Raw genomic sequence first — 130834 nt, 5'->3', positions numbered from 1 at the left:
CACAGCAAAACACAGCAAAAAAATACGAGTGTTGTGTGCACTCCAAAATGCATCCGCAGGCATTACAGCACTATGTAGCTCCTTCCACAGTGCCAAGCATGTTTCACGAGACACTTTTGCTAAATTTGCAACATCCATCAGAAAGTAGTGCTCTCTCTATTTTTCACAAATGTCTGAAATAGTTAATTATTTACTATTTTTCAGTGCATTCTGGGAGGGTCTCCTGAGGTTATCTTTTTAAAATGCTTCTAAACACAAACATGCATAAACGCGGTAGGTAAACGCGGCTAAACTGACGTTTTTATACTACGTTTCCTAGCAATCAGTTTCCAGCATTCAGAAAAGTTTTTTAAACGTCCTGTGTACATGAGCCCTAAAAAGTGTCACATATGTAAACTGTGATTGATCTAGAATTCTGGAACTTAATCTATCATTTGATTTATAAATAATCATCTATAAATCATCTTGATTTATAATTGGATCTATAATTGATCTGTAGTGTCTTTAGCAGGGGTGGACTGACCATTTGGAAACTCGGGCACTGCCCGAGGGCCCGGGGTCAGTAAGGGGCTCCATGAGATGCCCCTGGTACCTTTTTCATAGGCTTTTTTGAGTTTGGGCAAGGACATAGGGGTCCCATGATCCCCTATTGCCCGGGGGCCCCATGAGTTGTCCATCCGCCCCTGGTCTTTAGGATGGGTAATGATCACACAGAGGCTCATCACATTCAAATCTGATTTTACAATCATCTTAAAGCAGAGTTGCAGCTGTCTTTGTGTTTATTATGGGCCAGTTACCACTACATGCATTTTAGGTGCTTTTTTTCTGCATCCAAAATGCACAGAAAATAGGTTATATGGTTGTCAATGTCATAGGTCACATCATTGCTTGCAGTTCCAGTGCATTCTAGTTGCAGAAAAAAGTAGAACATGCTGCATTTTTCCTGCACAGAACTGTACTGGAACGTAGTAAAACACATACAAAAAGCACCTGAATGCACCAAAAAACGCACTACAATGCACATGTCCCTATTTAATTTGAAGAAAAAAAGAGGGTAAAAAATTAACCGGAAAGCACAAAAACACACTGGAACGCATCAAAGACGCATCAAAAAGGCACCTGAACGCACCAAAACGTGTCACAAATGCACATGCGGAAACACATCCGGAAAGCATATGGACTGCGTTTCTATTGTGTGAACAGGCCCTGAAAGTAAGCAGCTACAAAAACTGCAAACAAAAACTAAATGCAGACAATGCATCCCTATGGCTCCATTCACACACTGCGTTTAGCAACGTTTTCAGTACATACACTTGTACGCATTTAGGAAAAATAAAGTTGACAGTGTCCGGGAGCAATGTACCGCAGCTATCTGTACATAAACGCAGTTAATCGCAGTACAAAGAAAAAATAAGTCAACAGTTGTATTAGAAAAAGGCAAGAATTTACTACCGCAGCTAAATGCAGCAGCATGTAAACGCAATGTACAAACGTGAGTGATCTCAGTGCCAGGAATGTTGGAATTCCAAAATAAAAAAAACTGCATTTACAAGAGGTAGAATAACCACCCATGTGAAAGAGGCTATAGATCTGCCAACAACTATGTAATATAGGGGCCTGCCTGATTAGACACAGATTGATTACACAGTTTTGGTAAATCTAAAGTTGATTGTACGGTCAGATTGTAAAGTGTATGGTGACCCATGTAGGCTAGGTTTACACAGTGGTTGCCACCCCTCAAAAAAGCTGTCTGCAGTGAATCGCTCTCCAGATGTGTTGCCAGGCATATGCCTCTTTAAGGCTCCATTAACTGCGATGCGACTTTGATGCATTTTACATTGCGATTACGTTATGCGACTTTGCATATTCTATGAAGCCAAGTCACACTGTACATTGCACCAAAGTAGTGCAGGAACCTTTTCCAAAATCGCACCTTTCTGAATCACATTGATGTGAATGGGCACTATTGAAAACAATGAGCTTCAATGAGTTCACATATCTGGGGTTCAAAATCGCTCCATTTTTTACTGCAATGCTGCTTATGTGAATCTCATGCAGTTCTCCTTCACATGAACTTGATTGCACTGCATATTCGGATCGCACTGTAGGCTCCATGCACACTAGTGGTTTGTTTTTTTTTAAGCTAAAAAAAACACTGGAAAAACTATGTATAAAAAATGCTGGTAATATCATTTTTAGTAGCGTTTTAGTAGCATATAGGAGCATTAGCATTTTATTAGCATTTTTACAGTAAATGTAGAAAAAAAAGCTAGAAAAAAGCTGTTAGTAGTTAGTGGGCATTTTGGAGCTTTTAGAAGCATTTAGAGGTTTTTTTTTTGCTTGACAAATGCTCATAAGGTAACATTATTTAGCTTCTAGAAGCAGGAAAAAAAATGCTATTAAAAGCTTCTAGGAGCTTAAAAAAAAGCTAGTGTGCATGGAACCTAAAGGAAAAAAAAAACTTGAAAAAAGCTATTAGGAGCATTTTAGTAGCATTTAGTGTTTTTTTTTTCTGCTGGAAAAATGCTCCAAAAAGCTCTACAAAAAATAACAATTTTTTTTCTGCTCCTAGACGCCGAAGCTCAAAAAATGCTAATAACCTAAAGTAGTGTGCATGGACACATAGGATAACACTATTTCTAGGAGCAGAAAAAAATGCTAATAACAGGAGCTTAAAAAATGCTAGTGTGCATGGAGCCTAAACTCGCACACAACCCTTTTCCAATAAGACACTGCAGATGAATCGCATATATGTGAACACTCTACCCAGAAATCCATTCTATTTTCTGTGATCTTACAAATCTGCTACTAAAAACGCATCCAAAAACGGACATACAGTATGTGAACCAGGGCTCAGATTTCCTTTGTCATGCGATTCCATGCTCAAGTTGCATTACTGTGAACTGAGCCCTTAAGCATGTTAATGCCTCACCAGCGCTCTGCAACCAGTGCAGCCCCATTCAATTCTGCTGACAGTACTGCCATCGCATACAATAGGGGGATAGAGCGATAGTACAAACTGATTCGGGATGGCAAAACACATGCATGCACTTCAGAATAATGAAAGCAGCACAAGCATGTCACTGTGACTTTATCGGGGTAATGTGTATCACACAGGGCACAGGAGTGGGTAACAGACCAGTGTGCAACCATAAATGGTAACTATGGTAACATTGTACTACTTTGGTCATAGTGAAATATAAAAAAAATCTTTAAAAAAAGAAAAAAATGTAATAAATAATTAACAATAATAAAATAAAAAATAAAAAAATTAATAATAAAATTATATATATATTTTTTTCATACTGTCACCAGTCAGTGTCCCTGATCATCACCATGCCAGTTATATGATGACGCTGTACTGCACTGGTGACAGTATGTAAAAAAAAAATAGTGAAAATATTTTTTTTAATTTTTTAATTTTCCGAAAAATTATGACAAAAAATACAACTTCAAAAAACTCGCCATGCCTCTTATGAAGTACGTCGGACTGTCTACTTTCCAAAAAGGGGTCATTTGGGGGATATCTGTACTTTTCTGACATTCTTGGACCTCAAGAAATTAGATTGGCTGTCAGTACTTCAGGATTGATCAATATTCTGATATATCCCATAGTTTGTGAACTCTATAACTGTCCTGCAAACTAAAAAAATACATCCTAATTTGGGTTATTTTCACCAAAGACATGTAGCAGAATACATCTTGGCCTAAATTTATGAAGAACAATTATTTATTTGCAAACTTTTATAACAGAAACAAAGAAAAACGTGGGGTTTTTTTTCAAAATTTTTGGACTTTTTTTGTTAATTTAGCAAAAAATAAAAACCCCAGCGGTGATTAAATACCACCAAAAGAAATCTCTAGTTGTGTGAAGAAAATGATAAAATTTTGGTTTGTGTAAAATGTTGTATGACCGCGCAATTGTCATTCAAAGTGTGAGAGCGCTGAAACCTGAAATATGGCCTGGGCAGGAAGGGGGTAAAAGTGCCCGGTATGGAAATGGTTAAATATAAATATAATGTTGTAGAAATTTTGGCAAACCAGAGAACTCCGGACACGGACTTGATTAATACAAATGAGTAATTAAAGACAGCGCTGTTTTTACTCTCACCTGCTAAATGAGTTATAGAAAACTTCTTACAAGCATATATACCAATGATTATGTCACAAGGCATACATTTCTTCTTTCACTTTCTATTACTTTCAACAGGCTTTCTAAACTCTGCAGAATAACCTTGGACAGCAGCTGCAGATAAGAATCCCAGCTAGGAGCTGGTACAACATAATACTCATAGGAAATAGGGAAGGGGGAAAATAAGCCAAACACCTTGCAAACAGATACTATTAGAATTGGTACAGTTTAAAGGGGAACTCTACAATATCTGGGTGCTACCACAATGTAACCTCACAGGTGTGCCCATAGCACACAGCTTGCTAAGCGACATCCAAGGGGGGACCGCCAAAGAGGAGGTAAGGGATTGCTTTGTATGTTACACAGAGCAGGTAAGTATAATGTCGTTTTTATTTTAAAGCAGTGTTAAACAAAAAAAAACAAAAATGTAATATATTGCAGCTTACCGATCATTAGACGTGATGGCTGCATTACCTTTCTTTTTTAGGCTTTTTTTCCTCTGTTTTCACCTTGCAATCTGGCCTGTATTGGGGTTCCCCCACTCTGGATGAAGGAGGGCACCTTTGGATAGCAGCATTGTCAGTCCGGGGGAAGGGAGCATAAGTCCTCATGCACACAGGACTTTTTTACAGCTGCTGTTTTTGTCTTTTGATGTTTTTATCTAGAGATAATAAACCCCCCAGCATGTTATCCTATGTGCCCATGCACACATAGACTGTAATCAACGTTTTCTGGCTGGAAAAAAACCACAGAACTAGTGGGTTTCTAGAGGAGTTTTTTAGCTGTGAAAACACTCTAATGCTAAAAAATGCGGCAAAACATAGTAAAACGCGGTAAAATGCCAAAAACCAGTGTTTTTGGTCTTTTTTTGACCCAAAAAATTGGGGGGGGGTAAATAAAAATAAAAAACGCTAAAAACTTAAACGCAGAAAAATGCTGCTAATCGCGGCAAAACACAGCTGAGTGCTAATGAAAAAACACTAAAAAAAGCTGAAAAACTCACATATTTAACGTGACTTTACACAGCTAACGTTACCAGCATTATCAAAACGGCCCGTGTGCATGAGGGATAAGTCCTCATACACACTGGACGTTTTTATAGTGGCTGTTTTTGACTTTTGACATTTTTTTCCTACAGCTAGTAAACCCCCCAGCATGTTTTCCTATGTGTCCATGCACACATAGACTGTAATCAGTGTTTTTTGGCAGGGATGTTTTTTAACTGGAAAAAAAAACAGAACAAGTGGTTTTCTAGAGGAGTTTTAGCTGTAAAAACACTCTAACGCTGAAAAACGCTGCAAAACGCAGTAAACCGTCGTTTTTGGATTTTATTTTACCAAAAAAATTTGGGGGGGTCAAAAAAGCTAAAAAACGCAAACATAGAAAAACGCGGCAAAACGCCACTAAATGCGGCAAAACGCCGCTAAATGCTAATGCAAAAACGCTAAAAAAAGCTGAAAAACTCTTGTTTTTAACGTGATCTACACAGCTAATGTTACCAGTGTTATCAAAACATCCAGTGTGCACGGAGCCTTAGATGTACTAGCAGGTTTAGATACATTGACAAATTGAAGCCACACTGCAGTTACACAAGTAGGTACAGGAACTGTTTTTTTCCTTTTGGGATAAACGTTTTACATAAATAAATAAAAGCTGACCATTGTAAGCACCCGTATCAGTAACCAATACATTTGCAAGAGGGTTTGTTCTTTTGAAAAACACCAGACTTACTGGCAGGATCACCAGATGAAAATAAAGGAAAGACTTAAAAAGAAAACAAATGCAGCCATTGTTTGAATTGGTAAGCTGCAATATAATACATGTATGATTTGGGTTTAATATTGCTTTATTACACACAAAAATAACCTTTAGTATCACTTTTCATGCCTTGTCTGTAGATTTGTGGCTAGAAGGAAGTTTCCAATTTTCCATGCAGAGAAAGCCGCCTGGAGAAAATGAGCCTGTGAAAATATTGGTCATGATGTAAGACTATCCTTTGAAATGGAGAACTGCTGTTGTCACTCCTGTGCTGAATAACGTTACAACTATAAAAGTCTAAAAGGATACTACAGGTCTGCAGACTTTGATCACTCCCCTTGTACCATCAAACAACCTCCTCAGGAGGTAATGCAGTTACTTCAGCAGAGGAAGAGGGGTGACTAGGGCTACAGTGAGATTTATGAGCTGATTTACTAAAGGAGTTGAGATCCTTCACACAATACATTGGGGTTCATTTACTAAAACTGGAACACTGATCATGTGGACACACAAAGATTCCTGCCACTGTGTAAATTGCCCATGTTAATAGAGCCTTAGCCCTGGCTCACACTGATGCAGTGTGGAATTCACAGTGTTTTCAGTGTGAATTCCGCACCGCATCATAATCGCACCCCGTTCATACGAACCAATGCGGGTGTGTATGTTAACAACACCCCCGACATCGGTCTGCAAAACGTGGTGCGATGTGCAGAATCGGATCACATAGGTGTGAATGTGAACCAAAAAAGGATCCTGCGCGTTTTTGGTGCGGTGCGAATAGAGCCATACAAAATGCGGTTCCTGTGCGAATCACATGGAATTTACCACACCGCTGTAGTGTAAACCTAGGCTTAGGCTCCATGCACACTAGCGTTTTTTACCCTCTAGCGGTCTGATTATGTCCATATTTCTGAGCTGAAAGCAGTACATTTTTTGCATGGAAATATGTCGTTTTTTTTATTTTTAGGAATAACTCCCTGAAATCTGTCCGAACAGAGTCTAGTAAACATCCCGGGTAGGATAAAACTTGAAACACGAAATCATAAATTATATTAAATAAACATAAAAAATAATAATATAATAATAATAAATGTAAGTCAATAATATAATCAAACCAAAAACACTGAAATTTGAAATAGAGCGCCAAGTTCGCACATCACTGAGCTTAGTCACAAAATTGTTTTCAGTGTCTGATGACGAATTTCCCCACGAATCATTATCACTCAATTCTGCAAGTGGTTCTAATTTACTATCGCTGTTCTCTAGCTGGTCTAAAACCGCTTTTGACCTAAAGGGATGCTTTTTGGACACCATGGACATTTCTCAGTTTCCAGGCAGAAAGAACAGTAAAAATGCAGGCAGGGCACAGGACAAAGCACTAGGGACAAAATGTATGTGAAATGGTTTGATACAGTAATGTTTTACTATGTGATTTTAGTGTATGTTCAAATTTCAAGCTAGTTCCCGCCCCCGTACGTCCCGTACGTCCCGTATGTCCCGACACTCACAGGGACCGGAACACGGAAGACAGATGCCAGCAGTGGCTGGAGGAGATGGCCGGGGACGCTGCAGGGGACACATCACAGGTAGCGCAGGACAAGGTAAGTGCTCCAGGGAATCCCTGAGCAACGCTGCAGGGTATTCCCGAGTGTAGCTCGGGGTTATCGCTTTTGGTACTGAAACTTTACCCTGAGCTACACTCGGGAATACTGCCAGGGAGGTTAAAGCTAAAAAAAATGCTGGATAAAAAACACTGGTAATAGGGTTGTTTAGTAGAGTTTAGTAGTGTTTTAGTAGATTTTAGGAGTGTTAGCATTTTATTAGCATTTTTTTTCAGTACATGCAGAAAAAAAAAGGATAGGAAAAAAAACTGTTAGGAGCATATTAGCAGCGTTTAGTAGTGTTTAGGAGCGTTGAGCATTTTTTTCTGCTGTAAAAACGCTCCCAAAAACTCTACAAAAACTTTTTTTTCTGCTCCTAAATGCTGAAGCTTGAAAAATGCTACTAGCCTCAAATTTTGTGTATGGACACGGGGAGATTTACTAAAACTGGGGAGTGCAAAATCTGGTGCAGCTGTGCATGGTAGCCAATCAGCTTGTACCTTGAGCTTGTTCAGTTAAGCTTTGACAATAAAGGTGTCCGTTTATGAACCAGTAGTAATAGATCGCTGCTCAGTTCTCCGGCATTCTCGGAGAACACAGTTCTCCTGTGAATGCCGTTTATGAAGCATATGTAGATCAGTTCTCCAAACCAAGGGAGAATGGTCTACAAACGCTGGAAAACGGCTGATTTTACTATAATCTCGCGAGATTACAGTAAAAGATCAGTTTACTAAACAGAGGTAAATTATCTCTGCTTAGTTTTCGGTCCCTCCGATTCTCCAGCTCTGGGCTGGAGAATCTGGAGGGAGAACACAGATCTCCAGAGAAGGGCTGAACATATTCTCCTGGGTGTCATAAACTGTGAATGATCAGAGAATAGCTGCGATCCTCTGAATCTCAGCTATTCTGTGTGTCATAAACGGACACCTATACCTGGAAACTCTGCAGAGCTGCACCAAATTTTGCACTCTCCAGTTTTAGTAAATAACCCCCATTGCATAAATATTCATTTCAGTTATCCAAAAATGTGAAAAGCAAATTTCTGTTCACTTTGAATACACAATCAGGTGAGGATAAAATACACGGGAATTTATTTTCCCTATGGTTTGATGACTGAAGTGAATATTTATATACAGTAATTTATAGTGTGAGCATTCTTAACTCCTTTAGTGACTCAGCCTTAATTAGGTTTACACAAGCCCAGACAGTAATATACCGTGCAGGCTAATGACAGTGCAGAGAGCAGCGCAATGTGAGTTTCAGCGCATCACTCTGCTTACTTATTTTTTTCTTTTTGTTTTCTGAAAGTGGAAGTCAGGGCTAATACTATTCAGGTTTAAAACTGCTCCCATCCTCATTCTAAGCCCTATACTAAATATTTTTCAAAAGATGGATGTCTATACTTACCTGAAGGGTACTCTGATCCATTCACTTGACCTCCCCAGCAGCCAGCTTCATGAGAGAAGAGAGAATGGAAATAATGACCGCAATACCTGGGCAGTGACATCACCCATAGACTTACTAAGGGACATCCATTGCCCACTGTCCTCCCTCTCCCCTGAAGCCAGCGCTGGGAGCTGATCACGTGACCATACAGCAGTGTCTTTAGATTAGGTAAGTATACACATTTCCTTTACAGGATAGTTAGTACAGTTGTGTTCAGAATAATAGCAGTCAGACATCACTAACCTGATCAATCGCTGTTTTTGGCAGAAATGATATTTCTACGTGGCAAATAATTTACTAGCAGGTGTAGTAGAGTAATAGAAATCCAACAGACCCAACGGTAATGACGTGCATGCTGCTGATTCTGTGTAATTGAATCACTAATTGAGGGGGCATGTTCAAAATAATAGCAGCGTGGAGTTCTATTAGTGAGGTCATTCATTCTTTGAAAAACAGGTGGCAATTATTGCCCTTATTTAGGGAAGGAAGGCAGAAAATGTTGTACATGCTGGTTACAGTGCATTTCTCTCTGAAATTCTGAGGAAAATGGGTCATTCCAGACATTGTTCAGAAGAACAGCGTACCTTGATTAAAAAGTTGATTGGAGAGGGAAAACATATAAAGAAGTGCAGAAAATGATAGGCTGTTCAGCTAAAATGATCACAAATGCTTTAAAATGGCAACCAAAACCTGAAAGACGTGGAAGAAAGCGAGAAACTACCATTCGAATGGATAGAAGAATAGCCAAAATGGCAAGGACTCAGCCAACAATCAGCTCCAGGAAGATCAAAGAAGGTCTAAAGTTACCTGTGAGTACTGTTACAATTAGAAGACGCCTATGTGAAGCCAAGCTATCTGCAAGAAGCCCCCCCAAAGTCCCACTGTTGAAAAAAAGACATGTGCTGAAGAGGTTACAATTTGCCAAAGAGCACATTGACTGGCCTAAAGAGAAATGGCGCAACATTTTGTGGACTGATGAAAGTAAGATTGTTCTTTTTGGGTCTAGTGGCCGGAGACAGTTTGTCAGACAACCCCCAAACACTGAATTCAAGCCACAGTACACTGTGAAGACAGTGAAGCATGGTTGCGCAAGCATCATGATATGGGGATGTTTCTCATACTACGGTGTTGGGCCTATTTATCGCATACCAGGAATCATGGATCAGTTTGAATACATCAGAATACTTGAAGAGGTCATGCTGCCTTATGCTGAAGAGGAAATGCCCTTGAAATGGGTGTTCCAACAAGACAACGACCCCAAACACACCAGTAAACGTGCAACATCTTGGTTCCAGACCAACAAGATTGACATTATGGAGTGGCCAGCCCAGTCCCCGGATCTTAATCCAATAGAAAACTTGTGGGGTGACATCAAAAATGCAGTTTCTGAGGCAAAACCAAGAAATAGAGAAGAACTGTGGAATGTAGTCCAATCATCCTGGGCTGGAATACCTGTTCACAGGTGCCAGAAGTTGGTTGACTCCATGCAACACAGATGTACAGCAGTTCTCAGAAACAGTGGTTATACAACTAAGTATTAACTGAGTGATTCAAAGGGAAGCAAAATCTTCAAACATTTTTCAGTTTATATAGTGAATGTTTGAGTTTGTAAAGAAGAATACAAACACTGCTATTTTTTTAAACAGTCTAATATTCACTTTTCTTCGATTTGTTTAGAGGAACAACACAAGTTTGATATATTTTTCTTCCTGTTTTGATTTGGAATAGAATGTGTAGTGTTCCCAATGCATTTGTGTGTATGGAAATAAAAGCTATTAGAAGGATTTTGAGCTTTATTCACTTTTTTCAACACACTGCTATTATTTTGAACACAACTGTACATAAACAATTTTTTTTGTGGAAAACCTTTATTTTGTGTATAATCTGTACATTAGTTAAAGTGGAAGATATCTAACTACAATGTATTACTGTTCTTTAAAATGCCCCCCACCCCTCTTCCTACCTATTCTGCCTAACCAGTATAAAAAAAGATCTGTGTATTTACCTATTTTAGCTTGCTCTGGTCCAGTCACATGATCCTAAAGCTCTGGCTCGCATACACAGAGTTGAAGTATCACATGACCAGAGCTCTGGTCCGATTGTTGTCATGCATTCCAGGGACAACACAAATTTGATATATTTTTCTTCATGTTTTGATTTGGAATAGAATGTGTAGTGTTCCCAATGCATTTGTGTGTATGGAAATAAAAGCTATTAGAAGGATTTTGAGCTTTATTCACTTTTTTCAACACACTGCTAATATTTTGAACACAACTGTATATGGGGTGAGAGCAGGTCTAAGCTTAGATAGTATTAGCCTGGACTTCTACTTTAACTTTCTTTAAAGTGTCAGGTAGTGACACCTCATTTGACCACTTCCATACCGAGCACTTTTATCCCCTTCCTACCCAGGCCAATTTTCAGGTTTCAGCGCTGTCACACTTTGAATGACAATTGCACGATCATACAACACTGTACCCAAACTAAAATTTTATCATTTTGTTCAGGATTTTTTGTTGTGATTAGCTGTGATTGACCATGGCTAATCACATGGTTCAGATGGGCTGTGATTGGCCCAGCCTGTGCATGTGATCGCTGTGACCATTCACAGCTAGATACAGTTGTATACGATAGATGGCATGAAAGGAAGCCATACATTGTATACAACTGTCATGTGACCTGCTGTGATTGGTCACAGCAGGTCACATGGTACTGGCAACGGGGCACTGAGGTACACGGCCGGTGATAGACCTCGCCGCAGCTCAGCCCTGTGGGCACGCACAAGGCACGATCTGGGAAGAACATCATATGACACCCTCCCGGAGGGACGAAGTGTTTGCCCGGCCGTCATTTGACCATAGGCCAGGCGGCAAGTGGTTAAAGTGTTACTAAACCCAGGACCCTGCATTCACTATATCTGGTCTCCCACAGTCAGGGCTGCTGTTAGAAACCACGGGGCCCCATACAGACAACCTGACAGGGCCCGCTCGGAAAAAAAAAAAAAGTTTACTATGCTTCAGTTATGAATGAACACAGTGAGTGATTGGTACCAATCACTTATGTTCATTCAGGAAAGGAAGGGGCTGGTAAATGTGACATCCTGAAGGATCCTATTGCGTGAAAAAAATTATGTTTTCTACCTGTAGGAGAAGAATGTCAGAATTGGCCTGGACTGGAAGTGGTTAATAAGACAAAGGAAATCAAAATACTTTATTTCTATGTCTATAAAATATAGGTCCTGGAATTTTTAGAGTGTCGTAGTCACCCTTTAGAATTTTTTATGCCTCCACATGACAAATGTTGGGGCTTGTGACACTTTAATGTACTTGTTGGAAACTGGTATATGAATATGTCACATGAAGGCCGGCCACTCCATCCGCAAGGCAGTTCAGCAACATTGAACTCACAGCCAAGCCATTGGGCTTGCTGCACAGACTGGAGCAACAGCCGAGGAGGTTAGTGAGTGACTGGGCGAAGGCTAATGGGGATGCTGAGAGACTATTGCCCTCTCAGATCCTCCTCCCTTGTGACTGATAGTAGATGACAGCGGGCAGATTAAAAGCTGTTAGACATCCAATTAGCAGCTATAGAATCTGCCCACTGCTGTGCCCTGTCAATCACAAGGGGGACCTGATGGCCCATGTCCTGCACTTTAACACCCAGTACACAGCCTCACACTGAGCAGTCTGGCCTGTCTCTGTACACCAACTTAAAGCATACCTGCACCCTCATCTATCACTTTACATGATTTTCCTCCTGTCCTCCTCCCATCTTACACCATTGGATATTACATTAGGGCTATGTGAGAATGATATCTCCTTCCAGGATACTAACGTCACGCATCCCAGGAGGCTCCAGGTGAACTAGGATTGCTACCTCATCCCTTTAAAACTGAGCACATATTAATTACAAAGATTCTGAGGCTGATTAAATGCACATATGGCACTAAATGAGTTTAATTATCACCTTAATCAGCCACAGAACCTGTGTTCGGGTTTTAAAGGGATGAGATGGCAACCCTAAGGTGAACCTCTGACACACAGCAAATGTGCTAGGCAATTTCTGCTGCCTTGCATATATAATGCTGTGCATTATCTCAAACAACCCAGAGAAGACAGCCACCCTCCCAAAGTGGTGAGATGGGGCAGCAGCTAGCCAAGACAACACTGGATCCGCTGATCTGGTGAGTATATTTTTAAGGACAACTCAGCTGTCAAGGTAAGAGGAAGAAAAATTAAAATGGAGAGTAAAGTTCCTTTTTAACTTTGATCTTAAAGTGGTTCTAAAGGCTCAAGGTTTTTGTATCTTCATGCGTTGTATGCATGAAGGTAAAAATCCTTCTGTGTGTAACAGCCCCCCAGCCATCCCTAACACTTACCTGAGCCCGATCCAACAATGTCCACGAGAGCTTCGGTTCTCCAGGGACTCTCAATCCTAATTGACTGAGCCAGTGGCTCCCACTGCTGTCAATCACAGCCAGTGAGCCAATCAGGAGAGGCCGGGGGTGGGGCCGAGCTGTGGCACTGTTTGTGAATGGACATGCAGCGCCTCGGCCTGGGAGTGTGCCTGCTCGGGTGCCCCCATAGCAAGCTGCTTGCTATGGGGGCACCCGACAGGAGGGAGGGGCCAGGAGCGCTGGCGGGGGGACCTATGAAGAGGAGGATCCGGACTGCTCTGTGCAAAACCACTGCACACAGCAGGTAAGTATGACATGTTTGTTATTTAAAGAAAAAAAAACTATAGTATCACTTTAAAGTGATTGTAAAAGCAGAAGGTTTTTTTACAATGCATTCCCTGCATCAAGATAAAAAATGTCCCAGTAGTAGTATGGCCCCTTCCTCCAACTCTCCAAATACATACCTGAGTCCTCACTCCATCCAGTGCTATGCCCGAGAGCAGTGGCTCTCTCCTTTCTTTCTCTCTTCACTGAATATGGAGGCAGCAAAGGGTGCCATTGACTCCTGCTGCTATCAAGCAAATCCTGTGAGGAGGGAGCGGGTGCGTGGTCAAGCTGTAAGGTGTGTGTCAGTGGACACACACAACCAGGTTCAGGATCGAGCCCATACCAGCACCCCCATAATAAGTAATCAGAAGGAGAATTAGCAACAATGAGCAACAGAAGAGGAGTATCATTGCTGCTCTGTGCAAAACAATTACACAAAGCAGGTAAGTATAACATGTTTGCTATTAAAAAAAAATATTTACAATTACTTAAAAGCAAAACTTTTCTTACAAAATAAACATTTGAAAACAGGCAGGCTTTTTAATGCAGAATCATTTACATCAGCAGGCGAATTCAAAATGGCCCTAACAACAGATTTCTGGCGGTAGTTCCCCTAAGAACTATCTGCACCTGGTGAAGGCAAGCATTTGCCTTCCAGCCCATGGGACAAATTCAGGTAGTCCTTACTCTACTTCTTCCTTCCAGGTTCTACTTTAAGAATGTATTGCTAAAGCATTACTGCCAATTCTCCATTTAGGAAACTGGCAGTAATGGAGACCAACTCTGAGTTGATGTACAGAGGTATGCCAGTACTCACAGCGGGCCATGCCTAGGCAGGAAAGCTGTCATGTAAGTGATTCTTCCCACACAGGGCTGTGACTTCTCCTCATTTAGTGGTCGGCCAGGGCATTCCCCATCCAAAAGCTAAATGTAAATAGGGATACAGGTGCTGTCATGACCCAAATATGGAGAATGCCCATATTTTGGAAATTCCTTATCACTGGGTGGGTGGAGTCTGATGAGAAACCAAGAGATGAGTTCCCCATCAGGTCCACTTCACTTTTGAGTGACAGTACACAGCAGTAGGCAGATTTGAAAGCTATTGGACTGATGAGCAACTATGGGCAACCTCCCACTCCCGTATGCTGTCAATCAAAAGCTGAGTCTCTCAGTCTTTCAGTTCCCCATCAGGCTCTGCCCATCACCAGTACAAAACTCCTTAGCCAAATGCCTGTTGGTGTGAAAGGCACAGTGCCCAGATAGGAAGGGTGGGAGTGAGAGCACTGAGGAAGAACTGTCCAGTGTAGGCATGGGCAAATTCATTTACCTGTCTATGAAATTAATTCAGAATTTTTGGGTATATGAATTGGGTGTAAGCACCGACACTTTTGGTGCTGCGCCCCAACAGAATTCCAAAGGGTGTCTGGGACACCCTTTATAAATACCTCATACTATGTCTCTTCTGCAATAAAATATTCATACCTGCTTGTTTGCAGTGTACGTGCAGCTCAGCATACAATTTCAGAACATGCCAAGATGAATTAACTCCCTTGGATGTCTGGGAGTTTCATCACCCTTGTCCAGTCAATCAAGAGGGCCAAAGATCCAAATCCAGAAGAAGACTGGCCGAATATGCTAGCAGCTAACAAGTGAGTGACACGCTTACCCCTAACATGGGCAGGCAGGCACTATTGCTGGCTTCTGTGTTCTTTACCTATAGAAGCCCTCTTTCCCATAAGGCAAGCAGGCCTGCCGATACTCGGTTGCCCCCAGGATACATACACAATGCTATAGTGCCTGGCCACCACAACAGGGCAGGCGCAAACTGAGCACAGCAAACAGGTACTTGCGGTTGGCAGACAGGCAGAGTAGTTCAATGACAATCCAGGTACAAGGTTCAGAGTAGTCAGGGTTAAATCAGTAGTCGAAAGGCAGACAGAGCTCAGAAAATAGTCAATACCCGATGCGAGGTCGTCAGTGAGGGAATCAAGACAGCAGAACAGGCAAGGCTGGTGCTAGACTATTTTGCGCCCTAGGCAAGACCAGCTACTTGCATACCCCCTCCCGAAAACAATAAAACTTAAATTTTTTTTCCTAAGCCCATTAAAAACCAGCAACATCTGCGGCAGCCATTATCACAGTATGCTAGCTCTGTATGTGGAAGAAAAAGATAGGGAGGTGCCACTAAATGCAGTATTTAAAGACCAACTTAATAAGCAAGCGGTGTAGAACACTCACAAAAAAGAAATAAAACGTTGATTGTCATCTATAATGGTCACCGTCAGTCCTTTCAAGATCAGGCAGTGTGGGGCTGGAACCGTGGATGGAGAGACTGAGTGGTGCCAGGATGCCACTGGACAGCTGAAAGTGCCTGTGCCAGCTTGGAACGCACATGAGGACGTGACCTCAGAGGGGGAAGGTGTGGTGCCATAGAGGACAGGCTACTCTCTTGGAGCTTTCTGCTCCTTCTTAAGGCCTTGAAGCACACTGCTGTCTCCCACTACTTATGGGCACAGCAGTGGCTAGGCGGACTAGAGATACCAACATGACATTTTTTGCAACAATCCAATTAAAGTAGAAAAAGCAAAGTGCACATAAAAGGTAAAAAACACTCTGTGATACAATTCTCAGCAAGCAGGAGAACAGAGAAACCAGCGGCCATGGCTGTGCCCTAGGTGACAGTGAGCCCTAGGCGGCTACCCATTTCTCCTAGTGGGAACACCGGCCCTGAGAGTAGGACAGACAAACAGGTAGCTTAAGCACATGTAACCAGCACTACCACAAGCATGAGACTGCAGGCTTGGCTGGTTGCCTGCCTTTCAGGTGGACAGACAGGGAGAATGCATCATAACCAAAACTAGAATGCTGGAACCAGCAGCTATGACGGAGCAGGAATGCAACACACTCCTGACATGGAGTTTGTGGACACTGCATTGCTGGAGTGAAGGTGAGTATAGTTTCACTTTAATTTCCTCTAATTCCTTATCTACCAATGGTGGTAATTTTAATGACAGTTCTATGTGCCATAGAGACACATTTTGAAAGTGGTGCAAATACGAGCTACCAGAAAGTTGAACATGTTGAAACTGTTAATGGAAATGTCACAAGTCTTTCTAATGTGACAATACTGTCTGAAAGTATTGCAAATGCTTTATTGGCTTGCCTCCATTGTATGGTGGTAAGTAGGGGTTTTGTGAACTTTGATCTTTATAAATGTATGTTAAAATTTGAAAACCTGACAGCACAAAATAGTTATCTCCAAAAAGCATGCTGGTAGGCTATTTGGTTCCTGTCTACATGTATGTAGTATGTGTTTGTGAGATAGGGTCCTTACATTGTATGCTCCTTGAGGGCAGGGACTGATGTGAATGTACAATATGTAAGGTGCTGGGTAAATTATCAGCACTATATAAATACCTATAATAAAAAAACATATAAAATTTACAAATTCTAACATGGAGGCTGAGTATGTTTATTGGAGATTGGATTTACTTTGGATTCAGTTTTCACAAGCATCTTGTTTTAGTTCTCTCACTACAAGAGATCGTCACAAAAACTTACATAAAATGTACTGTCATAAAATGTGGAATGCAGCATGTTTTAACTTTGCCCAAATGTCTAAGCCTCCATTCACACTAGTACATAATCTTTTTGAAGCACATTTTGATGCATATTACCGCATTTTTATGCAGTTTTGGCCAATGACAAGCAATATTTGTGGGGACATCAAGCATTAGCTTCCCTTTAACTGCTTCCTCTGTGTTGTGTTGGATAGTTGTGCTAACTGACCAGTTGTGTTCGCTGTGCTATTTTTTTTGGCAGCTGTCGCAGTTGTAGTGAGACTGGGTAGGCATCTTAATTGACATAAACTTTGTGGACAATGTCATTCCACCTCTGTAAACTTTGTAATTATTACACATGTGTGTTAAGTTTCATAAAGAATCAATTTTTGGAGAAAAATTTAATTTTCAGGGATTCGGATGTATACAAATCTCTGAATGGACATAGTAACTAATGTCAATGAATCCAAAAACAAGTTGTAACAAAACTAACGAATGCATTAATATAATTTGTTTCATTTGGATGACATCTCATGATGTGATAGTAATTTGGGCTCATGGGGAAATGAATTAAAGTTTTGAATTTGTTTGATAATTTGGATTCCAGTAAATTTGTGATTTTAATTGAATTTGTAATTGTCACAGTCAGTTCAGTTTAACATTCTAATGAAATTCTTAGATTTGAAAAAGTCGGGGTCACAGAATTTTGCATTATTTATTCTGTTGCATCTGAAAATATTGAATAGCATCAATATATGATTAACAAATCCATCCAAAATAATGAAACCGAAAAACTAATATAGAACATTCTTTCGAAAAAAACTGCAACATTTTGTACCTGGACTATCGAATATCTGAAATGAATGCTGTAAATACTAAATAAATTCTGAAAATGAATTGGTTCAACATAACGAATATGAGAAAACAAAATTCTTCAAAAAATAAATGCACCCGGAACGAAAATTTCCAGTGTGTACATGTCTAGTAATTATTGTTCTTGGGATCAGCATTGTCCTTTCACGCACCAACTGAGGGACATGTTCACACAGCCCCTATAGTGTGAATGGGCCATTTTTTTCAGCATCTCAACTTCCAGGTACTGTGTGCAGACAGCCCATTGAAGTATATTGGGACGCAGAAACTGCATGGACACAGCCGCCAGCCCTAACATTTTCTTTCTTTATTGATTTCAGGTACTTGTATAGCACCGTCAATTTACGCAGCGCTTTTACATGTATATTGTACATTCACATCAGTCCCTAACCCTCAAGGGGTGTACAATCTAAGGTCCCTAACTCACATTCATACATACACATACTAGGGGCCAATTTAGACAGGATCCAATTAACCTAGCAGCATGTCTTTGGAGTGTGGGAGGAAACCAGAGTACACGGAAGAAACCCACGCAGGCACAGGGAGAACATGCAAACTGCAGGCAGGAGGTGCCGTGGCTGGGATTTGAACCAACGACCCGAGGACTGCCAGGCAGAAGGGATAACCATTTAGCCACTGTGACAGGAGTGTGGGTGTGGATTAGCGGCCCCAAATGTAGACAGCATGCGATGGTCTGTGTGAATGAGGCACATCTCTCCAATTTGCTGCTCTCTCCATTTTGTCTGCAGCATGGATAGAGTAGTTGTTGCTAGGAGGAGGAGATGGGCCGTTATACATACAAATGTGCTAAAACCATGTAAAAATACATGTAGACGTGTTTACAACGTTTTTCCTTTCTGTGGGGCCAAAAATGCACTATGTTGTGCCAAAAGAAGCAACATGAAAGAATGTCAGCCACTCTCCATTTAGATCAGGGGTGCTAAACCTTTTAAAGAGTGCAGGTCACTTTAGTGATTTGGTAACCAATGGCGGGTCACAATGAAATCAAATGGTTCAGAATTTAAATTTTTTTTTCTTTTGAATAGCATAATGAACATTTTCTTTCTGCATCCACTGAAAGCTGATGGGAAGGACAGGAGGAGAAGCAGGCTTTCAATGATTGCAGGAGGAAAATGGAGAGGATCAGTTCCTGTATATGTTGTCCATAACACCCCTCCTGTCCAAGTCTAGAACAGAATGTGAAAGGGAAGTGACACAGGCCCCCTGGAGCATGTGGCAGGGTTGCCATTATGACCCCTGATGTTGACCCCTGATCGGGGGTGTGTAGTAAAAACACATCTAAACTATGGTGTTTTACCACCCCCTAAACCAAAAATGTGAATGAAGCCTTACTGTCCTGAGCCCCCTATAAGGCTGCTTTCACACTGATGTGCTGCGGTTTACTCGCAACGTGGCTGCAGCACAGTGCACCTGCGGTTTTCCTGTGGGTTAGCTGAGTTTTGCCATAGACTTTTATTATATCTTGTGGGTGTGGTGCACTTTCTGAAAGAATATAACAGTATCTATGGCTCAGTGCAACTAATCTTCAGAAAAGCCGCAGGCACACTGCACTGCCCATGCAGATCAGCATGAAAGCAGCCTAATAACCCTTTTATATAAATGCTAATATGCCCATTGCAAAACTATGTGATGTTTGATAAGCTGACCCTTTTCTCTTCCAGCTTCTGCTGGCAATGCTCTCCAGGCTACTAGAAAGGTACATTTGGCATCACTCAACCTGAGACAGGAGCCGGTGATACAGAGGAAACATTGGCTTATGCAGCTCCTGCTTCCTCAGTGGCCACCTGCTTCCTCCACTGCCGGCTCAATGCACTCTGATGTTCTGGGATGGCGGGTCACAACCTGTGATCTCAGCTTGCTAACCTGCCATCCCAGAGCATGATGTCATGTGCCACATCAGAGGGACCAGGGGCAACATGTGGTCCACAGGCCACGGGTTGTGACTTAGCTCTTCTTGCAGTATTTATTCATAATCAATGAATTGACTGCATAAAGTAATATCTCCACCCAAAAACTAGCCTTCCTTTTCGCGTTTCACCACTTCTGGCTTTCTCACGAGGCTAAGGGAAGTCCTTGAGTGGAGTGCTGCTGACATTCTTTCATGTTTTCATAGGAAAGTGGAGATGGACTACAATGGCTGGCACCTGGGTGGTCTATGTACAAGAGAGACCAGTTTTGATGAATCTATGTGCATTTCTAAAAAAAGCAGCACGTTGCATAGGTGTGAATGGGCAGGGCTCGTGGAAGGATTTATGTCTACAAAGTGAAGGTGCCCCCCCCAACCACTCTACTGCAACTGCCTCCTCTCCACCACATCTACTACATCTACAGCTGTGCTGCTACCTTCTTCACATTGCGCCCATGTTGTGATGGGGCATAGCATGAAGGATATCACACAGAGTTGAAAACTGAGCTATCCTGAACTGTCACTAAATGGCAGTGTGTAATGAGGGGGCGGGGTTATGCATTCTCTGCTTCTTCCTACTGTCTACAGGCAGCTGGCAGGTGAGACAAACAAAAACTTCTACATGTCCAGTAGGAGAGCGGGTGCAGCGTTAAACAACGGAAGACAGGTATTTTAAAAATCTGAATCCCCAGCAAGTGGCTAGGGATTTTTATTTTCTGCCCCCCCCCCATACTGGCACCTGTAGCAGCCTTATGCTGGCACTGGCCCTATGAACGGGTCCCATAGAGTAGTGTTTCTCAATCTTTTTTCAGTGAAGGCACCCTTTAAAAAGTATGGACAGTCCTAAAATAGGGTGCCTCAAAACTGTCCATAATTTTAAAAGGGCACCCCATTCTAAAACATGAAAAACTATTCTAATACAAGTTGTATACAAGTTTTGGGCAATTTTTAGACACCCCTGAAGAAACCTCAAGGCACCCCAGGGTGCCCAGACACCCTGGTTGAGAAAGGCTGCCATAGAGAATTATGTGATTTCTGTTGTCAAGCATTGAAATGCAAATCCAAAAGCATGACAAATGGTACTAGTGTGAACAGGGAAGTCCATAGCCGGAGTTGTATATATTGAGGCTTCATGCATACTAGACATTATAAAAACACTAGTGTTAGCTGTACAATTAATATTATTTTACAGGATTTATATAGCGCCAACAGTTTGCTCAGCGATTTACAATATAACGGGAAACAATACATTCTAGCACATTATGCCTTTACCTTGCAGGGGATTTTTTAATTTTTTTTTGTCATGAGTTTTGTCGCAAAACTGCTCATAAACACCAGATAGCCACGGTTTGCAGCATTAATGTTTTTACAGCTGAAAAACTCCTCTCCAAATGCAGTAGCTCTGGGGTTTTTTTCCAGTCTGAAAAGGCCCCTACCAAAAAATTCTGATAAAAACCTATGGGGTTGATTTAGGCAAATAAACTGTGTACTTTGCAAAGTGTAATTGCTCCAGAGCTTAGTAAATGAGCAGACGCTTTGCTGACTTCCATTATCCAATCATTGTCAAGCAAAAATGCAGTTTTTTTTTCTGGTTTCCTTGCACGTGATTGGGTATTCTTTGCAAAATTGAATCTTTACCTCATTTGTCAAGCTCTGGAGCAACTGCACTTTGAAAAGTGCACAATCTATTTGCCTTTAGTAAATCAACCCCCATATGTGCATGGATAGATAGGGGTTGATTTACTAAAACTATAGCGTGCAAAATCTGGTGCAGCTCTGCATAGAAACCAATCAGCTTCCAGCACGATATGTCACGCCTATTTTACCACAATTCTGTGCATTGTTATATACCATTTTAGCTGTTTTTGAGCTTTGGCATTTTTTATTAGCCAATAGAGAAAAATATCATCTATTGCATCAATTGTTGCTAGGTTTTTCTGTTTTTTTTTTTAATCTTTTCCATCAGCTTTTAGTTTTTTTTATTAGTATTTTATTAGTATTTGTATTTAATATTTTTTTTTTTTCCTTTCTATTTATTTATTTATTTTTCTTAGGGTGGTAATAATAATAAATAAATGAAGAAATAAATACACAAATACATTAAAATAAACATAAATAAATACCGTTAGGTCCATTATTTGGACACAGGCACGATTTTAGTTTTTTTCAGGTATTAACCAAAACGTATTCAAGCTATAGTTATATAATGGATATGGGCTGAAAGTGCACACTCTCAGGTTTGATTTGAGGGTATGTACATCCAAATTAGAGGAAGGGTTTAGGAATTACAGCTCTTAAGATTAGCCATCGCCCTTTTTTCAAAGGACCAAAAGTAATTGGACAATTGAATCAAAAGCTGTTTCATGGCCAGGTGTGGGCTATTCCTTTGTTATATCTTCATCAATTAAGCACGTAAAAGGTCTAAAGTGGATTCTAAGCGCGGTATTTGCATTTAGAATCTATTGTTGTGAACCTACATCATGCGTTCAAAGGAGCTGTTCATGCAAGTGAAACAGGCTTCAAAAACTAAACAAATCCATCAGAGAGATAGCAGCAACATTAGGAGTGGCCAAATCAACAGTTTGGAACATTCTGAGGAAAGAAGAACGCACTGGTGAGCTCAGCAACATAAAAAGACATGGACATCCACGGAAGACAACAGTTGTGAATGATCACAGGATCCTCTCTATGGTAAAGAAAAACCCATTCGCAACCTCCAGACAAGTGAAGGACACTCTCCATGAGGTGGCCATATCATTGTCAAAGTCTCCAGTCAAGAGAAGACTTCACGAGAGCAAATACAGAGGGTTCACCACAAGGTGCAAACCATTCATAAACCATAGAAAAGCCAGATTAGACTTTGCCAAAAAACATCTAAAAAGCCAGACTAGTTCTGGAAAAAGCATTTTTGGACAGATGAAACTAAGATTAATCTGTGCCAGAATGACAGGAAGAAATAAAAGTGTGGAGAAGGCTTGGAACAGCTCATGATCCAAAGCACACAACGTCATCTGTAAAACATGGTGGAGGCAGTGTGATGGCATGGGCATGCATAGCTTCCAGTGGCACTGGGTCATTGGTGTTTATTGATGATGTGACAGAAGACAGAAGCAGCTGGATGAATTCTGCAGTGTTTAGAGATATACTGACAGCCCAGATTCAGCCAAATGCAGCAAAGTTGATTGGACGGTGCTTGACAGTACAGATGGACAATGATCCAAAACACACTGCAAAAGCAGCACTCTTCAAAAGAGCTTTTGAAGGAAAAGAAATTGAATATTCTGAAATGGCCAAGTCATTCACCTGATCTCAACCCAATTGAGCATTAATTTAACTTGCTGAAGGCAAAACTAAAGACAGAAAGACCCACAAACAAAGAACAACTGAAGACAGCTGCAGTTAGAGCCTAAAAAAGTATCAGAAAGGAGGAAACCCAGTCTTTGGTAATGCCCATGGGTTCCAGACTTCAGGCAGTCATTACCAGTAAAGGATTCTCAACAAAATATTAAAAATGAACATTTTATTTATAATTATATTCATTTGTCCAATTACATTTGATCCCCTAAAAATGGAGGGACTGTGTATAAAAAATGGTTGCAGTTCCTAAAATTTGTACTTGATATTTATGTTCAACCCCTTGAATTAAAGCTGAAAGTCTGCACTTCAAATTCATTTGGATTGTTTTGTTTTAATTTATTCTGGTGGCATATAGAGCCAAAAGTGTGAAAATTGTGCCTGTGTCCAAATATATATGGACCTAACTGTACTTGTAATAATACAGTAATAATAATTAACCCATAACCTTAGCCCCCTAAAACCTAAAAAAGTAATAAAATAATAATTTGTTTTATTATTATTGTATTTTTTTGTTCGGGTGTTTTTCATTATTATTATTAATAATAATAATTATTTCTTTTTTTTTAAGGTTAGGGGTTAATTATGATTTATTTATTACTTTTTTTATTTATATGTGTATTTGATGTAATTTCACATTTATTTATTCATATAGTATTACTTTTTTTTTTACATTTTTTCATTTGAGCAGAAAATCAAGCAAAATGCTTGTTACAATGCGCGAAAGCGCACAAAAACTCAAAAATGGCGCATTTCTATTCTTTTCTATGGGAATAAAAACTAGCCAAAAACGTGCAAATCTGCCCAATTTGAGCTACAAAAGCAGCTCCAATACTTTTTAGAGCTTCGGGCGTTCTGCTTCAGGTGACTCGGAGTGCAGATGTGAACCATCTCTATAGAGTAATATTAATTTTTCCTGCTGGCCATATTGGAGCTTCGATCTTCGTGCTACAAAACGCTCAGGTGTGAATGGGGCCTGATTGTTACATTTTCCCGGTAATCTGCTACATTTCATTCCTGAGATACATGTCTGTAACAAAGTATTCCTAACAGATGCGTTCACTTCGTATACCAAGACCAGCCGAACTAAAGGGAGCTGAGGGAATAGCCAACCAGATCGCGTTTGACAAAAGCAGTCCAGAGGGCGGGGCCAGGCGTCTGCCATTCAGGGTGGCGGACACAAAAGTGAAGTTGTGTGTGTCCTCCCACATTCCGTAGGCGGAGCGGAGTGTAGGTGTCTCTGCAATGCTGATGTAGTGCCTGCTCCCAGGCAGGGATGTCCTCTAATACATGGGACTGGCTGGCCATCGCTGTGTCCCTCCCATATCCTCTGCACACTCGCACCATCACAGTTTCCTATCGGCAGTCCATGCCTGGCGTACACTAGAGCGGTGCCCGGCCAATGCTCCGGCTGTCTCTCCCATCACTCGGCTGCCCTCCTGTGAATGTTGTCAATGATCTGGCAGCTGTTCTTAGTGATTCGCATAGCGGTGCCCGTGTCCTGCAGTGACAGCGCCCCCTCAGTGAGTGCCAGGCTGAGCAGGGTATGGGGACCGGGGCTCCGGGGACCAGTGCGACTTCCTGCCCGCTACTTCTACATCCAGGCTGTGGACACACACGGGGACAAGTAAGTGGTCACTAGGGGGGAGGGGAGGCTGGGAGCAGGGACTGCTGGGGAAGAAAGGACCACTTAGGTCACGCATGCCCAGACCATTACTCATGCTTTAAGACCGACAGCAGCCAGAACTTTCTTTTTTTTTGTTTATGATAGAGCAGAGAAGGGTTTACACTGCCAATGTGTGAGGAAAGAAAAAGTGCTGTTTATAGTGGGGCTGCCCCCAGTCTGCAAGGGTTAACATCGCATTAATCCCTAAAACAAAAATCCACACGTGGTGGCGGTTTCCCCTCACACTCCAGTGAAGTCGCAGGATTTCAGAGTCAGATGGTATTCTGACCAGGGGTGGACTGACAACTCATGGGGCCCCCGGGCAATAGGGGATCATGGGGCCCCTGTGTCCTTGCCCAAACTCAAAAAAACCTATGAAAAAGGTACCAGGGGTATCTCATGGGGCCCCCTACTGACCCCGGGCCCTAGGGCAGTGCCCGAGCTTCCAAATGGTCAATCCGCCCCTGATTCTGACTTGAGGTGCGAGACATCGGCGGCTTGCCAGACACAGGTGTCTATACAAGTGGCGCCTAAAGTAGTGGATGCACTGCTCTGGAAATCGGTGCGGCTCCAACCAAGTCAGAATCGCACCGATATGACCGTTGTAATTGTGGACCATAGGGTGCGACTTGCCATTCGATTTGCAAGTTGCATGGCTTGGTAAATTGCATGTCAAGTCGCACCCGGTGTGACTGGGGTCTTAAAGCGGAGCCCCACCCAAAAGTGAAGTTCCCCTTTAACTGCTTGCCCTGCAGAGGATTTACCCCCCCCCCCTTCCTGACCAGGCCATTTTTTGCGATACAGCGCTGCATTATTTGAACTGACAATTGCACGGTCATGCAATGCTGTACATAATTTACATTTATGTCCGTTTTTTTCCCAAATATGGAGCTTTCTTTCGGTGGTATTTGATCACCTCTGCGCTATAATTTATTTTTTGCGCTATAAACAAAAAAAGACAATTGATTTTGAATAAAAAAAAGACAGCAATATTTTTGACTTTATGATACAATACATGTCCAGTAAAAAAATTGTAAAAATCAACTTTCGTCATAAATTTAGGCCAAAATGTATTCTGCTTCATGTTTTTGCTAAAACAAAAATCCCAATATGTGTAAATGAATTGGTTTACATGAAAGTTATAGCATCTACAAATGGCGGTATATATACTGGAATTTTAAATTTTTTTATACTAGTAATGGCGGCGACTTATTGCGGGACTGCGGCAGGCATTCTGACACTGGGGGGGGGGCTGACTTGGTTCACTGACATCCCCAGTGATACCAATACAGTGATCAGTGTTAATAAAAAGCACTGACATTTAACATGTGGGGCGATCAAAGGATTAACTGTGTGCTGTGTGTGTTTTACATAATGTGCAGTGTGTGTTTTACTAGGGAAACATGCTGCTGTGTATTAGAGAAATACACAGCAGCATGTCCTTGCTGGCAGGAGAAAGACCTGTGTTGTTTATACACAGGTCTGTTCCCTGTCAGGTTTACTCGGCGGGTGCTGGCGGGAAATCTCTGGCTGGGACCCGGTGACTGACATCCCTAGTTGCCAATGGCCCTACCTGGAAATTCAAATCACGCATATATATATGATTGATTTTGTGCAGCCCTGCCGCCCTGTAGTAGTACTTCTACTATAGGGAGCCGGGCAAGCTGGTAATGCCTGGTCCCCCATTCCCCAATAAGGATTGGCATCTTTGGGGAGCGTGAGGTGAGCGGGTACACAAAATTGACAGGTACCCACTCCCACTTCCACGGAGATCGCCTTGGTCAGTGATGGCGAACCTTTTTGAGCCCGAGTGCCCAAACTGCAACACAAAACCAACTTTTTTATTTCAAAGTGCCAACACTGGAATTAATCACTTGCCTACCGGGCACCTCTACCCCCTTCCTGCCCAGGACAACTTTCAGCTTTCAGTGCTGTTGCACTTAACAATGACAATTGTGCAATCATGCAACACTGTAACCATATGCAATTTTTATCATTTTTTCACACAAATAGAGCCTTTTTTGCTGGTATTTAATCACCACTGGGTGTTTTATTTTTTGCACTATAAATGAAAAAAGAGCAAAAAATTAAAAACATAAAAGGTTTCCTTTGCTTCTATTCTAAAATTTGCAAACAGGTAATATTTCTTCTTTGATGTGCTTTGGTGAGGCTGCACTAATAGGCAGCACTGATGAGCATTGATGAGGCGGCACAGATAGGTAGCACTGATGAGGCGGCACTGGTGAGCATTGATGAGGAGGCACTGATGATGCACTGATATGCAGGAAATGATGGGCACTGATAAGCGGCACTGACTGATAGCACCAACTGGAGGCACTGACAGACGGCACTGACCGGCGGCACTGCTGGGCATCATTGATGGGTGGCACTGATGGGCAGCACTAATGAGGTGTCACAGATAGGTGGCACTGATATGCGGCACTTATTGGTGGCACTGATAGGCGACACTGATAATGGGTACTGATAGACAGCACTGATAGGTGGCACTGACTGACATCACTGCTGGGCACTGACTGGCAGCACTGCTGGGCACTGACTGGCACAACCGCTGGGTACTGACTGGTGGCACTGACTTGCAGCACTGCTGGGCTGCACTGATGGGCACTGGTGGGTGGCACTAGTGGGCACAGGTGGGTTGGCACAGGTGGGTGGCACTACTGGGCACAGGTGGGCGCACTGCTGGGCACAGGTGGGTGCATTGCTGGGCACAGGTGGGCGGAACTTGTGTGTGGCACTGCTGGGCACCGATCATCAGGGCACTGATGATCAGTGACCCTGATGATCGGTGCTGTTCCCTGCTCTGACAACTGCCGGTTTTCGGCAGTACTTTCCTCACGATCTGACAGCGTGAGGAAAGTGCAGCCGAGAACCGGCATTTGCATTTCCCGGTGATCAGCGTGTCATTGGACACGGCTGATCACGTGGTAAAAGGCCGCTGTGATTGGCCACTGTGATTGGCCTTTTACCCAGCCAGAAGACTACGGGAAGGGAGGGGGTGAGGACAACTTCTGCTTCTGACCACCTAGGCCAGTGATGGAGCCCTCAGGACACAGCTGATCACGGACACAGCTGATCCTATGGACACAGCTGATCACGGAGATCGCCCGGTGCGCGCCCCCGGGGGTGCGCAGGAGAGAGCGTTCTTCTTCTTCCTGGTGTGCCCACTGAGATGGCTCTGCGTGCCATAGGTTCGCCATCACTGGCCTAGGTGGTCAGAAGCAGAAGTTGTCCTCACCCTCTCCCTCCCCGTAGTCTTCTGGGACACATGACAGGTGCCAGAAGACTACGGAACCATTCACAAAGTGCAGCGCTACTCGCGCATGTGCAGTGAGCACCTGGCTGTGAAACCGCGAGCTGTCACAGCCGGATGCCCACAATGAGAACACCGGATGGCCACTGAAACAGGCTGTAGGGAGCTACAGTTTTTGTAGCTGCTGACTTATTTTCTTTCATTGTAACTGGAACTCCGCTTTAATTTCTTTATTTTTCTCACCGTATGATCTGGCTAGTCACTGGTCACACTGCTGTGATTTAAAATTGCACGATTTGTGTGCAATTTCAGCGTGATTTTAGGTTGGATTTCTGAAGACTTTTATTACTACTTGTGAAGATTTTCAACGATTTGCAGTGCAATTTCCATTATATTCTATGTATGTGAAATCGCAACAAAACTGCAGAAAAAGTAATGTAAGAACTACTTTTATAAATCACACTGCAGCAAATCACACATTAAGACTCTGACATTCACATTCATTAGATTTGATTTCAGGTGCGATTTAAATTTGCAAATCTCACCGGTGTGACCAGGCAAGACATGAAGTGTATTAGTCAGTGTCTTAACATCTGCGATTTGCTGCAGCCCGATTTCTAAAGTACTTCCATTATATTCTAAGTATGTGGAATCGCAATAAACTGCAGAAAAAGTAATGCAAGAACTACTTTAGAAATGTAGTGTGATTTTGTTCTTGCTATATTTTTTCTGCAGTTTATTGCGGTTTCACATACATAGAATATAATGGAAATCACATTGCAAATCACAAGAAATCGTTGAAAATCTTTACAAGTCACAATAAAGTCTTCAGAAATCACACCTGCACACAAATCGCGCACATTTAAATCGCAGTGGTGTGACCTATGACTAAGCCCTGGCTCACACTGAATGCAACTTTGATATCGCGATACTTCACTTGAAGTAGCTCGATTTCAAAGCTGCAGATCAGTGTGATTTGTACCCCCCATTTACACTGTGGCTTGCAACTTCATTCACCAGTGCTTGCTGTTCCTGTGCGTTTGGGTTCCAGAAAAAAAAGAAACATGCTGCATTGTTCCTGCACAGAACTGTACTGGAATGCGGTAAAACGCATCAAAAATGCATTAAACTCCAGTACAGTGAAAAAAAAAAACAAAACAGAAGAAAACAATTATAAGAAACACATCTGGAAATGCATCAAAAACACACCGGAACATATAAAAACACGCATGTAGAAACACATCAAAAACGCACCGGAACACATCAAAAACATGCATGCAGAAACGTATCCGGAACAGGTCTGGAGTGCATTTTTGTGGTGTGAACTAAGTGTTTGTAAAACTTTTTTTTTTTTTAAATTTAACACCTTGCCAACCCTCTCACAGTAAATGTGCTGCGGGCAGCAGGTGCAGGCATGGTAACTTACATCTACATTGGCAGCTTTCTTCTAGAGTTGGAGTGTGCTTGCATGTATACCCTGCTGGCCCATCCAGTGAAAGGATACAGCATAAGTTTGTCATCCGGTTTCAGCCAATGGTTTGGGCTGAAACCTGCTGATCGCCTGTGTCCAATCACATCACAGAGTTGTGTCTTTACAAACACACAGAACTGTGTGTACACAGAACAGTGATCCGGTTGTTTCTTCTCTCTGAAAAGCAGAGAATAACCGCCTCCCAACCGCCCTATAGCAGAAATACTGCTACAGGGTGGCACGGGTGCACAAAATCACGTATGTATATTGTAAACAAAACAGTTCTCCTCCCTGTCCGCTCGTGCACACTGCTTTAGATGGCTGTGCACGACTGCAAGCAGGTAGGTATGTGTATCTTATTACAAACGAGACATTTTATGTCTCATCTGCAATAAATAGCTTGCCTGTTCATAAGTTTTATTAAAATGTCTTCAGTTCTGCTTTAAGCTGACCATACACTATCAGCTTTCCAAACAAGCATTCATATGAAAATTCTCAGTACATTTGATAACTTGATGAATGATGTTTAAAAGTACTTCAAAATTTTGTTTGCTTTTAACCACTGAAGCTGTGAAAGTTTTACCCCCTGAACCTGAGCATTTTTTGCTATTATTATTATACAGGATTTATATAGCACCAACAGTTTGCTCAGTGCTTTACAATATAACGGGAGACAATACACCAACAATACAGTTCAATACAAGAGGAATAGGAGGGCCCTGCTCCTTGGAGCTTACAATCTAGGAGATTCGGCACTGAGTTATTTTAACTGGCAATTACGTGGTCATGCAACACTGTAGGCAAATTAAATTTATATATTTTTTTTTCAAACAAATAGAGCATTTTTTTGGTGGAATTTGATTACTACTGGGTTTTTTATTTTTTAACCTCCCTGGCAGTATTCCCGAGTGTAGCTCGGGGTAAAGTTTCAGCACCACAAGTGGTAACCCTGAGCTACACTCGGGAATACCTTGCAGCGTTGCTCCAGGATCTCTTCTGCACTTACCTTGTCCTGCGCTCCCGCGATGTCCATCCTGCAGTGTCCCCAGCAATGTCCTCTAGCTGATGCCATCTGTCTTCCGAGTTCTGTTCCCTGCGATGTCAGGATGTACGGGGACAGAACTGGCGGGAAATTTTAAGATTTTAAAAGTGACATTCACTAAATTCACTAAAATAACTTAGTAAAACATTACTGTATCAAACCATTTCACATACATTTTGTCCCTAGTGCTTTGTCCTGTGCCCTGCCTGCATTTTTACTGTTCTTTCTGCCTTGAAACTGAGCGTCCAGAAAGTGTTCCTTTAGGTCAAAAGTGGTTTTAGACCAGCTAGAGAACAGCGATAGTAAATCAGAACCACTTGCAGAATTGAGCGATAATGATTTGTGGGGAAATTCGTCATCAGACACTGAAAATGATTTTGCTCAGTGATGTGCGAACTTTGCACTCTATTTCAAATTTCAGTGTTTTGGTTTGAATATATTATTAAATTAAATTTATTATTATTATATTATTCTTTTTTATGATTATTTATTAAATTATAATTTATTATTTCATGTTTCAAATTGTAACATATACCCTTAATGTTTACTAGACTCTTGTTCGGACAGATTTCAGTGAGTTAGTCCTAAAAATTACAGGCCTACAATAAAAAAATTACATATTTCCATGCAAAAAATGTACCGCTTTGAGCACAGAAATATGGACATAATCAGACCGCTAGGGTGGTTAATATATAAATTAATAAAGATCGAACATTATGCAAAAAAACAATATTTTCTACTTTCTGATATAAATTGTATCCAGTAAAAAAAAATCAAAACATCACATAAATTTAGGCCAAAATGTATTATGCTACATGTCTTTGGTAAAAAAAAAAAAAATCCAACTAAGTGTATATTAATTGGTTTGTGGGAAAGTTATAGTGGCTACAAACTATGGTACCTATACTGAAATTTACACAGCTATGGTGTTATACTGGTGGCGGTGATTAGCGACTTATAGTGGGACTGTTATAGTGCGGCGGGCACTCTGGCACTAGCTTACGCTGGCTTGGAGGGACACTAACTGACACTGACATCAACAGTGATACTAATACAGTGATCAGTGCAAATAATGTACACTGTCACTGTACTAATAACACAGGCTGGGAAGGGGTTGACATCTAGGGCCAATCAAAAGGTTAACTGTGTGTCTAACAATGTGTAATATATGCTGCTTTTACTAATGTGGCTGGTTTGCAGGGAGAAAAAATAGCCACTTCGCTGCACAGAACTCTGTGTTGTTAGTTAACACAGGACTCTGTGCTGTGATTCGCTAAACCAATGATTTATGGCCAGGACCTGCTGATCTACTTGTGCTGTACCGAATTACAGCACAGATCGGGCGGGTGGGGCGTACCCTATACTTGGAAATGATGGATCATGTACATGTACGTGATCAAGCGCAGCTGGGCCACCGGCCTGCAGTAAAAAACACAGTGGATGGTCCTGAAGCTATTAACATTCGATTTTGGAATGAATGTTATTTCCCGGACAAAACTACACTGATATAAATTTATTTTAATTTTCCATCCTGCTCCTTTAAATTTTCCTGTCAATGCGGTCTAAAATAAATAAAATGTGCCTGCTATAGCCGGTGGGACTGAGTGTTCTGGAAAGATTTGATAGGCTGGTTGCACACAAATCGATCAATAGATCGATCAATAGATCGACTTGTGTATAACCACCCTTACAGGGATCGAAATTTGGCCAGTCCCTGCTGAACTGGCGGAATTTCGATCCATCTATGGCTGGCTTTAGCAGAAGTGATGGTCTTTCTCCAGGAAATATTAATCATTCTTTATCTGGACAACCATTTAGTTTTTCTCCCAGAACAGGGAGAGATTGAATTTACCAGTAACAATACTTCCAAGAGACTTTCAGAGCAGCATCTATATTCCCACCCGTAGTTTCCTCTAAATGGATTGTCAGTTTTTTATTGGATTATCATGGTTCCCCCTTGTGCACTTTGGAAATGGTTCCTACTTTTATGAAACTGAGAATTTGGAGGCTTTTAACCCTTTTTTGGCTGGCATTTCCTATTGAAAGTAGAGCCAATTATCTCTCAGGTAGGTGTCCTGGAAGACTCCTGGAAATACTGTTACTGTTATACTGTTAGACTGTCTAAAAATGTATGCATGACTAGGGAGAGTGGCATTTAAATGAAACTGTTGCTTTGCCCTTCACAGGCAAACCACAGGTTCCCTTGCAGGAGACATGCTTGTACTTATTTACCTACTGTTCAGTTGGTTTGGCATGCATTTCTGCTAATAACAATTGCTTTTCTTTTTATGTCTAGCTTTACTTTCTCACCAACAAAGGATGTTTTTCAAATCCACATAACTGCTCCTGGGGAGCAGTATACCAGAGTGGGAGTGCAATTACTTGACCGAAAAGATGGCTCCTTCCTGGTACGGTACAAAATGTATGCCAGCTACAAAAGCCTACAAATCGAGGTTATACTCAGCAGCAAACATGTTGCAGACTCTCCTTACTTTCTAGAAGGTATATTATTTTTCAGCATTGCTGTATTGGTAGTAAATCTAGTCAAACTAAATAAACTGCAGAAATTATCAGGCTGTAATGAGATGATCTAGGGTTGGCTCAAATTACACATAAGTGTCTGAAAGAACTGTTCTTGTTACTCACAGCATCTAGTTATTCTCTTTCATGTTTCATGCGGTATATGCAAAAAATCAAAAGAGAGAAACTAGTGGGATGCTATGAGATGCAAGTACTGTTCTTTTTGTACGTATGCATAACAATCAAATTGGCCAGAGTCGGGCTGTCGTTTATAACTGACATATTTGTTATACAGGTTTGTGGTTAACTAGATGAATTCAGTTAATCAGCTGATTTTTTCTTCAGAACCCATGTACATGTCTGTGTTAAGTGTTATGAAAATTATTTGTTGGCACTGGACATTTTCGCTGCAACACCACTGAACTGTTCCTCAGTCAATAAATCTTCTCAATAGGAGCACCTGTTTCAATGCCAGGGAAATCCCCTCACTTTGGAGGGATTTCTTCTTACTTGCTATTTATTTACCAGGTCATGAAATTAAGAATTAAGAATGAATTCTCCAGTGGATGCAGACAGCTAGAAATGCCAAACATTCTAAAACTCATTTCTGTTTAAATATACATTTTAAAATATATGGCAGAAAAATGAACAGCCTTGGGTATGTGGATAATACCAAAGTGAAGGCTGCAAGTGAGGGGCCTGTTAACACAGTAAATGTTGTTGCATATTGTAATGTACAGCGCTGAGCGAACTATTGGCGCTTTATAAATACTGTCTACAATCGCCTAAGCACCCACCTCACTGACAACAACCTTCTCGATCCACTACAGTCTGGCTTCCGTCCCCAACACTCCACCGAAACCGCCCTACTCAAAATCACTAATGACCTACTAACCGCCAAAGCTAATGGCCACTACTCAGTCCTTTTACCCCTTGACCTCTCCGCGGCCTTCGACACAGTTGACCACCCCCTCCTCCTTAATAAACTACACTCCCTTGGCATCAGAGACTCTGCTCTCTCCTGGTTCTCTTCTTACCTATCCCAACGCTCCTTCAGCGTTACCTATAATGCTACCACCTCCCCTTCTCTCCCCCTTTCTGTTGGGGTCCCCCAAGGCTCTGTCCTCGGGCCTCTTCTTGTCTCCATCTACACCTCCTCCCTTGGCAAACTGTTACACTCCTACGGCTTCAACTATCACCTCTACAACGATGACACGCAAATTTACCTCTCCACCCCTTCAGTCTCCGCCCATTTGAACCTTTCCAAAACCGAGCTCCTAATCTTCCCTCCAGCCTGAGCCCCCCCACCCTCTATCATGACCAACAACGCCACCATCAGTCCCACCCCGCAAGCCAAAGTCCTAGGTTTCACTCTAGATTCAAACCTGTCCTTCCAACCCCATGTCCACTTGTTGGCAAACTCATGCAGACTCCACCTCCGCAACATCTCCAAAAAACGTACGTTCCTAACCCCAGACACTACTAAACAACTCGTTCACTCTCTCATTATTTCACGTTTGGACTACTGCAACTCCCTTCTCACCGGCCTACCTCATCACAGACTATCCCCGCTTCAGTCTATCCTAAACTCAGCGGCCAGACTCATCCACCTTACCAACCGCCCCTCTTCTGCCACCCCCCTCTGTCATTCCCTCCACTGGCTCCCAATTGCCCAACGCATTAAATTCAAACTACTAACACTGACATACAAAGCCATTCACAATGCTGCCCCAAACTACCTCACTGACCTGATACCCAAATACCACCTAACCCATAATCTTCGCTCCTCACAAGACCTCCTACTTTCTAGCTCCCTGGTCTCCACCTCCCACTCCCGACTGCAGGACTTCTCCAGGACTTCCCCCATCCTCTGGAACTCACTACCCCAAACCATCAGACTGTCACCTACCCTCCTCACCTTTAGGCGCACCCTGAAAACCCATCTCTTCAGGGAAACCTACCCCACCCTCACCTAACAGCCGATCTCCTCCACTCCTCCTACCACTCCATCCCCCAGAGCCACTTCCTCCTGTACCACTTTCCCCTCCCTCCTAGATTGTAAGCTCGAAAGAGCAGGGCCCTCAAACTCCTCGTGTATTGATTTGTTACTGTATTGTCTCATGTACTGTCCCCCACTATAATGTACAGCGCTGAGCAAACCTTTTTGGCGCTATATAAATACTGTATAATAATAATAATACTGTATAATAATAAAAATGGCTTTCATTTTGATCTTATAAACTTGAATATTTAAAGTGGATCTTAAATGTCTCAATCAACATTGACTGTTTTGAATCCTTATGCTGCTAGCATTAGTAAATAGATAGGAAAGGCTATCATATTTACTTGTTTTAAACTGTTTTACATTTCTTTAGTTACTTTCTAGTTTCTATGCCTAGGCAAATAATGTCATACATCCCAGGAGTCTTCAGGAAAGGAGGAGAGATTTTCTCAGCTAAGCACATCCTCCTGACTGCCTGCCCAAGCTAAAGGCAGTAGGATTCCAGGAAGTAAATGCAACATGAATCATCTGCCCTTACTCAGGATGGCCACGGCTAGAAATGCTAGGGGGTGTTTTTCTAAGAGGTTTCTCAGCAAAATAAAGCATGGAGGCATGAATGGATTGGTGAGTTTGCTTTGAATATTATAAATGAAATAAATAGCGCTTTTGGTTTGTGGCACTCAGATACAGTGTAGTTCAGTTTTAAGTATTGGCCTCATTTGCTGCACACTTGTTTTCTCATGACAGTGACAGATCTTATTTTTCAGAGATCTCTGCATGTGATAACACATTTACAAAATAAAAAGACATTTGATTTTCAGGCGGTAAGCCATGGCATATCTGGGTAGAATATCTTCATGTCAACAAAGATTGCTAGAGCTGGACAATTAGGAAAGATTATCCTCTGGGAACAAAATGTTTTTAAAATTTAGTGTTGGAGAAAACTGGTGAATTAATTGCTGGGGAGATCAAGGTAGTATAAATCTAGGGGAAAAAAACAGACTGCACAGTATAGTGCCTGAGGGCAAAGTTAGAGTTCAAATACTTTGGCCAGCTAGAGGTGATCCACTAAATCCAGACTAAAGAAAATGAGTAAAAAAATCATGTTTCCGTATATAGAAACTATTACCAATAAAGCTGATTGTATTTTTTTTCCCCAACATTAAAGCCCAAGTGCAGCTAAAATAAAAAACAAAAAAATCAGCACAAGGGACATAACATACTGTAGGACATGTCTTTGTGCCTGATGCCTCCTTGTTAGGTGAAGTCTTCCTAATCCCGTTGTAATCTTCTGCTGCGGCGGGGGTTAATAGAACTGTGGGAGCTGTCACAGGCTCTTATCACTTACCAAAATAAATGTTAATTAAGCTTAGGTTTTATTTCTCTTGCACATGATTGGGTGTTCGGTGTGATCACAGGCTCACTTTATTTGATGTCATGCTCTTTGGAAAGTAAACATACACTTCCCAAGAGGGTGCAGGGGTCAGGAGTATTATGTATAACATAGTGAATGTAGTTCAGCAGTCAGGACTATGTAAGATATAGCACTGTGTACAGAGCACAGTGTTCAATAATACCGTACCCTTTTCTGGTCTGTGAAAGAGAAGTTTCCCCAAAGTTGGTGTAAGAAGGTGGAATAATAGACCCATCAACACCCCTATCTCAAAATGGCTAGCTCTTCTGTAGCTTCCCTCAGTGGACCTCCAGTGCCTAGGTGTCTTTGTGGGTGCACAGCCTGGATAATGTGGATTTTCAGTGTGGGTGAAAAGCATCTCCCTTCTCACAAGCTCCTTCACTGCTTCCTCTGCTCCAGCATCAGACCAAGAGCTGGCTTCCTCCCTAAAAAGGGACTGCTCCACCCCCTCCTCCCCTTTCCTTGAAATGACCAGCCTGTCACAGAGAACACCGTGACTTGGGCTCCTGCAGGGGTTTGGGGGCCAGCCTCCATTCCACCGACTATGGACCCAGGACTAAGGAGACCCCCTTTTGGGATTACAAGGAACCTTTTCCCCAAGAGGGCTTTATCACTTCCCTGGGTACCTGGCTGGCCATGAATTATATACTAGCTACCCTTTCCATGTAGTTAGGGCTGGAGGGACTGTTTCTGGGACCTCTTGTCATACTGTGCATAGTGAAACTACCTGCAGGGGGTGAATTCCAACATATGTGGGTTTAAGGAGCTTTATTTTCTGCTCCAGGTGTCCTGGCATCAACTATTGTTTGCTGTAATTATGTTTAGGTGATTTGTTTAATCACCTCCAGAGTCTTGACTGCTAGGTGCTGGAAAGGAATCCATTGTTTTCTTTTGTTTGATTGTTTGTTTGTTTATGTAATGTTATTTTCTCCTGGGACTTGTAATGTGGGCCATACCTGTCTAGGGTAAAGGTTTTTGTGTAATTACTTTGTGCTGTTTGTTTATAAAATCAGCCCTTGTCTTACTCCAACATTGGTTCTGTCTTCTGCTTGGGGAACATTTACTATATTCTGGTTCCAGAGTGTAGGAAGCTGTAGTTTGGCAGAGATACCCAGTTGGGGTGTCAGGCAGTCCATCACACAGCCCTAGCTCATTCATATTCAAATGTAACCTGGCTTATCCATACAGAGATCCCACCTCCACTCATTCATATTCAGATCCCACAACAACTTGAATAGGAATGAGCTATGGGAACAATGTCCCAGGGTCAGGAGTGATTACAAGAGAATGCTCAGTGGTGGTGGCGGCAGGGTGATACAGGACAAAGCCTTTGTATACGTATAAATGTACCATGTGATCCGGTTGCAGTGCGTTTACAAAAGTTTAGTGCGATGTAGCGAGATTTGAGGCCATTCAACATGAATGGGATCAAATGGCACCGCACTGAATAGCATGTAAATCGAACATCAACGCGCAGCTTGCTCCTGTGCGATTCATACTGTGAACCTAGCCTAATACTTTTTTCCACTGTTTACAAATACTTGCATTGCATTCCACACAAATTAACAAAGTGTTTGAGAGGAGAGGAGTCTGTAGGAACAGTCACAGCCCAAATATAGCACCATGTGGCCTCTGTACCTAATCAGAAAGTTCCACAATACCTGGAGCTGTCGACAATGGACCCTCTCACAATGTCCAGGCAGTACCTTCTGCACATCTCCCCTGTAACACTCTTCAGTAAGAGCTCTTCTTATAGTCTCGAGCCAGTAGCACATGCTGAGGCTTAGTGCAAACAGTAGCTTCCTGACACATATGTCTCCTCCTAGGAGAAGGAAAGCAAGAACCACAGGGAAGAGAGAGCCCTGACCAGATCTTCCCAATTATTTATCCTCTCCCAAGCCAAACCTTCTGAGCTCACCTCTCAGGGATTGGTAAGGTTAGATAAATATTCATAACTCCCACACTATTTGCTGGAACATCTTCCACCAATGGGCAGGAGTAATCAACCACCAGAACCTGTAGAATTCTGACAAATAAATCTTAGCTCAGCTGCTTATAGCTCAGTGCTACACAGCTTTATAATTTCAGTTAAATAACACCCCCTCAAATGGGTTCTATTGCAGTGGTAATATACAGCTTCCAACATGCTAGCCCTTTCTTGGCTACTGTTGAGCACTGCTGTTTTTTTGTCTCCAGAATTTTCAGGAGCATTGCTTGCACCCTTGTCTCTAGAAATGGATAGCACTAGAGCCCTGGAAAGAAAGTCCATTGGCACTGATCATAGCAGCAATTTTGTTTATCTGCTGTTAAAGGAAACTTGTATGGCTTTAGTAAAACACAAAGTAGGTATAGTGCTGATTCCAGGGTCCCACAGCATACCTTTAGCTATTTATCATGACTCCTCTGTAAGCACTACTAGAGGCACTCAGGGTAGAGGGATAATGCACATGCTCCCTGCACAGAACCAATTACTAGACTTGAGAATTGTGGTAGGAATGCGTTCCTAATCTTATGGAAATACAAGCATTGAGAATACCAGTATTTGTGTATTTTACTTTGGGGTTCCAATTGCACCCTGCAGATAGTTAAGATATAAAATGAAAGGTTTGCAATGACATCTTGTTGTGCCTTCTGTTTTAAACCACCATTACTTATTTTTCAAAGGCAGGAAAAGATGATTGTGTAAGATATGAGCAGGCACTGGTTTGCATTAGAACCTCTTGGCTTTTGGTTTTTACCTTTCTTAGTAGCATACAGTATTTTTCTATTCTACTGATGATGTGTATGGAAGTCATGGACTGCTTTAAAATCGACTCTAAACAGTGTTTGGCACCACAGGCTCATTCTTCTTCATAGCATTCCAGTTCATGCATTTGAATTGTGAGAGTTTTACCACTTGGAAAGTGCATTAACCTTCCAGATTCAAGAGCAGGGTTGAACGCATTAATGCTGTTGTGTATTTTTCTTAGTCTGCATGCAGCGGTTTGTGTGCCCTTTGCATATGATGCAGCATAACCTAAAGCGATTCTAAAGTATTTTTGTAAGTTTTGCTGAGATACTCCCCTAGGGCTAATGATTTCTAAAGAGATGCAAACACCGGAACTTTCCTTATAAGAACACTGAAAGTGCATTGGTTGATTGATATTGAGCCAGACCCTCCCATTCAGAATGAGTATGCGATAGGTCTGGTGAAAAAAAGCCATTTCTTCACAGCAACAAAAGGCAGGAATCTGCTAAAATTTGCTAAAATCCATGCAATTTACAGTGATCACCCAGTGATAGCCCAGAGGGGTTTGTTTTTTTCTAAACAAAATTTAAGTTACTCTTTAAAGCAGAACTGATTCTAGTGGTGACTCTTCATTGCAAACTGCACTTGAGTACTTGAAATGCACATTGGGTGTACAGCACAGCTTTCCAACGATTTTGTTTTTGTAACAGTTAAGTGTTACCATCTCAAATTTTGTAAAATTTATCCAGACCCCCATTATTTTTAAATTTTATTTATTGAAAAGGATAAAGTATTTTTGAAAAGCATTTTCCAAAGATTAAAGCTGGCCATACTCCAGTAGCATTTTCTAAGAAAGTGTTTTTCGATTTTTCTAATGATTGGAAAGTCTCATTGACAAGCAATTCCAAAAATGAAATACACTAGTAGAATTTCCTATGAATATTTTCTAAATATAAAGTCGTTTTCTACCATAGTGAAGAAAAAATCCAAAGGCGCAAAATGGATAATTTTTCATGAACAAATGAACATCTAAAACTGAATGTGGTTTTCAGGCAGGACAGGAAAAATTGTAGGAAAAATCGTACATATTGTGATGAAACCTGTTTATACCAGATGTGGACAAAATTTTAAGGTCTTAGTTGGCCCAATGATGACAAGAAAGATCATTTTGATGAGAATTTTTTTGTATTTCCTCTAGGTCCAGTATACAGTGAAGAATGCTATTGCCCTGAACCAAACAGCAACCTCTGGCTAAAACACATGGCTTGTAATGAATCCATCTCACAAATTGAGCGTGATCTCAAACCATTCCCAACTGTGGATCCTGACAAGATCGCTGTGGAAATTCCTGAAAGATTTGGTCATCGACAGAGTTTATGTCATTACACCATCAAAGACAACAAAGTAAGTAATGTTTTCTACAGATATTGATAGAATGATAGAAGTTTGTCTCTGAAACTCGCCTTTCTCCAAGAAATTTAAACAAAGTAACTGGCCATACATGGATTAAAATTCGACTGGTTCAGCGGAGACTGACCAAATTTCGATCCATTTGTGAACAGTGTTGATCTGTTCAACCACCCTGTTGGTATTTTTTCGCTTGATCACCTCAATCACCTAATAAGTGCCGCAGGCAATAGACTGCAGTGCTGATCTGTGTACTCTGACATGTATTCCCAACAGGGAGTATTACCGCATCCACCTTGAAAGTGTGGATGAGGGAATCGGGTCACTTTTTTTGTTCAACCCGCTGAATGAAAATGAACTGACCCATGTATGGCAGTTTGAGTGCATGATCTGTTCTGAAGCAGAGACTGCACTATTTGCCTTAAAGCGACATGTCATTAACCAAACAAATTCCAAACAAGCATACTTCTACTGAGAGAAGCTTTCTGCTTTTAAGTGGAGGTTTTTGCTTTCAGGGATTCTTATTTTAATATTCCTGGTTGCACCACAACCCTATCTGGAGAGCATATGGGGCTGGCCTGTAATGTTGCTTCAAGCACTGGATTCTGCATGGTTGCTCATTTTGATACCTGGTGCATTGCACTGAGTTACCTGCAGGGTTCTATACAGGTTTCGGGTCTTTGTCTGCCAGCAATGGAACCCTGTCCCTGAAGACTTCTTTGAGGGGTATACCCATCATGGAGGCTAAAGTCAGGATGGGGTTTTGTCCCTTAAATATTGCCCAGAGTAAGGATATCTTCCTTGGTAGGTGCAGGGCTTGGGTCCTTAAAATCTGTCTTTGGCACTCCTATGCCTAGACTATGGAGGAGCACAGGGTGTGACACTTTGAATGGTGTGCCACAGCCATGGAACAGGAATGTTCGCTGTTAAAATTGGCGCTATTTTTTTCTGCAGTTGGCTCAAGCCTGTTGTATCAGACTCTAATGCACCTGTGCAGCCCCATTTTCATTAACCTCTCTGAGCACATGCCCACAATTTTCTTCCTTTGGATGCGTTTCTCTCAGTCTTCACCTGAAGCTCCTGGTACAACAAAGTGACATTGGATCCCTTCCTAGGTTCAGCAGCCTCTGGCGACTGGCACAGAAGACTTCACCCTTTCCTCTCCACAGCTGCAGATCATAAGCCCTGCTTTTAGCCCTCTTTTATGGTTTCTACTCAAAACTGTCAGCAGTACCAGAGCCTAACATGGGGGTCTCCAAACTTTCTAAACAAAGGGCCACTTTACTTTTCTGCAGACTTTAGGGGGGCTGAACTGTGGACAGTGGAAGTAGAAAATGTGCCAGCATCAGTAGAGTAAACAATGCCTCATGCTTGATGGTCAGTGGAAATAAAAACATTACATAGCAGTTATAGTCAGTAAGAGGAGGAATAGTGCCCCATCATTGGTGTCGGTGGGAAGAATAGTTCCCCGTATTTAGTGGGGAATAGTGCCCCATTGTTGATATCAGTGGTAAGAATAGCATCCCATCATTAGTATCAGTGGGAGGAATAGTGCCCCATTTTTGGTGTCAGTAGAAGGAATAGTGCCCCAGTTTGGGAACCACTGGACTAAAGGATAAGGTTTCTCCCTTCCAAGTTTAGGCACACTGTACCAGATCTGTTAGTGCTCATGGGCTTTTCTCAAGACCAGGCATCTGTTTCTTGGATTTGTAAGACTGCCATCTTGTCTTCTGTAAATGTTGGTTAGGTTTTGCAAGGTGGATGCTCATGCCTTCTTTGATGCTAGTTTCAGGCTTAAGGTGATTCAAGCTGCTGACTGAGTCTGTTGGCCCCTTCTTGACCTGCTGTTAGGTGGGCCTTTTGGCATTTGCTGTTTGCTGATTCTTGTGTTGGATGAATCTATCACCTAGCACAATATACAGTGGAGATCGAAAGTTTGGGCACCCCAGCTAAAATTTGTATTAATGTGCATAAAGAAGCCAAGGAAAGATGGAAAAATCTCCAAAAGGTATCAAATTACAGATTAGACATTCTTATAATATGTCAACAAAAGTTAGATTTTATTTCCATCATTCACACTTTCAAAATAACAGAAAACAAAAAAATGGCATCTGCAAAAGTTTGGGCACCCTGCAGAGTTAATATCTTGTACTGCCCCCTTTGGCAAGTATCACAGCTTGTAAATGCTTTTTGTAGCCAGCCAAAAGTCTTTCAATTCTTGTTTGAGGTATCTTTGCCCATTCTTCCTTACAAAAGTCTTCCAGTTCTTTGAGATTTCTGGGCTGTTTGTCACGCACTGCTCTTTTAAGGTCTATCCATAGATTTTCAATTATGTTGAGGTCAGGAGATTGTGAAGGCCATGGCAAAACCTTCAGTTTACGCCTCTTGATGTAATCCCCCGTGGATTTCGAGGTGTGTTTAGGATCATTATCCATTTGTAGAAGCCATCCTCTCTTTAACTTCAGCTTTTTCACAGATGGCATCAAGTTACCATCCAAAATTTGCTGAAATTTTATTGAATCCATTTTTCCTTCTACTGGTGAGATGTTCCCTGTGCCACTGGCTGTAATACAACCCCAAAGCATGATTGATCCAACCCCATGCTTAACAGTTGGACAGAGGTTCTTTTCATTAAATTCTGTGCCCCTTCTTCTCCAAACGTACCTTTGCTCATTCCGGCCAAAAACTTCAATTTTAACCTCATCGGTCCACAGAACTTGTTTCCAAAATGCATCAGGCTTGTCTATATGTTCATTTGCAAAGTTCAAACGATGATTTTTGTGGTGAGGACGTAGAAGAGGTTTTCTTCTGATGACTCTTCCATGAAGACCATATTTGTACAAGTATCTCTTTATAGTGGAATAGTGTACCACAACTCCAGTGTCTGCCAGATCTTTCTGGAGGGATCGTGCAGTCAAACGTGGGTTTTGAATTGTTTTTCTCACAATCCTGCGAGCTGTTCTGTCTGATATTTTTCTTGGTCTTCCAGATCTTGCTTTAACTTCCACTGTTCCTGATGACTGCCATTTCTTAATTACATTCCGAACAGAGGATATTGACATCTGAAAACGCTTTGCTATCTTCTCCAGCTTTGTGAGAATCAACTATTTTCAGTTTCAGTTTTCTAGACAACTGCTTAGAAGAACCCATGGTGCTGATTGTTGGGACAAGGTCAGATGAGTTTGGGCATTTAAAACCTTTGAGATTGACATCACCTGGTCTTCCCAGACGATGATTGAGAACAATCCATGACACTGGCAGGTCTCAGCTTTGCAAAGGGGGCAGTGCATGCTATAAATTCTGCAGGGTGCCCAAACTTTTGCAGACGCCATTTTTTTGTTTTCTGTTATTTTGAAAGTGTAAATGATGGAAATAAAATCTAACTTTTGTTGACATATTATAAGAATGTCTTTTCTGTAATTTTATGCCTTTTGGAGATTTTTCCATCTTTCCTTGGCTTCTTTATGCACATTAATACAAATTTTTAGCTGGGGTGCCCAAACTTTTGATCCCCACTGTATGGCATGAAAATTATAAATAAAAACGGAAGCGCTTACTATGGTGAATTCAAAAATATAAATAAATACCTACGTTTGATAAATTAAATGCAAATGCTGTAGCCACTAGTGCACACAACCCATGTCTAGGTGGGCTAAATACTAAAAAAATGCTGCACTACAGATACAAAAATACAGAAAAACCAAAAACACAGACCAGTGAAATATACATAAAAACAAAAAAGCACAGATGTGACTCAAACGAATAATATTAAAAATAATTGAATAATTAAACAAAGTCCAATCAATTAAATGTTCTTCTGTGAACCCTCCTTAGGATAACAACCACCGTGTGCAGCTGTCACAGAACTCCAGTGCAAAACATCCTCCACCATAAACCTGCTCACCTCCAGCAGTGTGATCTCACATTTTACAATGTTTTGGTCTAACTGCACTTTTGGTCCCAAATATATGGACTCTGTAGATTAACTTGCTGAATAATGGCTCCCAGGATGCCCCCTCCAGATAACCGCCTTAATGTCAGCCGTATTCTTCATAAACAAAATCTCAGCATAGTGCTTTATCCTTTAAAACTTTTATTGCACGATAAACCTAAGAAACACACTCTCATTCAGTCGTTGCATATCTGCACCAGGTATGATGGACATCCAGTAATGTACTAATTATGCACAAGATGGCAGTATCATCCCCTGCAGCATAGACCCATCAATGCTCTAAAATGTCACTGCCTTGATGGGTCTATGCCGCTGGGGATGATACTGCCATCTTGTGCATAATTAGTACATTACTGAAGGAAATTGCATGGTTAAAGACTAAGGATCTCATGTCTTGTACTGTATGACTAAGAAAAGAGGATTTTGACTTAATAAAGTTAGATTCTTGGAGTACAGCAGAAGACACAATTCCCTCTCCTCTGTTCTTTATGATTTATTGTTTGCTACAAAACCATTACTGCTTGGGAATGGGAGGGGAGGGGATGTTCCAGCAGCTTTCTTTTTTTGCCGGTGTCAAATCACCTGAAGGTACCAGCATACAATGATCCAAAACACATGGCCAAGGCAACAAAGGAATGGCTCAAGAAGAAGCACATTAAGGTCCTGGAGTGGCCTAGCGAGTCATCAGACCTTAATCCGATTGAAAATCTGTGGAGGGAGCTGAAAGTTCGAATTGCCAAACGTCAGCCACCAAACCTTAATGACTTGGAGAGGATCTGCCAAGAGGAGTGGGCCAAAATCCCTCCTGAGATGTGTGCAAACCTGGTGGCCAACTACAGGAACCGTCTAACCTCTGTAATTGCCAACAAGGAATTTGCCACCAAGTACTAAGTCATGTTTTGTGAAGGGGATCAAATACTTATTTCCCTCATGAACATGCAAATCAGTGCATATTTTGTTAGACATGCATTTCTTTTGAATTTTTTGTTGCTATTCTGTCTCTCAGTGTTACAATACACCTACCATTCGATTTGTAGACTGATCATTTCTTTGTGAGTGGGCAAACATTCAAAATCAGCAGTAGATCAAATACTTATTTCCTTCACTGTGTAAACAATGGTTAAAGACTAAAGATCCTGTACTCTAACCCAAAGCAAGGATGAGGCAGGTTTTGGAGATTTTTAGCACCTAGCCTTTAGAGGAGGAGGTACCTCCATCCTGTTGGATAGCCCCAGCCTTAGTGCTGCTATCTAGACACAGGGTGGGAAATTTGAAAGGCCGAGCGTCGCAATCACCATCACTTGGAATACACAACACCTGAAAACTGGTACCTAGGGCGCTGGGTACTTTTTTCTTCCCTGCTATAAAGCACAAGGGGCTGGAGGTCAGTACTCTGAAAGAGTTTTGTGGGAGAGCCACTCTGCTCCAGGTGTAAATCAGCATGGATGCTCTGAGCGAAGCCAGCAGCTGCAGATACGCAGGTCAGTGTTGGGAAGCAGTTATTTATTTGCAAAGTTTGCTTTCAATGTGTAAAAAATGCCAATAGATTAATTTTCTGGACACAGGTATATTTAGTCTGGTCTGATGTGCAGAATGTGCTGGCTGAGGCAAGCAAATAGATTTGGGCTCTGATTTCTTGGAAGCCAACATTAAATCCTATCCTTTAAAAATGTTTTAATTTTTTTCCTTTTATTGATGAACTTTGAAGTAGGAAGATTATTTTGTACATCATTCTTTTCTATCCTGAGATGTTGTGGGAGTAAACAAAGGTAGTAGCTTTGCTCCACCCTTATCTCTTTTCATTATATGCTATTTTTTAAGTCTAACATAGATTTTTCCTGATAGGGGACTTTTATTGTTTTCTCTGTTCACTTTTTTTCCTTCAGTTCACATCTCAGATGATTTTCCTTAATGCATGTCTGTTAGCTCCTGCCCGAGTATTTCTCCTAGAGATGTTTACTCTTTCTAAAGGCAATGGTTAGATACCGCAGGCAATTATTTTGTTTTTACAGGCTGAGCTGAACTGCTTGGTCTTTTTTGTGTCCCTTATCCAATGTTTGGGCTTGAAAAGGCTTGGGTTCAGGGCTTCTCAGCCCCAAAAAAACGAGCTCCGTGAAATAAGATGGTACGACCCTGTTTTAGCTGAGCGTAGGAAATAGAGTGCTACTGGCAGACAGTGTACTTGGTAGCTATTGTGAGACAGCAAAACACTTGCGTTGCAGTTTGAAGAGGAAGTCTTATTTCTTTTTTCATTACAGTGTGCTCTCCCCCTAGAGACAAAATACATGTATTAATTTGTCCCATCTTTCTATGTGCTGTGGAAGGCTAGCTGCGCAAAGGATGCCCCCTACAGCATCGGATAACGCAGCTATCACGGAGATGGCTGCATTGATGACTGGTACTTATCTCTGATTCCAAGCACTTGCTTGTTACAGGAAGCAAGTGTCATAGGATAGGCAAGTGCCTGTCTATTTACTTGACACAACCTCATCTTTTATATTTTACCAAAATAATTTGGGTAATATATTTAGTTTTTTTGCCCAAAAATAACTGTTGTGAATTTGTTATAGTAGTGAATTATCTAAAATATGTATTTGATAAAAAGTTGCACTAATATTGTGTGACATAAAAAAACTGCAACTAACATCATTTTGTTCTCTAGGGCCCCCGTTTTTACAAAATATATAATGTTTGGGGGTTTTACTAATCTTCAAACCTAAAATGTGCATTGTATAAAAGAAAAGTGAGCGCTCTATAGATAGCAGCTGTAGCACTAAAAATGTAACCAATATAAAAACCTCAATAACAATCAAATAAGCAAGTGCAGCGCTAAATGACTATATGATTACAATGATAAAATGTCCACATAAATAAACATGTGTTGAATTCCAGCTGAAAGATGTAACAATCCACAAGTGACAATCTGTGCAGATATCAGTGCAATAGCAGCAATAATACTTCAGTGATGGTGCTCCAGATCAGTGGGGTAAGAATTTGCACTCACCAGATGCGTATATGCGTTAAATCAGACAGTGGAGGTCCCCTTTAGGAATCGGATATAGCCAAGCCAAGAATAATCCTCACTCTGGGTAATGGTGGTGCCTCAGGAGCTCTCGGGTAGTAAAGGATCCAGTCAGCCAGAAGTCCCCTTTAGGGATGGGTGGGTGTAGAAGTCTGTGAGACAGGGACTCCCTCCTCTGGATACTGCAGTTTATCAGGTGGGCTCTCTGCTTGGCCGCCCCTCCCGTCAGGTAAAATCCCGGCTCCCCTTCCTTTTCTTCTTCCCCCTCTCCTCCTCCACCACCTCCCGTCGTTACCGGGATTCCCAGAGCGCGCGCACGGTAATGCCGGTAACAACGGGAGGTGGCGGCGGAGGAGGAGGAAGAGAGGGGAAGAAGAAGAAAAGGAAGGGGAGCCAGCATTTTACCCGACGGGAGGTGCGGCCGAGCAGAGAGCCCACCTGATCCACTGCAGTATCCAGAGGAGGGAGTCCCTGTCTCACAGGCTTCTACACCCACCCTTCCCTAAAGGGGACTTCTGGCTGACTGGATCCTCAGTACTTTCCTCACGATCTGACAGCGTGAGGAAAGTGCAGCCGAGAACCGGCACTTGCATTTCCCTGTGATCAGCGTGTCATTGGACACCGCTGATCACGTGGTAAAAGGCCGCTGGGATCGGCCTTTTACCACATCACGTGATCAGCTGTGTCCGTAGGACACAGCGATCACGGAGATCGCCGGGTGCGCGCCCCCTGGGGCGCGCAGGAGAGCGCGTTCTGGGGGGACGTCATATGACGTCCACCCAGAACTGGCCGGCCGCAGTGAAGCCGTCATTCGGCTATCTGCGGTCGGCAACTAGTTAATGCTCTTGTTGCCCGGCCTGCCAGTTTAGGTGGGCGGCCATGTCTTGGTAAATTTGCAGTTGTGCCATACGCTTTCCATTTTCAGATGATGGATTGAACAGCGCACCGTGAGATTTTCAAAGCTTGGGATATTTTTTTTAACCTAACCCTGCTTTAAAGTGTTACCCAGGACACTGTATTCACTATATCTGGTCTCCCACAATACACATTGTAACATGGAAATGCAATTATTTTAGTAAATATAAACTGCTAAATACCTTTCTCATCAGCAGTTAGAACAGTCTTGTGACTTAAGCGGAGCACTAGTTAAAGCTTGTAGGAGGAGTTTTCTTTCTGCTCTAGGATGATGCAAAACCCCTGACCTCAGTCTGGACAGTGCTGATTGGCCCTGTGCTGATCGCATGCACTCTCCCAAGGAAAAAAAAACCCTCTCTAGCAATACACAATAAGCTGAGCATGTGCATGTGACTACGGGTTCAGTCTGTCTTATCAGGTGGATATTTGAAGAAGAGAAGGGGAAGAGAATACAGGACCAAACAGCCTTTTACCAACATGCAGAGGATTAACCCCTTAGCTTGCACAGTGAGTATAATAAGCATGCTTTACTGCATATACATACTGATTTTAATGTTGTGGGTTTAGTAACACTTTAAACTTCTCCACAACTTTATCCCTGATGATTAATTCTCACCTCCTTTTTTTCTCTCTGTGATCAGAGAATCAATCATCTTTTATGACCCTATCCTTATCAGTTTCTAATTGGGGTGGAGAATGATTGCTCATTTGATCATCTCTCTATAACTTTAGACCAGCTTATGGGGAAGGTCACAGATGGCGTCATTGTCTTGTGTGAGTGCATTTTCTGCTGGAGTGCAAAACAGCAGTTTAGCTGAAGCAGGATAATTAAATCAGCAAGACGGACTGCAAGCAAAACACCCTGGGAAACATCTACAAGTCTGATTCCCACTCTGTGTACCTTTTCAATATGCCCCCTCTACTCCTCTTTTTCATATTACTATCCTTTGTTCTTTAACCTCTTGCCGTCCGCCTGCTGTTTATAAACGGCAGGGTGGTGGCAGTCCAGGGTCGGGTTGCCGTCCATAAACGGCACCCGCCTTTTCTAGCTGTGCGCGCTCCCTGGGAGCGCGCAGCACCGCGATCTGGTGCCCGCTGTGTCCTCCGGACACAGTGAAACACCGATCGTCGGACGGGACCTCTGTACGAGGTCCCGATCATGTGATCACTGATTGGCGAATCAGTGATCACATGCAAAGTAGTAAGCAAGATGTCACTTGTGACATCATTGCTTACTACGTGTGAAATCTGTGAATGATCACAGAGGTCACATGGTACAAGGCTATTCACAACAGCCTTGTACCATGTGACAAGCTGTGACCACTCACAGCTCACTCAGTAATTCTGAAATGACTGCAGGAATGCAGACAGAGAGAAAGAGAAATGATTGCTTTTACATCCTATATGGGTGTAAAAGCAATCAGTGTAAAAAAAAAAAAAAAAAATCTTCATCACCCTCCACAAGTAGTACAGTGTCACCATGGTGACAGTGTACTGCTAGGGTGACAGTATGTAAAAAAAAAAAAAAAAAAAAAAAATAATAATATAAAAAAAATAAAATAAAATATAAAAAAAATGTTTAAAAATTATAATTTTTGGTTATAAACTAATTTGGATTTTTTTTTTTACTAAAAAAATAATGGAATAAATTTTGGCTAAGATTTATGATGAAATATTATTTATTTGCAAAATTTTATTTAAAAAAACACTTTTTTTCAAAATTTTTGAACTTTTTCATTTACATAGTAAAAAAAATAAAAATCCCAGCGGTGAATAAATACCACCAAAATAAAGCTTTATCTGTCTCAAAAAAATGGTAAAAAATTCATATGGGTACAGTATTGCATGACCGCGCAATTGTCATTCAAAGTGTGATAGCGCTGAAAGCTAAAAATTGCCCTGGACAGGAAGGGGTAAAAGTGTCCGGACAGGAAGTGGTTAAATCTCATTTCTTTACCCCTCTGCTCCACCCCAAAGCTTATACATATCACCCTCACTTATACCTTCTCCCTACTACTGCTCTCATCACCTCCTACTAATACTTAACTAACCTGCTGAACCAAACACTAGGACAGGAAGGCATGTGCACTCGTATACATCCCGCTCCCATCTTACTTTTCTCACCCTCCTTTTCTCCTAACCTCTGGGGATATTTATTTATTTATTTCAGGTACTTATATAGCGCCGTCAATTTACGCAGCGCTTTACATATATATTGTACATTCACATCAGTCCCTAACCCTGGTGTACAATCTAAGGTCCCTAACTCACATTCATACATACAGTGGGGATCGAACGTTTGGGCACCCCAGCTAAAAATTTGTATTAATGTGCATAAAGAAGCCAAGGAAAGATGGAAAAATCTCCAAAAGGCATCAAATTACAGATTAGACATTCTTATAATATGTCAACAAAAGTTAGATTTTATTTCCATCATTTACACTTTCAAAATAACAGAAAACAAAAAAATGGCATCTGCAAAAGTTTGGGCACCCTGCAGAGTTAATATCTTGTACTGCCCCCTTTGGCAAGTATCACAGCTTGTAAACGCTTTTTGTAGCCAGCCAAGAGTCTTTCAATTCTTGTTTAAGGTATCTTTGCCCATTCTTCCTTACAAAAGTCTTCCAGTTCTTTGAGATTTCTGGGCTGTCTGTCACGCACTGCTCTTTTAAGGTCTATCCATAGATTTCCAATTATGTTGAGGTCAGGAGATTGTGAAGGCCATGGCAAAACCTTCAGTTTACACCTCTTGATGTAATCCCCCATGGATTTCGAGGTGTGTTTAGGATCATTATCCATTTGTAGAAGCCATCCTCTCTTTAACTTCAGCTTTTTCACAGATGGCATCAAGTTACCATCCAAAATTTGCTGAAATTTTATTGAATCCATTTTTCCTTCTACTCATGAGATGTTCCCTGTGCCACTGGCTGCAACACAACCCCAAAGCATGATTGATCCAACCCCATGCTTAACAGTTGGACAGAGGTTCTTTTCATTAAATTCTGTGCCCCTTCTTTTCCAAACGTACCTTTGCTCATTCCGGCCAAAAAGTTCAATTTTAACCTCATCGGTCCACAGAACTTGTTTCAAAAATGCATCAGGCTTGTCTATATGTTCATTTGCAAAGTTCAAACGATGCTTTTTGTGGTGAGGACGTAGAAGAGGTTTTCTTCTGATGACTCTTCCATGAAGACCATATTTGTACAAGTATCTCTTTATAGTGGAATAGTGTACCACAACTCCAGTGTCTGCCAGATCTTTCTGGAGGGATCGTGCAGTCAAACGTGGGTTTTGAATTGTTTTTCTCACAATCCTGCAAGCTGTTCTGTCTGATATTTTTCTTGGTCTTCCAGATCTTGCTTTAACTTCCACTGTTCCTGATGACTGCCATTTCTTAATTACATTCCGAACAGAGGATATTGACATCTGAAAACGCTTTGCTATCTTCTTATAGCCTTCTCCAGCTTTGTGAGCGTCAACTATTTTCAGTTTCAGTTTTCTAGACAACTGCTTAGAAGAACCCATGGTGCTGATTGTTGGGGCAAGGTCAGATGAGTCTGGGCATTTAAAACCTTTGAGATTGACATCACCTGGTCTTCCCAGACAATGATTGAGAACAATCCATGACACTGGCAGGTCTCAGCTTGGCAAAGGGGGCAGTGCATGCTATAAATTCTGCAGGGTGCCCAAACTTTTGCAGACGCCATTTTTTTGTTTTCTGTTATTTTGAAAGTGTAAATGATGGAAATAAAATCTAACTTTTGTTGACATATTATAAGAATGTCTAATCTGTAATTTGATGTCTTTTGGAGATTTTTCCATCTTTCCTTGGCTTCCTTATGCACATTAATACAAATTTTTAGCTGGGGTGCCCAAACGTTCGATCCCCACTGTACACATACTAGGGCCAATTTAGACAGGATCCAATTCACCTACCAGCATGTCTTTGGAGTGTGGGAGGAAACCGGAGTACCCGGAGGAAACCCACGCAGGCACAGGGAGAACATGCAAACTCCAGGCAGGTGGTGCCCTGGTTGGGATTTGAACCAACGACCCTAGTACTGCTAGGTGGAAGTGTTAACCATTTAGCCACTGTGCTGGCCCAACTCACCAAACCCTGGTCCTTCAGTTTCTCACCCCCACACCAGGCACCCTCCTTCCTCCAGGAATAGCTGCAATCCACTCAATTTAATTTCAATCCCCATGCTCCTAAAAACCACCCTCCCTTTTTCATGTGCACTCTGGAATGCCCACTCTGCCTGTTATAAGCTCACTTCTGTCCATGACCTTTTTGTCTCCCGCTCCTTAACTTACTAGCAATTAGAGAAACCTGGCTTCAAGCAGCAGATTCTTCTTCTTCCACAGCACTTTCCTATGGAGGCCTCCACTGGACTCATTCATCCAGACCCAGTTATTGGAAAGGAGGTGGAGTTAGTTTGCTTCTATCCCCACTGAGCACCTTTCAAGTCCTCCCTACCTCTCCCTCTCTATCCTTCTCTTCTTTTGAGATCCACTGCATTTGGCTGTTTTTTCCTATTTCTCTGAGGATTGCAGTGATCTGTCTGCCTCCTGGACCAGTGTCGTGCTTTCTTGATGACATCTCTACTTGGCTACCCTACTTTCTCTCCTCTGAAATACCTACTATCATTCTCGGAGATTTTAACATCCCCATTAATGTAAACAACCCAGCTACATCCCAACTCTTCAACCTAACCTCATCTTTTGCCTTAACACAATGGACACAGTCCTCCACTCACTCTGATGGGAATACATTAGGCCTTGTTTTCTCCCATCTTTGCACTCCCTACAACCTCACAAACACCCCCTTTCCTCTCTCTGATCACAATCTCATTACCTTCACAGTGTCCTCGTCTTCAAACACCTATCCCTCCAAACAGCAAACAATTACCCTCAGAAACCTTCACAACTTAAACCCTTCTCTTTTCCACTCTGCAACTGACCTACTCTATGACAGAATCTCTCCCCTGTCCTGCCCTGACCAGGCCAATTCTGTCTACAATAGTTAGCTTTCATCCGCATTAGACTCACTTGCTCCTCTAACTACACGAAGTATCAGGCCCCGACCATTACAACTGTGGGAGACTGACGACACCAGAAATCTTAAGAGACATAGTTGTGCACTGGAGCGATTGTTGCGTAAAATCAAATCCCAGCAAGCATTCACCCTATATGAATCTGCTTTCTTAAAACACAATTCCTCCCTCCATGCTGCCAAACAAGCCTACTTTGTCACTCTTATTAATACCTTGTCATACAGTCCTTGTCATCTCTTCTCTACTTTTAACTCTCTACTTTCTCCACCTCCACCCAGTAACTCACCTACTGCTTATGAGATTGCCAATCATTTAAAAAAAAAAGATTGATGCAATTTGTAGGGGCATCATCACTACACAGACATCTATCCCACTTAGCATACGTTATACTAAACCTCCCTCAACACTTTCCTCTTTTGACCTTGCTACTACTGAAGAGGTCACTAAAGTTTTCTCAGAAGCCCGTCTCACCACCTGCCCCCTGGATCCTGTCCCCTCACAACTACTACGGTCACCCTCTTCTTCTATCCTATGCTCCCTCACTCACATCTTCAATCTCTCCCTCTCTACTGGCTCCTTCCCCTCCCCTCTAAATCAAGCACAGATCACTCCCATACTTAAAAAGCCCTCATTGGACCCCAGCAATCCGAACAACTTAAGACCCATCTCCCTGCTCCTGTTTACCTATAAACTCTTAGAACGCTTAGTCTCCAATCGCCTGAGCTCCTACCTCACTGACAACAACCTTCTTGACCCTTTACAGTCTGGCTTTCGCTCACTACACTCCACTGAAACTGCCCTACTAAAACTCACTAATGATTTACTAACTGCTAAAACCAATGGCCACTACGCCATACTCTTACTACTTTACCTCTGCGTGGCTTTTGATACTGTTGACCATACTCTCCTCCTCAGAAAACTCCACTTTCTTGGCCTCTTAAACTCTGCTCTCTCCTGGTTCTTCTCCTACCTATCGCAGTGCTCCTTCAGTGTTACCTATAACTCTCCTTCTCTCTACTTCCTCTTTCTGTAGGTGTCCCTTAAAGTTCTATCCTTGGACCCCTGCTCTTCTCCATCTACACCTCCTCCCTTGGTCACTTAATAAACTCCCATGGCTTAAGCTACCATCTCTATGTTGATGACACACAAATCTATCTTTCTACTTCTCACCTCACCCCTTCAGTCTCCTCTCGTATTACAAACCTACTAAGTGACATATCAGCATGGATGTCACTCCACTTCCTCAAACTAAATATTTCTAAAACGGAGCTCATACTGTTCCCTCCAGCCCATGCCCCCTCCCCTGAATTTTCCATCAAGATCAATAATACAACCATCAGCCTCTCCCCTCATGCCAGGGTACTTGGTGTAATCCTAGACTCCCATCTGTCCTTTCAGCCCCAAATCCAATCACTGTCTAAATCTTGTAGACTTCACCTGCAACATCTCCAAGATACGCCCGTTTTTAACTTCTGCAACCACTAAGCAACTTATTCACTCCCTTGATATCTCTCGCCTTGACTATTGTAACTCCCTCCTCATTGGCCTACCTAATCGCAGGCTATCCCCTTTTTAGTCTATAATGAATGCTGCATCCAGACTCATCCACCTTACCAGCTGTTCCATATCTGCCATCCCTCTCTGCCAATTGCTCCACTGGCTTCCCTTTGCCCAGCAAATAAAATTCAAAACATTAACAATCACATATAAAGCCATTTAGAACTCTGCCCCAAATTACATCACCAATCTTGTCTCCAAATATCACCCAAGCCATCCTCCCACGCCCTCCTGCTCTCTAGGTTACTTGTCTCCTCCTCCTACTCTCATCTCCAGGACTTCTCCAGAGCCTCCACCATCCTCTGGAACTCTCTACCCCAATCTTTCCGACTTTCGCCTACTCTGCCCACTTTTAGGAGAGTGTGCAAACCTTGATGGCCAACTACAGGAAACGTCTGACCTCAGTGATTGCCAACAAGGGATTTGTCACCAAGTACTAAGTCATGTTTTGTGAAGGGAATCAAATACTTATTTCCCTCATGAACATGCAAATCAGTGCATAATTTGTAAGACATGCATTTCTTTTGAATTTGTTGTTGCTATTCTGTCTCTCAGTGTTACAATACACCTACCATTAGATTTTTAGACTGATCATTTCTTTGTGAGTGGTCAAACATTCAAAATCAGCAGGGGATGAAATACTTATTTCCTTCACTGTAACTGAATATTCTATTTCTCCTATCAGTTCATCCCCCAGAGTTTTTACCTTTTGTACCACCAGCCCCTCCTTCTTAGATTGTAAGCTCCAAGGAGCAGGGCCCTCCTAACCCTCTTGTATTTAACTGTATAATTGCTGTATTCTCTTCCTTTATATTGTAAAGCGCTGAGCAAATTGTTGACACTATATAAATCCTGTATTATAATAATAATCCCAAACCTATCTGGTGTGTTCTTTTGGCCTTCATGATGTTGTTTGTTCACTAAGAAACCTCTGAGGGTTTCACAGAACAGCTGTAGTGATATTGAGATTAAATTTCACATAGGTAGACTCTATTTACTAATTTGGTGATTCTGAAGGCAGTTGGTTCCACTAGATTTTAGTTAGGGGTATCAGAGTAAAGGGGGCTGAATACAAATGCACGCCACACTATTCAGATATTTATTTGTGAACAATTTTTAAAACCATTTATCATTTTCCTTCCACTTCACAATTATGTGCCACTTTGTGTTGGTTTATCACATAAAATCCCAATAAAATACATTTATGTTTTTGGCTGCACCTGGACAAAATGTGGTAAATTTCAAGGGGTATGAATACTTTTTCAAGGCACTGTATGTCTGAGAGAGAAAGAGTTGCAAAACTCAAACCCTGACAGTAATATAAGGTGAAATAAGATGCAGATAATCAAATCATTGGGGTACACCAGCCCTTTAAGACTTTTTATGGGTTTCCAGATGACATGATCATTGATTGGGAACCTGTCCTACTGGCGCATGATTGCTTCTTTGTCACTGGGAGCTGATGGAGACAGAACAGTTTGGGGACACAAGCTTGAGCCACTTGCATAACAAAACATGTACACATATATGTGGTAGCAAGGAATAAGGTGCACCTCTGCACTGCAGGGTTGAAGAACTGATCTGTACACGGGTGATCTAGACCAGTCTTTCTCAACTAGGGTGCCAAGGCACCCTGGGTGCCTTGAAGTTTCTTCAGGGGTGCCTTGGAAAAATGTCTAAAAGCTGCCCAAAACTTGTGACTTACACAAAGTCACAGGTTTTCATTGTGCACCATTACGACCTTCTAGCCGCCGGCATCCTGATAACCAATGACATCATCAGTTGAGAAGAAGGATGTCACCTGCATGCACAGCATCCTAGTTTGACCCTTCCCTGTTCTGTTTTATATTCTTTACAAAAATTAATAAAAAACATTGAAATAGAAAAAATTTAAAATTATAAAAAAATGTAAAAAAAATTTAAGAAATATATATATATATATATTTTTTTATACTGTCACCAGTCAGTGTCCCTGATCACCGCCATGCCAGTTATATGATGACGCTGTACTGCACTGGTGAAAGTATGTAAAAAAAAAATTGTGAAAATAATTTTTTACATTTTTTCATTTTCCAAAAAATTATGACAAAAAAAATACAACTTCAAAAAACTCGCCATGCCTCTTATGAGATACGTCGGACTGTCTACTCTGCAAAAAGGGGTAATTTGGGGGATATCTGTACTGTTCTGATATTCTTGGACCTCAAGAAATTAGATTGGCCATCAGTACTTCAGGATTGATCAATATTCAGATCTATCCCATAGTTTGTGAACTCTATAACTTTCCTACAAACTAAAAAATACATCCTAATTTGGGTTATTTTCACCAGACATGTAGCAGAATACATCTCGGCCTAAATGTATGGAGAACAATTATTTATTTGCAAACTTTTATAACAGAAACAAAGAAAAACGTGTTTTTTTCCCCTAAATTTTTGGTCTTTTTTTGTTAATTTGGCAAGGGATAAAAACTGCAGCGGTGATTAACCACCTCCCATCCGGCCGTTGTATATAAACGTCCGGACGGTGGCAGTGCAGGGTCGGGTGGCCGTTTATAAACGACTTTCCTGGCCCCCTGCTTGTGCGCGCTCCCTGGGAGCGCGCAGCACCGTGATCCGGTGCCCACTGTGTCCTCCGGACACAGTGAAACACCGATCATCGGATGGAACCTCCGTGCGAGGTCCCGATCATGTGATCACTGATTAGCCAATCAGTGATCACATGCAGAGTAGTAAGCAAGATGTCACTTGTGACATCATTGCTTACTACATGTGAAATCTGTGAATGATCACAGAGGTCACATGGTACAAGGCTATTCACAACAGCCTTGTACCATGTGACAAGCTGTGAGCAATCACGGCTCTCACAGTATTTATCAATGGCTGCAAGAATGCAGCTAGAGAGAAGGAGAAATGATTGCTTTTACAGCCTTTTTGGGTGTAAAAGCAATCAGTGGAAAAAAAAAAAAATCTTCACCCCCCCCACAAGTAGTACAGTGACACTGTACTGGTGACACTGTACTGCTAGGGTGACAGTATGTAATAAATAAATAAATTAATAATATAAAAAAAATAAAAATGTAAAAAAAGTTTAAAAATTATTATAAAAGCTAATTTGGGTTATTTTTTTTTATACTAAACATATAACGGAATACATTTTGGCCAAGATTTATGATGAAATAATATTTTTTTCAAAATGTTTGGACTTTTTAATTTACATAGCAAAACAAAAATAAAAATCCCAGTGGTGAAGAAATACCACCAAAATAAAGCTTTATCTGTCTCAAAAAATGCTAACAAATTCATATGGGTACAGTGTTGCATGACCGCGCAATTGTCATTCAAAGTGTGATAGCTCTGAAAGCTGGATATTGCCCTGGGCAGGAAGGGGGTAAAAGTGCCGGGTATGGAAGCGGTTAAGCACTGAGCTATAATTACTTGACATTGGGCAGGTGACAGTTGGCAGTTTTTGAAAACAAGAGTCAGTTTGACCCAGTCTATACCTAGTAACAACCGTAGCACAGTGGTGAATGTGCCCGTCCAAGGAGTACACGGTCATAGGTTGTTACATTTTTTGTTTTTTTTGGGGTTTGTTTTTTTTAACATTCATTTTCTCTCATTTTATCTATTTGGAAAGCCTTTCATGGTCCCAGTACATTGTTCTGGAAGCATGGTGACAAGCCTTATCTTCCCTTACACAGTGAGGGTGTTTTCTTATTAACTCTTAAAAAAAAAAAATTCACTTTTTTTTAAAATTTAAATTGCTTAATTTGAGCTGCCTTTCAGTGTCACCTATCAGTGCCAGCCAGTGCCACCTATCAATACCAATCATTTCCACCTATCAGTGCTGCCAAACAGTGCCGCCTATCAGTGCCAGTCCGTGCCGCCTATCAGTGCCCGTCAGTGCCGCCTATCAGTGCCACCTATCAGTGCTGCCTTTCGGTGCCTATCAGTGATGCCTGTCAATGCCCATCAGTGTCACCTACCAGTGTCTCCTCATCAGTGCCCATCAGTGCCACCTATCAGTGTCCATCACTGCAGCCTCATTAGCGCACATCAGTGAAGAAGAAAAATCACTTATTTACAAAATTTTATAACAAAAACTAGGAAAAAACTTTTTTCCCCCCAAATTTTCAGTGGTTTTTGGTTTGTAAGTAGGGTTTGATGTGACTGGGGGAGGGTAAATGCACATGTCGGGGGTGGCGCCTATATGCAGAAGTTGTTTGCGCTTCACGTTACAAATCTGCGCACACATCGGAGGGGGTTCAGTAGTTCTAGGCCCATTATTCATAGGTAACCCTAAACTGATGACCTGTAGGGGCTTTTAAAGCATCATCTCTGAAAAAATATCGGGTCCTGAAGATTGCCGCCATCTCATTGGTGTACACAATTCGAACCGCCTCCCGCCCGCCATATGAGGAAATAACATGTGGGCGGCGGCTCTCTCATTCTGGGAGGGTGTCATATGATATCCTCCCACTCAATCTGCGCACGTGCGCCCCCGGGGTGGTTTCGCGGTGATCGGTGGTGCTCTGTGTCCCTGGGACACAGCAGAACACCAATCGCAGTAAAGAGCTGATGACGTCGGCTCTATCATGTGATCAGTTGTGTCCAATCACAGCTGATCGCATGTAAATAGGAAATGCCGGTTATCAGCAGTCCACTCCTCATGCTGATAGTTCATGAGGAGGAGAGGAGAGCAGGTAAGCGGCATTCCTCAGGGTGACATCTACACTGATCATCAGGGCAATCATCAGTGCCCTGATGATCAATGCCACCTGTCAGGGCCCATAATTGCCACATACCAGCGCCCATCAGAGCTGCCTTTCAGTGTTGCCTATCAGTGCCAGTCAGTGCTACCTATCCGTGCCGCCAATTAGTGCCACCTATCAGCGCCAGTCAGTGCCACCTATCAGTGTCCATCAGTGCCGCCTAACAGTTCCAATCAGTGTTGCCTATCAGTGCCATATATGAGTGCTGCCTTTCAGTGCCCATCAGTGATGCCTGTCAATGCCCATCAGTGCCACCTACCAGTGCCTCCTCATCAGTGCCCATCAGTGCCACCTATCAGTGTCCATCACTGCAGCCTCATTAGCGCACATCAGTGAAGGAGAAAAATCACTTATTTACAAAATTTTATAACAAAAACTAAGAAAAAACTTTTTTTCCCCCAAATTTTCAGTGGTTTTTGGTTTTTTTAAGAAAAATAAAAAAAAACCCAGAGGTGATTAAATACCACCAAAACAAAGCTCTATCTGTCACAAAAAAAATGATAAAAATGTCATATGGGTACAGTGTTGCACGACCGCGCAATTGTCATTCAAAGTGTGACAGCGCTGAAAGCTGGAAATTGGCCTGGGCAGGAAGGGGGTATAAGTGCCCTGTAGGCTAGTGGTTAATAAAAGCAAAAAAAAAACCCAGTTGATCCTGCCAGAAATCTTATCAGCTCATAAGTCATGGCCTGGACTGAACGGAGCTAAGGGGAGGGCCAGCATGACTGTGGCTTGCAGACGAGGCGGAGATTGGATTTGGGTGGGAGGATATTCAGTAGGTAGGGGTGGTTACTCACCTGATTGGAGTATTCGAGTTTGAGGGTGGTCTTTCCAGGATGAGGAGAGGGGTTGGGACTTGCTGGGTGTCAGTCGGAGCTTGTGCCAGCACGGGTGAGGTTTCTCCCGCCCTCCCTCCCTGGACCTGTTTTGCTGTTTTGTTTTTGTTATTCCTCTTGTCCTTTGTGTTTGTCGTGTTGTTTGGTTTTGTGTGGGTTCCTTGATTTTATCTTCATTCCTTGATCGGCATTTTGTGTCCTGGGGTGTTTGGCGGTTTTTGTTTTGTCATGGCAGCCGGCAGGGGTCGCTGGGTGTTGGAGTGACCATTTGGTGGATTATGGGTTGGGCCCATCATAGGTATGGGTGTTCCTTCCCAATTATAAGGTCATGTTGGTAAGGTGGGAGTTCATTGGCTGTATCTGGGACTATGTAGTTGTAGTATTGTCCCCAAGGCAGTGTAGTAGCGGCTGGGGGCCTTTTCATTGGGTGTCAGATACAGCTGAGTTATTGATGTGAGTAACAGTGCCTTCGAAGACCTTGGACCCGGTTGGGATCATTACTGTCAGTTATTATTTGATTGTACTGTATGATGTGTTATGTAAGAGTTATGTTAACCCGTTGCTGCCCAGCCTATAGCCAGATGGTGGCCGGGCGAACAGCTCATCCCTCCGGGTGGACGCCATATGGCGTCCTTTCCAGAGCACGCATTGCACATGCCCACAGGGCCGCGCTGCGGCGCGATCTATCACTGGCCGTGTACCTCGGACATGGCCATTTACAGTTCTGTGTACCGGCCCCGTTGCCAGTACCATGTGACCTGCTGTGACCAATCACAGAAGAATACTAGTCAGGACCAGTGTGAAAAAGTGTATTTGCTAATAAATCACCTCTAATGTTGGGTGCCCTACATGTGTGGATGTTGTATATAAAATTATTAGAATTGTTTTTCACATTTTAGAATGGTGTGCCTCAAGACTGTCTGTTTATAATTTTAAAGGGAGCCTCGGGGCTGTCCATAATTTTAAAGGATGCCTTGACTGAAAAAAGGTTGAGAAACACTGATCTAGACTAATAAGCATTATGAGTCAATAAATACTATACATTTAGCTAATCCCATTAAAAGCTAGTTTTCAAATTAAAAATACAAAAAACAGTTGCTTTTTCATTTTGTCAGAACCTTGCTAGTGAGTTGCGAGAAAAAGGTTTGCTCATTAGATGTATAAGGTTACATCCTAACCTATTTGTTCAGTGTAAGTTTCCTAAGGGATCAAAGGCTTTAAAAATACCTTATCAAACAATAACATTTGGTTCTGATGGTGAACCAGGACTTGTCCTTTAGGGAGCAAGGTACAATACTATAGGCTGTGATTTTGCACTGAAGAATTTATTGTTAAATCGTCTCATTGGCTGTTGTGAAGGAGGAGGTGGAAATCCTGGATTACTCTTACCAGTAATCTTGTTTCAATGACTCTACCTCAGTATACGATCAAATAATAAGGCGGTGAGCTCAGCTGGGGCTTTCAATCTTCTCTGTGCATTTCCTGTTCCCATCTGGTGGGAGGAGCAGTCTCTCTCGGTTGGCTGTTGTGAGGAGTCATAGAACAAGAATACTATCCAGAGTAATCCTGGATTTCTGTTTGACACCTGCCACTGAGACAGGAAATAAGGGAAATCTCCCCAGAGGGAGAAACCTACTGCTGTTGGGCTTAAAGAGCAGCATTTGCTCTAGGAATATGCTTTTCATCAACATATTTTGCTTTTGATTCCATAATAAATCAGTTGGATCAACATATCCCTTATGAAAAACATGTAGCTGGCTTTACCCTAAATTCCAGGGCACTTTGTTAAATAAATATGGACTCCCGAGCCCATCCACCCTGGTCGCCTGTGCTTTGCTGTTTGTCAGTGTAGCTGCCTGACATAGTTGTAGGATCTCTGACAAAAAAGTTGATAATAAATTGTATAGGTAAATTGCTGATAATAATTTGCAAATGTTTTAAGTGAATATGGGTGTATACATTTTAAAGTGTTACTAAGTGTGACTTGTGTCCAGCTGAGCACTGGTTAAAGCTTGTAGAAGGAGTTTTCATTCTGTCCTATGAGGCTGCATATCCTTTGACTCTCTGTCTGGACAGTGCTGTGCTGATCACGTGCACCCTCCCAAAGAAAAATAAAACCCTCTCTAGTCATACACACGAAACTGAGCATGTGCAGAGTGCCTCCTAGAGCTCTGTACTATCAGTAGATGGATTGGGGACAGTAGAAGAAGGGGAGGATCAGTGAAGACAGTATCAAACAGTCTTTTTGCACAATGTGGAGGATTAACCCTGTAGATTCCACAGTATAACAAGCATGCTTTACTGCATATACAGACTGATTTTATTGTTATGGGTTTAGTAACACTTTAAGCAAGTTTAAGCAAGGAAACATATTAAACACTCTCTTTGTTGGGGACTTTTTAAAACATTTTTGTATTAATCATCTATGAATACAGTATGCTTTTTATGCCTACTAGTAGTCATTATCAAAAGTCATTTGAAAACGACATAACCCATGCAATACCATTGTCAGCTATTATACCTGAGTGCCCATCTGTCTTTTTATAATATAGTTGAAGTGCTTTGATATAATTGCATAGTTATAGACATGCTTTAAAATTACTTGATTTTTTTAAAATTAGGTCTATATAAAGACGTACGGAGAGCACGTGGGGTTCAGAATATTCATGGATTCCTTTCTTCTGTCCTTAACAAGTAAAGTAAGTTCCTCTGTTCTTAACAAGTAAAGTACATCCTTATTAAACAATGCTAAACTGTGTAATGCAATGGCATGACATAAAATATTTGTAATTTTGCCTAGTACAAGTGTGTAAAGTTACTGAGAACCCACCAAGCACTATTAAAGTTAGCTATATGTGGCTTCTGAGATACTTAACCCCTTGACGCCGACGTAACACAAATATGCGGCCTCACGGACCTGGGCTTTTTTCCGTGGGGCCGCATATTTGCGTACCTGTCTTTGTGCTGGGAGCGCGCCGCTCGGCGCGCTCCCAGCACCAAGACCGCGGTGTCACTGAGAGCCCCGGGTCCCGTTCTAACGATCGGGACCCGGGACTCCCGATTCCGGGTCACGTGATCGCTGTGATAGCCTCTGATTGGCTATCACAGTGATCAATCACTGTGCAGCCCGGCCCCCTTGTTTTCTCTCTCTCTATGAATGGAGAAGAGAGATACATTGTATCTCTCGAACTCCTGACACAGAGAGAGAAAAAAAAGTTTGTAAAAAAAAAAAAAAAGATAAATAAATATTAAAAAATAAAAGAAAAAATAAAGAAAAATACCTAGATCAAGGTTTGATCTAGTTCAGTACCAGGGTTAGTGTTTGGGTCAAAGTCAGGGTCAAAGGTCAGGGTCAAAGGTCAGGGTCAAAGGTCAGGATTTAAAAAAAAAATTGGTATCAGTGTCAGTTAGTGTTAATGTCAATGTCAGTGACAGTGTGTTTTATATAAAAAAAAAAGACAAAAACAAAATGCGCACTGTTGTTTCTGGACTGTACTACGGGTACAAACAACAAATAACATACACATATATGGTATCGCTGCGATCGTCAAGAACTGGAGAATGTATTTTGAGTTGTTCTTTGGTGGTAGGTTATGGTCGTAACAAGAAACACACAGTTAAATTTAAAAAAATGATTTTTTTTACTATTTTGGCCCAGTTTTCCTTTAATAATAAAAAAAAATTAGGAGCTATCCATGACCATTTACCACCAAATGAAAGCCCAATTTGTCCTGAAAAAAACAAGGTATAATCCACCTGGATGTACAAAGTAGTTGTGACGATATGTACGGTTTTACTAACACGTCAACGTTGCAGAATTGTGCTTAGGCATTTAGATTTGTTTTACCCTTAGGTGTGAAGGGGTTAATAAAAACCACTGCTCTTAAAATATATTTGTCGTAAGAAAATTACCAGGGCTGCCATTGCTGGCATAATTCTAGCAATGCAAATTGTCTAACTGTGAACAGCTTCAATACTTTTCAATCACAAACCTGGAATAAGCATGCTGTAATTAAGTGTGGGAAATCCTTATCTCTATACCAGGTCTGTGACTCAAAGTACTGAAGTAAAAACATCAGCATGACAGCCAGCCAGCCAACCAAATAACAGGTGTGATCAGCAATGGCAGCTTACATAATTCACTGGTAACAGGGTCCCTTTAAACGATAGGTGCACATTACAAAAAAAATGCCTCTAGAATACCCTCTTGTCTTGCTCATCAAACACTTAACATAGTTGTAGACCTCAGATGAGCATGCAGGGAGATCTCAGTCCTGCAGCTAACAAGGTGATCAGGGGTTATAGGCTGTACTCAGCACTCAGACATTCTGTGCTGGCCACAGAATATAATGGGTTGCCTCTGATGATACTCTGAAGATAGCTTATTATTTTATATGACTGCTAAATGCATGGTATGTTAAATTACACATGTCAGCAGCAGACTATAAACACTGTGTCCCTGGGAAGAGAAAAGATCTTACTCCTTGCATTTGTATCTGAGATCTATAGATTTGTCTAAACTTGTATTGAGGATGGGGTACCTAGAGGGTTTTATTATATATGGAACCTATCTTTTAAAGCAAACCCGTATAGGGAGAAAATTCAGCAGTATTTGCCATAAGTAGCAGGCACCCCCAGAAGAGTGCATACCAACTCACCTTCCCTGTAGAATGTGACAGGACCCAAAAAACTTGCGGCATTGTAATTAACGACCAAGTTTCCCAGTCCTTGGTCCAATCCTTATCACAAAGGCACAGGTTTCTGGAGTTACAGGATGTTCTTCAGGAGATCTTCAGAAGATCTTAAAGTGTACTTTCCACTCCTGCCTGCATAGATAATTTAGAAATAAACCTGTTGCTAAATTGCTAAAAACAAAAAGAAAAAGAACACTTTTCTTGGCCTCAGTGTGCAATGGTCCTTGAAAATGTAGCTGCTTCACCAGTGCCTCTTGAAGTAGTTGATGCTTGGAATAGACTCCCAGAACAGGTAATGAGTCAGTCAACAGTAAGTGGATTCAAACAGACTTGGGCCAAACTTAGATCTGTATTCAGACAAAACAAAATAAAAAAGCTTGGGTTTTTCCAGTGGATCCTAAGGTTTCCTTGAACAGTGGCAGACTAAGCTCCCATATGATAGTGCCTGCATAGCTCTGAGGCCAATGCCACTTGGTAGAGTCAGTGGATTATCTACCAATGACCTTTTTAGCTGTTTGTGAGGATGACATTCTTCCCACTGAACTGTGTTACAGCCATATAAAGAGGCATAAAAAACTGAAGGGTAACTACTTGTATTACTCATCACTCAAAAAACATTCAATAACAAGGTTTTTATGTTAAGAGATTTTAACTATTTACACCCCCCACCACCACCACCATACACACAATACTATAGTCTTGTTGTCTGAAACAGTATCAGAACCCACCCATTATTTTAAACATGGCATCGTCCATGGGTGCTGCAGTCAATATCTTTGAAATTTTCCAATATTCTCCCAAAAAGTGGTGCAATAGACTCCAGTTGAATAGATGTGATAAAATAATCAGGGGTTTCCATAAATTGCTTATGGAACATTGGGGGTTAGCACAGGTTTTTTTTTTTACCTGAGATTTTAGTAAGAACTTAATGTGTTATCATTTTTTAGTTATTCCTCCCAGATAAAATGATTATTTGTACTATTTGAAGGACTTCTGGTAACTGAAAAAAGAAAATGTATGCCTTAGGTAATTATTCTTATTTCAGGACATTTATAACCAGACATAGTATTTTGAGAATAAATCTGTAGTCAGGTCAAAGAGTCATGTCTGCTGCTGTTATGTTTCCAGCTTTTTCTGGATCTTTTCCTATAAACCAAATATTTAATTACATTACCCTCTATTGTCAAGTGGCTATTGGACTCCTGTTTCTCAAAAAGGTAATAAATGTAACCCATTTCATGTTTACTCTGTATTCCTACATAGTACAAAGAATATGAAATAATTTTAATGACAGGTCAGGAGAATGGTGTATACACTGTGTAGACTACAAGGATTCTACATTTTTTTTTTAAATCAATGTAATTGTAAAGCCTTAAATCTGCAGAGCCCCATGTCACTTTGTGGATTTCTAATGCAGGATGCAATGATTAAAATTAAAATGAGCTGATTTTTTACCTTTTGGTAAATATTTTCAGCACTGTCATATGACTGCATTTCCCCTTCCACTATGTGATGAAGCTCTGCTATCACTGCTCTCAGACTCTCCTGAAGGTGATGATGAGGGGGTAAAGAAGGGAGGAACTGCATGTCTGCCTGTTTATACGGAGTAGAACCGGAGCTCCTAAACAGCGCATGTACACCTCATCAAGCATCTGATCTTTGGCTGATTAGCACTGTCAGCCCGATAATGAAAGCATGTAGGGAAATGGCATGATCATCAGGTAAATAATTGATAGTAATTTAGACTAAGATAAATAAGCATGTTGTGAATTGACAAATATTATGTGAATCTTGAATAAGAGACTTTTTAATTTTTTCCTTCACTTTGAACCTGGCTGTACCACTAAATTACAGTATCTCAGTGGTTGTTATTAAAGTTATTAACAAAGCACCAAAAGTTCATGCAGATGAATGATATCGTTCTCTTATTTATATTAACATATTGTCAGCTTTTAATGGCATAAATAAAATCCTTTACACTTAACAAGGAATTATGGTTAGGGCCAATTCATACTAGTGCGTTGATCTGCGTTTTAGCTCAGCTGTAAAAGCAGGTCAATGCAAGGACACCAAAAAAAAATTTTTTCTTAGGTGCCCTGTTCACACCACAAGGCTGCATTGATCCTCACTGACCTGCTTTGCATGTTGCAAAATGCATGTTGCAAATGTGTTTTAGCACAACACAATGCAGATAAATGCATGTTAAAGTGCAGGTCAATGCAGCACAACGCAACACAAGTAAAGGAAAAAATGGGAAAAAAATTTGCTGTTGCGATTTATTTTGTCCCTCATAAGCAACCATACCAACGTCCCCCCCCCCATTTTTACACATATAAGGACCCTATTGTATGGATGAAATATGGGGACATTACACACAATGGACTATTAAGAACATTTGATGAGTTAAAGGCCTTTTCACCTGTCCTGTAAGCAGTTTTTCTGATATATCCAATTGCGGCTTGCTTAGCAGGCTCAATTTGGGCCCTCTGGGGTTCCCTTTTCCCCCTCAGACTTAGAGTCTTTACTGCAGGATAATGAGTTATCTAAGCTCTTGTCCACTATTTCCAAGTCTCTTTTCCCAGAAACCCGTAAACCCCTGGATTTGTGTAGGACTAGGTGGAAGGCAGTGGTCCCTGACCTGGATACAAAGGACTGGGAAGGCATTTTGGATGCTCCTTTCACCAGGCTGATCTCCAATCATGACCAACTAATACACTTTAAATTCTTAAACCCTATATACGTCATCCCAGCAAAAATTGCTAAGATCTTTGGATCAGCCTCCTCCTCCTGTTGGCATTGTCAGGCGGAGGTTAGCAATGGTTCATGCATATATTTTGGGATTTTCCAGCTATACAGGGTTCTGGTCAGGGGTCCTCTGGTGCATTTAAGTTGTTACCACTATACTGCTACATTCTTCTGTGAGACATTGCCTACTAAGTTTGGTAGATGATCTAGCCCCCACTAAAGCTATACGCACACTGCTTACCTTACTTTTCTTCCATGCTAGAAAACAGATTGTTCTCTCATGGAAAAAAATGCATGCTGCTACCGTGGAAGCTTGGAAATCCCAGGTTAATAAGACGTTACCCCAGGGGCTGACTGACCATTTGGAAACTCGGGCGCTGCCCGAGGGCCCGGGTCAGTAGGGGGCCCCATGAGATGCCCCTGGTACCCTTTTAATAGGCTTTTTTGAGTTTGGGCAAGCATCATGAGTTGTCAGTCCGCCCCTGCGTTACCTTTATACAAGGCTACGTACCTTTTAATAGAGGTGCACTCCTCTAGTTTGACAAGGTTTGGGGTGGGTGGGTAGCATCTCCCCATACAGTTTCCCATTGAGTAATATTTCAACGCATTTTTCTCCTATTGGGGTTTCTCTGCAACGGTAATTACTGTACACTGGATTTAGTTTGTTGCACTGATTGACTAAGCTTACCTCTTTGCTTTTGTATTGGAGTGTAAATTGCTCTCTTAATTTAAGTGACCATGGCGGGGTGCTCTTATATTGTATTTTGTATGCCCATCCTACTATGGGTGCCTATTGGGACATCTGCAGGCATGATTACTGTATTGTTGTTTTTATGCTTTTCCCTTTTTTTACGTTGCTTGTCACTGATATCTACTTGTAGCTAAATTTAAATGTTTTGTAGGTTTTATACTATGTTAAACCTTTCAATAAAAATAATTTTCCCCCCAAAAAAACCATACCAATGGCCATCTTTGGGAGATTGGAGAGTGTAAAAGTTCTGTTATAAGGTTCAAAACTGCCCTTTACTTTCACTTTGTGATAGCAATGAATGTACCCAATAGCGTCTTCTTGTTTGCCCAATCTCCTCATACGCCTCCTCTTCAGTATAGCTAGCACTGTAACAAATATTTGGGATGTTGTGATAGACATCCTGATCAACAAAAATAGGAGCAAAATGTACACAAAAATTGTCCAAAAATGAATATGTCTTCACCCACACTCCTTCCTTGCCCACAGGGTATGACCATGTCACAGGGAATCCTGTAAAAAAAACAGTGCGCTTTAACAAGCGCTAAAACACACGGCAACCTGTATTAAAATGCGTCTAAAATGTATTGAAATGTACATGCCTTTGCCATTCAACCATTAAAGCCTAATTGGAAAGCAACAAAATAATTCATTATTTTTAGTCGGTTTAATCTAGGTCAGGTCAATTATTTATGCTGCTTCTCCAATGCGGCTCATTCATAAAAATACAGAATGGTATATCTGGCATTGAAAGGACATAATCATCTAGGCACTCCTTCCAAATTACATATTATCACATATTACATATTATTAATTTTACATACTGCAATGGTAAATTCTAAAAGAATTAAGTTGTTAACAATAGCTTCCTTTTTGATGATTTATTAACTTTTTTGTGTGAAAACAGGCAAACACTAGCATGTAGTACTGCTTTTGTTAATTCTAGGAACATTGACAAAACATTACTTTGCTTATCCTGTGTTTGATGAGATTTTGAAAATGAATTAAAAGAATGTATTTTGCAGTGATAATAAAAAGCAGGGACAATTCAGTAATGCACCTTTACAAACAGACTTTGAACACAAAATAAAATGATCCAAAGTTGAGAAAAGCTATTAGCTATCAAAATGTTATCTGGGAATGACATACAAAGGGTATTTAGGGGTTTGGCATTAATGTACAATAAAAAATATTGGAAAGCACTGTAACTAAATAACTGTGGTTAGTGGGCCACAGGTACCTTACCTGTGTTCCCAGACTCTAGGTTCTGTGCCAGTTGTATATACATGTATGTTACATGGCATGGATTAGAGGAAAACTGATAAGAGAAATAATATGTGAGCTACTGTACCATTGCTAACCTCCATATGAAAATGCTGATACTTTTTATTGTTTCTAAACCACTGACCCAGAACTCATTGAAACCATAGGATCAGCCTAACCAACAAGAAACCAATGGCACTTATATCATGTTTTTTTTTTTTAAACAGTTAAACATATTTTTTAGTTACCGGTATGTTATTTCTGGATTTCAGTTTAATGAAAAAGATCCAGTAGATGTCAGTATATACCATTCCAAGCAAAACCTGTTTGTAGCAAAGTATTACATAAGCATTAGTAGGAGTTTTGCAAATAATACATAAACACTTATTGTAAATTGTACACAGGCCTTCCTGTAAATTTTATATATTTTTTAAATATAATAAAGTGATACATTCAATATTATTCTGCAGGTGAAAGTTCCAGATGTGGAATTCTTTGTAAATTTAGGGGATTGGCCACTGGAGAAGAGGAAAGTTCAGTCTATTCACCCCATCTTTTCTTGGTGTGGATCCACAGAAACAAGGGACATTGTAATGCCCACTTATGACCTGACAGATTCTATTCTGGAGACTATGGGGCGGTAATTTGTCATTTTAATTTTTCTACGTGTTGGATCTGTAAACTATCTCTATGCATGAATTGTTTCTATGACATATACCAATTTTAATTGAATTGGCACAATAATAAATATCCAGATTAAACCAAAACTGGGCATTTTTAAAAAATTTAAACTCATTTAAACCCATTTCTGTTTTTTAAGTCTTATTTTTTGGGATGTATATAGTACTTTTTCTCATCAAACCTAAAGTGGTTGCAAGAAACAAAGCTGAGGCTGTCAATCAGCTGGAGATCCCTCCCAGTCACCATTTTTTTTCTTAGTGCCAGGAAAACTTGTCAAAAGTGATTCATGCAGATAGAGGAACAAAGCTGCAGACAGCAATGGCACTTTGGGGTTAATATACTAAAACTTGATTGTGCAGAATCTGGTGCAGCTCTGCATAAAAATAGATGAAGTTAGAAGCTGATTGGCTATCATGCACTGCTACACCAGATACTGGGTGCTCCAGTTTTAGTAAATCTCCCCCCCGTGCTCTTAATTGAGACAAGTACACACTATAGAGGGATATGCTTTGTTCATATTTCATGTTTGAGTATTACACCCATTTTTAAGCATGGGTCGGATTTACTAGGAACAATAGGCCTTCACCTAGAGGCAGCAGAAACAAGAGGGAGTGTTTCCTTGTATAGTTATCAAACACATTTTTTTTCTATCATCAGAAGAAATACAGACATATTCTATAAGCAGCACTGCACGATGTCACAGTGTTCGAAGCTTAGTCAGAAATTATAAAATAAGTGATCTGTGCAAATGAGACTATCCTGACAGAGAGGTGTTGCTTCAAGTTATAAAAGTTGTGTGCCCATAGGCTCTAGTGATGACAATCTGGCCAGCTAAGTAGATTGTTTTAAACAACAGCTGGATATTAACATTTAAAGGTAATACCACATGAGATTGTTTATCCAGGGAGTATTCGACTGCCTTCTGGTGTATCAGGAAGGAATTTCTTTCCTCTCTGCTGGAGCAAGGTGAATCATGTTTTATAGGAGTTTTTTTTTTAAAAAATGCACTTTTGTAATGATAAAAATATAATTAAACATATTTTAAAATGCAACTAGTGTACCTGTTTTATACGTGGTATTAGCTTGTGGAAATTCTCTTTAGATGGAAGATGGAAAGAAAGGGGCAACACCAGGTGTCGATCAGGTGTGGTTCATACAAGTGGAGTGGAAAGAATTATGGTGACTGAGGAAAGAGCAACCTGATGATATCATTAATCTCTTCTGTTGATTCTTCACTGTCTAGTCATGTGCAGAGGGCTGGGGGGAGTAACAGCTAGATTTCATAAATGCAACAGAGAAAAGTCAAGTCACAAGGCTGGCTCTGCTGTCTGGTAGGGCTCTGGGACTGGATGGACAGAAATACAAATCATTTGGCAGGAAAAACTGTTTGCGTACACAGTGTATTGAGAAAGTATTCACACCCCTTCAGATTTTCAGTCTTGCTATGTTGCAGCCTGATACGACAGTTGTTTAATTTTTTTTTTTAATTAATCAACACTCAGTACACCATAAAGTGAAAACAGAATATCAGAAATGTCTGTGAATGTATTAAAGATAAAAACTGAAATATCACGTTGACATAAGTATTCAGACCCTTTGCAACAATACTTGAAATTTAGCTCAGATGCCTCCCATTTCTCTTGATCATTGCTGATATGTTTCTAAAACTTGATTGCAGTCCACCTGTGGTAAATTAAGCTGGTTGGACATTATTTGGAAAGGCGCACACCTCTCTGTAAATGGCCTCAAAGTGTATACTGTAACGGAGCAAATCGAAGCAGAGCTCAGAGACAGGATTATTGCAAGGCACAGATCTGGAGAAGCCCATAAAAAAATTTCTGCTGCACTGAACGTTCCTCAGAGCACAGGGGGTCTCAATAATTCTTCTTCCCCTTATTAATATTTTACAGGATTTATATAGCACCAACAGTTTGCTCAGCGCTTTATAATATAATGGGAGACAATACAGCAACAATACAGTTCAATACAAGAGGGATAGGAGGGCCCTGCTCCTCGGAGCTTACAATCTAGGATCTTAAATGGAAAATGTTTGGCACAGTCAGGACTCTTCTAAGAGCTGGCTGCCCAGCCAAACTAAAAAATTTGGGGAGAAGGGCCTTAGTAAGAGAGGTGACCAAGAACCCGATGGTCACTCTGACTGAGCTCCAAAGATACTGTGTGGAGATGTGGCAAAGTTCCAGAAGGACAACCATCACTGCATCTCTCCACCAATCTGGGCTTTATGGCAGAGTGACTAGATGGAAGCATCTCCTCAGTGCAAAACACATGAAAGTCCACTTGGAGTTTTCAAAATAAAGTTCAAAGCATTCATAAGTATTCATAGGTATCCATGTGTAATTGAGTTAGCCAGTAACTGAGTTGATTGGTAATAGTCCCCATCTTGCCAACATCATAGCTCTATCACAGGGATCTAGACAAGATAAATGTAGTACGCCCTACTGCCTACAATAGGTGTACAGATAGCAACAGACCACAGTTCTTGCTAAACACTCAGTAGGAGTTATTTACTGTAACTGGAGAGTGCAAAATCTGGTGCAGCTCTGCATAGAAACCAATTAACCTCCAGGGTTTATTTGAAAAGTTAAAAATAGAAGCTGATTGGCAACACGGACAGTATAATCTGACCTCCTAGGAAACTGTTAAAATCATAGAAAATGATAAACATCTGATAAGTAAACCAGTGGCTAGGTTTAATTTTGGGTGCTCCTTATCCAGTTTCAAGTGTTGATTCTGTTTTTTATGCATTTTTTATTTACAGTTTTCATCATTACCAGAAAAGACAAAATTCACAGAAAACAATATGAAATACAAAAAACATAGTGCCCATTACTGACACTAGGATAATTAAGTATGAAAAGCAGTAGTACAATAAGATGTCATAAAAAGTATCTGTATACAAAGTGGTTTCATGAACAACCTTTACATACTATAAAATGGCTGAGGGCAGTACAAAGGAACAGACAATAAATGAGTTACTGGGTTCAATTGTAGGTCATGATTGTTACAGTGAACCTGGTTTAGGTAGTCAGCTTCTTGTAATATACAGGAATAGAAAGCTACTATGACGGTATAGAGGAAGCAAAGTTAACACAGGATATAGACAAGGGAAGAGAGGGGATCCAAATGGGCAAGTATGGGTGGGAGGGAGGCATGGGGGAAAGGCAAGGAATGGGAGATGGTATGCCACATGGGGGAAGATGATAGCCTTACCCGTAAATGTGAATAAGAGATGAAATCGGAAGCAGTTAAGCAGGTAAAAAGATAAGGAGGTTAAATATGTAGTATTTAGGTAACAGTAGGGAGAGAAACCAAGATCTGTATGGATTCTTTGTGGAGGAGTATTCTATCCATTTGAACCAAGTAGTATGGAACCTAGCATCTGTTCAGAGAATTTGAAATCCTCCATACGCCCAATATCTTCAATGCAAGGGATTCACTACTGTATTTACAGTGGGGAAGAGAACTTCCACAATGCAGGGATGCAGGAACATTCTGTGTTTCCGTTGATTTTTTTTCTTTATATCAGAAATACTTCAACACCTAAAGTGCATATGAATAATACCAATTATAGAAGTTTAAAACAATATTTGAAAAGAATGCATAAATACTACTTCACAAACTAACCCAATATGTAAAACGAAAAAGCCAAAAAAAAAAAGGAACATGTAAGTAATGTCCACTAGTATCAATAGTGTCCAGTGCTAGAAACTTCCACCTTGTAAGAAAACCTCATCTCATCCTTGTGACCAACACATCTGCCACGTTTCACAAGCTCCAAAGCTGCCAAAGCAGAGCAGCAAACAGCGCTTTTGTATCAATCCATGATCAAATGGTCATCTAGCTCCACAACCATACAGTAGTTGCCTGGTAGTACCACCTCTCACCACTGTAGACAGGTCATCTCTTCAATGCTGTATGGAAGAAAAGCCCTCACCGCATGGAGCCACTCCAGGAAACCATATATAATGTAGTCATTTTATATAGGAAGGTTTAATCTTAACATAAAATAAATAAAAGCATCCAGATGCCAAAGCAATAGCAATTCCCAGATCATATACAACAGTGCATTTATAAAGATTGCCGCCAACACCTATACCAGAAGTGGCGGCGTGATGTCAGCTCGTAGCTCTACCCATACGTGTTTTGTGTGAATGGACATCTTCATGGGATGATATTATGCAGATGTCTGAGAAGAACCTCCTTACATAGGCTATTAATGGGTTAAAATGTAATATTCATACATTTATTTTTTCACATTTTTTTGTAACTTCTATCATTGGTATTATTCATATGTATTTTATTGATGTTACAATTTTGGGTTTAGTATACTGACCTGCTGCAAGCTGCCTGAAACCCATTAGCGCTAACCCCTTTTTAAATTTCTTTTTCATATGCTTTCAGGGGTATTTTATTATGTTGTAGGTTGCAAATTGCTGGTGTTTTTGGTACAGGCTGCTCAGTGAACTTTTGAACTGTTGTGTGGACCAGTGACCAAGTTTCAATTGTAACATTAGAGTTTAAAAACACTGTAACTTGGAGATAAGGCTTTAAATGTTGGAAATTTAACTAATGCAGTTTAGTTCCTTCATACGTATAGAATTTTGATTTTTTTTTGTAAGCTATTTAGAGATAAAAATGACCATGAAACATGTAAAAACAGTAGTATTGTGGAATTATAAGGTGACATTTTGTTCCTGGTTGGTTTTATTTTGCACAGGGTGAGCCTAGACATGACATCTGTCCAGGGAAACACTGGCCCAAAATGGGAAGAGAAAAACAGTACAGCTTTTTGGAGAGGTCGAGACAGTTGTAAAGAGAGGCTGGAGCTGGTGAAGATGAGCAGAAAACATTCAGAACTGATAGATGCTGCTTTTACACACTTTTTTTTCTTCAAACATAACGAGAGCCTCTATGGCCCTATTGTGCAGCCTATATCTTTTTTTGACTTCTTTAAGGTAGGTGCTGTTAAAGGTGAAGTTATCTAACTGTAGAGCTTGGAATTGTTTGTGACAAGTGTTTTATCACAGAATTCACAATTTTAAGGCTTTAGGTAGGCTGTCAAAAGTATTAAGCCAGGAAGTATTGGAATGTTACTGTATGTATACAATGTTGGCACTTGCAATACACAAAAACTATAAATCTTTTTTTTTTATAAAGCTTGAATATAACATGTTTCGCATATCTGCCTATGGTTTAAATATATATATATATATATATTATCTTTTGTTAACTTGAGGATTCCTTCAGTGTTTGGATTGAACAAGGCTGTTACCAGTGCTTTACTTCAGATCACATAATAGTGAAAAGTTTTAAGATTTTTTGCATTTTTGATATTTTGTATATAATGTTACAGCAGTTGTAAGAGGTATCCATTGTGTTGTACTTTAAAATTGATAGTTTCTCTTTAACTAAGAATTGGTGATGCTTCCTAGGGTGGGCAATTTCTACGAATGCCAAGTTCAGTTTTGTGCACTGTCCCACCCATTACTACTGATCCTTGTGACCACACAAATATATAATATACAGGGAATTGTTCTAGGCACCTCTGGACTTTCTTTTGAGCCTTTTCCACAGAATCAGGTCTAATAATGCATTTCTGGAATATAAGGAGAAAAGGGGGAATATAATTATTTAGGGAACATGATCAATAAACACTAAATTAAAACGTTTTCGAGGAAATATTTAATCTCATGAAATATAAATGTCGCTTCATTGTTTTGTGTCATTTTCCTTTGGTGTGTTTGTTTACCCGTTAACTAGTCAGCTAATGTTTTATTGAAAAGCGCAGCTTGTGCTGTAAATACAGTATGTGTACCAAATTAACCTTACCTTTATATATAGAAGCTGTGCAGCCACAGTTTGTTACATAGACATACGCACAGCCTTATTTGTCAACTATGTAATAAGTGAGTTGTGGCTAGAGTCTAAAACTGAAGGCTAACGTGTAGTTATTACTGTATATTATATATTTAATATGTGAATGTAAAATGTGTATAAAGCATCGATCATGTATGATGCCAAGGTTGACCTCCTGAAAATGGTAGATACTTGGCTGTCTCTGGCGTCAACACTTTGAGGGAGATTTACTAAACCTGGAGCACTCAGAGTCTGCTGCAGCTGTGCACATTAGCTAATCAGCTGCTAACTTCAAGTTGTTCAATTAAGCTTTGACAATAAAACCTGGAAGTTGATTGGTTTCTTTGTAGAACTGCTCCAGATTTTCCATGCTCCAGTTTTAGTAAATATCCCCCTCTGTGTTACTGACCCATCTTTGATGTGTATCCCTGCCTTGCACCACAGAGCCTTTTCCTATTAGTAAGATGTACTCTGCTTGAGTGGTGGGGGCCACCATGGGTACTGCTCACCCATAGAAATAAATGGGACTGCAGGATGCATGCAGTAAAGGAACGGGTGGGAATGATTGTGTGGGAAAACCTGTGTGACATTGGGCAGGGTATCACAGCGAAGATCCAGGAGGAAAGAAAGCATTTTGCAAGGTGAAAAACGCTCAGGGGGATGTTGGGTGTTAATTCAAGGACAATTGTACCAAAGGTATAGTTGTCTAATAAATCAAGGCAAAGTTAGACCTCCTTGTGCTTGGTCAGTATGGCAAAATAATATAGCAGCCAGGCAACCAGAATTTTTAGATGAAGGGATTTGCAAGGGGTAAGCTAGATAGTCTCTCAGAACATGTTTTCTTTTAACTTTGCTCTGAGTTCATTTACTGCCACGAGAATAACTTACAAGAGAAATCTCCAATATTATCTGTCTTCAATGTGACTTTTTTAATTCAGCTCTTCCAATAGAAAATTATTTAAAAATGCTATTTGTCCACTGTTTTCTTTGCTTAGAAATAAAGTAAACATATAGATTGATTTTGGGCAGAGCTGATACTGATTTCTCCCAGAAGACCCAGCAAACATCTTTTTCAGGTTGCAGATGTTGGGGAACTTCTACAATTTCATATCATATGCAACAAATCACCCCCCACTCCTGGACATTTGTGACAAATATGCTTGGTTCACCTATTTTGAATAGTCTCAGTGGTGTGACGCACCTCGGTTCCATAAGACTATCACCGTACGACTGAAATTTCTTTGGGAAAATTCCTTCCAATTGTGTTTGTCAAGGTCAGCAGTGTCTCTGCACCAAATTTTGTATGATTAAGCAAAAGTAGGATAGCTTCTAATGGCAAATTTCAAAGGGTGACAGTGAGGAGTCATGTTGGGCTACTGCAGCATGCCTAATATGTATATACTTAAAAAAAAGCATCTGGGTGGGAGTGTGTAGTCCAGAAGTTTGAAATTCACCGCTGTCATTTAGTTGATTTAGATACGTTATTCCAAATCTCACCCATTTGACACTGTTATGGCTATCTGCAAAATGAAAAAAATAGGATTGTGCCATAGAGGGTCATTGACAAGGTTGATAAATCAGGACAGGCTAATGTTTGGGAACACAGTCAAAGTATTTTTAAGGACATTTTAAGTAACACTTCTACATTTCTGTAAAGCAGGTTAGGTAGGGTTCCATAGAATTAAACTAGTGCAGCTTCCGTAGTTGGGGTTGCATTGCTAATGAGTATAGAAGGTTTAGATTCCAACAAAAACAAACTAAGGATGGTGATTATTTCTTGAAATTTGGCTTTAGAGATGTGAACAGGGAAGCTGAAAAAACCATATAAGAACTTTGGAAGGTATACAATCTTGAAAAAAAAATTGCCCTGCCCATCAAATTCAAGGGAAGGTTACTCCAGATATATATCATATTTTTAAAAGATACTATAAGCGGGTTCAAATTGTTCTCAATATATTTAGAGATTGATACCTGAACCTTGCTTTCCAAGTATCGGAATTGAATAGAAAGTTGCAGCAAGCATTTGCCATTTAAGACTAGATCTGTGTCATCATCATTATAGAAAATATTAGATTTCCCCCAGTTTATTTTAAAGCCAGGGTAAATTCCAGATTCCCATATTACGTCCAGGACTACAGGCAGTGAGTCTTTGGGATTGGATAAATAAACAAGCATATTGTTTGCATATAACAATACCCTTTCCTCCAGGGTACAAACAGTAAGACCTTGAAACAGAGGGATCAGCTGGACCATGTACACCAGTGGCTCAGTTGTAAAACAATCAGGAGAGGAGACAGGGAACAGGTACCTCTTAAAAAAGGAAAGGAATCAGTAACTATATTGTAAATCTGTAAGTGGGCTTTCAGCCCATTATACGAGGGGCGTTCAAGTCAATCCGGGACTTTTGAGTTTATATGATAAAAGAACACATTTCAAGGAGTGAAAACTGCATTTATTTTTTATATACTCCTCTGCTACATTTATACCCTTATCCTAGTGTTTAATGCCAGGAAAGCTTTGGCATAGAAAGAGTTGTCAGTACGCCTAAACAATCCTAGGACAGCCTGCTTCACTTCGTCATCAGTGCTGAAATGCTGACTTCTGAGCAAAGTCCAGGCTCTAAGGGGGGTGTGGCAGTACCTCCCAGCTGAGTTGCAGTAATGTGCACGTAGTTCAGTGAGCAGTATGAGCTGGTGTGCGTTATCCTGGAAAAACAGGATTCCCTTAGTAAACAAACCAGACCATTTTTTCCATAGACATGTATGCACATCACTCAGAACACAATAGTAATATTCACTGTTGATAGTAGCACTACGGGGTAGAAAATCCACATGAATAATGCCATGTTTGTCCCAGACAATTGCCATCACTTTACCTGCACTCTCAATTGTTTAAAATGTTTTTGGTGGTGGTGAGTCCGCATGCTTCCACTGCTTTGATGCTCGTTTTGATTCTGGAGTGAAATGATGTGCCCAGGCTTTTGTCACATGTAATGTAGAAATCCTGTCCTTCCCTGTCAACACCCTCCGTCAATGCAGTGCAGACTTCAACTCTTCTGTGCCGGTCAAAAGTAGAAAGCTGTCTTGGTATCCAGTGTGCGCTAACATTTAAAAAATGCAAATGTTCATGAATGATTGTTTTCCCAAAGAAATATTCTTCTCTTGTGCAATTTCATGACAATTTCATTTATGCGTCGATTATCCAGCATCAGGCGGTCCATGCACTGAATTTTCACAGGAATGACTGCTGTGTCATGGGAACCAACACAGCCGGGATTTTCACTGATAGACATACAGCCATCTTTGAAACATATACACCATTCATTTGTTTACTGTGGCTGAGAGTTTCATCATCACCATACTGTGCTTGTAGTCTTCTGTAGATATCTGCAGGTTTTACGTCTTCGTTCACAACAAACTTCATCACTGCACGCTCTTCCATGCACACACTAACACTGTTGTCTGCCATCTTGATTACCAGTCTTTGGATTGGTCCGTGTGTGCTGCCTATCAATAATAGGACACACTTGCCACTTACTACTTCATGTAGTACTGCCTCGCTCGCATTCCTTTTTATACCTGTAAAATTAAAAGTCCCAGTTTGACTTGAACGCCCCTCAAATAAAATTTTATCCAGCCAATAAAAAAGGGCACCAACACCTGAACTAGTACAAAGCCTGGACCATGTAGAGTCATTCATTAAAATCAAATGCCTTATGTGTATCCATGGTCTGAGGGTATCGTGTTGACATTGTTATTAGTTGCACAGCAAGATTTAAACTCGGTTTGGTCTTAATTAATGTGTGAGCGAATCACACAGTTAAGTCTATGGTCCATAGCTAGTATTTCAACATCTGTGTTAATAAACAAGATAGGCCTGTATGATTCACATAACAAAGGGTCTTTCCTAGGCTTAACTGTTTGAAAATCAGGCACTCCCCACTCTCTATACATGAGACCATGATACCAAAGTCAAACATGCTTAAAGAGTGTGACCAGATTAGGGTTCACTTGACCTTTGAAAATGGCAAACCACTCTAATAAGTATCCATCAAAGCCTGGTATCTTGCATTTAGGGAAGGATGAAATGGCAAGTTCCAACTCCCTAGGGGTGAAGGGGAGAGGATCACTTAATGCCTCTCCTGTATACTGGACCTCAAATTTGTATAAATTACTATAAACATCCCAACATTTTTAAAATACAATAGTGAAAAGGTGAGGCTAGAATATAATGGTCGTAACAAGATGATCAAAGGAAGTTGGTCACAAGTGACAGGGAGAAGGTAAATGTAGTAAATACATTTATCTCCTCCGTTTATACGAATGAAAATGAGGGGTATAATAATCAATACAGTAATGTTAACAGCAGTATATTCAATGTACCCTTGGGGCTGATAGAGACCAGTGTTCAAAAAAGACTATAAAAAATGTGAACAAATCATTAGGACAGGATGGCTAACACCTGAGAATTCTCAAAGAACTTAGCCATGTTATAGCCAGACCATTGTTCCTAACTAATGCAAAAAAAAAAAACAGCAAATGTGGTACCAATATTCAAAAAAATGCCAAGATATATACCTGAAAACTACAGACCAGTCAGTCTAACATCAATAGTATGTAAACTATTGGAAGAAATGATAAGGGGCCATATCCAAATATTTGCTGATGAAAATAGTAGCAGCCAAAATAGTTTTATAAAGAACTGTTTTTGCCAGACCAATGTTTTAACATCCTATGAGGAGGTGAGCTGTAATTTGGCTAGAGGAAGGTCTGTGAACATAGTGTATCTAGATGTCGCATTAATACAATACCCCATTTACAAATTAAGGTATTTTGGTATTGATAATATGGTATGCACCTGGATATAAAACTGTTTCCAGTCGCATGTCTAGAGAGTAGTGATTAATGGCATATTTTGTGAATGGTTTGGAGTTGGAAGTGGGCCCCAGGTCCCTGTCCTGGGGCAAATTCTGTTTAACTTGTTCACAAACGATATAGGATAAGTTGAAATAAATAGTTCAAATAAGCAAGGCAATAACTGCACAACAGAATATAGCAATTTTACAAGAAGACCTAGTTAAAATAAAGGGGTGGGAAGTTGTATGGCAGATGAGGTTCAATATAGAAAAATGTAAGGTAGTGCACTTGAGGGAGAACCTCCAGAGGAATCATGGATGGAAAAGGATCTGTGGGTCTTAGTAAATGACAGACTAGGCAATAGCATGCAATGCCAAGCTGCAGCAAGTAAGGCCAGCAGACAATTAGCATGCATTAAAAAGGGTATTACTCAAGAGATAAAACTATTATTCTTTCACTTTACAAAACTCTAGTTCAACCACATCTTGAGTTTGTTGTCCAGTTCTAGCCAAAAATCCTCAGGAAGGATGTGCATGAACTGGAGAGAGCCCAGAGAAGGGCAACAAAGCTAAACAAGGGGCTGGAGGGCCTCAATTATTAGGAATGACTACAAACATTAAACTTGTATTCCCCAGAGAATAGACACTTAAGAGGGAATATGATCGCAATATACAAATCTCTAAATGATGACTGTAGCATTGGGAAAAAACTGTGTAATCTTAGGTCTCTAAAAAAAAAACTTGTGGCCACACAGTGAAGATGGATGAGAAGCGATTCAATCTTAAACTGCTTAAGGATGTTGATCTCCCTCCTTCCATAGTTGGTGGTGTCAGTGGAGAGTGTAGATACTGTATGTTCAAAAAACTATTAGATGTGTTTCTTAGTGAGCACAATGTACAGGGATATGGAAAACAGCAGACACACACACTCTCACGTTGAACTGGATAGACCAGTGTCTTTATTCAACCTTACCAGCCACTGTGTGTAACTATAAAAATTTGAGAAGGCCGTCAGGATGGCTTTTGTGCCATATTGTATCTGATGGTGTGCATCATAAATTCTGTTACTAGTGTATGGGCTGAACTAGATATGCTAGCAGAGGTCCATTCTTGTCACCGGACTCAAAAATATGATGTGCTTGATAGGCCCCTTTCACACACGTGGATCGTTTTTTATTTATCCTTTGATGGATGAAAAATGGAGATCAATGCACCTCTATGGAAAAACGGATTTAAACGAATGATCATCCATTTACTTTCACTTACATCTACATCGTCAAGTGGTTATGTAGCACAAAATGAAAGATGAGTCTGGCAGTAGCAAAAGGAATGAAGAAAATTAAAGGAGATTTATCATGACTCCACTGTGTCAGGGGCATTAACAAGGCCAAGGATCTAGACAGTCCTAATACTGAAGTTCTGAGTAGTTATTAGCACAGAGAATGATGTGATACCAAGGTCCATTATCTTCGTGCACTACAACAGGAACGAGGACTTAACTTAAACTTAAGAACAACATAGTCCCCAGTGTGTCAGGTAGTTAGGAGTTTCAGGTCTCAGTGACCTCTGCCTATGAAAATATTAGTAGTACACAGATATCCACTGGAATGTATACGAACCCAAAAGGGAATCCAGGAGGGACATTCAAAGGCAAAAGTACCAGTCAGAAGGACCACAGTGATCTAGGACATAATGCCACCTTATAGTTGTAGGAGCAAAAAAGTAAGAGGAGCATAAAAGATCAGTAAACATATACAGTTGTGTTCAAAATAATAGCAGACAGACATCACTAACCTGATCAATCACTGTTTTTGGTAGAAATGATATTTCTACATGGCAAATAATTTACTAGCAGGTGTAGTAGAGTAATAGAAATCCAACAGACCCAACGGTCATGACATGCATGCTGCTGATTCTGTGGAATTGAATCACTAATTGAAAGGGGCATGTTCAAAAAAATAGCAGTGTGGAGTTCTATAAGTGAGGTCATTCATTCTTTGAAAAACAGGTGGCGATTATTGCCCTTATTTAAGGAAGGAAGGCAGCAAATGTTGTACATGCTGGTTACAGTGGATTTCTCTCTGAAATTCTGAGGAAAATGGGTCGTTCCAGACATTGTTCAGAAGAACAGCGTACCTTGATTAAAAAGTTGATTGGAGAGGGGAAAACATATAAAAAAGTGCAGAAAATGATAGGCTGCTCAGCTAAAATGATCGCAAATGCTTTAAAATGGCAACCAAAACCTGAAAGACGTGGAAGAAAGCAAAAAACTACCATTCAAATGGATAGAAGAATAGCCAAAATGGCAAGAACTCAGCCAACAATCAGCTCCAGGAAGATCAAAGAAAGTCTAAAGTTACCTGTGAGTTCTGTTACAATTAGAAGACGCCTATGTGAAGCCAAGCTATCTGCAAGAAGCCCCCGCAAAGTCCCACTGTTGAAAAAATGTGCTGAAGAGGCTACAATTTGCCAAAGAGCACATTGACTGGCCTAAAGAGAAATGGCGCAACATTTTGTGGACTGATGAAAGTAAGATTGTTCTTTTTGGGTCTAGTGGCTGGAGACAGTTTGTCAGACGACCCCCAAACACTGAATTCAAGCCACAGTACACTGTGAAGACAGTGAAGCATGGTTGCGCAAGCATCATGATATGGGGATGTTTCTCATACTACGGTGTTGGGCCTATTTATCGCATACCAGGGATCATGGATCAGTTTGAATACATCAGAATACTTGAAGAGGTCATGCTTATGCTGAAGAGGAAATGCCCTTGAAATGGGTGTTCCAACAAGACAACGACCCCAAACACACCAGTAAACATGCAACATCTTGGTTCCAGACCAACAAGATTGACGTTATGGAGTGGCCAGCCCAATCCCCGGATCTTAATCCAATAGACAACTTGTGGGGTGACATCAAAAATGCAGTTTCTGAGGCAAAACCAAGAAAGAGAGAAGAACTGTGGAATGTAGTCCAATCATCCTGGGCTGGAATACCTGTTCACAGGTGCCAGAAGTTGGTTGACTCCATGCAACACAGATGTACAGCAGTTCTCAGAAACAGTGCTTATACAACTAAATATTAATTAAGTGATTCAAAGGAAAGCAAAATCTTCAAAAATTTTTCAGTTTATATAGTGAATATTTGAGTTTGTAAAGAATACAAACACTGCTATTTTTTTGAACAGTCTAATATTCACTTTTCTTCAATTTTCTTAGAGGAACAACACAAATTGGATATATTTTTCTTCATGTTTTGATTTGGAATAGAATGTGTAGTGTTCCCAATGCATTTGTGTGTATGGAAATAAAAGCTATTAGAAGGATTTTGAGCTTTATTCACTTTTTTCAACACACTGCTATTATTTTGAACACAACTGTGTGTGTGTGTGTATATATATATATATATATATATTTATTTTTTTGTCTAATCCCTTTATATATATATATATATATATATATATATATATATATATATATATAGGGGTTAGACAAAAAAATGATCCTCTAAAGATTGAGATTGATCTCTGCAGTCACTTGTGCAGCAGATGTTTTCTTATTCTGTGTCACAATTCTGCGCAATGTCCTTTTGTCTTTTTCGCTCAGTTGACCATGCTGACCGCGCTTATGCCTATCAGACAATGTTCTTCCAGAAACTGTACGTATATGCCGTCATAACGTTTGATACTGTACCTTGCGACACAGCAAATAAATTGGCAACTTCAGTCACCGGCTAAGCGGGCACCAACAATTTGCCCTATTTGAAGCTCAGTAAGTTCTGACATGACTCCGTATTACTAGCAGCGCACACAGTGAATGACATATTTACACAGTTAGTCTGGTTGAAAAAAGACACAAGTCCGTCTAGTTCAACGAATAAAAAGGAAAAAAAAATTAAGAAAAGTTAAGGAAAGTGACGAAAGTGAAGCTTCTCACCTGTTAGCAGGTGTCTCATCACACAGCAGAAGCAAAAGAATGTTACATCACTTCCGCTTTCAAGGTGAAACATGTTGTCACTTTCACACCTGCAAATCATATAGCGTTTCCATTTTTTTGTCTAACCTCTGTAAAGCTAGTGAATGGAAAGTTACTAACAACAGGGTAACATTAATTCTGGCTTGCGGTTCCTACAACCAGTAAGTCGCCTCTTGTGTTGATATAAAGAAATGAATTTCCCTCCATCTACAATTCATAATTTAGCAGGGTAGAGCATGCTATTGCTTATATTCTGATCATGGAGCTTATTCTTGACAGTGGTAAAGGCAGACATCTGTTTTTGAGTGGCAGCAGAAATATCAGGGTAAAGAGTGATAGTATTGTTTTTATAACACATCTTCTGCAAGCATTTGACCTTAGCAAAAATAGTAACTTTCTCTCTAAAATAGAGGTGCCCTTGATGAAGGAGCCCACAGAATGATCCTACAGGCCTGTTTAATTGCAAAGAGTTTAGAGAAGGATTGCTCACCCATGATATCTCTAAACCAGTTATTAATAAAGAACTCAGGATTCCACCCCTCTGCACTCTCAGAAAATCTCAGTAGCTGAATATTATCTTCACCATGAGCAATCCCCCTAAATCACTTGATTTAACAACACAGTCTGTAATCTCTTGTTTGAAAGTAATGAGTCTGCAGTCAAGGAGTGAGCAAAGTCCTCCAGAATGGTAATTATATTTTCTGCCTCCCCCTGACTTTATATAAATTGCATTTCAGCCAAAAGATGTCCACCAATACAGTTTTAATCTATCATGTCAGTGATGACTAATGATGTTTTATGGCCTTCATAATTAGTGATAAGGAGGGGTAAACATGTTTGTGGGTGCATTTGGGATACAGTTACCTTCAGTCTCCCCTGAGTCCAGAATCTCCAGTGTCCCAGGTGAGGATTGGGTTGAAAACTGCTCCGCTTGTGATGGGAGAGGCTCAGGATCATCAGACAATATGGCGGCAGTGCCATCATGCCTCTTTTCCCTGATAAATTTAGTCAGTTTCTCAGCCAGCCCATGGGCTCTGTTCTGCCTGATCTTCACCATAATGATGACAGGGAAAGACAGCACAAGGCAGGGAGGCACAGCAGCAGTTGATTCCCAGTATCGCTGGATAGATGCGGCAAATGGCTATGGAGCTCTCTCAGAGCTGTGCTGCCAACTTAATGGTAAGCCATGACCCCCAAGTGGCATTTAATGCATATATTTATATATGTGTCTCTTTCTAATAACTCTAGATATTAGTGCTTATTTTCCAGCCTGCTAGAGGTAGATTACTATTGCACTTTCACTTTTCACTGTTTTCATATATACTATCCATTAATCTTCTTTCATTTGAAAACTATGAATGCTTATGAGAAGTATTGATGTCCAGCCTTAAAGATTAGTTTTCATTCTCAAAATATAATTGGATAAGCACCCGGAAAGTTAACAAAACCACTTTTTTACATTAGAATAGTCCATTTTGCAGGCAGGAAAGATAAATCTGTTGCATTCTTGCCATTTGTTCATGAGCTACCTATGGAAAGATCCTGTTTAGTTAGGGTGTAGAGGCCGCTCACTTTGTAAAGGGTGATGATAGTATATATATATAATCTCAGTCAGGTCCATAAATATTGGAACATCGACACAATTCGAACATTTTTGGTTCTATACACCACCACAATGGATTTGAAATGTCTGTTAAGTTATATTGTCTGCTAGAGTCATTCCAGTTCTTATTTAAAGGAAACCTTTGAAATAAATATGGAGTCTGCCATTAAGTCTCATTCGCACAGGTGTACCATGTACCATGACACTACCACCACCATGCTTCACTGATGAGGTGGTATGCTTAGGATCATGAGCAGTTCCTTTCCTTCTCTATACTCTTCTCTTCCCATCACTCTGGTACAAATTGATCTTGGTCTCATCTGTCCACAGGATGTTGTTCCAGAACTGTGAAGGCTTTTTTAGATGTCGTTTGGCAAACTCTAATCTGGCCTTCCTGTTTTTGAGGCTCACCAATGGTTTACATCTTGTGGTGAACCCTCTGTATTCACTCTGGTGAAGTCTTCTCTTGATTGTTGACTTTGACACACATACACCTACCTCCTGGAGAGTGTTCTTGATCTGGCCAACTGTTGTGAAGGGTATTTTGTTCACCAAGGAAAGAATTCTTCGGTCATCCTCCACAGTTGTTTTCCGTGGTGTTCCGGGTCTTTTAGTGTTGCTGAGCTCACAGGTGCGTTCCTTCTTTTTAAGAATGTTCCAAACAGTTGTTTTGGCCACGCCTAATGTTTTTCCTATCTCTCTGATGGGTTTGTTTTGTTTTTTCAGCCTAATGATGGCTTGCTTCACTGATAGTGACAGCTCTTTGGATCTGATCTTGAGATTTGACAGCAACAGTTTCCAAATGCAAATAGCACACTTGAAATGAACTCTGGACCTTTTATCTGCTCATTGTAATTGGGATAATGAGGGAATAACACACACCTGGCCATGGAACAGCTGAGAAGCCAATTGTCCCATTACTTTTGGTCCCTTAACAAGTGGGAGGCACATATGCAAACTGTTGTAATTCCTACACCGTTCACCTGATTTGGATGTAAATACCCTCAAATTAAAGCTGGCAGTCTGCAGTTAAAGCACATCTTGTTTGTTTCATTTCAAATCCATTGTGGTGGTGTAAAGAGCCAAAAATGTTAGAATTGTGTCGATGTCCCAATATTTATGGACCTGACTGTACATGGTCAGTGTTTATAGAGCTTTTTTGCACCCTTTCTCTTGAGAATTCTCAAATGTTATCTAGACACTTATTATCTCATGCTATATCTGTAGTTTTTTATATCTGAGGTGAGTTTATTATCTTTATTGGACTAATAAAACTTTGCTGCGTAATCTGATAATGCAAAATTTGCTTACTGTAAAAAGATTGCTATCTTAATAGAGATACAGTATAATAATCAGATTTGCAATTCATGATAGGCGAAAGGACACGTGAAATGTGCAGGATATGGCTTTGTGTTTCACTTGCACAATGGAGACTTTGGTCAGCAGTGAACAGTTTTATTAAGAGAACACATTGACATACATAAGTGATGGCAACCAGAGTAAACATGAACATTTTACAAATATTCACCCTCTACGTTATTTTGAAAGACTAGAAATGTAAAGGTTAGGTTAGGTTTTTATTATTGTTTTAAACCATAAATGATCCTGTTTGATACTTGAATTAATAGTAAACCATTGTCTATTTTTTCTGTATTGTGCACCCATCTCTGCTGTTAGATAAGAATAAATGCAGAAAGTCCTTCATTATCGTTCTTTGCAGGGAAATCTGAAATAGTACATCTATAGACTTTAATGCATAGTGTATCTAAAGCCATAATGTTTTAAAAAATTCTCTACCTTCTTCTTTATCAGTCAGACAGACAGCAAAAAGGAAATCCAACATTCTACAGTAGTCACTGGAACAGGCTGCTAGGGGAAATCTTTCAATGGGTCTACCACAAGATTAAAGAACAGCTACATAATCTAATGAATGTAGGATAATATTTAAAATATAGAGCTGTTGAAATCAATTAATATAATTAGTTAACACATTTTCTTGCAGTTGCAGCTAATATGAAGTCTTGTGTCTAGTGGAAACTCATACAGAGAAAAATATATAGGTTTTCATTGCTGACTATACCTTCTGAAAATGTTAGTTGCCTGTTGTCAATTGTTTCAATACTTTCTGTGACTGGTTTGAAATAACTATGCTGCTAAAGAGTTCTGCCTTACTCTTATTAGACTTTTCAGAAGCAGAACAGTTAGGCCTCATTCACATGGGCATACCTAACCATACAGTTGTGCAAAGGGCTGTCTTTGCTTGCACATGATGTACAGGTATTTCAGGCAGTCCCATTCATGTCTGTCGTGATGCAGTGGCTGCAAAGACAAGGCTGCTGGTCTCAATCTAACAGCTGTTTAGATGCATGTCCCCCAATGCAGATGATGTGGGGGGGAGGATTTACTAAAACTGGAGCAATCTGGTGCAGCTGTGCATGGAAGCCAATAAGCTTCTAACTTCAGCTTGTTCAATTAAACTTTGACAATAAAACCTGGAAGCTGATTGGTTTCTGTGCATATTTGCACCAGATTTTGCACTTGAGTTTTAGTAAATCTCCCCCAGAGTGTTCAGAGGCACCCACATTGTAGTCAGATTATGAGCAGCGGCTGTGTCTGCGCAGCTCATGCATCCCAGCAGACATGAATGGGACTGACTACACGGATGCACAGGACAACTGTGCAGGCAGACGGCCCTTCGTATATGTGTACGCATAGGTACACCTGTGCGAATGAGACTTAATGGCAGACTCCATATTTATTTCAAAGGTTTCCTTTAAATAAGAACTGGAATGACTCTAGCAGACAATAGAACTTAACAGACAACCTTGTGAACAAATAGTAAGATAAATACATTGGCTAAATTTGGCTGTGCTTGTTGATATTGTTTCTCCAGAATATGTGCAGCAACTTTAATAAGAATGTATAGGGTACTTTAAAGAAAGAAAACAAAACTGCTGTCAAATGCCTTTGGCGAGTTTTGATAAGCTCAATATCCAGAGTCAAAAATTGTAAATCTCTAAAGATGTGGTTTGATACTTTTGTTTAAGCAAGCCTCCACATCTTCTTAGCGGTCATAAACTGAAATAGAGGATAATACCAGTGCAGGCTTGTTTAATTATGAGCAAAGCGCGGAACGCAGTTATGGAGGGAAGAGCATTTGATGTAGACACGGTTGCCAAAGCTTGTTTGACATTTCATGCTGACTTCTCCTTGAGAGCATCCTTTCGCCACAGCTACTCATTGTTGAAAAGTTCTGAGGTCATCGACCTTTTTATAAGCATTTTAAACACAAACTCCAGAATCACTAAACAAAACTTGTCTCCTTTTCCCCAAGCCATAAATCTAAATTGTTTCTTGGAAACGAAAAGAAACGTTTACCCTTCCTTGAAGCAACACATAATTCCATTTTATGTTGTCAAAGCAGAGTTTGCTGACGTTTATAGATCAATATAGTTTTCTTCAGTGAAAATGCTTTAAGCTGTGTCATAATAGAAAAGATTGGTATGGGGAATATGTGCCTAGCCTGTGCTCGTACATCATTTTATCTGTCTGTGAATCTGCCGCAGCTCAAGTGACTGTTGATGATGTTCAGGCTAAATGACTTTTTATGGGCAGCAGACTCTGAGTATCTTTTGTGACATTGAATGGGATTATTATTACCACTGCCATGTCTGGAGTGCCAGTTCATCAGTGTTGCAATCAGCTGTGCTAGAAAATTAACTATATAAAATCCAATTCATTTGCAATTAAGCAGAACTCATTTCTATGTTGATTAAATTACCATCTGAACATTGTTGTCCTTAGGATGCATACTGTTTAGTCATGATGCTATCAAGAGTTACAGGTACTTCAAGCTGTGATGCCAACGCTTTGGTAGCAGTTAAGAGCTCTGTTTATGCTGGTGTCATTTAGGCTGGGCTATAAAAAGTATCGCCCAAATTTCAGCTCTAATTTGCGTGCTGAGATATTGTACAACAGTCTACCAAGTCTATGGAAAAGAAGAACTTTTCAAACTATCAAGCTTAGTCAGTAAGTCAGTACACTGATAAGTGAAGATGTGCACTGTTATAAACCATTATGAGGCTGTAATTGGCTGGCAGTTAGGAGGTTATTTTTAATCTCTTGTTTTAATGTTTTTTTACCATTACAAAACATTGTTTGACATTATTTGTATTATCTTTGCTCTATACCTGTAATAAGGTTTAAAACGTACATTTGTTAATGATTAGATAACACAGTTATATTAATACACTGGTATTTAACCAATACAAACCTGTTTTTCTGTTAAATCGGTGATATGTATTAGGTCCAATGTAAAAGACAGGTCCTAGGATTAGCTTGCTGAATTGGAGGTGGTTTTAATTAGTCCAAAGTCAAGGCATAAAGGATGGCAAGTTTAAAATCAGATCTGGACATGTTTCACACCTAAAGGTGCTTAGTATGGCACCTACAGTCCTAATCAAGAGCCTCCAGAAACAGAGATGGCTTCAGATTTCTCTTTCAATTAATTTTAATGGAAAAGTTTAAGCAGTACAATATGTAACGTTGATCAGGTATACAAATAAAAGTGTAATATCAGCTACTTACTAGTTAATAGCAATCTTACATCAGGTAGTGAAGTTATAGCTAGTTAGCTGTGCTGTGATGTGGCTCTGTAGCTTACGTATGTATTTGCAAATGTGTGCTAACCAAACCCCTGTTTTAACTCATACTGTTAGGCAGGTTAATTTGGTTTGTTTGCAAGCTGCTGGCAAGTTGAGCTGGGAACTTTTCTGTTTTGTTGTTTGACATGCGTCACCTGTCCATGTGTTCCTTGCTGTGAAGGCCAGTTCTAGACTGGGGCAGTGGCCATTTTTTTGTAAGGGTATGGTAGTAACAAGAAATATACAGCTAAAATTAAAAAACTTTTTTTTACTATTTTGGGCCAGTTTTCTTTTGATAATAATAATAAAAAAAAAATAACAGGAGACACCCATTACCTTTTACCACCAAATGAAAGCCCGATTTGTCCTGAAAAAAAACAAGGTATAATCCACCTAGATGCACAAAGTAGTTGCGATGATATGTACAGTTTTACTAACACGTCAATGTTGCAAAATTGTGCTTAGGCATTAACATTGGTTTTACACTTGGATGCAAAGGGTGTAAGTAGCATGTATAGAAGGGGAGGTCCCCTCTTTGTTGCTACACAGAAAGGTATTTAGCAGGGACCACTTATAGTTTATAGTGAAACTCCCTTATTCTTAAACCAGTGTGCATTTGCAATAAAATTCCAGAAGTGGGCTGTGCAAGATGTAAATACTTAAAGGATAAGTTCATCTTTGGGAACATGTTACATGTTCCACCCATTTTTAGGGTGGAACATGTAACATGTTCTCATAGCCAAAGCCACGCCCGCCATCCGCCTCCCTCTGACAGATACTTCGGGGAGAAGTCTCCCCTTACTATCTGTCAGATTTGAAAACACGGCCGCGTAATTAATTCACTCGTGAATGAATGAACTGCAAGTCCCAGCAGCATTAGCGGCTGTGGGCTTGTAGTTTTCAATGAACTACCATGGTGCTGTGGAGCGCTGTGGTAGCTCATTGAAGCTTCCTGTTCAGAATATCTGCTTGTTCTTACATCCCATATGGCAAACAGATATTCTGACAGGTCTGCAGGATAGCTGCATGGCATCAACGATCTGCTGATCGCTGGTTCAATGCTTTCCAGGCTCATTTGGACAAAAATAATAAATGCACATTTTTTACCTGCAAAAAAATGTGCATTTATTATTTTTGTCCAAAAGGTGAACTTACCTTTTAATTGTAGTATTTGTTTTGATGCTGTGTCTTTGCTAATGAAGCATTGACTTTTTCATGTTTTTATCCTGAAGAGGTGATACAGTTTTAGGTTAGGTTCACATATGTGCGGGTGGTGCCGCTACGGATCCGCACAAAAATCCGTGCAGCCGCACCACCCACACAGAAGAATGTGGACCTGCTGGTGAGTGCCATTAATTCTAATGGCATGCCGCCCGCACTGGAAATCGCAACCGTACTGGGATCTGAGATTCCCATGCGGGCTGCAGTTTCCAAAGACGTGCAGGGACTTCTTCCCTGCGTGTCCTGGGGCACAGGAGTCCATTCAAATGAATGGGCTCTTGTGCCCACGCAAAACGCGGCCCACAGAAACGCACATATGTGAACCAGGGCTAAAAGCTCTCTTATGACAGAGGCAGCTATTTCTAAGAATATCTTGTGGTATTTTTACACAAGCCCTACCCTTTAAAGGACATTTTTAACATGCAATAAACTGTTAGTGAAACATTACGAAGACCTATAACCTTCTCCTTTGTACTGCACAAGGACAGGCATGGTGCAAGTTTATCTAAATTATTACTGTTACACTTGCCTTGTACTATATGTAGATAAACTGTATTTATTCAGAATATGTATTCAGTAATGGTTCAGAAGGCCACAGGAATAGGTGTTCCCTATCGGGAGTATATAGCAAGTTTGGTCATCAAACCTTTGTGCTGTTATCTTTACTTATTTACAAAATGTCTGGATGGGAACATGTATGGTGATCCTCCTGACACTAACAAAAGCATGCTGGAGGATTGTATTGGTTCTCAGAGTGACGATACATTTTCAGGGTTTATAGATGCAGAGGTAGATGAACTGGCTTTCTTAAAACTTCATAAAACAATGGGCCCTGATGTTATTCTTCCCAGAAATCTAGGAAAAGCTCCATTAGCTGATGTGTTTAATCAATCTTTTCTAATATGAGACATTCCCCTTGTCTGGAGGACAGCCGAAATTATACCCAGCCACAAGAAGGGAGAAAGGAAAAAGCTGGCAACTAGAGGCCAGTGAGTTTACCATCTGTTGTAGTAAAATGAATGGAATCATTTAGAAAAAGATCAGTGATCATTTAAAACACACAGCTTGCTGGACCCCAAAAAACATGACTTTACTGAGAGCAGATCATGTCAGACTAATCCAATATATTTTTTGACTATATTACAAGTGTTTTGAACCACAACAATACTGTGGATCTTGATTTCTGCAAAGCATTTACTGGTAATACTGTTTCACATAATGATCTCGTAAGAAAGTTATAAATGCTAGGGCTTATTCTTTGGGTGGTTCAGTGGATATAAAGTTTGCTAAAGGATAGATATCAAAATGAGGTTGTAAATGAGGCTTATTTGGAACAGAGACCAGTCATAAATAATTGTACAGTATTTATAAAAGAGCAGTCTTGTCTTGGACAGGAAATGATTTAGGACTACAGAGAATTTCCACCTTATCTTTATTAGATGAATTAAAGTATATGAAAAAAAAATTGCCAAAGTTTAATTTTTTAATTTTATTTTATTTTAGTACAAATATCAAATCCTTATTGATGGAACTGTGGCAGCATACAGAATGCCATACCTCCTTGCTGGGAATAGTGTGATCCTTAAGCAGGATTCCATATATTATGAACACTTCTACAGTGAGCTCCAACCCTGGAAACATTATGTGCCTTTTAGAAAAGACCTTAGTGATTTACTTGAGAAGATCAAGTGGGTCAAAGATCATGATATTGAGGTAAACATACATGCATCTTCAAAATGTTCTTATTATTTATGTATTTTAATGCTTATACAGATGTTTCTGTTTATAGGTAACGGCTATGCGCAAACATGGAGGCAGACATATTTCTCAGTACATACAGTATGTAGGCTGTGCATCTTTAGTACTGTTGCAAAAGGGTTATGCATGTTGTGTATGAACGTTCCTTTCTCAGTGCAGCCCAGAATGAATGAAAACAATACATACAAAAGATAACATATCCTATTGTCTTGCTAAATGTTCACTAAGCATTCTGACTGAAGTTTTCAGACCTGCAGATAGCCACTAGGAGGTTCTTTTATTCTGGATATAAAAATGTGCTTGTTAAAATATGGAATAGCAAGCAAGGAGTATGTGAAAATAATACATTTTCCATTATTTCTGTAAATACTACATTACTTTTCCTTTTCTACACTGTCATCCTGCCCATGCCAGGCAAAGTGACATTGTCTTTGTGAAGGCTTTGACCCACTTTTACTCCCCTTACAAGCATTTCCCCACCTTTTCCTGCTCTTCTGCAGTTAGTAACAATAACAGGTACTTTCAGGAATGGAGGAACATGCGACCTCCTCCCCTATGACAGTGCTAAGGGCTAACAGCCAATGATTAGACCTGAGCACTATCACATGACCATGGGAGTGAAATCATCACTGCCACGTGCATTTTAGTGCCAGATACTTAGGAAGAAGAAGCAATGAGCGATCGCTAGTAAGGAGAGTATAGGGGGTCAGGGAGATCTCCTTTTCAGAGACACTGGGGTAGATTTACTAAAACTGGAGCACTCAGAATCTGGTGCAGCTGTGCATGGTAGCCAATCAGCATCTAAAAGCAAATTGGTTTCTATGCAGAGCTGCTCCAGATTTTGCACTCACCAGTTTTAGTAAATAACCCCCTGTCACTTTTTCCTCTAAGGCAAGCAATGCAAGTTGCATCATAACAAAGCTTAATTTTTTACCTTTTAACCATTTCATGTAATCAGCTTGATATTGGTCCCAAAACTAGTATATCAATGTTGAGTGGTTGCTGGCAAGTTAAAGCTGAACTCCAAACAGATATAAGAACACAGTTTGAGTTACACATCAATTGAAATTACATACAACTAGTATAATATTCTGCCCATTAGCCTGCCCAGTCAGGATTCTTTTATTTTGCAAAGTACATATATGAACATGCCTACAAAGGGCAGACCAGAGACATGATTGCATCAATGTATTGTTGATGCTTCATTATCCAGTCACAGGCTGAATTGGGTCCTGGACTAGGCTGTATTGCTTAACTTCAGTGTACTCTGTTGAAAGATCCAGAACATGGCTATGCTGTCTGGCAGGATGCCTGGATTACAATGCTGGTTAAGAAGAAAATTAAACTTTCTTTGGCAGGTAGCAAATTCAAGTGTCAGAGTATGACATGAGATTCTCATAATGGCAAATATATAACTTTGGAGTCTAGTTGTAAGAGCAGCTCCTTCATTATGTCATGTATGTATAGTTTTTAGGAAATGGGTGGAGAGGCATTCTACTAAAGAGAAGTTTAACCCTTACAGTTTCAGAGAGATAAAAAGCCAGCTAGTAGTCCAACCCCTTTCTTGATAGCCAAACTCCTTCTTAGCACCCAAACTTTGGGTTGAACCGCTGTATATACTAAGATACTGATGCAAATAGAATGATAAATCCAGCATTTTGCTCTAGTAATTGTGTAAAAGAACATGTAGTTGTGTTTGGCTTATGGCCATATAACAGATCATACATATTTTTATTTTACAGGCCAAAAAAATTGCACAAGCAGGACAGGAATTTGCAAGGAATAATCTAATGGGAGAACATATTTTCTGTTATTATTTTAAGCTTTTTCAGGTATGTACATTCATTATAATAAACTGTATACATTTGAAATGTGAAAAATTCTGTAATCAATAAGCACTGGAAAGAGTCAAAATGATATACTTACCTTGTTTTTTTTTTCTGGCTCGAGGTGTGACAGAAGAAAGCTTTACAGCAAACCTGCTACTCATAGTATCTATTTCTGGTTCACACCCGATGCAGTCCAGTGCTTTTTTTACTGCATCAAAAATGCATGTACAGTGTTTTCCTTGTATTCCAAAGGCCATAGTTCACACATGTACACTCCAGTGCAAGAATTGTTCAAGTGCACAGAATTGTACTGGAACATGGCAAAACACATCAAAAATGCACCAGAATGGAGTGTGGTGTGAACTGTAAGCAAAAACTCATCCAAAATGCATCTGGAATGTGTTTTTGTGGTGTGAACTGGCTTTAAAATATGGTATTTGGTCATGCAAAGTTCATCTTGTGCCATTTGTTACTCTGTACTGCATTTAAAGGATAAGTTCACCTTTAACATGTTACACCCGTATTCATGTAACATGTTACTGGTGCAGCAGCCCCTGCACCCCCAAAACCTGGCCATGAGGGCTACGCTCACCCAGCCATGTCATTCATTCACAGGGATCTTCAACTACAACTACCATCAGCCATTGTGTCTGACAGCTTGCAGTTCTCAATAAATTACCAGGGTGCTGATGAGCACTCTAAGTAGATCCTTGAGTTTTCCTGTCATTCATTAACTGTCTGCCTGTACCAGCTATGAGCAGACAGATACACTAACAGTCTGCAGGAGCCTTCCATTGCACCTGTGATCTGCTGATTGTGGGTGCAATGCTTTACAGGCTCCTAATGAAAAAAAAATAAAGAAATGCACATTTTTTACCTACAAGACGTGCAATTTTTATTTTTAATAAAATGAACTTGTCTTTTAAAAAATGCGATGTATTGCCCATGGCAGGTAGTCATATTTTTCTTTAGACACTGAAGGGGTTATTTACTAAAAAGGGAGTCTGCAAAATCTGGTGCAGCTCTGCATAGAAACCAATCAGCTTTCAGGTTTTATTGCCATAGTTTAACTGAACAAGCTGAAGTTAGAAGCTGATTGGCTACCATGCACAGCTTCACCAGATTCTGAGTGCACCAGTTTTATTAACTCTTCCCTTATGATACAAGAGGCATAGAGTGACCTAACTAAATGCTGCACCCAAGAACAAAAATAATTTATATTGAATCGTATTTTATCTGGCAGTGTGAAGAGCCGTGACAATGTGCAATATGCAGCAACCTGTAAAACTATCATACTGTGTATGTGATGATTTCTGTATGGTTAATATGGATTAAAGTGTTACTAAATTATTTTAGTAAATATAAACTGCTAAATACCTTTTCTCATCAGCAGTTAGAGCAGTCTTGTGACTTCAGCAGAGCACTGGTTAAAGCTTGTAGGAGGAGCTTTCTTTCTGTTCTAGGAGGATGTGAAACCTCTGACCCTCTGTCTGAACAGTGCTGATTGGCTCTGTGCTGATCGCATGCACCCTCTCCCCCCAAAAAAACCCTCTCTAGCAATACACACCAAACTGAGCATGTGCATGTGACCATGGGTTCAGTCTGTATCAGGTGATCTTTTGAACAAGAGGAAGGGCAGAAAAGAAAGGGTCAAACAGCCTTTTTACACAATGCAGAGGATTAATCCCTTAGGTTCCACAGTGAGTATAACAAGTATGATTTACTGCATATACAGACTGATTTTACTGTTGTGGGTTTAGTAACACTTTAATGCAGTTTGCACTGCATAATGGCAACTTTGGGTAACCTTACTAATATGTCCAACTGATTGCAAAATCTATGACTCCAACTGATTGCAATCTCTATGTAAGATTATTTTTGTTTCTTGATTTTACTTGATGTTGCTATCACAAAAAAAATAATAATCAGGCATATTAATCTCTATACTACTCCATTTCATGACTGAACAAATCTGTATTTCACAGCTTTGGCCTTCATTAAATGGTAAAAACCTATAGTAAGAGAAATATGGTTATGCTATTGTACCCCTTCTGAAAATACTGTTAATGTACTGTTGTAAAAAAGTTGTTGAAGTGTCTCTGGTGTCATTGAGCCAGAACAAGTAAGCCGCAAAAATCTGAACTCTTGACTTTGAATTGGCAGTGCAAGCAGCATTTTCAGAAGGAGAGTTCAGCAATGGTAGCCTACATATTCTCTATCTACAGATTTCCTTTAAAAGATCACCAGAAATTATTTTATGAGTGACCAACTTTGGAAACCCTGGGGAAAAAGAGTCTTGATGCCATGTTCTCGGTTTTTCTGCACCTTTCTCATGCTTCTCCAGAACAGTAATTATGTTACAGTAATTGCTTTGGCACAGACTTTTCATAATTGTGCCTGTTATTGTGCAATAGCCTGCCACATTATCTCCTCCTTTAATCAAGATTTCATCTATATGATTTTTTACACACCAGCCTGCGTAGTGCATTACAGTAGTTTTATTTTGGTTTATCTCAAGTCCTATCAAGATACCTTGACCTTTGTTCTTCATTTAGCTAAAAAAGGCTAGAATAATATCACAATTTTAGATTAGTTTAACATACTCACTTATGGGTTATCTGTGCACAGTAGTCTAGATAAGATTGATGCGATATGCTGGGTCTTCTGCAATTCTCTAGATTTGATAGATATTCAAAATAAATACAATAAACTATTTGTGCTCCAGGAGAGGAACCGTTAAATAGGCTGACACAATAGTGACTTTTTTTGTTTCTTAGATGAATAATTTGACAAAACATTTAAAGAAGACAGCAAAAGAAAGTTGTCTGGTCAAAGGTGTTTCTGTAAGTTAATCACAAGAAATTGGAAGATTACTTATTAGTTTGCAGTTGATATGATGTAATTAACCTGTAGTATCACAGTAAAAGGGGTGATGGTTATAATGCTAGGCAATCAAAATTTTATGTGTGTGGCCAGCTGAAAGATCTCTCCATTGTTACATACACATGCATGTTTTTATCGTACGTTTTTGCAGTCTGAAGCTTCAGAAAGCCCTTTCTTTTCAAGAACAATATAACAATACAGTGTTGGTCAAAATTTTCCAACCCAGCCAATCCTTGTCTGTCAAAGATCTCCTGAAGCTGATGTTCAAGGCAGAAGCATAACTAGAACCTTTAGGGTCCCAGTGCAAGTAACCTTGAGGGGCCCCCCTAACCCCCAGCTAGCGCCCTTCCCTCTGGGTCCAGGGCACTTCCCCTTTATTACGACCCTAGAGCAGGACCATTTCACATGTTCTGCTGTGGGCCTTCTTCCTGATGTCTTGGGGCCCCCACAGTGGTGGAATGTCATGGCTCTGTCGCAGGTGCAATCTTTGCAACCACTAGGGTCAGTAGTTTTTTAATTTTGTTATTTTATTTTTTGTTGTTTTTTTACCATTGTATTTTTTGTATGTATTTTTTTTTATTATTGTTTACAAATATTTTAGGAGCCCCCTGGGGGATGTGGTGATTATCAGGGGTCTAAACAGACCTCTGATGTTTCACCTTTGAGACAGAAAGGAGATTGAGGACACAACCCTCAATCTCCATCTCTGCAGCCCCAACTGCACATGAATGGACAGGAATAGCGCTGTACAGAGCTTCCCATTCATTCACAAACTGAAGTATAGTAAACTAAGTTATGAATGGATAGAGTCAGTAATCTTTTCTATTCAGAAAAGGAAGGAACCAGTAAATAACATATTTACCAGCCTATTCCCTTCTTTCCATCCTGACACATCCACTGCAGCCGTCGGCAGAAATGGGGAGGGGGGAAGCTGGCAGCATTGCAGGGAGGCAAGTTGGGGTAAGAGGATCACAAAGGGGCTCGCAGGCAGCGGGACCTGGATAGGAGAGGCAGAGGAGGGGCGGCATATAGAGGAACCAGTCCCCTTCATTTTCCCCAGCCAGCCGCTGAATGCCTGCAGTTGTAACAACTGCGACCCCTGTTGGTGCGCCCCTGGTAAATGGTGTCAGACATCTCACAGGCAGCTTAATTGTCATATAGATCCATGAAAAATATCTATGAATGCAGCTAACATCCATGAGTACTGTATGCCTTTGTGGCTAGATATTTAAACTTTATTGTTAAAATTAGTCCTTAATACTAATTAAACCTCCAGAACTGAACACTTTGGTAGCATTTTAAAAAAAAATAAATAGGAGCCTGCAGAGCCCACAGTCCACAATATAAGGATCATATATTATATTTACTTAATGCAGAATGGAGGAATCCCACCTATGGGGGTTATTTACTAAAACTGGAGAGTGCAAAATCTGGTGCAGCTCTGCATAGAAACGAATCAGCTTTCGAGTTTTATTGCCAAAACTTAAGGCTCCATGCTTACTGGGCATTTTAATAAAGCTGGTAACATTAGCTGTGTAAAGTCACGTTTGGTAAAAAAAACCACCCAAAAACACTGGTTTGCCACGTTTTACCACATTTTTCAGCGTTAGAGCAGTTTTACAGCTAAAAAACTCCTCTATAAACCCACTAGTTCTGGATTTTCCAGCCAAAAAACGCCCCTGCCAAAAAACGTTGATTACAGGCTATGTGTGCATGGACACATAGGATAACATGCTGGGGAGTTTACTGGCTGTAGAAAAAAATGTCAAAAGCCAAAAACAGCAGCTGTAAAAACGTCCAGTGTGCATGAGGACTAATTGAGCAAACTGACGTTAGAAGCTGATTGGCAACCATGCACAGCTGAACTAGATTCTGAATGTACTAGATTTAGTAAATCTTCCCCTATGCCTTCAACATACATCCCCATATAAAACCTTTAAATCTTGAAGGTACTTTTCGGCACCCGTTCATTACCCAACCCATTGCATTGCGTGAGCAAAGCTATACATTCCATCAGTCTGTATGTAGCATGTGAACATAGCTTTCATAGTTCTGTCGTTTATTTTGTTACACCTCTCTACTTTGTGTTCAAGGCCATCTCATCTGTCTACTGTTTTGTTTTGCCAAATTTAGTAACTTCATAATCTTCAGAAATGTTGCGTGAGAACGTTTTCCCTCCCTGTTCTTTCTTAAACAGCTTGTCCTGTAGGTCAATGACTCATACTACACCTTTCCTTTATTGGCCATTTGACTTTTTTCCAAAGTTTACACTTCCTAGTGATCATAATACTGCAGCTGTCTTAGTTACCTTAAGAAAAAGTGAAGTAGTTTTTCTTTTAGGCGAGCATCTTTTGTAGAGGTCCAAAGATGGAGGTCATGACCAGTCTTCTTATGTGTAGTAAGTGTCTGTCTCTAGGTTTTATCTGTCGTTCTTGCCACCACCCACAGCACAGAAATCACAGCAAAAATTTTTAAGCCTTTCTGCTCCTCCCTAAAACTAAGACCCTCATTAACCTCACAGGGTAGTTCACTTTCTTTTCAAAATGTAATATTGCAATAAAATGTCATGCTTTTCCTGTTACCTATGGACTTATGTTTTGTGTTATTGGTTTAGTTCAGACATTAAATTTGATTATATTTTTGCTTACTAAGGCTTTTCCAGTTCCTAGCAATGAAATGTTGATCCTTCTAACTTCTTTATGACATCGAAGTAAAATTCATTACCTTGAAATATTTTAATATTTAACGTCATATGTTTATTGCTTTGACCTTCACATTTATAGTACCAAGTCATGAGATATGAAAGGACTGGTTGTTTTGCTGGAAATCAGAACTAAGTAGCAGTAATTACAAGTGTATACTGTACTTTATTACTGTTTAGGTAACAGCAAAGATTATATAATAGGATTTTTGACTTACCAGTAAAATCTCTTACTTGGAGTACAGTAGAGGACATGGGATTTTAGTCTTTAACCATGGGAAAATGCAGCAACCTTAACCCCTTGACGCCGACGTAACACAAATATGCGGCCTCACGGACCTGGGCTTTTTTCCGTGGGGCCGCATATTTGCGTACCTGTCTTTGTGCTGGGAGCGCGCCGCTCGGCGCGCTCCCAGCACCAAGACCGCGGTGTCACTGAGAGCCCCGGGTCCCGTTCTAACGATCGGGACCCGGGACTCCCGATTCCGGGTCACGTGATCACTGTGATAGCCTCTGATTGGCTATCACAGTGATCAATCACTGTGCAGCCCGGCCCCCTTGTTTTCTCTCTCTCTATGAATGGAGAAGAGAGATACATTGTATCTCTCGAACTCCTGACACAGAGAGAGAAAAAAAAGTTTGTAAAAAAAAAAAAAAGATAAATAAATATTAAAAAATAAAATAAAAAATAAAGAAAAATACCTAGATCAAGGTTTGATCTAGTTCAGTACCAGGGTTAGTGTTTGGGTCAAGGTCAGGGTCAAAGGTCAGGGTCAAAGGTCAGGGTCAAGGGCAAAGGTCAGGGTCAAAGGTCAGGATTTAAAAAAAAAAAATTGGTATCAGTGTCAGTTAGTGTTAATGTCAATGTCAGTGACAGTGTGTTTTATATAAAAAAAAAAGACAAAAACAAAATGCGCACTGTTGTTTCTGGACTGTACTACGGGTACAAACAACAAATAACATACACATATATGGTATCGCTGCGATCGTCAAGAACTGGAGAATGTATTTTGAGTTGTTCTTTGGTGGTAGGTTATGGTTGTAACAAGAAGCACACAGTTAAACTTAAAAAAAAGATTTTTTTTACTATTTTGGCCCAGTTTTCCTTTAATAATAAAAAAAAATTAGGAGCTATCCATGACCATTTACCACCAAATGAAAGCCCAATTTGTCCTGAAAAAAACAAGGTATAATCCACCTGGATGTACAAAGTAGTTGTGACGATATGTACGGTTTTACTAACACGTCAACGTTGCAGAATTGTGCTTAGGCATTTAGATTTGTTTTACCCTTAGGCGTGAAGGGGTTAAGGTTATTGGACACAGGCAAAAAAGAAAGTTTCAAGGACATCCCCTATATACCCCCTTCCCCTCTCAGCTAGCCACAGTTTTGTAGCAAGCAATAGGGAAATAAAGAAAGGAAGCTAACTCAGAGACCGTCTGCACAGAATTGATAACAAAAAAAAGAGCACCTTGCAAATAAGTTCAGACAAGAGAATATCCTTGAGGGGTACAAATGGCTGTCTCTGAGGGGATTAAAGAACCAAGTTAGGCCCCACAAAGTCACAGGGGAAAAACCAGAGATAGAGATGTGTACGTCACACTGCACAAATGCTTTAACTAGGGGAATGAAAAGTCAATGATGTCTGAAACAGAAAGACCATGAAGATCTGCCCATTGATGGTACTCAAAGACAGATGCTAATCTAGACCAGGATGAAGGAAGGATGGGATGCTTCCCACCTAGTATTTTCTAGGATGAAATTTCCTGGTCTCATAATGTGACAGACCCAGCTGGGACAGGGGATTACTCACTGATTATGGCCCATGGAGAGACCGGGGATTTTGTCTGCTTCTCCCAGTCAGAGCATGGAAGAGAGCATAGGTCAGCCTCTGATCACATGGAGAGAGCAGATCAGTATGTGATGATAGATAATAATGTGATGAACACTGAGATCGAGGCTTGGATTAATTCTCTGAATAAAGACAATAAAGCTTCCCTTCTGGAGTGCATGGAAAGGGGTAATATTAACCTGGTACAGTTTAATGGTCAGAGGAAATATAGGGCTCTGCTGCGGACTGGGTTGTAGAAGCGCCATATTTCCTCTGACCATTAACCTTTACAAGGCTAATTTCTATTTTAGCAACAGCTGCACTGTGGATATGGGTATTTTTGATTTTTATATTTTTGGTCATTTTGATTTTAATTTTGATTTTATTTGTTATAACACTGGTTTTTGATTTTGCACTACTGCTGTATGTACTATTACATTTAAAGAGACAGCACTATACATATATGTTTATACTGCATATGTTTGCTGAATAGCAAGTCTTTCTTTTGTTTTACTGTTGTTTTTCTCTTATTTTAGGCTTACGCAAAGCTACAGGTGAGCAAACCAAAAATAAGAGAAGGGATGGAAATTGTTGAACAGCCTTCAGATAACTACTTCCCATGCCAATGCCACAGAAATTTGGTGAGCAAAAGACTTGAATTCATATATATATGATGTTGACAACAAAAAAAAGTTCCTATGACACAATTTGAACCACTGTACACATGGCACGTATAGTACTCCCTCTGCTGCCGTCCCTTACATTTTCTAGTAATTCCATCTGAGAGTTGCTGTGTAAAAAGAGATGCTACTACAGCTCCACTGGACACAGCGGAATGAAGATCACATGGTGTCAAACAATCTGATTCATAACAGCTTTGCTTCTCTTCCCGGTAAGCTGTGATTGGCCTGCAATCAAAGTGTAAAAAAAAAAAATCCCTGAACACCCCCCCCAGAGTAATACAATGTTACTATGGTAACATTGCACTACTCCGATGAAAGCATTTTCTTTTAAATAGTAAAACAAAATTAACAATGTTAAAATAAAAATAAAATATTAAATTAATTTTGTAAATTTTTTTAAATTTTTAGTTTTTTAAACTGCTTGCCAACCACCTGTCCACAATGTGCGGGCGAACATCGGCTCTGGGCAAAGCAACGTACCTTTACATCGCTTTCTATTTCCTGGTGTGAGCGCACATGCATGCACCCTCCGCTGCCCCCCCCCCCCCCCGTCGGTCCAGGGAGAGAAGAGAGAACACCGCAGTACATTTTACACACACGTTAGATTAGCACATTTACCCTTTGATCGCCTCTTTTGACCCTTTGACCACCCCATGACCCAGCCAGAGCCGTTAGTACAGTGTCAATATATAGAATTTTTCACTGATCACTGTATTGCTGCCACTAGCGACATCTGATAGCGTCAGGGTTTGTAAGTGCCCTTCACAGCCACAGTCAGGTAGCAGTAAATTGCCCGCACACTAGCACACTCATGCTATATGTCACTGATCACCGCCATTACTAGTATAGTGTTTGTACAGATAAATATATTGATCACGAACAGAACTATACTTGTGCCTCCTTTGTATAGTGTCAGCCCCATTCCTTGTCAGCACTAGCGTTTAGCCCCTCCGCTCTTTTTTACAGAAAGTTTGTACTAATTGATTGTGGGCCAAAGCAATTTATACGCACAACAATACATCTGCCTCCTACCCAAATTCTGCTGTTGCCGAACAATTTGCATGACAACCTATCACAGTTTCTGAATTTAAAACTTTTTTGGGCCTAACCCTCAACATCGCCATGATGAAAGAGAATGAATTGCAGTCATATTGGTCCATATACTCGATTCATCATATGCTCATATTCTCTGCTGTTACATATATGCCCAACATGAAAGAGAAATATATTGGTACGTCACTGGTCTTGGAATGGTTATATCAGGATGATGCCTGCAGCTACAGACATCACCCTGGAATCATTTTTTATAGTTGGCGGTCAGCTTTCATGTAAAAGCAATCTTAGTGGCCAATTAGCTGCTACATCAATTTTACAAGCTTTCTTGGGCTCTCCATAGAACTGATCAGAGACCAGAATGGCTCCAGTCATCTCTATGGTCTAAGAAACCAGAAGCTACGAGCATTTCATCATGTCCGTTTCGCCGGAAATAAACAGCGCCATTTTAAAATTGGGAAAGCATCTGATCACACCAATCTTAATGTGATCAGATTCTTTAAGGGCAGAGGCGAGATCTAGAGTCTAATAGACCCCAGATTTCTCAGAAAAGAGTACCTGTCATTGCCTATTGCTATCACAGGGGATATTTACATTCCCTGTGATAACAGTAAAAGTGATCCAAAAAAAAGAAAGGGACAGTGTAAAAAAATAATAAAATTAAAAAAAAAAAAAAATCTTTCAACTTCCAGATTAGGGCCCCAGCAGTGCTCACTGGAACATTCAGTTTAGAAATCCTTCTGTAACCAATGCCATAAGTATGTTTTGCAACATAAGGTTGTAAAGGTCTTGAGAGAGCTCTTTGCTTTTTCCCATCATGAGATGTTTCTTGTTTTATACCTTGGTAATGGAACACCTTTTTATAGGCCATCAGTTGAGACTGAATCAGCTGATACTAATTTGCACGGACAAGGGGCAGGATTTCTTTCTAATTACTGAAAAATTTCAGCTTGTGTCTTGGCTTTCTGTGCTTTTTTGCACCTCCCTTTCTCTTTTTTTTTAATACCTTTTCAAGGTTTCATTCCATTTTATTACACATAACTTCTACTGAATGTATTTGTTTTGGTTCCTTTGTATGTATGGATTGCATGGGTTGATACCGACATGGTGAAAATTTCATGTCAATAGCACCTTTAGAAATATATTTACCTAGAAAAATGGTGACATGTTCAATACTTATTTTACCCACTGTATTTGCTAAGGGGCATGGTGGGTATTTTGCAGATCTTCCTCGGGGTGTCTACTTTCCAAAAAGGGGTCCTTTTTTTTGGGGGGGGGGTGTTTGACACCTATCACTGTTTGAAACTGTGATAGGTAGTGAGGAAGTGATATGAGGAAATATGCCCTTTGAAATCCTGAAGGTGATCATTGGATTTTGGGGGCCTGTATGTGGATAGTGTCTCACATGTGGTATTGGGAGAAGTAGCAGAATGTGTTTTGGGGTGTTATTTCACATGTACCCACGGCATGCGTGAGCCATATAAAGTGACAACTTTGTGTAAAAGAAAAAAACATTTGTTTTGTCATTTTTCAAATTTTGTGGCTATAAATAAAATCTTCCATGGACTCAACATGCCTCCCAGAAAATTCTTTGGGGTATCTACTTTCCAAAAAGAGGTCATTTGGGGGGGATTTGTACTTCCCTGGCATTTTAGGTCCTCAAGAAATGTGTTAGGCAGTCAGAAAGCTAAAGCTGTGTAAATTCCAATATATACACCATAGTTTGCTATAACTTTCACACAAACCTATTAATATACACGTATTGAGATTTTTTTTTTACCAAAGACATGTAGAATAATACATTTTGGCATAAATTTATGACTAACTTTGATTTTATTGGATAATTTTTATAACCAAAAGTAGAAAATATTGGGGGTTTTTTTCAAAATTTTCAAACTTTTTTCATTTATATCACACAAAAAAAACCCATTGGTGATAAAATACCACCAAAAGAAAGCTGTATTTGTGTGAAAAAAAGGACATAAATTTAGTTTGGGTACAGCTTGCATGACTGTGCAATTTCCAATTGAAATAGCACAGTGTTGATTAGCAAAAAATGGCCTGGTCATGAAGGGGGGTAAATCTTCCAGATTTGATGTAGATATACAAAGTAACATTGCTGCCTTTGTATCTATTCATTCATCTGCAGATCAGAGGGATTGGCTTTGATCTGTATATAATGTCAGTTAAAGCAACCTGACAAGGAAAAAAAAGCTTTTTTAAATAGAAAATTGTTTCTATTTATCCCTTATTAACCCTTAGTTTTCCCTAATAGCCCTATTTAACTCATTTTCTAATTTTTCTCTTCTCCCCTAAACTATTAGTTTCCTGCTCAATTTTTTTTTTATTTCTATTTTTTAACCTTTTTTCATTTTTATTCAATTTGTTTATTTAATATCAAGTTAAAAAGTGCAACATTGAAAAACACAGCTTTATTTAAATGGTAAATAACAACTAATGTGAATGATTTGCACCAGAAACATGTTTAGTGTCATTTCAAAATGGGCAACGTTTAGAACAAAACGTATGCTTTTCATAGTCAGTAACACAATTTTTTAAAACAAATCTTTTTTTGTCTATGGGTTGCAAAAAAATTGAATTAATTTTTCTGAGACAGTATCACCAGAAGAAATTCTTGTTTGTTCTAAAAAAAAACTATATAAAATATGTGTATTACTTCATTATCTTAAGCAATTACACAGTTAATTAAAAATTGCTTTGGTCCATAGGGGATATACGGGTGTGAGAGCTGATTTAATAAATGTATCCATTGTGCAGTAGAGTGGTTTAGGAACTTATTTTTCTGTTTTCAGCTGTGTATAATTTTGATTTCAAGGTGCATGCTCTGGTGCAGCCCACAATCACTGCGTTTTGGCCACTTATTTGAAAGTATGATCATTTGTTGCTGATTACATAGTATACCCCAGATCATTGCTTGCTATATGTAAGTCTTTACACAGTTCCAAATAGTTTACAATTAAAAAGGCACTACACTTTGGATGTTGTGTTCAATAAAAGACAGACAGAAGACAAAACACTAGTCACTATTATTGACTATGGCCTCTCTGGGGATGATCTTTTCCCTATTAATAACTTACCATGCTTTGTTCTACACTTTCTCCTTGTGGAGGAGGCCTTCTTGGTAGAGTCAGGGTTTGCTTCTTGATGTTACATCTTCCAGTAAGAAGAAGCAGCATAATAGTGCTATTAACAAACCTCACTCTAAATCCTGCTAGATTAGCTGCCAGAGGTAGCTGTTTCTTAGATTCATACTGCAAATATACATCTGTGGCTGTAGGCACAGGAGTGCAACACACAAAAGAACAGAGAGGGCGCACCAGCCTAGTGCATTACTTCAGCGGTACCTTCATTTTGTATAAAAAACAGATGTATACTCACAAGTGACATAAAATAAAAGGGACATAAACCATCCAAAGAGGAGGGATGGTCTGGTCCCCTGGACTGGTCCCTCTGAGGGATGGATGATACCAAGGCTGACGAGGTGATCCCCTCTTCTTCAGAGCCAATTCAGAATATTACAAAACTCATGCATTTATAGGAAAGATAGAAAGGTCACATGATGTCCAGTGTCAGCCCCCATCAGTGGATGCGAACTAAATTGGCTCTGAGGTAGTCTACATCTGTTTTTTATACAAAATAAAGGTACCGCTGAGGTAATGTGCTAGACTGGTGTGCCCTCTCTGTTCTTTTGTGTTTTACAGTTATCTATATGGGTTTCCTCAACCTGTTGGTGGGCAGCAAAGCCAGTGCCATGATTGGAACATTTGAGGTCATCTACTAGGCTGTCAGCTCACTTGTGCCAACACACTTCTCTTGAGCGCAGGAGTTTTTTTCTTTGTAGGCACAGGAGTGCCTAGGCTAGGGATAAGCAACCTTTGAGAGGTGGAGATCTACCTGAGCAACATGAAAGAGATTAAAGATCTCCGGGGTTCGACACTTTTTTTTTATTTAAGAAATTCACTAGCAAGGTCTAACTAAATAGTAAATAAAATAATAATACATGCAGCGCTAAAATAAGAAACCTGCTACAACATAAAGAAACATGTGTAATAGACTACTAGTGCTTAGTAGTGATTTATAAGTGTCCTCATAGCATATATGCAGTAGTCCCAATAAACTTGTGCAAGACGTGATGAACTCCGTGCTGTGAAGTGTTTAATAATATGCACTCACCAGAAAGCGCATAAAATGCGCATTTGAGTTGTCAGACCACTCCTGGTCCCAGAAAGGTTGCACCTATATGGATCATCTGGCAAGCTGTCACTCTGTCACTCCTTAACCAGCAGGGGGACTCCCGACATCCAAAGGACCCCACAGAGATAATCCAGGCTTATACCCAGGGCACTTTCATGCAGTATCCACCTTGAGAGAGGGGGGGCTTGACCAAGAAGCCCACCCCAAAGAACACTGATAGTGTAGTATGTTCCAACCAATAGTTCTTTATTAAAGATATAGTATACAGAGTAACTCACAGAGTATCCAGATATAAAGATGGGCGCCGGCCTCCACGAGGTACGGAACGGCGTGACGTCACCGGCTAGGCTCCACCCTGACGCGTTTCGTGCGGACGAGCACGTTATCAAAGGGAGCGAGCACTAGCCGTCACATTGTAACAAAGTGTCATTTCTTATTATGCCAGGCGTATTCTTGTAATGTTGCCAAATGTTATATGCACATTTTCAAAGAATTGCTGATTTTCTTCAGTTGCTCCCAGTTTACGACTGTAGCCTGGTTCCTGGTTAGGAACCAGGCTACAGTCGTAAACTGGGAGCAACTGAAGAAAATCAGCAATTCTTTGAAAATGTGCATATAACATTTGGCAACATTACAAGAATACGCCTGGCATAATAAGAAATGACACTTTGTTACAATGTGACGGCTAGTGCTCGCTCCCTTTGATAACGTGCTCGTCCGCACGAAACGCGTCAGGGTGGAGCCTAGCCGGTGACGTCACGCCGTTCCGTACCTCGTGGAGGCCGGCGCCCATCTTTATATCTGGATACTCTGTGAGTTACTCTGTATACTATATCTTTAATAAAGAACTATTGGTTGGAACATACTACACTATCAGTGTTCTTTGGGGTGGGCTTCTTGGTCAAGCCCCCCCTCTCTCAAGGTGGATACTGCATGAAAGTGCCCTGGGTATAAGCCTGGATTATCTCTGTGGGGTCCTTTGGATGTCGGGAGTCCCCCTGCTGGTTAAGGAGTGACAGAGTGACAGCTTGCCAGATGATCCATATAGGTGCAACCTTTCTGGGACCAGGAGTGGTCTGACAACTCAAATGCGCATTTTATGCGCTTTCTGGTGAGTGCATATTATTAAACACTTCACAGCACGGAGTTCATCACGTCTTGCACAAGTTTATTGGGACTACTGCATATATGCTATGAGGACACTTATAAATCACTACTAAGCACTAGTAGTCTATTACACATGTTTCTTTATGTTGTAGCAGGTTTCTTATTTTAGCGCTGCATGTATTATTATTTTAGTGTGAAGGTTTGAAGTTTGTGCCTTTCATGCCAGCTGCTTGTTACGCATCTCCAAGCGCTCGTTAATTATCCCCTTTTTTCTAAATAGTAAATAAAACTTTGAAAAGTAAAATAAAACAAAAGTGACTGTAAAAATCTAAATTTATCCTACCTTAAAAGTGGACAGTGTCTACCGGATTGGGAGGAGCGATGGTGAGATAAGGCTAGGTTTGCTATATTTCATAGCCTTAAAATGCTGCCATTTGAGTTCATTTTCTGTATAACGATGTACTTAATGGAAATTGTGTTATCTATCTCTTTTCTGTGCAATGTGTTTGCTGTATGCCTATATCACATTGATTGTTATACATGTAAGTACCAAAACACTGTTCTTTTCTTTTCAAAAAATTTCTAATAAAAGCTATTGGAAAGAAAAGTGGATAGTGTCAGGCAGTAGACTGTGTCAGTAGGGCAGTGAACAGTATGTGGACAGTGTCAGTATGATGGTGAACGGTGTGTGGAACTTGTCAGTAGAGCAGTGGATGGTGTAAGTAGGGCAGTGGATGATGTCAGTATGGCAGTGGATGATGTCAGTAGAGCAGTGGATGGTGTAAGTAGGGCAGTGGATGATGTCAGTAGAGCAGTGGATGGTGTTAGTAGGGCAATGGACGGTGTGTGGAGAGTGTAAGTATGGTAGTGGACGGTGTCGGTAGGGCAGTGGATGGTGTAAGTAGGGCAGTGGATGATGTCAGTAGAGCAGTGGATGGTGTCAGCAGGGCAATGGACGGTGTGTGGAGAGTGTAAGTAGGGTAGTGGATGGTGTCGGTAGGGCAGTGGATGGTGTCAGTAGTTTTATATTGGTATTATTTAATTTTTTTATCATTTTTTACAGTATTATTTTTATGCCATTTTTTTAGGAGCCCCGTTGGGGGATTTTGGTGAAATATTAGTGGTCTAAATAGACCCCTGATGTCTCACGTTTGAGGCAGAAAAAAGGACTGAGGACCAATATTCCCCAGTTCCTTTCCCTGCATCCTCAGTCGCACTGAACAGTGAATGAATTGAAACTGCAAAAACACAAACAAAAGAGGGTGCACCAGCCTACTGCATTATCCCATATAAAATTTATTGATAATCAGTATAAAATGTGCTCACAAACCAAGTAGAAATAACAGCGAATCAAGCTGCTATTCCATAGCATGGTGGTTCGTCAGACCCAGATTGCTCCTATGCCAAGGAGAGCACCAACCAGGATCTTAGCAGGCTAAAAAGGAATACTGTGCAGAAAAAGGAGTGCATATGAAGAATCACTTGCAGTCCACCACAATCATGCCCTGGAGGTTTTGGTTTTATTGTGCAATGAATGGGAAGTGCTCTAAGCTGAGTGGCTTCCTGTTCCTTCACATGTTTACTATGCGTCAATTATGAATTGACACAGTCAGTGTTTCTTACATTCAGAAAAAGGAGCCATTGACACATTTTACCAACCCCTTCCCTGCTCATGACACATCCCCTGCAGCAGCTAGTGGGAAAGGTGAGGAGGGAACCTGGCAGTGATGCAGGAGGGGAGTGGGTCAACGGAGCACATTGGGGGGGGGGGGAGCCGGGCAACACCAGGAAGTGGAACCTGGAGAGGTGGGGCAGCGGGGCCAGCATTTAGTGGAACCGATGGCGGTATTTTCCTCCCTGCAGCAGCTGAGTGTCAGTGGAAGGGAGAGGAGGAGAAGCGGGCCCGCATTCAGCTGCGGCAGGGAGGAAAATACAGCCATCAGGTTCAGGGGTCAACAACGGTGGGATGCAATCTACCCACAGCCCGCTACTATCGACGGTTGCCGAGTCCGGCCTAGGCGCACTCACATACCAGAGGTGCTCTAAACTTTTTCTGGAGTAATTACAGAGGACAGGTAAATCTTTCAGGGTACTGCTTAGATAAAATTGTAATTTCTAGATGTTCCCTAAAACATATTAAACTTTAATGTTTTGAGTTAATTCCGCTTTAAGTTGATGTAATAACAATGCAACAAAAGTTGGTTTTAAAGGCTGCACTGCAAATTCATTAAAGTGTACGTAAACCCTAACAATGAACAGTTTGTCCCTTTTGGTCTGTTAAATATATAGTTTAATAAGTTTTGCTATATTTGTTTAATAACTGAAAAAAAAACCTGTTGGTCCTGCCAGAAGTCCAGCACTGCCCTGTGTACTCTGCAGTCTTACCTCAAGTAATGACGTCAGGAAGTGTGTTGGGGTTACAGAACACCTCACCCCTATGTTACGTAGAAAAGGAGAAGGGGAGGTAGTAGGTAGTTGCAATACACCTCTGATCTGCTCCTCCATAGATACAGAACAGTGAGTGAGTGTTGTCACGCCATGACTGAAAGTGTGTTACTACAGGATCACCAGGTGAAAATAAAGAAAAAAACTTGAAAAAGAAAAGAAATGCAGCCACCACATCTACAGACTGGTAAGCTGCAATGTATTACATTTTGGTTTTGGGTTGAAATACATTTTAATATATCATAGCAAAATATTATGTTAATATATTGAGATACTTATATATTAAATACATCTTTTTCTCTTTCAGGTGAAAGATGAGCTTTGACTTTGATGATCTTATGATTTTACAGAATTGGACCCCTTTATTACACAGTGTGATGTAAATTATCTGAGATTTTTTAATAAAATATAGTTATTGCTACTTTTTAATGCTTGTATTTTAATATTAAAATAATTTTTAAATTGATACAAACAGAGCTCTAATAAATGTTTGTCTTTTTCTATACCCTGTTTTGAACTGTAATTTCTCACTGGAAAATTTGTCTTTTTGGAATTAACATGACATTCATGAGTTGAATCACTCATAAAAAGTTTATTTTTTGCAGGCTGTGATGAAGTGGAAAGTTTAAAGGGTTATTTTAGGCAGAAGTGATATTGTAGTTAGTAGATTGACTCTATTAATCTAAGTCACCTGCTGGCTTCCTATTTCTGCTGGGGACTCCATTGGTAAGATAATCCTGACATTTTTTCCCTAGAAAATCAAATAATTATTGGGAGACAATACCACCAAAAGAATTCCTTGATGCCCCATAAAACAATACATAAAATGTATCACTGTGTTATCAGAAATAATGAGTACATAATTGCACAATCAATAGGCCCATAGTTCAAATCTGAAAAAAAATAGTTGATGGTTTAAAGTAGAAGGAAAAGATAAATTATATAGTATACCTAATTTAAAATGTGGCCTTCCCATTGTCCACACACATTTTTGCATTCATTGTTACTGTGTAGGGCAAACAACGGGGCTGAATTGCCTAGAGCAGTGACATCACCTGTCCTCTGGTGTTCAGTGCTCTCGATGTGGTCGCATGGGGAAGGAGTTCCCTCTAAGGGCTCATGTACACTGCAGCTGATAAACTCACATTTAGGAGCTGTTCAGCATTTTTTTCAGTGATCCCTGAACTCACCCTAATGTTTTCCTATGTGTCCATGTATACATCTTCGTTTACAGTCATTTACAGGCAGTTGAGTTTACAGTCGTTTTTTTGAACACAGAAAACTTGCATTTAGGAGTAGATTTTTATCACCGTTTCAAATGCCAAACGTGGCTAATCACGTTTATAAGCATTTGCAAAATTGTTTTTAACTCATTTCCAGATGCTGTCCAGAGCCTTTTTTCATCATGAAAAATGCATTTTCCCGATACTCAAATGGACTTGGCACGCCATACTTTGTGGTTTCGCATGAAAGAAAATATGTTAGACACAGCTGCAATAATTTCTGCACAGAAATGAGCTAGAACACATCCAAACCCCCCCCCCCCAAAAAAAAAGGCAGCTAATCTCAACAAATACTGCTCTCTCTGCTTATGCTCTCTCTATCACTCTCAAAATGTCTGAAATAGTTAATTTTCTTACTATTTTTCAGTGCTTTCTGGGCATTTTGGAAGGTATCCTGAGATTATCTTTAAAAAAACACTTCTAAACTCAAACACGCATAAACGGGGTATGCAAACGTGTCTAAACAGATGTTTTTTAACCTACGTTTTCCAGCAGTCAGTTTCCATCCTTCAGAAGTGTCCCATGTACATGGGGCCTTACAAGCTGCAGCAGCCACACATTACCACAGAGGAGCTGGAGCTTTGCTGTAATCTGACTGAATAGAAAAACTGAAGAAAACAGGCATTTACAGAAGTATGTTAAAAATGTATGAAAAATGGGGAGGCAACATTTTAAAGTAGGTTTATTCATTAGACTTTCCTTTAACTTTAAATTACAGTATACCTGCAATATGTGTTTATTTTGAATCCTAACTTGTGTTTTCTCAAAGACTAGCAAATCTCCTGTGTAAATCCTCTGTGTCCCTTTTTCCTTCTTTAACAAGCTGATCACCTAATACAATGTGTTCTCTGTTTTTCCATGTGTCAGCATCTAGGAGAAATGAGCACAAAAATACAGAAATTTACAAACCAAATCTAAATTTGTTGTTTTGTGTGAAATGTGTAATCTGCAAAAAAGTAAATGGATTTGTATGTGCAGCACTCTGAAGATGTACAGACAAAATAAGATAGGATGATTCATTGCTTTTCAGGGTGTTCTCACTCTTATAAAAGGTTGACAAATAAGCAAGAATTAGATGTTTGAAGAGCTAATGAAAGAGAGTTACTGGGGAGAAAGAGGTCCTGCATTTTTGTACCCTTCTGTAGTTTAGCATGCTAGATTTCTCACATTGTATTTGATGCCCAACTCTAGCCAAAAACCTTTTCCTATTTTTGTGTAGAATTATCCTTAGGTTTTAATTGTTTCCTATGGCTCCACTGGTGAAACTCCCTGTCCATGTTACTGAGATACAAAGGAAGGGGTAATCGGGGACAGAGTTAACAATATGAACATAATATACAATAAAAATACAAGCAAGAAAGAACATTTTCGCTAGAATATGTTTTCAAGCAACTCTACAGGAAAAAAAAAAATACCATCCGTTATACACAGGTGCAGAAGTCTTTAAGTTCCCACCCCTCTGACGACCAGAGCTTCTACACTTTCTGGTACTATGGAAACTTGCCAGATCCCGTTTGTCATACAGTTTGAACTTGTAATGGGTTCCTGAGCCAGCCCAATGTAAATCTGGCACTACATTTATTGAGTGCTCATTCACACAAGTGTGCTGCAGAAACACCTTTAAGTGGTACTTAACTAATTTCAGCAACCTTTCCTTTTTTGTTCCTCCCCTTGCCTCTTACACAAATGGGAAAAAGTGTATTTTTAAAAATTATTTTTTGTAACATTTTTACCTTTTTGTACCTTTTAGTGCTGCAGGGCAGCACTTTCTGTGCCACAGTCTAGGCTGGGCCTACTACCTCCTGGAATTGCTAAGTCACAGCTGTGGGCGAGGCTGACTCACCTGGTGCACACTGGGCCTTTTGCTCTCTCTCTTACTCTTCTTTTTCCTCTGGACTCTCTGGTGTACACGCTCGCTAATGCCCGGAACTAGGCAGGGCCGCATTCATGTAACACCAACATTATGGTGGTACCTTGACTTAGAAGCGATCTGTACAGCCCGGTGTCTCTGTATCATAACCTGAAGCTGTCATACAGGTGCCTCCTGGTCCCACTATACATACAGAGAAGGAAATAAGTATTTAATCCCCTGCTGATTTTTAATGTTTCCCAGTCACAAAGAAATGATCAGTCTAAAAATCGAATGGTAGGTGTATTGTAACACTGAGAGCCAGAATAGCAACAAAAAATTCAAAAGAAATGCATGTCTAACAAATTATGCACTGATTTGCATGTTCAGGAGGGAAATAAGTATTTGATCCCCTTCGCAAAGCATGACTTAGTACTTGGTGGCAAATCCCTTGTTGGCAATCACAGAGGTCAGACGTTTCCTGTAGTTGGCCGCCAGGTTTGCACACATCTCAGGAGGGATTTTGGCCCACTCCTCTTGGCAGATCCTCTCCAAGTCATTAAGGTTTGGTGGCTGACATTTAACAACTTGAACTTTCAGCTCCCTCCACAGATTTTCAATTGGATTAAGTTCTGGAGGCTGGCTAGGCCACTCCAGGACCTTAATGTGCTTCTTATTGAGCCACTCCTTTGTTGCCTTGGCCGTGTGTTTTGGGTCATTGTCATGCTGGAATACCCATCCACGACCCATTTTCAATGCCCTGGCTGAGGGAAGAAGGTTCTCACCCAATATTTGACGATACATTGCCCTGTCCATCGTCCCTTTGATGAGGTGCAGTTGTCCTGTCCCCTTAGCAGAAAAACACCCCCAAAGCAGAATGTTTCCACCACCATGTTTGACAGTTGGGGTGGTGTTCTTTGGGTCATTGGCAGCATTCCACCTCCAAACATGGCGAGTTGAGTTGATGCCAAAGAAAGCACATTTTGGTCTCATCTGACCACAACAGTTTCAACCAGTCCTCCTCTGCATCATTCAGATATTCAGTGGCAAACTTCAGACGGGCCTGAACATGTGCTTTCTTGAACAGAGGGACCTTGCAGGCACTGCAGGATTTCAATCCTTGTTGGCGTAGTGTGTTACCAATTGTTTTCTTGGTGACTGGTCCCAGCTGTCTGGAGATCATTGACAAGATCCTCACGTGTAGTTCTGGGATGATTCCTCACTGTTCTCATGATCATTGACACTCCATGAGGTGAGATCTTGCATGGTGCACCAGACCTAGGGAGACTGACATTTGTTTTATGTTTCTTCCATTTGCGAATGATTGCACCAACTGTTGTCACCTTCTCACCAAGTTGCTTGGCGATAGTTTGGTAGCCCAGTCCAGCCTTGTGTAGGTCTACAATCTTATCCCTGACATCCTTGGACAGCTCTTTGGTCTTTGCCAAGGTGAAGAGTTTGGAATCTGAATGTTTGATTGCTCCATTGGACAAGTGTCTTTTATACAGGTAACAAAATAAGATTAGCAGCACCCCCTTTAAGAGACTGCTTCTAATCTCAGCTTGTTACCTGTATGAAAGACATCTGGTAGCCAGAAATCCTGCTGAATGATGGGGGATCAAATACTTACTTCCTTCATGAACATGCAAATCAGTGCATAATTTGTTACACATGCATTTCTTTTGAATTTTGTGTTGCTATTCTGTCTACAATACAGCTACCATTCGATTTTTAGACTGATCATTTCTTTGTGAGTGGGCAAACATTCAAAATCAGCAGGGGATCAAATACTTATTTCCTTCACTGTACACCTGCTCAGGATGCAAGATTTTGAAGGATACACCACAGAGCAGTGTCCCCTTCCACCAGTCCAGCTTGACTCTGCCACCTCTCTCCCATGGAAAAACCCGTTTTCCGGCCGGGCACCCACAGAGATCCCATGCACATGCATAATTAACTCTTCTCTCTTCTGTACCATACGGCTAGGTCCCTACGGTCTCCACCATGTGGGTCTGGTCCTGGTTGCTGCAGCACGACTGATTGGGAGGTAGGCTATGAACCACTCCTCTCACTATACATGAGACTGGTCACCCCTGCCGGTACCGCTCTTCCTCTGTCTGGCTGTCATATAACCCTTGTTTTGTACTTATTGCCCCTAGCAACGGCATGTCACCACTTCTCCCCATGTGAGTGCATTACATGTTCCATATGCCATTGCCACCATGCACCCCTTTAAGTAGCTTCAGACCAGGCATGACAAAAGTTTTAATGCTTTACTTAAATAACTTCACAATTACAGCCAACAGAACAGCAACAGACTTTCTCTAACCTAGTCCCTAACTCAGGCATGTGAGTTGCCCCAAGATACCTGTACAGGCAAGAGTCCATACAAAGAGTCCACAGTGGCAGATCTCCAGACCTGGTGTTCTTCAGAGAAGACTGCAGGTCCCAGCAATCCCCCTCCATGGTGGATGTGACAGCAGGAAGGCTTGATCCCTGAGGTGGACCTGCCCCCCCCTTCTCTCTTCTCTTTAAGCAGCTGGAGATTACATGCTATGGCTTGTCTGTGTCTTCTCTCCCATGCAGACTGTCTGACTGTGCAGAGCCCTCCCCCCTTTTATTATCAGCACAGGAAGAGAGACAGAGCTGGTTAACTGTTTTCCTCCCAGCTGAGGCAGCAGCTGTTGCACCTTTTTAACCTGCTTACACACCTATTCTAGGAAGTAGTGTGTTACTAAGTGTACATGCACCACCAGATTCAGCACATGCTCAATCGCTGCAACTGTCTAGTGCAGCCTTTCTCAAACAGGGTGTCCAGGCACCCTGAGGTGCCTTGAAGTTTCTTCAGGGGTGCCTTGGCAAAATGTCTAAAAATTGCCCAAAACGTTTCTACAACCCAGTGGGTGTAACAAGCCTGCCATTTAGTTACACAAAGCCACAGGTTTTTATTGTGCACCATTGTGACCTAGCCACTGGCGTTCTGACAACCAATGACATCATCAGTTGATAAGGAGGATGTTAGCTGCCTGCACAGCATCATAGTTTTACCATCCCCTGCCCCTCTCCATCAGTGCTGAGGTCACATTAGCTCAGTGATGGATAAAAACTGATGGAGAAGAGAAACAATGGAATACTACTCAGTACCAGTGTGCAAAACGTGTATTTGCTTTGGAAGAATAAATCACCTCCAATGTTAGGTGTTCTACTTGTGTGGATGTTGCTGCATTATATAAAACGATTAGAATAGGTTTTTGCATCATAGAATGGGGTGTCCTTTTAAAATTATGGACATTCTGGAGGCACCCCATTTTAGAATGGTGTGCCTCAAGACTGTCCTTAATTTTAAAGGGTGCCTCAGGACCGTCCATAATATTAAAGGGTGCCTTGATTGAGAAAAGGTTGGGAAACACTGATCTAGTGCATCTACACATGCTTGGGGGTTTCATGCACAGAAATGCCACAGGCCGATATATACCATATACCAAAAAATTTTAGTATTTGTGCGCATGCCCAGAAATCCCCTATGCATGCACAGATGTGCCACCAATCTCTGTCAGGTCTCAAATACCTGGCAGAGACTGGCAGTGCATCTGTGCATGCACCATATTTTGAAAGATGGCAGCACAGAAAAGGGGCGCAGGAAGGGGATTGACATAGCATGAAGTTCCGCTTTGGGTGTATTAGTGCAGCACAGAGTTATTCATACAGGATAGCATCCCAAACACCTTTCCAGCGCACCTCGGTTATAGCATACGGTAACACACTACCATGTGTTGTACTACTGAAAAAGTTGCAGGAGCAGTTTGTGGTCCGTTGTGATATTAGGCAGCTTATCCAAATAAATGGGGCGCCTCAACAAATTGCACTAATAAGGGCTGGTGTGAATGGGCTAGTATTAGCAAATCAAGCAAATCAAATACAATGGAAGTTGGTAATATTTTTGTTACCTTTTGGATAGGAACATTTTTTCGTTTGAAAAAGAAAGCCACTATTCCATTTATTTCACTGTTGTTCGAGTTAACTTTCCAGGTTCTGTCAGGAACATTATTTAGCCATTAAACTGACAATTTATTGTAGCTTTGAGGCAAATAATACTACTTTACCCATGTGCTTTAAAAGTGTAATTGCCACAATTTTGTATTTAAAAAAAATTAAAAACTGTGTGGAATTAGCTCAGCAGCGGGTTGTGCATGACTCCCTGGATGAGTTTACAGCCAAGTGAAAAGGCACAGCAGACAACAGGATCTTGGTGAAATACAAGTGTGGTCTATTTATAAAGTGTGTGTGCTCAAAGTACAGACATCAAAATAGGAAAATATGTATCCTCTTCTATTGTGTTCAATAAAAATATTGCACCACAAAATAGCAAAATAAAACCAAAAACAGAAAATAAACCCTTGCCACGTTGGGTGGCTAACTGCAAAAGATTGGAACCTAAATGCCTATCCTGGAGCAACCTACTTCTACCCAGGCACCTTACTGTTGCACAGAATAAATCATTGTCCTTAGTTACACAGACTTGTGGCCCTTACACACGATAAGAAAATTGTATTAACATTTCAGTGTAAGGAACGATCATCCGATTATCTGATCATTAGTATAGCACTTTCGACAGCAGATTCCGACTTTTCGGATGGCAAAAACTGAGGGTGCAAGCTAGAACATTTTTATTGTACATGAACTCAACACCGGATTTTCATTTAATGTGTACAGTAATTGTATGGAAATAATCAAATAGAGAAAACAGGCATGATCAGAAGCATAGAACGACATTTCTACTACGATAGTATGTGCCTATATTTTCATAAATATGTCTTTGTCGGCCAATAATTTTCTTACAAGTCAATACCATTCCAGCTACATCATGATACGCACTTTCGTGGAAAATCCAATTTTCTTATAGTGTGTACTAGGCTTTAAAGTGGTTCTAAAGGCTGAAGATTTTTTTACCTTTATGCATGCTCTGCATGAAAGTAAAAAACCTTAATTGGGCAGCTCCCCCCTCAGCCTTCCTTGTACTCCCGATCCAGCTCTCAGAATTCTGGGTTGAATAAAAAAAAAAGCATGTACCCACCTCAAGCTTCAGCACTACTTGCCCATCACAGCTGTGCAGATTTTAAATGTGACAGTGGCTGTGGGGGAGAAGAACCCCCATCTACTGTCGGGGGGTGAGGGGGACTGCTGCATAATAACGTGTTACATGTAACACCCTAAATAAAGGTATAGCATGTAACATGTTGCTAAAACTGAATATTTCCTTTATCATCCTCTTACTGGAACTCAAGTCAGCTTTACAGGCTTCAACAAAACTAACTGAAGCTTGCTAAAGGCTTAAAAATACTTTGCAAAGGTCAGCTGTAAATACCGCTTACGCTGTGCAAGGCCTACATTTTTCACAACCCAAAAAACAGTTGAGACACAAGCAGATGTTATATTGGCTAAAGCATCACAAGATTTCATAGAAGGCATGGCTATTCACAAAACCGATGTCTGGAAGTAAATGCACAGCCAGATTTACAAAGCTTACCTTGTACATTGCACTTTGCATCCAGGGCTGAATACTGAATTGTTTTTCCCATAGGAAAATGAGTGCTTGGGCCCTAGCTATTGTGTCCATTATCAAATGGAATGCTTCAGACTGAATCTATCTCTTAAAGTTAGCATAAATCCTGTTCTTAAAGATTGAAAAGCATCTTTTACCATTGATTGAGGGCATTTTTGCCTCTTGAGAAGAGATGAATTTTTTAAAATGTATCTCTTACAACCATACCTAAAGAAATGAGATGAAAATGTAATTCTGTCTTAGAATCAATGCAATAAATAGTTTATATCAATACAGTGAATTAGTGTTTGGCATGGCCTTGACAACTTTATAATGGTACCCAGTAAAGGATCAAGTTATACAAACATTCACATGCTCAGTGCTATCCAGATATCATTTCTATCAATGTGATAATGGCGGATGACAGCATATTATTATTATACAGGATTTATATAGCGCCAACGGTTTGCTCAGCGCTTTACATTATAGTGGGAGACAATACAGTAACAAAAGTTCAATACAAGAGGGATTTGAGGGCCCTGCTCCTTGGAGCTTAAAATCTAGGAGGGAGGGGTGAATGGTACAATAGGTAATAACTGTGGGGGATGGAGTGGTTGGAAGAGTAGAGGATTCCAGTATTAGCAGAGGGCGGGATAGGCTTCCCTGAAGAGATAGGTTTTCAGTGATCACCTAAAAGTAAGTAGAGAAGGCGATAGTCTGATAGATTGGAGTAGGGAGTTCCAGAGGATGGGTGACGCCCTGGAGAAGTCTTGGAGACGAGCATGGGAGGAGGAGATAAGGAAGCTAGAGAGTAGGAGGTCTTGCGAGGAGCAGAGAGTACGGTTTGGGTGATATTAGGAGACAAGATCGGTTATGTAATTGGGGGCAGAGTTATAAATGGCTTTATATGTCATTGTTAGTGTTTTGAATATTATCCGTTGGGCAACTGGGAGCCAGTGGAGGGATTGGCAGAGAGGGGTGGCAGATACAGAGCGGTTAGTAAGGTGGATGAGTCTGGCAGCAGCGTTCATGATAGACTGGAGTAGGGATAGCCTGCGAAGAGGTAGGCCAATGAGGAGGGAGTTACAATAGTCGAGGCATGATATGACAAGGGAGTGAATGAGTTGTTTAGTGGTTTCCGGGGTTAGGAACGGTCGTATCTTGGAGATGTTGTGGAGGTGAAGTCTACATGATTTTGTCAGTGATTGGATCTGGGGCTGGAAGGACAGATGGGAGTCTAGGATTACACCTAGTACCCTGGCATGAGGGGATGGACTGATGATTGTGTTATCAATATTTATGGTGAAGTTAGTGGAGGGGGCAGGGGCTGGGGGGAATACTAGGAGCTTAGTTTTGGAAATATGCTGTTTCAACTGTGTTAGCAACGCCTGAAAATCTGATCAAATAGGACAGTATATCTTCAGAAGAACCTTTAATACAGAACATCAGTCTCTTCATAGGTGGGAAGACAGCATTTCCAGGCTCTGCCTAAACAAAGAGCAAACACCACCTAATAGACTTTCAAGCACGCGTTTAGTTTGACTGCACAGTCTCCATAGTTTCCCAAGAATTAGGTAGTATGAAACCTTACTTAAACAGTCAATTCACTTTTGCCACTTTTTCCATCTCAGCAACCTATAGACATAAAAAATATGGTCACACCCACAAGACACAACATTGTGTTGTTTGTTGTTGCTTCAAGGGTAACTCCACTTTTGTGGGAAAAAAAATAGCAAATAATAATATAGCGTATACAATTGTGACTCAAGTCATATTGTATATTGAATGTTAATAAAAATTACCTTTCCTTTTCAATCTGCAGCATTTTAATTTTCTTTAAAATGCAATGCAAAAAGGCTACATGGAGGCGTTCTGTACACAGATTGTGTGTGGAATGCCCCCCAGAAATGTCATTTCCTGCTTGAGTAATTGGCTTACTGATTTTCCCAGAAGTCTGTACTAAGATACAAGTCAGATTTTTGGCATCCCTTGCAACAAAAATTTAAATTTTTGGTGAGATACTTCCAAAGGGAAATCACATCTAAAGGGATGCAGACCTTGCCATTTCCTCATTAGAGCCCTGCAAAGGTGAAAATTATAAAATAACTGCCATACAGATTCACTCTACACATGGACACAGACATACAAACAAATATTTCTTCAGAATAACAAAAGGTTGGAATCTGCAACAAGTTTGTTAAAATCCCTGCAATGTACATTGATCACCCAAACGAGAATGTTTTTTTTTCCTCAGCAAAAGTGGTGTTACTCTTTCTTGTTTTATAAGGGACACGGGATTCAAAGACATTTGGGCCATACTGCCACCTGAAGGAGTATCTGCCACCGGCAAACAAAAATCAGTGACCAGCCTGGCCTAATCCCTGATACTTCCAGCATGTCTATATTTTTGCTAATCTTCTAGGAGAATGGATGATTTTTCTCCACTGAGAAAAGTTTAACCATTGGGTGCCAGTACGATTCCTTTTTTCTGCTGATTTCCATGGAAAAGGTCAAAATGTTAAGAAATTGAGTGCTACGTCACTGGGTGGAGTGACATATAGGCACGCACACTGTGTTCTGTTCCTGCCATTCAGTGTGAGGTAGCTGCTTTCTGCCACTGCTGCTAATTGCAAGAGACACACAGTTCCCTCTTGGTTAGTCTTTGTAAACTGGTCATCTCTGACTGTTCGAACTTCTGCTTATAGAAGCCAGTTCGTGAATACCCAAGCTTTTACCGGGCATTCAGAGCTAAGTTGTCCCTACTATGCACTGCTCAACACGACAGATCCCAAAATACAAGGTATGCAGTCTCGTTGCATTGGGTCCCTCCAGCTCACAATCTACTAACAGTTCTGTGGTGGTAAGCAGTGCTCCCTCTCAAGGGCATGTGTGGTATATGATCCTCTGTGTGAGTCTTTACATTGTTTAGCCATGGGGGTATGGCCTGCTCCTCAGCCTTCTTCTAGAACAATTTCACTACAGTTATGTATGATTTCCTGGGACAAATAGCACCTTTTTTGCTGACTGCAGGGGTAATAAGTTTACCTCATTGCTTTCCCAACCAGAACCATTTTCTGACTTGCCTGCAACTTTAGTGCCCTCTAATCCTTCTTCTGTAAAGACCCCTAAGGAGTTTCCATAGCTCCATAGCTCCCAGGCTTATAGAAACTTTAGAAAAGTAACAACCTGTAGCTTTTACCTGCACTGTTAAGAGTAGGAATCCCTTAAAGGCCCTAAGACTTTCAAAATGTTTTCGATACACACTGTTAGGATTTATTATCAAGGATAGCACTTTAAGAACTCTGTCAACTTGTCAATTTACTGTTAAGGACTTCCCACTTACACGTATTCAACAAAATGTTCTTGTACATAAAGTTTGCCATTGCAGGGATAGTTATGTTCCAACGCCAGAAGAATTGATGTTCCTTCAACCTGCTGGTTGAACAAAAAAAAAATGATTAATGTATGAGTTGTCTTAGTGAGCCTACCTTAAAGAAGAACTTCATTAAAACAAGCAGCTGATGAGACAATGCATACCTTGATGAGGTCTTTGTACAGAATAATATATAGAGTACAGGGGTCAGGAGCAAATAAAAAACAAAAAAACATGAAGTGCAGCAGTCAGGATGAGTGCCACATTTACATCAAAGTCCTCCCTTACTATTAAGTTTCCCAGCATTCTCCCTATACCTCAAAATCCCCCTTACATCCTTGTCTTCGGTGGCCCATAAGTTCCACCACCTTACACCAGTGACTGCAGAGTCCCCCCTTACAGTAGAGTGCCCCCTTACATCAGAGCCTGGCAGAATGCCCAATTACATCACAATACAGCAGAGTGCCCCCTTACATCAGAATTAAGCAAAGTGCCCCCTTACATCAGAATCCAGCAGAGTGTCCCCTTTTGCATCAGAATCCAGCAGAGTGCCCTCTTACATCTGAATCCAGCAGTGTCCTCTTATATCAGAATACAACAGAGTACCCCCTTACATCAGAATACAGCGAAGTGACCAATTACATCAGAATACAGCGAAGTGCCCCTTCCATCAGAATCCAGCAGAGTGCTCCCTTCCATCAGAATCCGGCAGAGTGCTCCCTTCCATCAAAATCCAACAGAGTGCTCCCTTCCATCAGAATCCAGCAAAGTGCCTACTTACATCAGAATCCAGGAGTGTGTCCCCTTACATCAGAATCCAGGAGTGTGTCCCCTCACATCAGAATATAGCAGACTGCTCCCTTACATCAGAATCCAGCAGAGTGCCCCCTTACATCAGAATCCAGCAGAGTGCCCCCTTACATCAGCATCCAGGAGAGTTCCCCCTTATATCAGAATCCAGGAGAGTGCCCCCTTACATCAGAGTTCAGGAGAGTTCCCCCTCACATCAGAATCCAGCAGACTGCTCTCTTACATCAGAATACACCAGAGTGCCCCCTTACAGCAGAATGCAGTTGCTACCTGGATATGAAATCAAGTGGGCAAGCTTTTGAAGCTCCTGGAAGAATAGAGGGGAAGAGTTCAGTGAAATGCTCACTCACTCATGCAGCCATGATGTAACTGCTGTCCTTCCAATCTCCCGCCCTAAAAGTTCCTTTCTCAGGCACAGCTCTGGCTGAACACGGGGGACTGCAGTGTGGGCGGACCAGACACAGAGAGAAAAGGGCAGGAGGAGGCAGAGCAAACCAAGCCCTCTCTCCTGCTCATGGAGGGGTGGGGGGGGGGTGTTGGTGTATAATAAAATAGGTAGGCACTACGTATAAATACAAATATGTGAACTAGTGTGCAATTGATGGGGCTAATATCGCTATATGCCCTTATGTGGGAACCATTGAAATTTTCATATATATCTCAATGTGCAAACTGTATTCCCATAGTTTATACAGATACCATAACAAATATAGATATATTGACAGTGACTGTCAATATATCTGTGACCCGAACAGGAAAAAAAGTGACTTGAATCTTCACCATGTGCCAACAGAGATAGAAGGATTGCTCACTCACCAGATCTTTTGACCCCAATTAAGGTGGTCAGGTGCAATTTTGGTCATATAGGAGACCATTCTCTCAAAGAGATATCTCCCCTCCAACAATTTTTTGCTTGTGATCAGATGCTAAGGAATATGGACTCCCAGCTTGCCTCCAATATTATTAATGTTCGATAAGGATAATCCTCCCACGGGAATAGTGTCAAACCATTTGGATAAATTAAACAAGTGAAATACCTTCTAAGTGCAGTATTTTATTAAATGAGCAAAGAAATATAAAAGCAAATGCTGTTGCACTCACATGGTGCGATGCCTAAAAACTGGCACCAGTGTTTTCAGCCTGTCAGAATTTAAGATGGCCGACAAGCGTTCCACGCCTCGTTCTCACTCAGCTTGGACGTTCCCGAACCCGGAAGTGACGTTGTGACACTTCGACATATGTTTCACCCAGTGGCGTCTTCAGAAAGTGACAACCGCCATATCGGGGTTGATTAAATAGGAGAAACTGGCTGCTGATTGGATTACACTGTGGGAGGACTGATCTCTTGCCTGATGGTGCCTATCTAGTTTCTACTAAGACATCTCTCCCCTTGCCCATTCACAGTACTGCTTTGGGACATTTAGCTTCCAAGGAGGTAAGTTATCACTGAACACCAAAGCCTTGGGGAGCGGATTATTTTATAATCCCACTGCCAACAATGGGGACCCCTTCACATTTTCAACCTCAGTTTACAGTTCTCTTATTGAATAGTCTGAGACCCTGTTCCTCTTCCAGTCCAGCAAGGATTTGTACTTCTGTCGAACCACTCCTGAAGCCTGTCCTCAAGACTGAGAAATGTAAACTTTTGGATTAAACATCATTTTCTTTACCGGTAACAGTGGCCAAAAGGACAAATAGGAAGGGTGAATTTTCCCAGCGGTAAAAGATAAAAACATGACGAAGCTTACAACCCTTCCATAGTCTATTGAAAACAAAAAAAATTTGAGCTATAGATTCTAGATTCACTTTATACATGTGTCCATGGCACTTAAAGTACATGTAAACCCAATAACTAAAAAATACCTCCCAAGGTTAGAACCTGAGAAAGATGAAGATGCTGACACAGATGGGGCGTAGCTACATTGCACTTCATATCTGGTGTGGCCTAGAGCAGAACTACCAAGAAAATGTTTTCCTAAACTGTTACCTCTATTGATGATTACCTTGGTTCTGGACCAATGCAGTGTGAGGTAAAAATCCTAGTTTATTTCATACTGGGAGGTACAGTCAGATCTGTACTTTGAGAGTTGTGGGTATGAGAGCTATGACAGCTGCAGCTTTCATAAAGGGAAGAGGTTCCTGTTGTTGATCTGGGGAGCTCCTGTCATTTAATTACCCCTCCTCTTCCCTTTTTCATTTACAGAATGCCGTGTACTCTGTAATAGAACACAAGGCATTTTGTGAATTGACAAGGGAAGAGATAAGTCACGGTAAAAAACAGGATCCCTTCACTGAGTTCCAGATCTCAAAACTCTCATACCTGTAGCACCAGAAGTAACAAAGTGTTTTCTTGGAGCGTGGCTTTAAATAAGCATGGTTAAGCCTACTTGCTGCACATATTTTCTGCAGTCTTAGTACTCACAAAATGCTCGTTGACTATTGTGCCAGAAGCAAGAGTCTCACACCCATGCACACTGTGCTTTTCTGAGCACAGCATACCAAAGAACTAACACTTTGATCCTACATTAAAGAGATGCTAAAATTTTGTTTAAAAAAAAAATAAAATGACAAACATGTCATACATACTTGTTCTGTGTAACGGTTTTACACAGAGCAGCCCAGATCCTCTCCTGGCCCCTCCCTACTGTCAGGTGCCCCCAGAGCAAGCAGCTTGCTCTGGGGGCACCTGAGCAGGTGAGCTCCCAAGCCATGGCTCTGCATGTCTATTCACACACAGAGCAGTGGCTTGGCCCCGCCCCTTCCTCTCCTGATTGGTTCACTGGCTGTGATTGACAGCAGCAGGAGCCAATGACTCCCGCTGATGCCTCAGCCAATCAGGAGTGAGAGTTCCCAGAGAACTGAAGCTCTCGTGGACATGGCTGGATCGGAATGGGGCTACTACACACATAGAATGCATGAACCTTAAAAATCCTTGCGCCTTTAAAACCACTTTAAATATGAATTTTAATAAAAATAGTTGGGGGCTACTTAGAAACCAGCAACTATAAACGAGACAATAAACACCTTGATCAGGACTATGTAACATACAACACAGAAACATGAGCAGGGGTCATGACCATGTAATGTACAACCCCCCCCCCCATGTCAGTAGCAGTAAACCATTCCCTCCCAGTCATTGGTGGCTGTTATTTTCATTCCCCTGCTTTGGATGGAGGGGCATTAATGACAGTCAACTGGATTCAGAGTCTGAAGTGGCACTCCTCCAGCTACTGTACAAATAGGTGGAAACTGAGAGAATTGGGACACAACATTTCCTGTCCCCAACCACAGGGTGGCTGGAGGTTTGCCCAGCGATTTGTTCTAGTGATCTGTATATCATCATCATGTTGAGTAAGGGGCCATCTATTGTGTGTTTAATGCAACTGCACCTTCTTTTATTATTCCCTTCAACAAGAACAGGAAGTGCCTCAGGTTTTAAGAATAAAGATTTCCCATAAACCACTGCAGCCATTTCAGGTTCTAGAAGAACACCAGTGAAGTTCTCCTTCATTCTCTCTTTGATACACATATGCCTTTGAGTTCTTGCATTGTGTTTTTTAAAGTCACATACAGTATCTCACAGAAGTGAGTACACCCCTCACATTTTTGTAAATATTTTATTATATCTTTTTTAAGTGATAACACTGAAGAAACGACATTTTGCTACAATGTAAAGTAGTGAGTGTACAGCTTGTATAACAGTGTAAATTTGTTGTCCCCTCAAAATAACTCAACACACAGCCATTAATGTCTAAACCGCTGGCAACAAAAGTGAGTACACCCCTAAGTGAAAATGTCCAAATTGGGCCCAATTAGCCATTTTCCCTCCCCGGTGTCATGTGACTCGTTAGTGTTACAAGGTCTCAGGTGTGAATGGGGAGCAGGTGTATTAAATTTGGTGTTATCGCTCTCACTCACTCATACTGGTCACTGGAAGTTCAACACGGCACATCATGGCAAAGAACTCTCTGAGGATCTGAAAAAAAAGAATTGTTGCTCTACATAAAGATGGCCTAGGCTTTAAGAAGATTTCCAAGACCCTGAAACTAAGCTGCAGTACGGTGGTCAAGACCATACAGCAGTTTAACAGGACAGTTTCCACTCAGAACAGGTCTCGCCATGGTCGACCAAAGAAGTTGAGTGCACGTGCTCAGCGTCATATAAAG

At 40.7% G+C, this 130834-nt stretch overlaps 1 protein-coding gene across 7 annotated transcripts; it reads left to right on the top strand.

The window, feature by feature from the left end:
* The first annotated feature begins 24583 nt into the window (after positions 1-24583).
* On the top strand, positions 24584-116007 carry POGLUT2 (protein O-glucosyltransferase 2). 7 transcript variants are annotated; one of them, XR_016313806.1, is made up of 12 exons: positions 24584-25001; positions 33121-33326; positions 40687-40892; positions 63624-63701; positions 70923-71092; positions 75872-76109; positions 94810-95019; positions 96807-96896; positions 99671-99736; positions 104845-104949; positions 113874-113998; positions 114119-116007. XR_016313806.1 is itself a non-coding variant. In XM_089684519.1 (12 exons), exons 1-11 carry the CDS (start codon positions 24820-24822, stop codon positions 113959-113961), a joined length of 1584 nt encoding a protein of 527 aa, XP_089540645.1. In that variant the 5' UTR covers positions 24584-24819; the 3' UTR covers positions 113962-113998; positions 114119-116007. The 7 variants fall into 7 exon arrangements, 5 of the variants coding, with proteins under 5 accessions (XP_089540645.1, XP_089540646.1, XP_089540650.1 ...); XM_089684519.1 differs by having other exon boundaries at positions 113929-113998; XM_089684520.1 differs by lacking the exon at positions 113874-113998.
* Positions 116008-130834: the final 14827 nt, after the last annotated feature.

This window comes from Staurois parvus, unplaced genomic scaffold (genome assembly GCF_062004578.1).
Source record: "Staurois parvus isolate SC_StPar_1 unplaced genomic scaffold, SC_StPar_1.0 ptg000349l, whole genome shotgun sequence".
Lineage (NCBI taxonomy): Eukaryota > Metazoa > Chordata > Amphibia > Anura > Ranidae > Staurois > Staurois parvus.
Note: the sequence above shows the minus strand (reverse complement) of the source record. Positions and strands in the feature narration are given on the sequence as shown.

Coding starts and splice junctions, on each gene's coding strand:
- POGLUT2 (XM_089684519.1), top strand. CDS start 24,820: ATGTTGTCAATGATCTGGCAGCTGTTCTTAGTGATTCGCATAGCGGTG. Junction 71,093..75,871: donor ATTCTGGAGACTATGGGGCG/GTAATTTGTCAT, acceptor TATTTTGCACAG/GGTGAGCCTAGACATGACAT. Junction 76,110..94,809: donor CTTTTTTTGACTTCTTTAAG/GTAGGTGCTGTT, acceptor ATTTTATTTTAG/TACAAATATCAAATCCTTAT.